General features: G+C 44.4%; 2 protein-coding genes across 5 annotated transcripts in view; one reads left to right on the top strand and one right to left on the bottom strand.

Moving 5' to 3' along the window:
• The first annotated feature begins 28,725 nt into the window (after positions 1-28,725).
• Positions 28,726-89,785, top strand: LIFR (LIF receptor subunit alpha). The gene is made up of 20 exons (XM_069963091.1): positions 28,726-28,886; positions 71,162-71,301; positions 73,453-73,570; positions 74,095-74,243; positions 75,160-75,320; positions 76,384-76,558; positions 77,240-77,503; positions 79,513-79,645; positions 79,752-79,918; positions 81,096-81,241; positions 82,382-82,547; positions 82,911-82,987; positions 83,448-83,673; positions 84,213-84,389; positions 84,962-85,063; positions 86,361-86,528; positions 86,936-87,100; positions 87,313-87,406; positions 88,214-88,292; positions 88,634-89,785. Exons 2-20 carry the CDS (start codon positions 71,229-71,231, stop codon positions 89,255-89,257), a joined length of 3,264 nt encoding a protein of 1,087 aa, XP_069819192.1. The 5' UTR covers positions 28,726-28,886; positions 71,162-71,228; the 3' UTR covers positions 89,258-89,785.
• Positions 89,786-98,748: 8,963 nt separating this feature from the next.
• The window catches only part of EGFLAM (EGF like, fibronectin type III and laminin G domains), a 73,019-nt gene continuing 27,588 nt past the window's right edge, over positions 98,749-144,179 (bottom strand). For 2 of the 4 annotated variants that reach the window (XM_069964763.1, XM_069964764.1), the window contains exons 4-23: positions 143,705-143,731; positions 139,286-139,403; positions 135,506-135,641; positions 130,670-130,836; positions 120,095-120,210; positions 115,903-116,305; positions 114,436-114,536; positions 113,916-114,016; positions 112,948-113,092; positions 112,416-112,605; positions 112,209-112,334; positions 110,105-110,348; positions 108,397-108,508; positions 107,104-107,220; positions 106,803-106,983; positions 103,525-103,603; positions 101,806-101,949; positions 101,565-101,648; positions 101,081-101,184; positions 98,749-100,053 (exon numbers count right to left, since the gene is read on the bottom strand). In XM_069964763.1, the coding sequence (XP_069820864.1) occupies positions 99,899-100,053; positions 101,081-101,184; positions 101,565-101,648; positions 101,806-101,949; positions 103,525-103,603; positions 106,803-106,983; positions 107,104-107,220; positions 108,397-108,508; positions 110,105-110,348; positions 112,209-112,334; positions 112,416-112,605; positions 112,948-113,092; positions 113,916-114,016; positions 114,436-114,536; positions 115,903-116,305; positions 120,095-120,210; positions 130,670-130,836; positions 135,506-135,641; positions 139,286-139,403; positions 143,705-143,731 (2,850 nt within the window). In that variant the 3' untranslated portion in view covers positions 98,749-99,898. Of the gene's footprint in view, positions 100,054-101,080; positions 101,185-101,564; positions 101,649-101,805; positions 101,950-103,524; positions 103,604-106,802; positions 106,984-107,103; positions 107,221-108,396; positions 108,509-110,104; positions 110,349-112,208; positions 112,335-112,415; positions 112,606-112,947; positions 113,093-113,915; positions 114,017-114,435; positions 114,537-115,902; positions 116,306-116,927; positions 116,994-120,094; positions 120,211-130,669; positions 130,837-135,505; positions 135,642-139,285; positions 139,404-141,757; positions 141,817-143,704; positions 143,732-144,179 lie in introns of those variants that run through there. The other 2 variants (XM_069964765.1, XM_069964766.1) reach the window with 2 other exon arrangements.

The following is a 144,179-nucleotide window of genomic DNA, read 5'->3' as shown; positions in this document are numbered from 1 at the left end:
ATTATGTGAACAGGCGTCCTGACCATTGGATATCCCGGAGTTTATTAGTTTCTGTAGTATTCGTGTTTTATTAGGATTAATAAAAATGTTAATGATTTTGCTTGTTTGCACCAAATCGACCGATTCTATTCTATCAGCATCTGGTTTTGTGAAAACGTTCTCATCCCACGGACGATCCTGATACACTTGTCTGTTGGGTTATCTTTCTTCTTGAAGGTTATTACATATATAATGGATATTCTATCTGACCTCTTATATAACTTATATCCTATCAAAGGGTACTATTACACTGAACGAAAATCTGCTGAATCGGCCCTATCCGGCTGATTATCGCTCCGTTTAATAAACACAACGATCAGCCGATGACAACGATCGCCAGCTGATTGTTGATATAGGTTTGGATCTATCATTGTCGGGCACCGACCGTGCATCGCTACGTGTAATAGCGGTGCGCGGCCGGCAGCCGAGGATATGCAAAGTGCATACATTACCTGTCCAGGCTGCAGGGCTCCTCTTGCGGTCTTCTTCTCTCCGGGTCCCACGCGCTTCAGCTTCAGAGCAGCCTGTCTTAGCTGACGGCCTGTGATTGGCTGAGCGGCCTGTCAGCTTAGACAGGCTGCTCTGAAGCTGGAGTGCGTGGGACCCGGGGAGAAGCAGAGCGCAAGAGGAGCCCTGCAGAATGGATAGGTAATGTATACAGTTTAAGGCTATGTTCACACTACATATGAGACCGGCCGTTCTGTGACCCCGGCCGGGTCTCTGGCCGGATCATCTCGGCCGGTACTTAAGTACGCATCAGCACGCGCCCGCATCAGAGCATCCCATAGCACATAGTGAAGCAAGAGGCCGAAGCCGCTCGCTTCACTGTGTGAACTGACAGGGCTTTCTGCGGCCGGAATTCACTGTCAGTTTTGTTCCGGCGCCGTATGGGCTCCCGGCCGGAGCGTGTACGCTGTGTATACGCTGCGGCCGGGATCCCATTGCACATTGGAATTGTTCCACAACACAAAACTACGGCCGTAGTTCTGCGGCGAGAACTACGGCTGTAGTTTTACGTTGTGTGAACATAGCCTAAGCAAGGGCTGCGATGTCCATGCAGCCCTTGTTAAACGATTATCGGGCCGTGTAATAGGCCCAGTAAACGAGCGCCAATCTAGCCGATGGGCACTCATTTACAGTTATTATCAGGCCCCCAACGGCCTGTGTAATACTACACTAACACAGATAGGTGTCAGTCACTAAGTAGGACCGCCCACTTGACAACTTGGCCCAAAAGGAAAAGAGATACATGAATAAATGAAACTTTCCCCATAAGACTATATATCAGTCCACTCAGCTCCCCCCGCTCTATAACATGCCACCTGCAGAATGATAGGTATGGCACTGTGTGGTATAATGACGCGTGCACCATATGGCAGTGCACCGGGCCGATCCCACAATCACGTCTATCAGTAAGTTACAGTTTGGCTGTCTCAATGACCCGGCATTCACTATAGAAAAGAATGGGGGCTATTGAGCGGCTGTAACTGCACCTTGTTCCGCATAACCTGTAATATACACCACAGAACACAAGCCTTTGATACAAGTCTACTGTACCCAGTGACTCATGTCTACCAGGCTTGGGTTACCTGACATTTGTTTCCCCGGACATAATACGCGTTATTAATCTTCTCGGTTAGTTGATTCGGAATAATAGGAACATATTGACCATGGAGAACTAACTCTCAAGAAGAAAAAAAGACGAAAGCAAACTGTAGATATTTAGGCTCCAGGCTGACTCTATTATATATAGATATAATACACCTGAAAAGTATGCTCTGCCCCAGGCTACATTGCATTCTGGGAGATGCAGTTTTTCCTATATCACAGTATAGTAATGCTTCTTAGGGTCCTAGTACCAGGGCCGATCATTTTAGTAAACGAGCACCGATCTGCTAAATCAACACTCGTTTACTGGACCTATTAGACGACTCGATAATCAGGCAGCAAGGGCTGCACGGACATCATTAGATTTAGCTGATTATCGCTCCATGTAATAGGGCCCTTAACCCCTTAACGACATCGGGCGTAAACTTACGCCCTCGCGCCCTGGTACTTAGCGCATCAGGGCGTAAATTTACGCCCGATGTTTCCCCGATCGCTGCGTGTTCACACACAGCGGTCGGGGAAGATGGCCTGCTATAAATCATAGCAGGCCATCATAGCTTCACGGCACGGGGGGTGGTTAACACCCCCCGTGCTTACGATCGCCGCTATTGGCTAATCAATTCAGATCAGCCAATAGTGGCGATCGGAACCTTTCCGGGTCATCGGTGACCCGATGACCCGGAAAAAAATGGCGGTCGGTGCTGTCCGAGGACGGCGCCGACCGCCATTACTGTAAAAAGTAATGTTGATCGCCGTGCCACCGGCCCGATCGCCCGAGTCCCACAAAATAATAAATACCTGCCCTGGACCCCTCAGCTAGGTAGCGGAGGGGTCCTGAGCAGGTATTTGTACATTACTCACCTGTCCCGGGCTCCTGATCGGCGTCTTCCGGGTTCGCGGCGTCCTCCGTCATTACGTTCGGTCTTCGGGTCTTTCCGGCGGTCCCCGTCGTCTTCTCTCGGCTATTTTCGGCTCCAGCCTCGTCAATTTCCGGATTTTGCGCTCTGCTGCCCCCTAGCGGCTGATATGTGTAATACACTTATCAGCAGCTACAGGGATATTCAGAATATAGAAAAAGTTTTTTTTTTTTTTTTCCAAATTATTTTTTTTCTATTTTCCGCACCCTATCGCCGCTGAGTGTTGATCAGCATCGCACGAAAGTGCGCTGCTAATCAGCAACTCCTCCTTTTTGGCGTAGGGTGTTTTTTTTCTGTATTCTACTGCCACGGTCTGCTTATAAGTGTCGCGCATAAGTGCGGCATTTATCAGCAACGCCTTTGTTGGCGTAGGTTTTTTTTTATACTTACTGTAAAAAAAACACGTAAAAAACACTACATTACATTGAATAAAGTTTGACACTACACCACTACATACCCCATATACTAGTCCCCATATAAAGATGGCCCCCAGGGTGTTTTCGGTATCGGACGCATACGCTATTGTTGCCTCCGACACCGAAACAGCCAGTGAGGATGAATGGGGGGATCCTTCTTTCCTCCATTCATCCTCATCATCCAGTGACGTGTCTGGGGGTAGCGTAGCGTACGCTGCCCCCCAGACACGTCTTTTCCGCCAGTACCGTCCCAATAAGAGATGGCGGTATGGAGTGAAATTCTACTAACTTTGTGAGAGTACCTCAGGGTGCACTTACAGATTTGGGGTACGTGCACACTGCGGAATGGCGAAGGATAACCCTTTGTGCATTCCGCAGCTGGCACCCGCCGGCGGACTGATGCGGGCGCGCGTCTCCACCCGTGTCAAAGACTCCATGTTATGCATGGGCGGATTCCGTCGTCCGTCCAAAGAATGAACACGTTGGACGGAGAGCGGAATCCGCCCGTGCATAGAATGGAGTCTATGACACGGACGGAGACGCGCGCCTGCATCACTCCGCCGGCAGGTGCCAACTGTGGAATGCACGAAGGGTTATCTGTCGCGATTCCGCAGTGTGCACGTACCCTTAGAGTGTATGAAGGGACACCCGAATCCAGCCCCAGATGCCCCCCGCCCCCCCCCCCCCCCCCCCCCCCCATCCTCGGAACAAGTGGAAAGATCGTCCGGGAACTGATCTTCCCACTGCTGGATAAAGGTCACCACCTGTACGGGGATAACTTTTATACCAGCACCCCCCTCTTCCGGTCCCTCGCTGCCCTGTAGCTTGCGGCACGATCCGAACATATCAGAAGTAGTAATAGCGCCCTAATATTTAGCAGCCATGGAGCGGACCCAGCGCTTCTGGATATGAGGGACCCCGTATCGCACCAGGACAACATTTTCCAGGTGACGTCCCCCACACTGGAGAAAGGGAGACCCCAGAAGAAGTGCAGAGTGTGGGGTAACAGGGGGATCAGGAAGGACACCATTTACCAGTGTGACACCTGTCCTGATCCCCCGGCCTCTGCATACCGGATCGCTCCAAGGCGCACCACACGTCACTGGAGTTCTACATTATCTAAATTCTGTCCCTTATTCCTATTTCAGGGGTCACGTTGGTCCAGGGATTATTCTGATCGCCATTATGGAGTCGGGGAGGAATTTTTCCCCTGTGATGAGGCTACTGTCGTCTGCCTCACGAGGGGTTTTTGCCTTCCTCTGGATCAACACAGGTTGAATTTGATGGACACCTGTCATTTCCAACCTTATAAACTAATAATTTGCCTAATACCCCCAAATAAATTAGAATTGTCCCTTTTCCCCAGCTAAGTAGGTATGGCCGCCATTCCCATTAGAGGATGCCATGATGCAATTACAAAGCCTCTGTGCTGCCAGGACAGTAGAAACCCCCCACAAGTGACCCCATTCTGGAAACTACACCCCATAAGGAATCTAACAAGGGGGGCAGCGGGGATATGGCCCCCTGGTGACGGCCACATTTGGGACGTGAAAATGAAAAAAATGGTATTTTTTATTTTCTCGGCACATGTTTTACGTAAGTGCCTGTCACCAGTGGGGTCCATATGCTCACTGCACCCCTTGTTAGATTCCTTATGGGGTGTAGTTTCCAGAATGGGGTCACTTGTCGGGGGTTTCTACTGACCTGGCAGCACAGGAGCTTTGTAATTGCGACATGGCCTCCATCCTCCATTCCAGCCTCTAAATGGCGCTCTGTCCCTTTGGTGGCTTGCCCTGTGCCCATATGGCACATTATGTCCACATGTGGGGTATTTTCGTACTCAGGGGAAACTACCCTACACGTTTTGTGTTAATTTTCTTTTTTAACCCCTTGTGGAAATGGAAAAAATCAAGGCTAGACCAACATTTAGTGTAATTTTTGTAAAATTTTTACTCTAAATCATTAATCTTGTCATGATTTTTTCATTTTCACAAGGGGCTAAAAGATAAAAAAAAACACTAAATGTGTAGAGCAATTTCCCCTGAGTACGGAAATACCCCACATGTGGACATAAAGCGCCATGTGGGCGCAGGGTAAGCCTCCGAAGGGAAGGAGCGCCATTTGGTTTTTGAAGGCTGGATTTGGATGGAATGGATTTTAAGGGGCCATGTTGCATTCAAAAGGCCTCTGTGTTGCCAAGACAGTTGAACCCCCCCACAAGTGACCCCATTATGGAAACTACACCCCTCAAGGAATGTAACAAGGGGTGTAGTGAGCATATGGACCCCACTGGTGACGGGCACAAATGTGGAACAATGTGGCGTGAAAATGAAATATTACATTTTTTACACTATAATGTTGGTTTAGCCTTGAATTTATCATTTTCACAAGGGGTTAAAAGAGAAAAAAACACACAATATGTGTAGAGCAATTTCCCCCGAGTCCGTAAATACCCCACATGTGGACATAAAGCGCCATGTGGGCGCAGGGCAAGCCTCCGAAGGGAAGGAGCGCCATTTCGTTTTTGAAGGCTGGATTTGGATGGAATGGATTTTGAGGGGCCATGTTGCATTCAAAAGGCCTCTGTGTTGCCAAGACAGTTGAAACCCCCCACAAGTGACCCCATTATGGAAACTGCACCCCTCAAGGAATGTAACAAGGGGTGTAGTGAGCATATGGACCCCACTGGTGACGGACACAAATGTGGAACAATGTGGCGTGAAAATGAAATATTACATTTTTTACACTATAATGTTGGTTTAGCCTTGAATTTATCATTTTCACAAGGGGTTAAAAGAGAAAAAAACACACAATATGTGTAGAGCAATTTCCCCCGAGTCCGTAAATACCCCACATGTGGACATAAAGCGCCATGTGGGCGCAGGGCAAGCCTCCGAAGGGAAGGAGCGCCATTTGGATTTTGGAGGTTGGATTTGGCTAGAATGGATGATGAACGCCATGTCGCATTTACAGAGCCCTCGTGCTGCCAAAACACTGGAAACCCCCCACAAGTGACCCCATTCTGGAAACTACACCCCTCAGGGAATCTAACAAGGGGTGCAGTGAGGATATGAACCCCTTGATGACGGGCACATTTGTGCCATGAAAGTGAAAAAATGAAATTTTTCCCTTTCACGTCACATTGTTCCACATTTGTGCCCGTCACCAGTGGGGTCCATATGCTCACTGAACCCCTTGTTAGATTCCTTGAGGGGTGTAGTTTCCAGAATGGAATCACTTGTGGGGGGTTTCCAGTGTCTTGGCAGCACGAGGGCTCTGTAAATGCGACATGGCCCTTGAAATCCTTTCCAGTGAAATTCAGCTTCCAAAAGCCAATTGGTGCTCCTTCCCTTTGGAGGCTCGTCCTGCGCCCCCTTGGCACTTTATCGCCACATGTGGGGTATTTCCGTACTCGGGAGAAACTGCGCTACACATTTTGTGTCTTTTTTTTCCTCTTATCCCTTTAAGAAAATGAAAAATTGAAGGCTAGAACAACGGTTTAGTGTAAAAAATAAATTTTTCTTTTTTCACGCCATATTGTTCGGAAAATCTGTGAAGCACCTGTGGGGTCCAAATGCTCACCGCACCCCTTGTTACATTCCTTGAGGGGTCTAGTTTTCTAAATGGTGTCCCTTTAGGGGTGTTTTTTAGGTTTTGGCACCCCAGAGCCTCTGCCAACCTGAAGTGGTACAGTCAGAAATGACCAAATATAACGGAGGCGTTGAAATTCACTAGGCGCTCCTTTGTATCTGAGGCTTGTGGTTGCGTCAAATAGCGCAATAGGGCCACATATGGGGTATTTCTGTAAACTGCAGAAACGGGGCAATAATTATTAGGGTGCATTTCTCTGGTAATAGGTTTATAATTATGAAAAATATTGGATTACAATAAAATCTCTGCACAGAAAATTAAAATTTTCAAATTTCTTACACACTTAGCTTTTATTTCTGTGACTCCCCTAAAGGGTTAAAACACTTTCTGGATATGCTTTTGCAGAGTGTGGGGGGTGCAGTTTCTGAAATGGGGTGCTTTGTGGGGCTTTCTAACATACAGGCCCCTCAAATACACTTTGAACCTGAACAGGTCCCTAAAAATATCTGATTTTGAAATTTTACTGAAAATTTGGAAATTTGCTGCTAATGTTTTAAGCTTCCTATTGTCTAAAAAAAATTAAAGATCGTTTAATAAATGCCGCCAACATAAAGTAGACATGTTGCTAATGCTATTTAATATATAATTTATGTGGTATAACCACTTTCTGTATACGCAAAAAAGTTTCAAAGTTGGAAAAATGCAGTTTTTCACATTTTTTCACATTATTTGGGTTTTTTTCATAAAGATTTGTTATGATTATCGACTCCAATTTACCAGAAATGTAAAGTACAATATGTCACGAGAAAACAATCTCAGAATCAGCCGGATAGGTAAAAGCATCCCGAAGTTATTAATGAATAAAGTGACACTGGTCATATTCATAAAATTTGTCTCTGTCATTAAGGCCATTTCAGGCTCTGTCCTTAAGGGGTTAAAGGGGTTATCCAGCGCTACAAAAACATGGCCACTTTTCCACCTCTCTTGTCTCCAGTTCAGGTGTGGTTTGGAATTAAGCTCCATTTACTTTAATAGAACTGAGTTATGCTGGGTTTACACGGAACAATTATCGTGCGAATTTGCACGATAACGATCGAATTCAAACGATAATCGTACGTGTAAATGCAGCGAACGATCGAACGATGAGCAAGAAATAGTTAATTTTGATCTTTTAACATGTTCTTAAATCGTCGTTCGTCGTTCGCAAAAAATTCGCAGATCGTTCCGTGTAAACAGTCGTTCACTGATTTTACCTATGTGCGAGATAGGCTTAAGCGATCGCAAAACGATCGCAAAACGAATTTTCTGTACGATATATCGTTCCATCTAAACGCTGATCGTTATAAAAGAAAAATCGTTGCTTAGAAATCGTTAATCGTTCAAATGGGGCGAATTATCGCTCCGTGTAAACCCAGCATTATGCTAAGTTTACACAAGGCGATTATTGGCCCGATCGTACGATTAACGATTTCGAAGTAAAGAATTTTTTTCTTATAACGATCAGCGTTTAGATGGAACGATATATCGTACAGAAAATTCGTTTTGCGATCGTTTTGCGATCGATTGCTTAAGCCTATCTCATAGGTAAAATCAGTGAACGACTGTTTACACGGAACAATCGGCGAATTTTTTGCGAATGACGAACGATGATTCAAGAACATGTTAAAAGATCAAAATGAACGATTTATCGATCGCTCGCCGCGTTTACACGTACGATTATCGTTCAAATTCAATCGTTATTGCGAAAATTCGCCCGATAATCGTTCCTTGTAAACGTAGCATTTTAGGGTGCGTTTACACAGAAAGATTTATCTGACAGATTTTGGAAGCCAAAGCCAGGAATGGATTTGAAAAGAGGATAGATCCCAGTCTTTCCTTTATGACCTGATCCCTGTTTATAGTCTGTTCCTGGTTTTGGCTTCAAAGATCTGTCAGATAAATCTGTCTGTGTAAACGCACCCTCAGGGTCCATTTACACAGAAAGATTATCTGACAGATTATCTGCCAAAGATTTGAAGCCAAATCCAGAAACAGACTATAAACAGAGATCAGGTCATAAAGGAAAACCTGAGATTTTTCCTCTTTTCAAATCCATTCCTGGCTTTGGCTTCAAATCTTTGGCAGATAATCTTTCTATGTAAATGGACCTTTATGCTAAGTTTACGATCAGCGTTTAGACGGTACGATATATCGTTTGGAAAAATCGTTTTGCGATCGCGCGCCTGCAGCCCGGCCCGCCCGCAGACCGCCCCCCCCCCCCCCCCCCGCGCTCGCAGGCTGGCCCCCTGCTCATCCGCAGCCCGGCCCCACGGTCAACCGCAGCCCCCTGCGCCGCCCCGATCGCCACCCCCGCCGCTGCTCCGATCACACCCACGCCCCCCCAGCCGCCGCTCCGATCGCCCACCGCCGCCGCCGCTCCGCATTACCTGCTCCGCGTCGCAGGTCTTCGACATCCCCAGCTTGCCTATTCAGTGCACTGATTGGCTGAAGAGGAGCCGTTTGAAATTCCCGGCTCCCCTCTTCAGCCAATCAGTGCACTGAAGAGCGGAGCCAGGGATGTCGAACACCTGCGACGCGGAGCAGGTAACGTATGGTCGCGGCGGGGGTGATCGGAGCGGCGGCGGTGATAGGAGCGGCGGGGGGCCAAACGGAGCGGCGGCGGCGGGGGGGCGGGCGGCGGATGGGGCTGCGGGCGGCGCGGCCGGACTATCGCGCGCCGACTGTTTACACGGAACGATCGGCGAATTTTTTGCGAACGACGATTTATGAACATATTAAAAGATCAAAATGAACGATTTTTCGATCGTTCGCCACGCTTACACGTACGATTATCGTTCGAATTCGATCGTTATCTCGAAAATTCGCCCGATAATCGTTTCGTGTAAACGTAGCATTAGAAACTCCACTCAATCTGGAGACAAGAGAGAGGGAAAAGTGGCCATGTTTTTGTAGCGCTGGATAACCCCTTTAACCATCATCTGCTGGTAGTCAGCACAGCATATAAAAGAGTGCGGGTTGCAGCAAGCCCAGCGGGACACGGATCGGGTGACCAAAGCGGTGCTCAGCCCCAATGAGACATAAATCGTGAAGGGTAGATAAGTAATCAGGCGGCACTCACCAAGTCTTATTTATGGTGCGTTTACACAGACAGATTTATCTGACAGATCTTTGAAGCCAAAGCCAGGAACAGACTATAAACAGGGATCAGGTCATGAAGGAAAAACTGGGATCCTCTTTTTAAATCCATTCCTGGCTTTGGCTTTCAAAATCTGTCAGATAAATCTTTCTGTGTAAATGCACCCTTATGCTGGATTTTTTTTTCATAATGATTAGCGTTTAGGCGGTACGATATATCTTACGGAAAAACCGTTTTGCGATCGCGCGCCCGCAGCCCGGTCCCCTGCCCGCAGCCCGGCCACCTGCTCGCAGCCCGGCCCCCGCACGCAGCCCGGCCCCCCGCTCATCCGCAGCCCGGCCCACAGTCAACCGCAGCCCCCTGCGCTGCTCGATTGCCACCCCCGCCGCTCCGATCGCCACCCCCACCGCCACTCCGTTCGCCCCCCCGACGCCACCGCTCCCGCTCCGATTGCCCCCGCCACGAGCATACGTTACCTGCTCCGCGTAGCAGGTCTTCGAAATCCACGGCTCCCCTCTTCAGTGCATTGATTGGCTGAAGAGGTGAGCCGGGAATTTCAAACGGCTCCTCTTCAGCCAATCAGTGCTGCCGTGCATTGATTGGCTGAAGAGGGGAGCCGGGAATTTCAAACGGCTCCTCTTCAGCCAATCAGTGCTGAAGAGGAGCACTGATTGGCTGAAGAGGAGCCGTTTGAAATTCCCGGCTCACCTCTTCAGCCAATCAATGCACTGAAGAGGGGAGCCGGAGATTTCAAAGACCTGCTACGCGGAGCAGGTAACGTATGCTCGTGGCTGAGGCGGCGGGGGCGATCGGAGCGGCGGCGGGGGTGGCGATCGGGGCGGCGGGGGTGCTGATCGGAGCGGCGCTGGGGGTGTCGATCGGAGCGGCGGGGGTGGCGATCGGGGCGGCGGGGGTGGCGATCAAGCTGGCGCAGGGGCTGCGGATGAGCAGGGGTCCGGGCTGCGAGTGTGGGTCCGGGCGGCTGGCGGCCGGACTTTCGCGCGACGACTGTTTACACGGAATGATCGGCGAATGTTTTACGAACGACGATTTAAGAACAAGATAAAAGATCAAAATGAACGATTTCTCGCTCGTTGTTCGATCGTTCGCTGCGTTTACACGTACGATTATCGTTCGAATTCGATCGTTATCGTGTAAATTCGAACGATAATCATTCCGAGTAAACCCAGCATAAGGTTATGTTCACACTGCGTATGAATCCGTACGCAGGTCTTACGCTGCCGTACATGTGCGGCTGAAACTACGGGCGTGCGAAAAATCTACATGTGGCCGGATGCGTACGCACCGCGAACATACGCCCGTAGTAGAGTTAGGCTTGTTTCGAAGCGATCTGAGGCAGGTCATTTACTTGGAAATCTTCGCCCAGCCCCGTAAACCACACAGAACCTTTTGGATCGAAAAATCAAGTTCAATTTGGCTGAAATAAGTACTCCGTACGGGACCGCATGGAAATCCACGGCCGTGAGTTTCAACATTTCCATCCTCAAACAATGGTCTTGTTCATTTTTCACGGCGCCATATACGATCTGGCCGTAAGCTCATACGTAGTGTGCACTGTGCCGGCGTATATCGTATACTTTCAAGCGAATGCATCAACCTCAAAACTACGTGCATATATTCGCGGTTCGCACTACGGACGGATTCCTACGCAGTGTGAACATAGCCTTATGGTGCGTTTACATAGGCAGATTCATCTGACAGATTTTTTTTAAGCCAAAGCCAGCAACAGACCATAAATAGGGAACGGGTCATAAAGGAAAGACTGAGATTTCTCCTTTTTTCAAATCTATTCCTGGTTTACGCTTCCAAAATCTGTCAGATAAATCTGCCTGTGTAAATGCACTATTAGAAATAGTCAATTATTGTGCAAACACCAATCAAGACTTGCAGGGGATTGCAGGGGAGTTCTACAGGCGACGGTCTGTTTCACACAACCAGCGCTTCTGCCAGCCTGATAGGACAGTATAGGAATGCCTTTATGCCCCTACAATAGTCAGCAAGATAAAGAACTCAATGGGCAATGTGTGTGACATTCTATATGGCCACTATAAGATGCTGTTTAAACGGCATTTATATAGATTTGTAATTTACTTTTATTTACAAATCAAAAGTCTTCCAGTACTTATCAACTCACACTTGCACATCATTCACCAGATTATGACTAAGCGCGCATGTGCGAAACACGTCAAACTATCCGGCCACACAGCACCAGTTGCTCTGCTGCTTTTTAATATGATTTAATAAAGTATACAACTTTTAACTTATTCCTGGAGTGCCGGACCCACATTTTCTTCAGCACTATTTGCTTGCCGACGGCTAGCCACCGCCTGGAACCGTGCACCCTCTTGAATGCATTGAAATCCTAACAACACAACTCAAAGGTGAGCTGACTTCCATTTTGACTTTCGTTGTTTACTTATCAGCTGTTGTATTTCCTGCAGGAAGTGGTGTATTCTTTACAGTCTGACACAGTGCTCTCTACTGCCACCTCTGGCCATGTCAGGAACAAATCCCCATAGAAACCCTCTCCTGCTCTGAACAGTTCCTGTCACGGACAGGTGGCAGCAGACAGCAATATGTCAGACTGGAAAGAATACACCACTTCCTGCAGGAATATACCACTTCCTGGAAGAGGGGACATTTTTAACTAGAAGTACATTACAAATCTGCATAATCAAATGGAATAATGTAATGCAGTACTCACATGGTCAGTTCGATTGACCATTGTGTACCACCGTACACATGTACACTGTGGGGAACTACTCATGGGCACTGTATATTGGTACTATATGGCATCATTTATCTGGACACTGTATGACACTACACTTGATGACACTATGTTTACTTATGAACAATAGAAGTACAATACTAGTTGCTAACAATATAACCACCTCCCATATATAGACCACGAATCAAGTCTGTACATCCACATTCTAGTCTAAACTCGTTCCAGTTACTCAGAATCAATTCACTAAAAATAACAATTTCCATAACATCATTCCGGAGAATTTGACTCCATAGTTAGAAAAAGGCCATATGATGGGACTTCTTATGTATTGCAGAATATATATATATATATATATATATATATATATATATATATATAGCCTGAGCCATAAGTTAGATCCTTTGGAAAAATATAAAGATAACAAATACCTCCAGGAAACACAATGTGAGGAGAACAAGGTGAACACTTCAAGTCGTTGTGAACACTCAGCAGGACGGCTGCGTTCCCAGAAATATTTCCATTGGATACAATGACTGGAAGCAATGTAGAGTTTCTAGTTTCTTGGGATGTAACTAGATTTTTTTTATTCTTCCTGTGATCCACAACTGCAGACAGTTCATCTATTCAAGATCTGGGCCCTGGGGTTTATAGTAAAGATGCTATATTGGTACTTGTTGGTAACATGGGTATTTCTATCTCCTTCAGATATAACATAAATGTTTTTTTATATATATATATATATATATATATATATATATATATATATATATATATATATATATATTGGCAGAGCGAGAAAGAGAGAGATCCCAACTCTGTGACCTGTACCTATGTTCCTATGTGGAAGAGGGGGTTCCTGGACCCAGGTGCCACCTTAGGAGGGGGCACGCAGAAGGTTTGCTTAGGGTTGATGCTTGTCCCTGCTAAGGTGTCTTCCTACCAAGTCCTGGTTTAGGGCCCTATTACACGGGACGATTATAGTGTGAAAAATCGTTATAGCGTTCGAATTTAAACGATACTGGTTCTGTGTAATTGCAGGCAACGATCGAAAAATCGCTTTTGTGTCGTTGAGCGTTGATTTAGATCAAAACCTAAAATTATCGTTAATCGTTCGCTAATCGTTCACTGTAATTCCACATTCATTCGCTCAAGTTCCGCATTGGTTCACTAATCGTTTAGTGTATTTGCACATTGTTCATTGTTTTCCTGGGATCAGAAGGAGCAACCGATCATCGTAACTAACGACTGTCATTCTGTATAATATGGTGAACGATAGGTTAACGATAAACAATCTTGTTTGCGATTGTTTATCGTTAGTCGTTAATTGTTAAAAATTGCTCCGTGTAATAGGACCCTTATGGTCCTTTTACACGGAACGATTGATTGTTAGTTTTTGCACGATAACAGTCGAATTCGAACGATAATCGTACGTGTAAACGCAGCGAACGATCAAACAACGAGCGATAAATCGTTCATTTTGATCTTTCAACATGTTCTCAAATCATCGTTGATCGTTTCGCAAAAAATGCGCAGATCGTTCAGTGTAAACAGTCTTTCACCGATTTCACCTATGTGTGAGATAGGCTTAAACGATCGCAAAACGATCGCATAGCGAATCTTCCGTACGATGTATCGTTCCGTCTAAACGCTGATCGTTATAAAAAAAACATTGTTTATTCAAAATCGTTAATCGTGCGATCGGGCGAATTATCGCTCCGTGTAAAAGTACCATTAGCCTCGCTGTTGAGAAGAGGTATATGAAGAGCACACCAGCTTCTCCGAGGTGAAGAACTTTACAGCTTGGAACACTACACTAGCTATGGTACAATGTATCTTGTAGTACAAAATGTCTTCTGTGGGCACAAAATTGACATTTGTAATTATTTTGTAATGTTATTTTGTGGGCACACAATTCACTACATTGACTACAAGTGATCGTTCATACTCTAAAGAAACTGTTCTAAAAAATAAGGTTCTTAGGAAACCGTTTGACCAGCTTACCACGTTAAGGTGACCTTACAACGATGGTTCCTCAGGCTACGTTTAGACGTTGTATTAGACTGGCCCTCCGTGACCTGGCCGGGTCACGGAACGGCCAGTCTCAGAAAAGATCATCCTGGCCGGTACTGCAGTATGGGCCGGATGATCTTTAGCGCTGCTGAGTTCTGATGCGGGCGCATCAGTGTGCGCCTGCATCAGAACTCCCCACTGCACACAATGGAGCGTGTAGCCGGAGCCGACAGGGTTTTCTGCGGCCGCTATTCACTGAATAGCGCTCGCAGAAAACTGACATGTCAGTTTCTCGTGGCGCCGCTAGGGATCCCGTCTGGAGTGTATACCATGTGTATACATTCCGCCCGGGATTCCCTCAGCCTCAGCACAACTTAAGTACCTCAGAAATTACCGCGGAACTTACATTGTGTGAACATGGCCCAAAGCCTTATGCAAACGTTCAGCATTTTTTTTTATGTCTGTAGATTCCTCCCACTACCCACCTGTACAATCCAATAAAAATGATTGGATTGTTCATCCAAATGTATTGCATCCGTATTTCCGTAAATGCGTTTTTCTTTTAACATGACTTATGACTTACGAATTCCAACCCATAGAAAATAACAGATCCCATCTATAAAAGCATCTACAAAAACATCTGGGTCTGCACTAGGACATGTCCTTTTTTTTTTTCAGTATTGATTTGCGTCCTTGTAACCTACTGATTGTGTGAACAGCCAAATAGACATCAATGTGCACTAACTCGAGTACAGAAATACGGATCCGTAGATTACAGGACGTTTAAATGAGGCCTAACACTGGCCTTTCTTGGGTTAATACTAGGCCTACAAAACTGGGCAGAAACTAATTTTGTCCCACAGAATTAATTCCATAGCTCCCGATAAACACTTACGTATACCGATAAACTATGTCTTACTGTTCCACTTTCCTAGGAATTGGGAACTTTCGGCAATTGCCAGTTTTCCATCCATAAAACTACCCGATTCTAAGAATAACAGAGAAAAGTACCCCAGGGATCAGATATTGTTTCACTCCTAAAACAATAGTGAAAATACCCTACAAGTAGAAGTATCTGTCGGTGCAGGAGGTAACAATGGCCAGTACTTGATTATCACTATACAGAATTGAGAGGAAGCCATAACTGCGGGGGGTTTCGGTCAGAAGTCCGGACAATACACAGGTCATTACTAATATTGTTCTACAAGCTGAAGGTCACAGATCATAAGAGAGAAAGTCGACTCTGAATCCAAGTATTAGGGGATTTTACATAAAAAGGAAATGAAATACTTGTTGTTGATGTTTTTTATGTCTTTTTTATTACTTGGGATATTCCCGTACCTTCCACACAATATAATTATTATTACAGACACTAAGTACATTACCAGGGGACATGCCAGGCACCACCGGGGGCTATTCAACTAAGGCGATGTCTCTATGGGTGTTGTATGCTCCCTTGTGTTTTAGGGTTTTCCTCTAGGAAAGCAGAGCACCCCTTACCCCCTTCTTGTAAAGTCTCAATATCATGTAAATTTCTAGATGATAATTCTCAAAACAATATGATGATTTTGATTAAATATGGAAAAGTTCCAAGTAGATCAATATCCATAATATAATATATTTAATATTTTAAGATTCTTATACAGATCAGTTGATTGTTGTCAATCCAAGAGCTGTGAGTTAGGGGCCTATTCCACGGAGCGATAATCGGCCGATTATCACTCCATGGGATAGAGACAACAATCAGCTGATGATCATGTCATTGGCTGATCGTTTATTTAGGTTAAAACTTAAAATCATCGAGCACTCACAGCGCATCGCTGCGTGGAATAGCGATGTGCGGCGGGTGACGATTTCACAAGCACCATACTTTACCTACTTATGTTGCAGGTCTTCTCCTGCGCTCCTTCTCCTGGTCCCACGCGCAGCAGCAGCTTCTGTCTTAGCTGACAGACCGCTCAGCCAATCACTGGCCAGGAGCGCTGCGGCAAAGTCAGTTTTGTGCGGCTAATATTTAATGAATAGCGGCTGCACAAAACTGACATGTCAGGTTTCTGTGCGGCCGCATGAAATTCGGGCTGCAATGTTTACAGAGTGTATGCACTGCGGCGGGGATTCCATAGTAAGTAAATTGATTGGCCGCAGTGATTAAATAACGGTCGTTGTTGCAAACCTACAACAGCGGCTGTTTAATCAAATTATATGTTGTGTGAATGTGGCCTTAAAGTGGTATTGCATTGATTAATGACTGATGCTGGGAGTTACAAGGTCCTAGTTGGACAATATTATGCTGTTTAAATGCTAGACTTTCTCTAGAACATTCTATTAAAAAAAGTAACCCTCTAGCGTAACCCCCTATAGAAGAGATGAGGAACCTGGGGCCCTTTAGCTGTAATACTACAGTTCCTACCATGCCTGGATGTCTAAAACTCCTGTTTGTTTCTTTGACCGGAGATAGAGCAAGAGTCTGTATGCATGTATATGCAAAATACAGAGGACTACAGTATCCTGTGACCAGTCTTTACCCTGGCCTAAAGGATTTTCTTAGACTAGAATAAACTAAGAAAAGAGACGTTTTTGCCTCTTCAGAGCCACTGAACCCAGCCTAAAACCAAACACAACAGCTTAAGGAAATCTACATCTCAGAACTGCTCTACAAAACCACTACACTTCACATGGGTTAACTCTTGCAGTGCTGTTGTCCACCTGCCATCATCTGCCTAAGGTACAGCTATGACAATCGTTCAAGATCTGTAGCTCTATTGCATGAAAGATGTTTAATAAAAGTTGGAGACTAACCCTAGTCCTATACTAAACACCTCAAAATTGTTGGGGTTCTTAACAATAGAGTTTAGTGTGAACCAAATGTTGGCTAAAGGATGAGTCTATAGGATAATTTTGTTCTTTAACTTAAACATTGTGGAAGGTTTAGTTAATCTCTATAGGGAATTCCCAAGTCGTGGTACAGAGACTAGTCACTAGTTGGTGGTTGGTGAGAGTGAGATGGGGTAACATTTGGCATGGTGGGAACAAAGTCAGGAGTCGATACCAGATGAGCAGACCAAGATGTGATAAGTCAGGGGGTAACTTGAGACATGACCAGAAGACATGCCGAAGGCCAATAACCAGATAGTCAAAGCACAATATGAAGTGACAAAAACCTGGAGGGGCAAGATGAAAGGGGTAAATCCGAATTAACCGTAGTGCTTGTTACTTACTACAGCTTTGGTTTTGATTTGTACCTCTTTGGTACTGGCTCAGCTGGACCATCCTTCCCTTTCCTGTGCATTAGGAAGAGACCATCGCCCAGTTGGGGACCATTGTTTAGATGGGGACAGAGGTTCGGTTATAGATTAGGGCTCCAATCCCTCTCATCACCATTACAAGAATATGATGGGATAGAAGAAGGGGTCCATGTTTAGCGATGGTGGACCACTAGATATCATTGTCCCATGAATCTTTACTGGCATCCAGTATCTTTTGGCCAATGCCATTACCATAAGAAAATATCCCATCAGCTTCCTGAATAATTACATGTGAAATTTCCTGTAAGAACCCTTCGCCCTATACACAGATACAAAGCACAAAGCACAGTATTACTGTAAGTGCATAAAGCGTGCAGAGCAATAAAAGAACAGGAAAACTATAATAACATAAGAAATCATTGGGCATCTTCTCAAGAACATACCAGGGGAGATGGGGGCGGGGGCTAAAGATAAAGTTTTGGAAACAAAACTTCCTGTGTTCTCAACTATAATATTTTCTTTCATGGCGAACCACCAATTACTCCAAATTAAGATACTTAATGGGTTTCGTTACTTGTAGAGACCCTACTACCCAACAGTGGGCAGCTATTAGCTGATATGTTTAAATGGGTTTTCCGGTGAAAATCTTTTTCTTTCAAATCAACTAGTGCCAGAAAGTTATATAAATTTGTAATTTAATTCTATTAAAAAATCTCAAGTCTTCCCATACTTATTAGCAGGGCTGTGGAGTCGGTAAGCCGCAGCTCCGACTCCAACTCCCACTCCTGAATTTTATCAGGACCGACTCCGACTCCTGAATTTTATCAGGACCGACTCCGACTCCTGCTTCTTCATAAATGGCCAGTCATATAGCAGGAGAGTTATTTATCACACTGGCTCAGCAGCTTCTCCCTAATGTCCTACATGATCCTGAGGCGACTTCTGAGGGAATAAAGGATTACTGTATATAAAGCAGCTTCTCCTGTGTGTGCAGTGGATGCAGCCAGTCTCCAGCCTCCATGTCCTGAACTACTCACAACTAGACTAGATGGAGCAGGTGGTCTTTTCTGCTTACAATCTTCTATGTTTCTAACTAAATATTCACCATACACACAGAAACACTGCTAATAATGCCAGATGCCTGTAATATAGAGGTCAGCCATAGTGATATACAGGGGGTCACACATAGTGATATAGAGAGGGGTCACACATAGTAATATAGAGGTCACACATAGTGATATAGAAGGTCACTGTGGGGGCACGCACGCACACACGCACAAAGCCTGCGGCAGCCATAGCACACACACACACACATTCACACAGCCTGCTGCAGCCATAGCACACACACATTCACACAGCCTGTTGTAGTCATAGCACACACACACACATCTGCAGCCATTGAACACTGAAGAAAAACACACAATCTTCTCCCAGAGAGAAAACACCACAGTGAGGACAGAGGTTACTGCTGCACTACTTATGTCTTCTCCTCCTCCTCTATATCACACAGGATATCTCCATATTACACTGCTGCTCATATACAGTCATCCAGCATCCAGGAAGAGAACAGCACAGATCTCCCCCCCCACACACACAATGGACTCTTCCAGCTTAGAAACAAACTGCCAAATAGCGACTGACAACTTTTCCCCCACCACCCTTATCTAATAGGGCCAGTGTCCAATTACTGATATATTCCCCGACCACCTTTATCTAATAGGGCCAGTGTCCAATTACTGATATATTCCCCGACCACCCTTATCTAATAGGGCCAGTGTCCAATTACTGATATATTCCCCGACCACCCTTATCTAATAGGGCCAGTGTCCAATTACTGATATATTCCCCGACCACCTTTATCTAATAGGGCCAGTGTCCAATTACTGATATATTCCCCGACCACCCTTATCTAATAGGGCCAGTGTCCAATTACTGATATATTCCCCGACCACCCTTATCTAATAGGGCCAGTGTCCAATTACTGATATATTCCCCGACCACCTTTATCTAATAGGGCCAGTGTCCAATTACTGATATATTCCCCGACCACCCTTATCTAATAGGGCCAGTGTCCAATTACTGATATATTCCCCGACCACCCTTATCTAATAGGGCCAGTGTCCTATTACTGATATATTCCCTGACCACCCTTATGTAATAGGGCCAGTGTCCAATTACTGACATATTCCCCCACCACCCTTATGTAATAGGGCCAGTGTCCTATTAGAATGTTGCTCATAATATATATTCATGAGCAAAACTTGTAACTTCAATTCTACATTTTTTAAAGATTTTTTTAAAGCTGGAGTCGGAGTCGGTACATTTTTTTCCAACTCCGACTCCGACTCCAGCCAAAGCTAGTTCCGACTCCAACTCCGACTCTGACTCCAGCCAAAACTAGCTCCAACTCCGACTCCACGACTCCAACTCCACAGCCCTGCTTTTTAGCTGCTGTATATCCTGCGAAAAATGTTGTTTTATTTTCAGTCCGACACAATACTCTCTGCTGACATCTCTGGCCAAGACAGGAACTGTCCAGAGCAGGAGAGGTTTTCTTTGGGGTTTCATAGAAAACCGAGACAGAGTTCCTATCTCGACCAGAGATGTCAGCAGAGAGCACTGTGTCAGACTGAAAATAAAACGGAAATATAGCAGCTAATAAATATGGGAAGACTTGAGATTTTTTATTAGAAGTAAAATACAAATCTATATAACTTTCTGATATCAGTTGATTTGAAAGAAAAAGATTTTCGCTGGACAACCCCTCTAAGTATGGACAGTTATTACAAAGGTATGGACAGTTATTACAAATTCGAGAACAGAAGTATTCAACCTTTATCCCTCTCCAAGGTGAGAAAGCAGGACTTAGGCTTCGTTCCCACTGAGCAAAACTAGCGGAATTCCGCGGCGGACAATTCCTGCTTTGTCCGCGCTGAAGAATGAACATGTTCATTCTTCAGCGCGGACAGAGCAGGAGCGCGCGCCTCCCATAGACTCCCATTATGAGAGGGAGGGTAACGGCATTCTGCGCCGAACAATTCTGCCGCGGAATTCCGCTAGTTTTGCTCAGTGGGAATGAAGCCTCAGCTGCAAGGGACCACCAGGTCCCGGCCTCAAGAGCAGATGACCTGGCAGACCAGGTGACATCGGAGCATCACATCCAGATGTAGGCTGTCTAAGGGTCCAATTAGAAAAAGCAATTTTTAATGATTAATGATTGCAAACCAGAGCTTTTGGCAACAACCTGATATCGTTCGCCATAACACACAGAACAATAGTCTTTCGTTACGGTCCTTAATACGATCATTTACTCCTTCTGATCCCAGCAAGAGAACGAACGCTCTGTACATTCAGCCAATATTTAGAGAACGAATAACAGTGAGTTTATGGTCGGCTTAAAAGATGCCTGCATGTACACAAAACGGTTATCGTTTAAATTCAAACAATATAACGATTTTTTGCATGATAATCATCACATTGTGTGTGGTTGCTGGAAAGTGATCAGATTATATAGATAGGCAATAGATGAAGCCCACAACTCAGGTCACAGAGCATACTCACAAATGTGTCCCTCACAAAGAATCGGGTCGGAAGATGTTCATTGTGTCTATGTTCATTAGGAATGCTGTAAAGCATGTCATTAAATGCTGTTAAAAACAGCGTAAAGGGGTTATTAAGCAGGAAAAAAAACCTTTCAAATCAACTGGTTTCAGAACATTATATAGATCTGTAGTTTACTTCTATTTTTTTTTTTTTTTAAATTGTCTTCCCATACTTATCAGCTGCTGTATATCCTGCAGGAAATGTTGTTTTCTTTTACGTCTGACACAGTGCTCTCTGCTACCACCTCTGTCCATGTCAGGAACTGTCCAGAGCAGCAGCAAATCCCCATAGAAAACCTCTCCTGCTCTGGACAGTTCCTGCCTAGGAAAGAGATGTCAGCAAAGAGCACTGTGTCAGACTGGAAAGCATACGCCCCTTCCTGTAGGACATACAGCAGCTGATAAGTACCGGACGACTTGATTTTTTTTTAAATAGAAGTAAATTACAAATCTATAAAACTTTTTGAAACCAGATGATTTGAAAGAAAAAATTTTTTGTTGGAGTACCCCTTTAAGCAAGATAGCTGTCTTCATTATATACTCAAAAATAATAATAATAATAAAGGATCAGGAAATAGAAACAGAATAGAAAAAAAGAACATGCTTCACTATCTGAAAATCTAGGTAATAAATTCCCTTTAAGGCTCATCTCATGTACAAGCATATAACTAAGCCACAAAATGCAGTGTGTGAACATAGCCCGAGGCTCATTCACCGTGTTGCACTGACAGCTTGGCTTTTTTCCAAAGATGGATGACTACTATATGATGTTCTATAGGAGACTAGAGAAGAAGCTAAGAAGGTCAAGTTAAAGTTTGAGGTCGTCTTCCAGATCAAGATAGAGGAGGCGACACTGAAAATGAAAGCGGAGAAGAATAACACAGGAAATTACCAGATGAAACATCAGCAGAACAGAGCGTTATCTCCATGTGAGCGGGCCATGGAGGGCCCCGGCTGGGACCTTGAAACAAAGTCAAGGAACCTTCTGGGTAAACATCAGGGAGGGAGCGGGAGGACACAATAAATACATATAGCCATGGTATATTACATTCTCCATAGGGGGCAGTAATGGGAATGGTGGGGGAGGCTCAGACGGGTGCAAGACCGAAAGGTCAACAACAACCGAGCATGGAGCCAATAATAACATTTCTTATCGTATTCTCGGGGCCGGTCGCATCCTCCCGGAATCTGGTAATTATGGACACTATCAAGAAAGAGGGACAGGGACCGGAGAAAGTTTATTGTGTAATCTTGGAAGTTATGACCTTGATAGAGAGTCAAAAAGTTAATTTAGTTAGTAAAGAAAAAAAAAACATCATTTTTTAAAGTTGCCATTTAGAAACAGTGTCGGACTGGGGTATCTGGGGCCCACCAGAGGAAATGATCCTGGGGCCCACCAATGAAGAACCAGTGAGAAATGACATGTCAGTCAGTGTTAGTGCAGGTTCTAAAACTGGCGGCCCACCGGAGGATCTTCTGCTCCTCTGGTGGTCCAGTCCAACACTGTTTAGAAAGTTTTTAGTGTATTAGTGGGATGACCTGAGAGACAGAGCGATAGAGAGAGAGAGAGAGAGAGAGAGAGAGAGAGATTACCATGCAGTGTCCAGGAATTGGCTATACCTATGTCCAGCTATCGCAACACAGCGTCATGTGATACAAGTATATGCTGTATACAGTAGTGTTATAATCTGTATACATAAAGCCACAGAGAGGTCAGAGACTGTTGTACATAAGGTAAGTAGCTCTCAGATGAGAAGTGATACAATTGTATCCAGTCTAGACAATGCTCTGTGAGCTCTACAGCCTGGACCCCAGACTGATACATTGTACATAGCTAGTCCTGCTCTCAGCTGAGAAGTGATACAATTGTATCCAGTCTAGACAATGCTCTGTGAGCTCTACAGCCTGGACTCCAGACTGATACATTGTACATAGCTAGTCCTGCTCTCAGATGAGAAGTGATACAATTGTATCCAGTCTAGACAATGCTCTGTGAGCTCTACAGCCTGGACTCCAGACTGATACATTGTACATAGCTAGTCCTGCTCTCAGCTGAGAAGTGATACAATTGTATCCAGCCTGGACAATGCTCTGTGAGCTCTACAGCCTGGACTCCAGACTGATACATTGTACATAGCTAGTCCTGCTCTCAGCTGAGAAGTGATACAATTGTATCCAGTCTAAACAATGCTCTGTGAGTAAAACAGCCTTGATTCTGTGAGCTAAACAGCTCAATATTGTGGAAAATGAGCAGAGATTTGTACATCTGCAACTAATGTGTTTAGCTCCCAGAGTATTGTCTAGATGGGATTGTATCTGCAGTGTACCAGAACCCATGTGCCACTACTCCTGAGTATACATGTATATAGGGTGGCACTGTTATTGTCTTTTTATTTCAGGGTCTTATCTGTGGACAAGGACTAGAAACTGCATTTCTCTGTTTTCCATTGTAAGCTATTCAGTGACAGCAAGCACACGCTGCAGGATACTGTTAGAGATGAGCGCAACTCAAGCGTGCTCAAGTCAAATTGTGCGGCTTTGATTATTGATGACTGAAGAAGACGGATGCAGCCCTAGGGAGCTATAGGCTGTATCCATGTTTTCCCGGACACCCTAGGGCTATATCCAACTTCTTCAGTCACCAGTATTCAAATGGCAAACAATCGGACTCTAGCATGCTGGAGTCTCGCTCATCTTTAGTTACTGTGATTCAGGACTTTCTGTCTGGCATTTGCTGCATCCCTGGAGTGTAGGCTGAGTATCCTGACTTCCTGTGTTCCTGTCTAACTAGCCATGGCTGGTAAACAACCAAGGGTGCGACTGATGAGGTACCAAGACCTTCTACGCTTAGAGAGACATTCAAGATATCTTTAAAGTCCAGCAAGTCTTTAGCGGTACTACTACAGTCAAAACAGCGGTTGGAGAAGTGCTTCTCGCCTGTGTGCCCTACTGCACTCTGCTTGACCTCAGAATAGGTTGAGGGCTTAGTTCCTCCCAGTTGTTCAACCCTGGGACTGAACTCCTGAAATGTGCCACTCTGTGTAATATTCCATCATTGTGGGACTTTTTCCTGTACCGAAAGTATGTGTATTCTTCAAATATTTATATTATCGCAACATGAGCCAAGCTTGCCAGAACCCCCTACAGCAGAGTACTTTGCTATTTGGACAGGTCCCCTCTAGGCAGTACACCTGTCACCAAGTCAAGATCTATCTAAAATATCCTCTAATAGACCGCCTAAATCCTTAAAGCAGCATTCCGGAATTTTTTATTTATTTGCCCCCCTGCTGCTGGCTGGTGCGCATACTCACCTGCGATGATCAGAGTCCAGCGGTGCGGCTTTATTCCAGTGTGGGGGAAACGTTCAAATTCCCGCACGCGTTCATGTAACAGCGGTGAGGGGAACACACGCGGGATTTCAAGAGCGTTGTGGCACTAGAAGGAAGCCGGGCCATGGTACATCAATTGTCACTGGTGAGTATATGCGCCAGTGTGCAGCGGGGGGGTGGGGTGGGGGAGCAAATAAAAAAAAAATCTGGAATGCTTCTTATTCCTCTGTTTAGTCCACCTGCTAAAAGGGAAAGCTGACAAACCAGATTCTCAAGCTAAAAACCGCACCTTTTGAACTAAGGACCGGTATTACTTCTACTGCGCCTTAAACTGAGTATACAGTAAAAGTTAGCAGTTCTGCAACTATGGCTGACTCTTCCATTCAAGTTTTATGCTATCCCACTGCGAGAGTAGGTAATAGAAACATTCTGGGGATGGGCGGGGGGAACAATTCACTTTAAACAAACATAGCTGAAAAACCTCACACAACCTGAGATCAAGAGTGAAAATCTGCAACAAATCTGCATGTGTGACCATACCCCAAATTAATTGGCTCAAGATAATAGTTTTTAAAGGATTCCTCAGTGCAAAAATGTTGAGAATAACTGCAGTTAGGTGACCACCACATAATCGACAGTCGGACAGTCTTATGTAATGGAAACACTATCCCTTCTCATTCTCAAAAATATCACCTAGAACAGCAGCAAATCGCATACTGCAACCTGCACTATATGGGAATATACAACAGCTATAGAGGAAAAACTAAGCTAAATTTTAATAAAGACCTATAAGAGACAACTGAAAGGCTCAGTCTTCAGTCTTCATCTGTCCTCTCCTGAACTTTCTACTTAGCTGATTTATGACCAGATCAGGACATAAAAAAAAAAAGTTCAGGGAGGACAAGGGCTGGAGACGGGACCAGAAGCAGCATACTGCAGCCTGTACTATATGTACTATACAAATATACAAAGGCTATAGAAGGGGAACTAAGCAAAATTTTAATAAAGACCTATTGATTTTTTTTTTATGTATCATAATAAGAATAATGCAAGAATAATATCATTCATTCAAGAATTTTTCCCCTTTATCACTGGCCTCCTTCAGCAATAGACATAGTACTATTCTGTTACTACAACCCCACGGTGATTCCCCAGCTGTTTCCATATCAAACACCATTATAGATGACCGGTGCACACACAAATGTAAACTATGGTTATTACGTCATAACATTAATCTTTCTAATAAGAACATCTGTAATAAGAACGGGTGTAATGCTATCAGGCTTCAGTCAGTATCTATAAACCGATGATGTCATCAGATGTGGAAATCTCAGGGTATGTTCACACTAAATAGTCAGATTCCACATGGATTTTGCACAGGTTAAGTGAAATGCGCACAAAATCCTATTGATTTCAATTGAAAATTTATGACCATGTGCACACATAACATTTAAAGGGATATTTCTCTATTGATTATATCCATTCTATTTTCTAATTGATATTTTATGTACATTATTATAGGGGTGGCCTTCAGGCCTGAGCTGTTTTTGGCAACAGTTAGTAACATGTTTTACTGCATGTACATAGACACAATGGACAGGTGCTGTTTCATTGACAGGAATGGGAGAGGTTTGTGAACATGTTCTGTGACCTTTACAGTGACCAATACACAGGGAGGGGGAGGCTTCAACTACTGGTGTCACCTGTCGCTGCAGTGCTGTGCAGATCACTTTCCAGCAGTCTCTTCCTTATCATCAAAGACAGAACACGATAGCCCAGCTTAATTTTAAGCCTAGTGATGAGATAGAGAACTGCAAATCTACGTTGATGAGGATTGGCAAGGATTTTTCACAGGGACTTGAAGGGGGAAATTCAAAATACGTTATCGAAGTTTGACACGATAGACCAAAGAAAATGATAGTCATAGTGATGGCAAACATTCTTACTGTAGTAGTGTAATGGGATATTTGTAAGCTCTGACCCCCATCAAAAAACACCCTTTTAGTGCTAATTTTTAAAGGGATGTTCTGGTTTCAGGAAATAAAAAATCTTCCTTTTTGTATAACAAAAAATTCTCAAATTCTCAAATATATTTTGTGTATTGATTCTTAAAAAGAAACTCTAGTAAGATGTTTTTGTTTTCAAAGCAACTGGTACTATAAAGTTATATAGATTTGTAAATTACTTCTGTTTAAAAATCTCCTGTCTTCCAGTACTTATCAGCTGCTGTATGTCCTGCAGGAAGTGGTGTATTCTTTCCAGTCTGACACGGTGCTCTCTGCTGACACCTCTGTCCATGTCAGGAACTGTCCAGAGCAGTAGCAAATCTCCATAGAAAACCTCTTTTGCTCTGGACAGTTCCTGACATGGACAGAGGTGGCATCAGAGAGCACTGTATCAGACTGGAAAGAGTACACCACTTCCTGCAGGACATACAGCAGCTAATAAGTACTGGAGGATCGGAAATCTCAGTCTTTCCTTTATGACCTGTTCCCTGTTTATAGTCTGTTCCTGGCTTTGGCTTATACCTGTCAGATAAATCTCTCTGTGTAAACGCACCCTTAGGCTATGTTCACACAATGTATTTTTTCGTATTTCTACTGCCATTGTTGCTGATTGCAACAATGGCAGTTAATACTAAAAAATAAGTTTTATTGCTGTCTATGGGGTCCCGGCCGGAGCCTTTACACATAGAATACATTCCGGTCGGGACCCTTAGCGGCGCTGCAAACAACTGACACGTCAGTTTTTTGCGGCCGCTATTCATTGAATAGCGGCCGCAGAAAGCTCTGTCAGTGCACACTATGGAGCGAGCGGCTGCAAGCTTCATTGTGTGCTGTGGTGAGTTCTGATACGGGTGCGCGCTGATTCGACTCTGCGGGTCGAAAGATCATCTGGCCGGTACTGCAGTGCTGGTCGGGATGATCTTTTCAGAGATCGGCCGTTCCGTGACAGCGGCCGGTCTCTTACGCCATGTGAATATGGCCTAACACCTCATGCAGTCAGCTCTGCAATCTTCTAATTGAGTCTGCCACATGTCTGCCAGGTGAAGATCCCAGATCATCTATAAACACATCACCTCTGTAGTTATGTGTCCATATTACGGCCACAAGACCCAGACTGGCGGCTGCCATCCCATCTACAGCCTTACACCACAGCGTGTACAGTACATGGGAACACCTCCTAGGGCTATGTTCACACTCAGTATATTTTTTTGAGGCTCAAAAATTTCACAAGAAAAACAAGCCTCAAGCTTTTTTATGTATATTTGTTTATGGAAAGTTTTTTTTGAGCATTTTATGCAGATCAGATATATACTTCCAATCCTCGACACTTTTACGTGCCAAAAACTTCAACAACAAGCAAAATGGCCCATAACAAGCTGCGGACACTTCGTTTTACGGCCATAAAATGTGAACTCACATTGGGAAGAAAGACGCGCGTAAAATAAAAGTTTATTAGGCGTCAAATAGACATTTTACGCCTCGAAATACACTCGCAAAACTATGTGCGTACGTAGGCTGAGGAGCGGTGCACCCGTGAGTCCGTCACATGAAATCCACTGTCATCTATGAAGCCTATAGAGGGTTATGACATCATCTCATAGTGGTCACATGACATTTTATAGTATGGGCGTGTCTTCTGACTAGTTTCCCATAGCAACCAATCAGAGCGTGACTTTCATTTTCAAATCTGTACAGGCTTAACGTATTGGTTGCTATGACAACTGCACTGATGTTTACAGCAGGGTCACAGGGTGTAAGAGCAGGCTATAGGCTTATATGGAGGGTCTTTAGAATATAAAGACTACAGGGGTCTGCAGCTCTCTAGTTGTTTCAAAACTACAATTCCCATCAGGCTCAGGGAGAGTTGTAATTTTGCAACAGCTGGAAAGCCGCAGGTTACGTTTATATACATAAACAAACGGGAAGCCACGCCCAGGGCAGCAGGGGCGTGTCCTGGAGCGATGAGGCGCTCCACCACAAACACAGGTAGGCCCCGCCCTCTGACACTAGGGGGCGTGCTGTGATTTATATACACAATCTCCGCCGTCTCCATCCACTTCCATGCGGTGAGGCAGGAGCGTCCCCTCCCTCAGACACTAGGGGGCGGGCTGGGTAGCGCCGGTCCCGGAGCAGACGTCACGCCGTGCAGACTCCCGCAGCTGGGAGCTGGGATGCGCTGTCAGTGTGAGCGGAGGACGGAGGTGACGCATCCCGCGGACCGCACCGGGCACCGGCTATGTGAGTGATGGCGGAGGACGGGAGAGGACTGGCGGGAGAGGGGGCTGCTCCGGAGCCTGGGGGCATTGTGTACGGAGCGCCGTGTGAGGAGCGTGGGGGGGCGGCCTCTACCGTGAGACACGGAGCCGCTGCATCACTACCGGCGGCCGGGTGTTATATGGAGGGGACTGGGCTGTGGAATATATATATATATATGGAGGGGACTGTGCTGTGGAATATATATATATATGGAGGGGACTGTGCTGTGGAATATATATATATATGGAGGGGACTGGGCTGTGGAATATATATATATATGGAGGGGACTGTGCTGTGGAATATATATATATATATGGAGGGGACTGTGCTGTGGAATATATATATATATATGGAGGGGACTGGGCTGTGGAATATATATATATATGGAGGGGACTGGGCTGTGGAATATATATATATATGGAGGGGACTGGGCTGTGGAATATATATATATATATATATGGAGGGGACTGTGCTGTGGAATATATATAATATATATGGAGGGGACTGGGCTGTGGAATATATATAATATATATGGAGGGGACTGGGCTGTGGAATATATATAATATATATGGAGGGGACTGGGCTGTGGAATATATATAATATATATGGAGGGGACTGGGCTGTGGAATATATATAATATATATGGAGGGGACTGTGCTGTGGAATATATATAATATATATGGAGGGGACTGTGCTGTGGAATATATATAATATATATGGAGGGGACTGTGCTGTGGAATATATATAATATATATGGAGGGGACTGTGCTGTGGAATATATATATATGGAGGGGACTGTGCTGTGGAATATATATAATATATATGGAGGGGACTGGGCTGTGGAATATATATAATATATATGGAGGGGACTGGGCTGTGGAATATATATAATATATATGGAGGGGACTGGGCTGTGGAATATATATAATATATATGGAGGGGACTGGGCTGTGGAATATATATAATATATATGGAGGGGACTGGGCTGTGGAATATATATAATATATATGGAGGGGACTGGGCTGTGGAATATATATAATATATATGGAGGGGACTGGGCTGTGGAATATATATAATATATATGGAGGGGACTGGGCTGTGGAATATATATAATATATATGGAGGGGACTGGGCTGTGGAATATATATGGAGGGGACTGGGCTGTGGAATATATATTAGACATGTCACTGGAGAAGTGTTCGAGGGGATGTACATCTCACCTAGGTTATTACGTAGTGTGAGATGGTGAGTCCAGGAGGGATCTGTTGCTCAGCAGTGTTATGCTGCTGAGGCTAGGTTCACACTGCGTTTTCAGCATCCGTTTAACGCATCCGTTTTTAGCAAAAAACGCATGAAAAACGGATTGCAAAAAACATGCATCCGTTTTTCCATTGACTTCCATTATAAAAAAAAAAACCGGATCCGTTTTTTTTGGCGAACCAAAACGGACCAAAAAACGTTGCTGACCCTATTTTTCTGGACGTAAAAAAAAAACGGATCCGTTAAACGGATGCTGAAAACGCAGTGTGAACCTAGCCTGAGCTATTATTTATTGTTGCCGGGCCTGGATTTACATGGAATGGCAGGTAGGTTTGGTAGTGGGACTTGTCATTTCCTCCTCCCCCGATCCAGTTCGGGTTTTGGGATCAGGTGAGCTCTGACCCTAATCAGCCTGAGAGAGTATTGGTACTTTTACACGGAGCGATAATTCGCCCGATCGCACGATTTACGATTTTGAATAAACAATGTTTTTTTTTATAACGATCAGCGTTTAGACGGAACCATACATCGTACGGAAAAATCGTTTTGCGATCGTTTAAGCCTATCTCACACATAGGTGAAATCGTTGAAACACTGTTTACACTGAACGATCTGCAAATTTTTTGCGAATGATGATTTAAGAACATGTTGAAAGATCAAAATGAACGATTTATCGCTCGTCATTTGATCGTTCGCTGCGTTTACACGTACGATTATCGTTCGAATTCGACCGTTATCGTGCAAAAACGAACGATCAATTGTTCCGTGTAAAAGGACCATAAGGGCTTTTTTACACAGAAAGATTATCTGCCAAAGATTTGAAGCCAAAACAAGGAACAGACTATAAACAGAGACCAGGTCATAAAGAAAAGCCTGAGATTTCTCCTCTTTTCAAATCCAGTCCTGGCTTTGGCTTCAAATCTTTGGCAGATAATCTGTCAGATAATCTTTCTGTGTAAAAGGGCCCTAAAAGCTGTCACAGTGTGCAGGTGGTCGCTCTCAGCCAGGAGTGATCAGCCTGGGTGTGCTAATACACAGCCTGCGGTATCCAGGTGAAAGACGCTGTGTTATATAGTGTCAGATAGGTGAGAGAACCTTGAGGCAAGACCCTTTTGTTTGTTTTTGTTTCTTAAAAGCACGGTGCTGCTGTATTTCTGTTTGCTGGACGGTTTATGCTGCAAATAAATGCCAAGCTGATCTTTTATAAAGCCAAGTCTGCTGTGAACTGTGTCCAAACACACCCTCCCCCGGGAAGATCCCTAATATATATATATATATATATATACACACACACACAGCATAGTCCCCTAAGGCTATGTGGAAAACATGGACATAGTCGTTGGCTGTATCCATGTTTTCCAGACAACCTTCGAGCTTTATCCAACTTCAGCAGCCCAAGGTAATCAAATACCGAACGTTCGGATTGACCCGAACCCGGTTCGCTCATCTCTAATATATATATATAATATGTATACACGAAGGGGACTGTGCTGGGATGATTATTGGCAACTCTGTCAGTACAACTTCTCTGGTGTCTCCAGCTACTACAGATTGAGTATATAACCGGTCTGTATGTATTACATATATAGTACAGTGTATATATAACCGGTCTGTATGTATTACATATATAGTACAGTGTATATATAACCGGTCTGTGTGTATTATATATATAGTACAGTGTATATATAACCGGTCTGTGTGTATTATATATATAGTACAGTGTATATATAACCGGTCTGTGTGTATTATATATAGTACAGTGTATATATAACCGGTCTGTGTGTATTACATATAGTACAGTGTATATATAACCGGTCTGTGTGTATTATATATAGTACAGTGTATACATAACCGGTCTGTGTGTATTACATATAGTACAGTGTGTATATATAACCGGTCTGTGTGTATATATATAGTACAGTGTATATATAACCGGTTTGTGTATTACATATAGTACAGTGTATATATAACCGGTCTGTGTGTATTATATATAGTACAGTGTATATATAACCGGTCTGTGTGTATTACATATAGTACAGTGTATATATAACCGGTCTGTGTGTATTATATATAGTACAGTGTATACATAACCGGTCTGTGTGTATTACATATAGTACAGTGTGTATATATAACCGGTCTGTGTGTATTATATATAGTACAGTGTATATATAACCGGTCTGTGTATTACATATAGTACAGTGTGTGTATATATAACTGGTCTGTGTGTATTACATATAGTACAGTGTGTATTATATATAGTACAGTGTATATAGAACACGCTCTTTGCATGTATAGATAGCACAGTATATATAGAACACGCTCTTTGCATGTATAGATAGCACAGTATATATAAAACTTGTCTGTATATATAGAGTGCTCAGTGTGTGTATATATCACCAGTCTGTGTATATATAGAGCGCTCAGTGTGTGTAGATATATATCACCAGTCTGTATATATGTATAGAGCGCTCAGTGTGTGTATATATCACCAGTGTGTGTGTATATATAGAGCGCTCAGTGTGTATATATATTAGGATATGGCGTTGTGGTCCGACCCCTGGGACCCTCTGGCACATAGTCTCAGTAATGTGCCACTCTCCATTGCTGTGGAAGTTGTCCGGAGGTTGCAGTGTATATGGATGTAACGTAGAGATGTAGCAGAGCTGAGTTACCTGTGTACTACTTGTCTCTCCTTACTACATGTACCTGCAGTCCTATGTAAGAAGTAATGTAACATACTGGGGCATAATTAGTGATGTTGTTGGATACGTCACTATCACCTCAGAGACTCGCTCTACACCCAGGAGAGAGGGGTTTCCTATACATTGTGGTCGGACTGAACTTGATTATTTTTAATGCACAAAACTGTTGTCATTGGGTTTATAGCCGTGCCCCATTGTGACCCACAGAGCAGGCTCAGCTCTGCTACACGGCTAGAAGTCCAGTAATAATCCAGCTCTGCTACACGGCTAGGAGTCCAGTAATAATTCAGCTCAGTGTCGGCAGCCTATCCTGATGTGTGTGTGTGTGTGTATATATACATTGTGTCAGCGGATGCCGCAGAGCTGGTGGACGGGGCGAGGATCAGGGTGTGGGCCCCGGGAATGGATTCTGTAACCCGCCTTTTGTGCACAGAGAATGAATTGGTGTGATGGTGCCAGTCGGTGATCTATACATCCGATTCACCGCTGAGCTCCATGATATGTGCACAACTTATACTGAGGTAATATGTGCACAACTTATACTGAGGTCATTTGCCATCTGTACAACCTGACAGGACTGAGACCCTCTGGATCACAGGTGTCAAACTGCGGCCCTCCGGCTGTTATAAAACTACAACTCCCATCATGCCTGGACATGGCTTAGGCTTTCCAGGCATTGTGTGAACTGTGGTTTTATAGGAGATGGCAGGCAGCAGGTTCCCGGCTCTACATGGTAATATGGCTTCTCTCATCCTTTCTAATAGTCTAGAACAGGGATATCAGACTCTGGGCCTCCAGCTGTTATACAACTACAACTCCCATCATGCCTGAATAGCCAAACCTTTGGAGTTGTAGTTTCGCAGTAGCAGGAGAGTTTGACATCCCTGTTCTTGTTCTTTGATTAAGCAATTGTAACACTTCTCAGCTGAGAGCAGGACTAGCTATGTACAATGTATCAGTCTGGAGTCCAGGCTGTAGAGCTCACAGAGCATTGTCTAGACTGGATACAGTTGTATCACTTCTCAGCTGAGAGCAGGACTAGCTATGTACAATGTATCAGTCTGGAGTCCAGGCTGTAGAGCTCACAGAGCATTGTCTAGACTGGATACAATTGTATCCCTTCTCAGCTGAGAGCAGGACTAGCTATGTACAATGTATCAGTCTGGAGTCCAGGCTGTAGAGCTCACAGAGCATTGTCTAGACTGGATACAATTGTATCACTTCTCAGCTGAGAGCAGGACTAGCTATGTACAATGTATCAGTCTGGAGTCCAGGCTGTAGAGCTCACAGAGCATTGTCTAGCCTGGATACAATTGTAACACTTCTCAGCTGAGAACAGGACTAGCTATGTACAATGTATCAGTCTGGGGTCCAGGCTGTAGAGCTCACAGAGCATTGTCTAGACTGGATACAGTTGTTTCCTATGTAGAGGTTTGGTCTGTGTTCTCACCTGTACAGTAACTTATGATTAGAGTACCCCTTGTTATATTGGCAGTATATAGGGTTTTGTACCTGTTCTTCTCTCTATCAGTGGATAAGCTTTGCATTCGGTCTATTTTCCAGCATATACATTTTTGTTGTCATTTTGCGGGTTACAGACAGACTAAGGGTCCTATTCCACGGGCTGAGCAGGGCCTGATCAACGATGTAAGCGAGCGCTGATCTCCTTTACTGGGCCTATTCCACGGCCCGACAATCGTTACCGATGTCCTTGCAGCCCTTGTGTCATACATTGCCTGTCCAGACGCAGGTCTTCTCCTTCTCCCGGGGTCCCACGCAGCAGCATCAGCTTTGGAGCGGCCTGACTGAACTGACAGAACGCTCAGCCAATCACTGGCCGCGGCGATCCTGGCCAGTGATCGGCTGAGCATTCTGTCAGTTCAGACAGGCCGCTCCGAAGCTGATGCTGCCGCGCAGGACCGGGAGACGAAGACCTGCGCCTGCACAGGTAATGTATGATGTTTGTGAAATCGTCGGTAGCAATGTGCGAATGGCGACTGATTTTAGGTTTGAACCTAAATGAACGATCAGCTGATGACACAACCATCGGCTTCTCGTTCTTTCTATTCTATGGAGTGATAATCGGCCAAATCGCGTTGATTCGGCCGGTTATCGCTCCGTGGAAAAGGCCCCAAAGCCGAGTCTTTCCTACTGTTTGTGCCAAGATGTCCACGTGCAGTATAATACACTAGTATATACCTAAACACAGGCAGCTTTATCCATGGGAATGGAGTCTTCCTGCCTCTCAATGTATTTCCCCCTATATCATGGTGTATACTAGGGATGGGGAACCCTCCAGCTGTGGCAAAACTACAATTCCCATCGGGCCTTGGTCCAGTAATGATGGGAATTTGTAGTTTTGGTGGACTGCAGATTCCCCATCCCTGATGTATAGAAAGCTCAGCCACAGACATGATGGAAACGTCTAATCTAATAATTTCTGGTGGATCCAGACTCTCGGATGTGTTTATGACAGTGTATTCCTGTAATTCCGCGCCCTCCGTGCCAATGTAGCAGAGTGGAATTTGTTAGGCTGCTTACAGTAACACTCCTTTAACCCTGTGCTGCCGGGTTATTACATCCCCCAGGTCACTGGATTATAGGATATATAGCTTGGTTCTCTTCTCCATTGTGTGCTGGATTATGTGATTGTCTCTATGCTGGGTATACAGGATAACACTCTATGTATTATTTCGGCTGTGTAAATCCTTCACAGATTGGGGCCGTGTAGCCCTAGACTTCGGGATTAACCCCATCATTCACTTTCTACATATAATCCAGTCTGGTATATCTCTTACTTACTGTATCTGAGGATGGAGCGGGGACTTAAATCATTTCCTCCCCCTTTTTAATTTTATTTTATAGTTTTTGTTCTTTTCCATCCCGTTTCCTGGAGGATCCCTACATTTACCCTAAATCTGGATAACCTCCTCCTTTCTATTATCGTATTTTCCTAATTTTGCTCTCATGCATTGAGATGATCAGAGCCGAGGTAAAAGGTAGAGCCTGCCTTTAGATGGGGTATTACTGTGCAGAACAACAGTGCTCTGTGTGCAGCTGTGTGTGTAGGGGGGGTATCCTGTTAGGGCCCTATTACACGGGACGATTATTGTGCAAAAATCGTTATATTATTAGAATTTAAATGATAATCGTTCTGTGTAATTGCAGACAGCGATCGATAAATCGTTTGTCGTTGATTTAGATCTGAACCTAAAATTATCGCTAATCGTTCGCTGTAATTCCACATTCGTTCGCTCAAGTCCCGCATTTGTTTACTAATCGTTCAGAGTAATTGCACATTGTTCATTGTTTTGCTGGGATCTGAAGGAGTAATAGTAACAGTGGTAGTAATGATCGTAACTAAGGACCATCGTTCTGTGTAATATGGTGAACGATTTCAGGTTAACGATGAACAATCTCCTTTGCGATCGTTTATCATTAGTCGTTAATCGTTTAAAATCGCTCCGTGTAATAGGACCCTTACTCCACCTATTATACATCCAGCAGGTAGAGGCCTCAAGTGATGCTTCAGATTGACTGGATCAGTGAAACGCTTTGAGGGTAGCTTCACACGTACCCGATCCGCAGCGGATTTAACGCTGCAAGTTGCGGATTGATGTAGTGTGAAGGTCTATGGAGGTTACATATTCGCTGTGGAATTTTCATTCCACTGCGGATATGTAAGCCGGCCCCTTTTAACCCCCGCAGCCCCCAGCCCGGAGCATATATTACCTGCTAGGCGTCGCAGCTGTGTGTGAGGCTCCCTACTCCCGTCGGTCCCCATCAGCCAATCAGTGCTGCCGTGGGGTCGAGCAGGTAATGGATGCTGCGGGATGCAGGGGTTAAAGGGGCCGGGTCGCTTACTGGCAGCGGAATGAAAATTTTGCTGCAAACTCGCAGTGTGAAATCCCCTGTGGGTCCGGTATGTGTGAAGCTACCCTAAAGACTTTGTATAAGTGCCCATACACCTTCACTAGCTGGCATTATTAGATATATATTATAAGATATTTACCCCCTCCCCCATAGACCTGAACCATCATGAGGTCTTAATAGGGGGTAAGCCGCTGCCAGACACCTCTGACTATGATTAGAGATGAGCGAACCGGGTTCGGGTTTGAGTCCATCCGAACCCGAACGTTCGGTATTTGATTAGCGGTGGCTGCTGAACTTGGATAAAGCTCTAAGGTTGTCTGGAAAACATGGATACAGCCAATGACTATATCCACGTTTTCTACATAGCCTTAGGGCTTTATCCAACTTCAGCAGCCACCGCTAATCAAATGCATAAAGTTCGGGTTCGGATAGACTCGAGCATGCTCCAGGTTCGCTCATCTCTAACTATGATTTATCTCCCTGAAAACAAAAGCATCAGGTAGTAGTGTTGAGCAGATCTGTCAAAATGTTTGGGTTCAGCAATGTTCTCTGATCTTGAACGCTCGGTGTTTGATTCCCAATGGCTGCAGAAGTTTGATGCCGCCCAAGAACCAGAAAACATCAATACAGCATATGTTCCCACAATGTATCTCTTTTTGACCAGAACGGCTTTTGTTACCGATTTAAAAGAGTGGCCGTTTTTGTCGTAAAAAAAATAATTAAAATAGTGGCCGTTCTTGGGGCTGTCTTGCGGCCGTCGTGTGAGAATGAATGCTTAAATGAGTCTCAGTCACACCCATACGGCGGCTGGATTGCAGTGATTTTAAAATGAGGTTTATCCGGCCAATAATGCAGTATTGGCTGGATAAACATGTAAAACTGAGGCTGTTCTTTGTACATAGCGTGAACATGGTCTATGGCTGAGGTCATGTTTTCTATGTCTCCCTATGGCGGCATCCAACTTCTGCAACTGTGGCCGAAGAATACTATATTGTACAGTCAGCCAGTCCCACCATAACCTGCAGAGTCTGAGAACCTTTCACTAAAGTGTTTGGGGACCATAATATATAAACAATTGTATCACTTCTCAGCTCAGAGCAGTACTAGCTGTGTACAATGTATCAGTCTGGGGTCCAGGCTGTAGAGCTCACAGAGCATTGTCTAGACTGGATACAATTGTATCACTTCTCAGCTGAGAGCAGGACTAGCTATGTACAATGTATCAGTCTGGAGTCCAGGCTGTAGAGCTCACAGAGCATTGTCTAGACCAGTGTTTCTCAACCTTTTCAGGCCAAGTACCCCCATGCGACAAGATGCTCCAGCCGAGTACCCCCAACGATGCCATCCATTAATAACATTGCCCAGGGTAGATTTACATGTATGTTTCACAGCAAAATCCACTGCGATACTCTGTACTGTTATGGCCTATGGCTCTGCATTCTCACAGAGGATTTTCTATCTGCTGCGAGAATGTAGCCGCTGCCTATTTACCTAATTAGCTGCCGGCCCTTAACAGATCATACTTACCTCCCTGTACTCCCACCTGCTTCTCTGGCTCCCAGCTCACTGACAGCCCGCTCATCCAATCAGTGGCTACGGTGGGACTGTGCACTGATTGGCTGAGCAGGCTGTCAGTAAACCGGGTGCCAGAGAAGCAGGTGGGATATATCCCACAGAGATGGATATGTCCCCCTGGAGCCAGATACTTCCCCCCATGTAGTCAAGAGGCCTTCTTCTATGTAGCCAGATATCTCCCCCATGTAGTCAGATACCTCCGCCATGTGGTCAAGAGGCCTTCTTCTATGTAGCCAGATATCTCTCCTATGTAGCCAGATACCCCTTATATGTAGCAAGATATCTCCCCATGTAGCCGGATACCTCCTCATGTAGTCAGATACCTCCCCCCATGTAGCCAGATATCTCCCCTATGTAGCCAGATACCCCTTATATGTAGACAGATACCTCCCACCATGTAGTCAGATACCTCCCCCATGTAGCCAAATACTTCCTCCCATGTAGTCAGATACCTCCCCCATGTAGTCAGATACCTCTCTCCCATGTAGCCAGATACCTCTCTCCCATGTAGCCAGATACCTCTCCCCCATGTAGCCAGATACCTCTCCCCCATGTAGCCAGATACCTCTCCCCCATGTAGCCAGATACCTCTCCCCCATGTAGCCAGATACCTCTCCCCCATGTAGCCAGATACCTCTCCCCCATGTAGCCAGATACCTCTCCCCCATGTAGCCAGATACCTCTCCCCCATGTAGCCAGATACCTCTCCCCCATGTAGCCAGATACCTCTCCCCCATGTAGCCAGATACCTCTCCCCCATGTAGCCAGATACCTCTCCCCCATGTAGCCAGATACCTCTCCCCCATGTAGCCAGATACCTCTCCCCCATGTAGCCAGATATCTCCCCCATGTAGTCAGATATCTCCCCCATGTAGTCAGATATCTCCCCCATGTAGTCAGATATCTCCCCCATGTAGTCAGATATCTCCCCCATGTAGTCAGATATCTCCCCCATGTAGTCAGATATCTCCCCCATGTAGTCAGATATCTCCCCCATGTAGTCAGATATCTCCCCCATGTAGTCAGATATCTCCCCCATGTAGTCAGATATCTCCCCCATGTAGTCAGATATCTCCCCCATGTAGTCAGATATCTCCCCCATGTAGTCAGATATCTCCCCCATGTAGTCAGATATCTCCCCCATGTAGTCAGATATCTCCCCCATGTAGTCAGATATCTCCCCCATGTAGTCAGATATCTCCCCCATGTAGTCAGATATCTCCCCCATGTAGTCAGATATCTCCCCCATGTAGTCGGATATCTCCCCCATGTAGTCGGATATCTCCCCCATGTAGTCGGATATCTCCCCCATGTAGTCGGATATCTCCCCCATGTAGTCGGATATCTCCCCCATGTAGTCGGATATCTCCCCCATGTAGTCGGATATCTCCCCCATGTAGTCGGATATCTCCCCCATGTAGTCGGATATCTCCCCCATGTAGTCAGATATCTCCCCCATGTAGTCAGACATCTCCCCCATGTAGTCAGATATCTCCCCATGTAGTCAGATACCTCCCCCTATGTAGTCAGATACCTCCCCCATCTAGCCAGATACCTACCCCCTTGCAGCCAGACATCTCCCCATGTAGTTAATATACCTCCTTCTATAGCCAGATACCTCCCCATGTAGCCATATATCACTTTTCATTTTCCTCTCCATCTGGCCCAGACCACCATGATGATTTCTTGCAGCTACAATTTACCTCTTGCCAGAGAACCTGCCAAACATCTTAGGCGTCACAGTTTTCCTTTAACTTCCCTCCCTTTTTCCTACCTATAGGCTCCCATACAGTAATAATTTCGCTGTTTGGTGTAATGCGCTGTAAAGTGAGTAGGTGTGTGGGTTGTCCCCGTATTTAGGATCCCTCATTTAAAAATATTTCCTTCTATGACCCCCCCATATAGTAATAATGCCTCCTGCCCTGTCCCCATAGTAATGCCCACCATTCTACTCCCTCCCCCTCCTGCCCCAACAAACAACAAAAAAAATTCATACTCACGTTATCCGCCCATGGAGGGGATCTTCCTCTCTTCTCCAGCCTCTGAGCCACAAGGAGATTAAGGGGAGAGTAAGGTCTGAGGGGGAAAAGAAGGAAAGAGGAGGATAGAGGAGGTGAAGAGGGAGAGGAAGAGAGAGAAGGTGAAGGGGGAGAGGAAGAGAGAGGAGGTGAAGAAGGGAGAGGAAGAGAGGAGGTGAAGGGGGGAGAGGAAGACAGGGGAGAGAGGAGGTGATGGGGGAGAGGAAGACAGGGAAGAGAGTAGGTGAAGAAAGGAGAGGAAGACAGGGGAGAGAGGAGGAAAGGAGGAGAGTGGTGATGGGGGTGAGAGAAGGTGATGAGGGGTGAGAGGAGGTGGAGGGGGTACAGAGGAGATGATGGGGGTAGGGAGGAGATGATGGTGGTAGAGAGGAGGAGTCAACTATTAGCACACACCTGTTAGCATCATGTGATGTTTTTCTCCTCCCTTTTGGGGGGCGTATCCCTTGTAACATACTGGTCATATCCTCTTATAAAAGCTTGTAATATTCAGTATAAATTTGCCATGATGAAGGGACCAGTGTCCTGAAACGTGTCGGAGTGTTTTCTATTGTTATGTTTGGATTTTAAGAGGATTTCTAATAAAGACTTTACATTTTACTTGGAGCTGTGGACTTCCACTTTTTACGTAGAGAGGTGATGATGGGGGTAGAGAGGAGGTGGAGGGGGTAGAGAGGAGGTGGAGGGGGTAGAGAGGAGGTGGAGGGGGTAGAGAGGAGGTGGAGGGGGTAGAGAGGAGGTGGAGGGGGTAGAGAGGAGGTGGAGGGGGAGAGAGGAGGTGGAGGGGGGAGAGAGGTGATGATGGGGGTAGACAGGAGGTGGAGGGGGTACAGAGGTGATGATCGGGTTAGAGAGGAGGTGGAGGGGGTACAGAGCTGATGATGGGGGAAGAGAGGTGATGATGGGGGTAGAGAGGAAGTGGAGGGGGGAGAGAGGTGATGATGGGGGTGGAGAGGTGATGATGGGGGTACAGAGGAGGTGGAGGGGGGAGAGAGGTGATGATGGGGGTACAGAGGTGATGATGGGGGTAGAGAGGAGGTGGAGGGGGAGAGAGAGGAGGTGGAGGGGGGAGAGAGGTGATGGGGGTAGAGAGGAGGTGGAGGGGGGAGAGAGGTGATGATGGGGGTACAGAGGTGATGATGGGCGTAGAGAGGTGATGATGGGGGTAGAGAGGAGGTGGAGGGGGGAGAGAGCTGATGATGGGGGTACAGAGGTGATGATGGGCGTAGAGAGGTGATGATGGGGGTAGAGAGGAGGTGGAGGGGGGGAGAGAGCTGATGATGGGGGTACAGAGGTGATGATGGGCGTAGAGGTGATGATGGGGGTGGAGAGGAGGTGGAGGGGGGAGAGAGCTGATGATGGGGGTAGAGAGGAGGTGGAGGGGGGAGAGAGCTGATGATGGGGGTACAGAGGTGATGATGGGCGTAGAGAGGTGATGATGGGGGTAGAGAGGAGGTGGAGGGGGGAGAGAGGTGATGATCGGGGTACAGAGGAGGTGGAGGGGGGAGAGAGGTGATGATGGGGGGTACAGAGGAGGTGGAGGGGGGAGAGGTGATGATGGTGGTACAGAGGAGGTGGAGGGGGGGGGAGAGGTGATGATGGGGGTAGAGAGGAGGTGGAGGGGGGAGAGAGGTGATGATGGGGGTAGAGAGGAGGTGGAGGGGGGAGAGAGGTGATGATGGGGGTAGAGAGGAGGTGGAGGGGGGAGAGAGGTGATGATGGGGGTAGAGAGGAGGTGGAGGGGGGAGAGAGGTGATGATGGGGGTACAGAGGTGATGATGGGGGTAGAGAGGAGGTGGAGGGGGGAGAGAGGTGATGATGGGGGTAGAGAGGAGGTGGAGGGGGGAGAGAGGTGATGATGGGGGTACAGAGGTGATGATGGGGGTAGAGAGGAGGTGGAGGGGGGAGAGAGGTGATGATGGGGGTACAGAGGTGATGATGGGGGTAGAGAGGAGGTGGAGGGGGGAGAGAGGTGATGATGGGGGTACAGAGGTGATGATGGGGGTAGAGGGGAGGTGGAGGGGGGAGAGAGGTGATGATGGGGGTACAGAGGTGATGATGGGGGTAGAGAGGAGGTGGAGGGGGGAGAGGGCTGATGATGGGGGTACAGAGGTGATGATGGGCGTAGAGAGGTGATGATGGGGGTAGAGAGGAGGTGGAGGGGGGAGAGAGGTGATGATGGGGGTAGAGAGGAGGTGGAGGGGGGAGAGAGCTGATGATGGGGGTACAGAGGTGATGATGGGCGTAGAGAGGTGATGATGGGGGTAGAGAGGAGGTGGAGGGGGGAGAGAGCTGATGATGGGGGTAGAGAGGAGGTGGAGGGGGGAGAGAGGTGATGATGGGGGTAGAGAGGAGGTAGAGGGGGGAGAGAGGTGATGATGGGGGGATTCGTCCCCAGGCTTCCGCATATCCTCCTGGAGCCCCCGGCTGGACGCTGCAACCCGATCCGGGAGCCGCGGGGGAAGAGCGTGAGGCTGCCTGGGGACGAATCCCGAACAGGCTGCCTGAGGTGACCCGGCGGAGAGGAGATGCGGCGGCAGGCTGTTGTCCACGCAGGCGGCCGGACCAGCAGGGCCTCAGAGACAGTGAGTTGAGAGGCTGCTGGTTTGTGACCTCGGACTTCATCCTTCCCCCAGCAGCCTCACCATGTCCTGTACCCCACAGAAAGCTGGTAAGGTTGCTGCTGGGGGAAGGATGTGAGACAAGCGGCGGGGATAGGTGCCAGGACACTGCTGGGTGATAGCAGTGTCCCGGCACCCAAAATATTTTCTCCCCCCACCTCCCGGCGTACCCCCTCAGCCTGCGGCGCGTACCTCCTGGGGTACGCGTACCGCAGGTTGAGAAACACTGGTCTAGACTGGATACAATTGTATCAATTCTCAGCTGAGAGCAGGACTAGCTATGTACAATGTATCAGTCTGGGGTCCAGGCTGTAGAGCTCACAGAGCATTGTCTAGACTGGATACAATTGTATGACTTCTCAGCTGAGAACAGGACTAGCTATGTACAATGTATCAGTCTGGAGTCCAGGCTGTAGAGCTCACAGAGCATTGTCTAGACTGCATACAACTGTATCACTTCTCAGCTGAGAGCAGGACTAGCTATGTACAATGTATCAGTCTGGGGTCCAGGCTGTAGAGCTCACAGAGCATTGTCTCTGTGGTGTGTGCTGCGTTTTTTTCCTCTTAGTAAAGGACAATCGATGGTTAAAGCGATAAAATGTTACTCGGCACATGATTTATATTAACCAGTAAGTATTTGTGCCTCTCCACCTATATAAATCTGTAACTTTCATGAGTTACTGACTAATCCTCTTTGTGTAATGAATGTGGCCAGTAAGTGGCTGTGGTGTAGCCGGAGGGCTGGGGGCCTCTGTTACACCTCCTGTCGCAGGCACAGTGTAGCGGGTCATTTCTTATTACATTTCTCAATGTCATTGTTAGTAGTGAAACTGCAGATGTAAGTAGAGGAGATCATAATAAATCTTTTCTAAGGGAGGCTGCGGATTAATAAAACATGGCTGCTTTCTTGCATAAACAGCGCCACACCTGTCCATAGGCTGTTTCTGGAATTGTAGCGTCTAAATGAATGGGCCCCCCTGACCTGTATAAGGTGAAAGGCCTTATATCCGCACTGTTGGCACGTCTCTGTATCTTCACCCTCATTGTATAATTTCATATCCGCTTCTCGGTGTGTTTAGGGAAGAGCTTTTCCTTCTTCCTGTTAGCACAGATATTAGACTCGGCCGGGCGCTGCCCATAACGTTGGCATCGGTGCGGCTTATTAGCATTACTGCTGCCATGTTTACAGATTCCAAAAATGCCCTGGGCCCTCCCGATGCCGTTACATCACCTTCGAGGGCTCTCATTCCTTACACCAAGCAGTTTGACATGGTTTTAAGTGTATACAAGTGCTTGGATGTTTGCATGATGACCGTGTCCTTATAGAAATTGTGAGAATTTTCCCATGAAAAGTATGTGGGAAATTGGTACCTGCTGCACTATAAGCTGTGTTCAGTGTATCAGTCTGAACTAATATATAATTTATTTTATTTTTTTTCCCGTGCACAGCTCTCTTGCAGGCCTATGTGTCTCCATAGTAACAGACAGCAAACAAACCCTGTTTAGTCTGATCCTGCAGTCACAGTATAGTCCCTACCATCCCCACCCTTCTGGATATATTTCCCCATGTCAGGAACTGTCCAGAGCAGGAGAAATTTTCTATGGGGATTTGCTACAGCTCTGGACAGTTCCTGACATGGACAGAGGTGGCAGCAGAGAGCACTGTGTCAGAATAGTAAGAATATACCAATTCCTGTAGAACATGCAGCAGCTGATAAGTACTGGAACACTGGAGATTTTTTTTTAATACATGTAAACTACAAATTTGTATAACTTTCTGACACCAGTTATTTTGAAAGAACTTTTCACTGGAGTTCCCCTTTAAGGTGTCTGGATGCAGCTTCCTCCCCTTTTAGAACAGATGCGTGCCCAGCTAAGCTGAGCGTGTCAGTGTATAGGGAGGGGCGGGTGAGGAATGATCACTTTTTAGCTGACCAGGCGTTTAGTTGATTCCTATGTGTTGATGTGGGTTGGGGAGAGGATACTAGACGGATATGTGAAGTGTACAGCTTGGCCTAAGCCGAGAATAGCCGGGGAGATATATATCAGTATATCCCTAATATGTTTATGACTGCTGTATATTCATTGTCTGCAGTATACAGCTCTCCGGTTATGACCATTGATCCTGCTCTTTCCCCGCTCAGCAATGATCACACTCCTGCTCTGTACATGGCTCGGTCAGCGTCGCTGGATTTGCTGAGTGTTCCAGAAATTTGCTTTCCATTGTTCCTCTGTCCTGTATATTGTGTCCCTGTGATGATTTAGAGATTGGGGGGTGATATGTAGGCTCTAGCTTATGTCCAGCTATGGATAATAGTACATTATTATTGTCGTTTTTATTTGCACCTTTGAAGTTCACAGAACCCCTTTTTAGCACTGGCTGGGCATGATGGGAATTGTAGTTGTGCGAGAGCTGGAGGGCCGCAGGTTTCCCATCTCTAAACTAGGTGATCATAACAAATAGCGGGCAGTTAAGTCATGTTGCAATGCGATCGCCAGAGACAGGTAAGTATGACTCCATGACTGCTATATGTAGCCTGTAGACAGTATGACATAGCTATACACATATAAATGTAACCTAAAATAGTGCCAACTAATTGTCCTGCAAAAAACGAGCCCTAGTGAGTATATAAAATATAGTTAAAACATATAAAAATGTTATAGCTCTCAGAACAATAACATTCATTGTGTCTGTAGGATGACTAGGAAATGTAAGGTTGTGGGTGGTCACATGCCTGTATACCCCTCATTGTTAAAGGGGTTATTCAGTGCTACAAAAACATGGCCACTTTTCCCCCTCTCTTGTCTCCAGTTCAGGTGCGGTTTGCAATTAAGCTCCATTTACTTCAACGGAACTGAGTTTCAAAACCCCACCCAATCTGGAGACAACAGTGGGGGGAAAGTGGCCATGTTTTTGTAGCGCTGGAAAACCCCTTTTTAATTAGAAAAATAAAAACTACATCTTACCCCCTGAAAGCTAGGTCTCACCCAGATTTGTCAGCAGAGAAATCTACATGTTTATATCTGATTACTACAACAATAAAAATCTAAAAATTGCAACTTCATTCCCCCCCCCCCCCAAAAAAAAATTAAATTAAAAAAAAAATTATATATATTTTTATATATATATATATATATATAATATATAATTTTTTATATATATATATATATATTTTTTTTTATATATATATATATATATATATATATATATATATATATATATATGTGTGTGTGTGTATATATATATATATATATATATATATATATATATATATATATATATATTAGTGTGTGTGTGTACAATGTATGAGGGAAGGGTTTGGATTTTCCAAATGTGGAGATGAAACCTGCTTTCGCCTCAATCGGTTAAATATAGATCATAGCCGTCATCACATCCTATAGAAGACGTCATCCAGATGACTCAGGGATTTGCCCCCTCTTGTTGCCCTTGCGTTCATGACTTTTCCCACCAGTCCAGGGATGTAACAACCTGTGTGGATGCAGCAATGTCCGTCACGTTGTTGTTTTCCTAGTAAAATGATCCCGGTCCCGATAAGTGGCCTTTCCCTCCCCTGTAGTTTATTCGAGGTGACATTTGTCACCCCTTTCCAGGAATAGCTTCTGTCTATGAAGAACATTAGATAACGTCAGTGACAAGCTGAGTGCTAACACATGGCCGTTGCTGGACGGACCCCCTACTAAATATAGGCCGTGATGAAATCCAGGCGTCCATCCATAACCCGTACCTGATCCTCCTCATCACATCCAGAGCCATTTCTTACTTCTCCAGCATAAATCTCTATCAGTCTCTCCCTTTGTTTGGTGGGAAAAACCCGCCGGGACCGAGCGTCTAGTCTAGATGATAATGATATTTTGTCTCTCCTGCTTTTCCCTTCTGTTTCGTCCTGCTGAGTCCCTTGAGTTTCCATCTTTGCACTGAGATCCGCACCCTCTGTGACAGGAGAGTGAGGATAGTCTGCAGGTTTTCCTATGGATATTAATAACCTCTCTATGTATAATAAAATGTGTTATCCTCCTCTTCCTTAAAGGGGTACTCCAAAGGGGAAAAATTCAAATCAACTGGTGTCAAAGTTAGAAAAATTTTTAATTTACTGATTAAAAATCTCCAGTCTTCCAGTACTTATCAGGTGCTGTATGTCCTGCAGGAAGTAATGTATTCTTTTCAGTCTGACACGGTGCTTTCTGCTGCCACCTCTGTCCATGTCAGGAACTGTCCAGAGCAGGAGAGGTTTTCTATAGGGATTTGCTACTGCTCTGGACAGTTCCTGACATGGACAGAGGTGGCAGCAGAGAGCATTGTGTCAGACTTGAAAGAATACACTACTTTCTGAAGGACATATAGCAGTTGGTAGGTACTGTAAGACTGGAGAATTAAAAAAAAAAAAAAGGAAATTACAAATCTATATAACTTGCTGGTACCCCTTTTAAAGAGAACCTGTCTGCTCATAACTTAGAGATGGATGGGATTAGAGATGATCAAATCAGTTGGGCGTAAATCAAATTCATCATAAATTTCCCAAAAATTGTCAATTCACAAAATCTGCAACTTTTGGGATTTAACATTTTTCTTTTTTTTTCAAATTTAAAGTTAAAAAAATAAAAAAATTGCAAATAGTTTAATGAAAAGAATGAAGAATATGAAAGAACTTCTGATAAAGAGCTAACCTGGGCGGTTATTTAGCCATTATGTTAAGAGGTTAGGAATAGCAGGGATTTGGGTGAATCGTCCAGTATGTTTATGCTTGGTGCTTCAGGAAATGGAGCGTAACAAGGACACCCATTGTAATCGGAGGAAGTTTGTGCCGTCCCTCCTTATCAATGGGAGCTCTGTCCGGTCCAGGAGCCACGGCCGGTGTCAGGTATCCTGCCCAGTATAGGCTATATGTAGTGGATACCCCCACGTAACCAACCTTCCTTCTAATACAGTGTTCTCCACCTCGTGACTCCAGATTTAGCAAAACTTCCACCAAGCCCTGTCTGTTGAAGGCTGTCAGGGCATGATGGGAGTTGTGGTTTTGCAACAGCCGCAGAGCCAGAGGTTGGGGAGCACTTGATGGGAATCAGCATTGATCTCTCGCCTCTCAGTTGGGTCCTCGTTCCATAGCTCAGTATATGCAGTTGTTTTCCATCTATACAACATGGGAATAATACTGCAATACTGACCCATTCTTTATGTCCGGATTCTCATGGACCCCTGAGGTTCTGCTTTACTGACAGCTGATCAGACAGCCTTGTTCCCACAATGTGGCGGCAGGAAGCAGGACCTCGCTGAAGCCATGGAGGAAATCAGATTATTCCTCCAGAAAATGCAAGTCCTCCTCCTCCATAATTTATTTTTATCATCTTGCATTCAGTATTGAAGGTTCAAGTGGAGAGAAAATATTTTTTAAAGCGCCAGTGTTGTATACAGTGGGGAAAATAAGCAATTCATATACTGCTGTAGTTTTTCCACCCACATAAAATGTGTGTAATTTATGGTAGGTACACTACACTTGTGAGAGGGGGAAAAAAAATTACATTGTGTGATATTTTATAAATAATTATTTAGCATTTTGATCACCAACTAACCAGCAAGTATTCTGCTTCTCGTAGACCTGTTAGATTCTCTATAAGAAGCTTTATGGTGTGTTTACACAGACAGATTTATCTGACACATTTTTTAAGCCAAAGCCAGGAATGGATTTGAAAAGAGGAGAAATCTCAGTCTTTCCTTCATGACCTGTTCCCTGTGTATAATCTGTTCCTGACTTTGGCTTCAAGGATCTGTCAGATAAATCTCTCTCGGTGTAAACTCACCCTTAGCTACTCTGCACTCATTACCTGTAGTAACTGCACCTGTTTGATCTTGTTAACTGTATAAGAAAGACCTGTCCTCAATCACACTCCAACCTCTCCACCATGGCCAAGACTAAAGAGCTACCTAAGGTCACCAGGGACAAAATTATAGACCTGCACAAGGCTGGGATGGGCTACAGGACAATATGCAAGCAGTTTGATGAGAAGGCAACAACTGTTGATGCAATTATTAGAAAATGGAGGAAATGCAAGATGATGATGATGATGATGATCAGTCTTCCTTGGTATGAGGCTCCTAGTGGTGTATAGATAATTCTGAAAAAGGTCAGGAATCCGCCCAGAACGACTTGGAAGAACCTGGTCCTGAAGAGAGCTGGGACCACAGTCTCAAAGATTAATATCCCTCAGGGCACACAAGGTCCCCCTGCACACACCATCACATGTCCAGGCCGCTAGGTTCAGCAAATGACCATCTGGATTATCCAAAGGAGACATGGGAGAAGGTCACGTGGTCAGAATAGAACTTTATTTTTTTTTTTTTTGTATCCACGCCACTCGTCATGTTTAGAGAAGGATGAGTACGACCCTAGGAACACAGTCCCAGACAGCATGGTGGTGGGGGTGCTTTTCTGCAAAGGGGACAAGGTGACTGCACCGTATTGAAGGGAGGATGGATGGGACCATGTATCGTGAGATTTTGGCCAACAACCTCCTTCCCTCAGTAAGGGCCCTATTCCACCAGACGATTATCGTTCAGATTATCATTAAATCGTTCGAATCTAAACGATAATCGTTCGCTTGAAATGCAGTTAACGATTAACGACCGAACGAGAAATCTGGACCTATTTTTATCGTTGCTCGTTCGCCAAACGTTTGCAAATTGTTCGCATTGAATAAGACATCGTTCGGTCGTTCACAATAGATACAAACGCAATAGCAAAGAAAAACGATCGCAATTACGATCATAAGTAACGATTATCGTTCCATGGAAATGAGTGAACGTTTTCAGGTCTTTAGCAATAGCGGTCGTTTGAGATTGTTAATCGTTAACGATTATGCAAACGATAATCGTCCGGTGGAATAGGGCCCTAAGAGCATTGGAGATGGCTGTGGTCTCCCAGCATGACAATTACCCTAAACACACAGCCAGGACAACTAAGGAGCGGCTCCGTAAGAAGCATTTTAAGGTCCTGGAGTGGCCTAGCCGGTCTCCACACCTGAACCCAATAGAAACTCAATGTTGCCCAGCGTCAGCTTCGAAACCTGAGAGGTCTGGAGAAGATAGATGTATATAGAGGATGGGACACAATCCGTGCTGCAGTGTCTGCAAACCTGGTCAGGAACTACAGGAAACCTCCGACCTCTGTAACTGCAAACAAAGGTTTCTGGACCAAATAGTAACCTATTTTTTTTATTGTATCAAATCCTTATTTCATGTAATAAAATGCTAAATAATTTACAAATCATACAATGGGATTTTCTGGAATATTTCTTAGATTCTGTCTCATAGGTGAAGTGTACCTACCATAAAGATTACACACCTCTCCATTCTATGCAGGTGGGAAAACATGCAAAATCGTCAGTGTATCAAATACTTATTTTTCCCCACTATCTATGATAAGGGGTTAACATACAGAAACTATGAGACACCCCTGCCCTTGAGGGCCTACAAGGCTCCCCTGTAGATTGCATTGTATGCTGATGTGGGGTCGGTCCGCTGTCACCCGTAGGGGGTGGGGGAAGTGGATCCTGCAGCTACAATTTACTGTATGTGAATGAAGCTTTACTCTTCCTAATTCGGGTTCCATCCCGGCCCGCGTTCCTGTTACATTTTGTTTGTTTCACCTTTTCATCTTTTGTACATTAGCGCAAACAAATGTTGCGGTGGAGGAGAAGCAGTAAATCTATATCTCGTATGAAGACAAACAACCACAAAATTCTCTCTGCTAATAAATAATGCAAATGGAGAAGAACACACAACAATTACTAAGCCCCCACCCTCCAATGTGACGGAAGCGGATTAGTTATTACATCCCCGTTACTTTTTCTATCATTATAATAAGTTACACCTAACTTCAGTGAGGAGGAGCAAAGGCTTTCAATTATTGTGGGCCGACGGTTCTCTCTTCCGGCTTCCTCATACTTGGGGGGGGGGGGGGTCCGTGTTACCTCTTCAGGTTTGGGGTCTCGTATTGATAATAAGGTCTGATTTGTAGTTATCTCCCTGTAGTCCGAATCGCGAAGTCAGGTTCACCATATGTCTTGTCCAGTTTATTTAGGGACTTTCTCTGTTTATAAATCACTTTACTAGTAATAGTCTGAGTAATAGAGTTCAGACGTGGAGACTTCTCCCAGCCGACGCGTTTCATTTACTTCCCTAATGTCCACCAGATGACTGCAGCCCTGGCCCTCCCAGCCCAGGCTCTGTATCTCATTCACATATCTCTATTATCACCTCGTGGAATGTTCCGGATTTGGACTGATGTTTACTTGTGGTTTTACAGCTTTACACAATATTTTATTGCTTTATTGTTCTCTTTTATGTGTTTTCTTGTTTGGTTGAGATATCTAAATCCCTATAGTTTTTCCATGCTCCATATTGGATGCATCACAGACCGGGGTGTTTCCAACCTCTATCGACTATATCGCTCAGATCGGATGTTTGCTTTAAAGGAGATGAGCTGCAGTACCCAATACAACCTGTTACTAAGCATCTGGACATTTAGGGTCCTATTACACGGAGCAATTTTTAACATCAAACGAGATTTGTTGTTTATCGTTAACCTGAAATTGTTCACCAAATTACACAGAACGATGGTCGTTAGTTACGATCGTTACTACAATCGTTATTGCGATCTATCGCAATAGTATTATGTACTATGAACGTTACTCCATCTGATCCCAGCAAAACAATGAACAATGTGCAATTACACTAAACGATTAGTGAGAATGCGGAACGTGAGCGAATAAATGTGGAATTACAGCGAACGATTAACAATATTTTTAGGTTCAGATCTTAATCGATGATCAATAACATACGAGCCTTTTTCTTTTTTTTCTTTTTTTTTGATCGTTGCCCGCAATTCCACAGAACGATTATCGTTTAAATTCAAACGATATAATGATTTTTCGCATGATGATCGGCCCGTGTATTGGTATTTAGTGCACCTTGTCCCCCTACAAAATCTGCTTGCAGGATTTGTGCAACCAAAATGGCCACAATAATCATAATAATGCATAATAATGAAAGTTATATTATAATAATGGAATGTAAAAAAAAAATAAATATTTGCCAGAATGCCCCTTTAACCCCTTAACGACATCGGGCGTAAACTTACGCCCTGGCGCCATGGTACTTAGCGCATCAGGGCGTAAATTTACGCCCGATGTTTCCCCGATCGCTGCGTGTTCACACACAGCGGTCGGGGAAGATGGCCTGCTATAAATCATAGCAGGCCATCATAGCTTCTCGGCACGGGGGGTGGTTAACACCCCCCGTGCTTACGATCGCTGCTATAGGCTGATCAATTCAGATCAGCCAATAGCGGCGATCGGAACCTTTCCGGGTCATCGGTGACCCGATGACCCGGAAAAAAATGGCGGTCGGTGCTGTCCGAGGACGGCACCGACCGCCATTACTGTAAAAAGTAATGTTGATCGCCGTGCCACCGGCCCGATCGCCGTGAACGGCCGGCAGGCCGTTCACGGCGATCGGGCCGGTGGCACGGCGATCAGAGTCCCACAAAATAGTAAATACCTGCCCTGGACCCCTCAGCTAGGTAGCCGAGGGGTCCAGAGCAGGTATTTGTACATTACTCACCTGTCCCGGGCTCCTGATCGGCGTCTTCCGGGTTCGCGGCGTCCTCCGTCATTCCGTTCGGTCTTCGGGTCTTTCCGGCGGTCCTCGTCGTCTTCTTTCGGCTATTTTCGGCTCCAGCCTCGTCATTTTCCGGATTTTGCGCTCTGCTGCCCCCTAGCGGCTGATATGTGTAATACACTTATCAGCAGCTACAGGGATATTCAGAATATAAAAAAAAAATTATTTTTTTTTCCCAAATTTTTTTTTTTCTATTTTCCGCACCCTATCGCCGCTGAGTGTTGATCAGCATCGCACGAAAGTGCGCTGCTAATCAGCAACTCCTCCTTTTTGGCGTAGGGTGTTTTTTTTCTATATTCTACTGCCACGGTCTGCTTATAAGTGCCGCACATTGCGGCATTTATCAGCAACTCCTTTGTTGGCGTAGGTTTTTTTTTTATACTTACTGTAAAAAAACACGTAAAAAACACTACATTACACCACACTACATTGAATAAAGTTTGACACTACACCACTACATACCCCATATACTAGTCCCCGTATAAAGATGGCCCCCAGGGTGTTTTCGGCGTCAGAGGGATACGTTATTATTGCCTCCGACACCAAAACAGCCAGTGAGGATGAATGGGGGGATCCTTCTTTCCTCCATTCATCCTCATCATCCAGTGACGTGTCTGGGAGTAGCGTAGCGTACGCTGCCCCCCAGACACGTCTTTTCCGCCAGTACCGTCCCAATAAGAGATGACGGTATGGTGTGAAATTCTACAAACTCTGTGAGAGTACCTCAGGGTACACTTACAGATTTCGGGTACGTGCAAACTGCGGAATGGCGAAGGATAACCCTTTGTGCATTCCGCAGCTGGCACCCACCGGCGGACTGATGCGGGCGCATGTCTCCACCCGTGTCATAGACTCCATTCTATGCACGGGCGGAATCCGTCGTCCATCCAAAGAATGAACACGTTGGACGGAGAGCGGAATCCGCCCGGGCATAGAATGGAGTCTATGACACGTGTGGAGACGTGCGCCTGCATCAGTCCGCCGGTGGGTGCCAGCTGTGGAATGCACGAAGGGTTATCTGTCGCGATTCCGCAGTGTGCACGTACCCTCACAGTGTATGTAGGAAGGGACACCCGAATCCAGCCCCCAGATGCCCCCTTCCCCCCCCATCCTTGGAGTTAGTGGGGAGATCGTCCGGGAACTGATCTTCCCACTGCTGGATAAAGGTTACCACCTGTACGGGGATAACTTTTATACCAGCACCCCCCTCTTCCAGTCCCTCGCTGCCCTGTAGCTTGCGGCACGATCCGTAAATATCAGAAGTAGTAATAGCGCCCTAATATTTAGCAGCCATGGAGCGGACTCAGCGCTTCTGGATATGAAGGACCCCGTATCGCACCAGGACAACATTCTCCAGGTGACGTCCCCCACACAGGAGAAAGGGAGACCCCAGAAGAAGTGCAGAGTGTGGCGTAACAGGGGGATCAGGAAGGACACCATTTTCCTGTGTGACACCTGTCCTGATCACCCCGGCCTCTGCATACTGGATCGCTCCAAGGCGCACCACACGTCATTGGGGTTCTACATTATCTAAATTCTCTCCCTTATTCCTATTTCAGGGGTCACGTTGGTCCGGGGATTATTCTGATCGCCATTATGGAGTCAGGAAGGAATTTTTCCCCTGTGATGAGGCTACTGTCGTCTGCCTCACGAGGGGTTTTTGCCTTCCTCTGGATCAACACAGGTTGAGTTTGATGGACACCTGTCATTTCCAACCTTATAAACTAATAATTGGCCTAATACCCCCAAATAAATTAGAATGGTCCCTTTTCCCCAGCTAAATAGGTATGGCCGCCATTCCCATTAGAGGATGCCATGATGCAATTACAAAGCCTCTGTGCGGCCAGGACAGTAGAAACCCCCCACAAGTGACCCCATTCTGGAAACTACACCCCATAAGGAATCTAAGAAGGGGGGCAGCAGGGATATGGCCCCCTGGTGACGGCCACATTTGGGACGTGAAAATGAAAAAAATTGTATTTTTTATTTTCTCGGCACATGTTCTACGTAAGTGCCCGTCACCAGTGGGGTCCATATGCTCACTGCACCCCTTGTTAGATTCCTTATGGGGTGTAGTTTCCAGAATGGGGTCACTTGTCGGGGGTTTCTACTGTCCTGGCAGCACAGGAGCTTTGTAATTGCGACATGGCCTCCATCCTCCATTCCAGCCTCTAAATGGCGCTCTGTCCCTTTGGTGACTTGTCCTGTGCCCATATGGCACATTATGCCCACATGTGGGGTATTTTCGTACTCAGGGGACACTACCCTACACGTTTTGTGTTCATTTTCTTTTTTAACCCCTTGTGGAAATGGAAAAAAATCAAGGCTAGACTAACATTTAGTGTAATTTTTGTAAAATTTTTACTCTAAATTATTAATCTTGTCATGTTTTTTCATTTTCACAAGGGGTTAAAAGATAAAAAAAAACATTTAATGTGTAGAGCAATTTCCCCTGAGTACGGAAATACCCCACATGTGGACATAAAGCGCCATGCGGGTGCAGGGTAAGCCTCCGAAGGGAAGAAGCGCCATTTGGTTTTTGAAGGCTGGATTTGGATGGAATGGATTTCGAGGGGCCATGTTGCATTCAAAAGGCCCCTGTGTTGCCAAGACAGTTGAAACCCCCCACAAGTGACCCCATTATGGAAACTGCACCCCTCAAGGAATGTAACAAGGGGTGTAGTGAGCATATGGACCCCACTGGTGACGGACACAAATGTGGAACAATGCGGCGTGAAAATGAAATATTACATTTTTTACACTATAATGTTGGTTTAGCCTTGAATATATCATTTTCACAAGGGGTTAAAAGAGGAGAAAAAAAACAAAATGTGTAGCGCAATTTCCCCCGAGTCCGTAAATACCCCACATGTGGACATAAAGCGCCATGTGGGCGCAGGGCAAGCCTCCGAAGGGAAGGAGCGCCATTTCGTTTTTGAAGGCTGGATTTGGATAGAATGGATTTTGAGGGGCCATGTTGCATTCAAAAGGCCTCTGTGTTGCCAAGACAGTTGAAACCCCCCACAAGTGACCCCATTATGGAAACTACACCCCTCAAGGAATGTAACAAGGGGTGTAGTGAGCATATGGACCCCACTGGTGACGGGCACAAATGTGGAACAATGTGGCGTGAAAATGAAATATTACATTTTTTACACTATAATGTTGGTTTAGCCTTGAATTTATCATTTTCACAAGGGGTTAAAAGAGAAAAAAACACACAATATATGTAGAGCAATTTCCCCCGAGTCCGTAAATACCCCACATGTAGACATAAAGCGTCATGTGGGCGCAGGGCAAGCCTCCGAAGGGAAGGAGCCCCATTTGGATTTTGGAGGTTGGATTTGGCTAGAATGGATGATGAACGCCATGTCGCATTTACAGAGCCCTCGTGCTGCCAGGACAGTGGAAACCCCCCACAAGTGACCCCATTCTGGAAACTGCACCCCTCAAGGAATCTAACAAGGGGTGCAGTGAGGATATGAACCCCTTGATGACGGGCACATTTGTGCCATGAAAGTGAAAAAATGAAATTTTTCCCTTTCACGTCACATTGTTCCACATTTGTGCCCGTCACCAGTGGGGTCCATATGCTCACTGCACCCCTTGTTAGATTCCTTGAGGGGTGTAGTTTCCAGAATGGAATCACTTGTGGGGGGTTTCCAGTGTCTTGGCAGCACGAGGGCTCTGTAAATGCGACATGGCCCTTGAAATCCTTTTCAGTGAAATTCAGCTTCCAAAAGCCAATTGGCGCTCCTTCCCTTTGGAGGCTCGTCCTGCGCCCCCTTGGCACTCTATCGCCACATGTGGGGTATTTCTGTACTCGGGAGAAACTGCGCTACACATTTTTTGTCTTTTTTTGCCTCTTATCCCTTTAAGAAAATGAAAAATTGAAGGCTAGAACAACGTTTTAGTGTAAAAAATAAATTTTTCTTTTTTCACGCCATATTGTTCGGAAAATCTGTGAAGCACCTGTGGGGTCCAGATGCTCACCGCACCCCTTGTTACATTCCTTGAGGGGTGTAGTTTTCTAAATGGTGTCCCTTTAGGGGTGTTTTTTAGGTTTTGGCACCCCAGAGCCTCTGCCAACCTGAAGTGGTACAGTCAAAAATGACCAAATATAACGGAGGCGTTGAAATTCACTAGGCGCTCCCTTATATCTGAGGCTTGTGGTTGCGTCAAATAGCGCAATAGGGCCACATATGGGGTATTTCTATAAACTGCAGAAACGGGGCAATAATTATTGGGGTGCATTTCTCTGGTAATAGGTTTATAATTATGAAAAATATTGGATTACAATAAAATCTCTGCACAGAAAATTAAAATTTTCAAATTCCTTACACACTTCGCTTTTATTTCTGTGACTCCCCTAAAGGGTTAAAACACTTTCTGGATGTGCTTTTGCAGAGTTTGGGGGGTGCAGTTTCTGAAATGGGGTGCTTTGTGGGGCTTTCTAACATACAGGCCCCTCAAATACACTTTAAACCTGAACAGGTCCCTAAAAATATCTGATTTTGAAATTTTACTGAAAATTTGGAAATTTGCTGCTAATGTTTTAAGCTTCCTATCGTCTAAAAAAAATGAAAGATAGTTTAATAAATGCCGCCAACATAAAGTAGACATGTTGCTAATGCTATTTAATATATAATTTATGTGGTATAACCACTTTCTGTATACGCAAAAAAGTTTCAAAGTTGGAAAAATGCATTTTTTCACATTTTTTTCACATTATTTGGTTTTTTTTCATAAAGATTTGTTATGAGTATCGACTCCAATTTACCAGAAATGTAAAGTACAATATGTCACGAGAAAACAATCTCAGAATCAGCCGGATAGGTAAAAGCATCCCGAAGTTATTAATGACTAAAGTGACACTGGTCATATTCATAAAATTTGTCTCTGTCATTAAGGCCATTTCAGGCTCTGTCCTTAAGGGGTTAACAATCTTACAGAATACACAAGTATCTCTGCAAAGGCAATACGGAGCATTGAGCTTATAGATGAGAAGTCAGGGCAGACACTTGTGTTTCCTGGAATGTTTTGGATCTTATTTTAGGGTAATTGTTCCTTAAAGGAAACGTGCCAGATTACCAGCGAGATTCCACGCAGAGGCGACTGTGCGCACTAGCACAAGAGCAGCTTCTCAGAGCCAGCCTCGGTGTGACCGTGTCTTTATGAGATTTTTCCAGGCAGATTCTTAGCATCACATAGCACACTGCACTATTGTACTGGGTAGAGGGGGGGGGGGGGGGATTATTCTCTGGGGTGGGCAGCTCCTCATGCCCTGTATATTCCAGACATTGAGTCCAAGTGCAGGAAGTAGCAACTTAAAGGGGTTGTCCAGGCTTAGAAAAACATGCCGCTCCTCTCCTATCCTCAGTTTGGGTGTGGGGTTTTGCAGCTTAGTTCCATTGAAGTGAATGGAGCTGAATTGTAATACCACACACATCCAGGACAGGGGTGGCACTGGTCTTACAACAAAGTAACTCCAATTCTGCATAACCCCTGTATAAGAGAGCCAGAGTAGACTTATCGATGTACAGAACAAGAAGTCGAAGGTTGATAACCGATCCCCTTGATCACCGCTTAATTATAAAGCCTTTGGACTGTGTTCACACACTGCAGTTTAATTGTGGCATTGCTTCATTTCAGAAACGCCGCTACAGTACTGCAATGTGTGTGAACATGCCCTATGCGTGCTAGTAACAAGCATGGCTTCCATTACTAGGTCTGTCATCCAGCTTTCTGAGACTCCGGAATGACAAGTTCTCTTATACATGAGTGGCGTGGACTGAGGCGTCGCTCCATCTGGGTGTTGCGTCGCTTTCTGTCTGGATACATGACGCTATATACCTTGTGGCGGAGTAATGATCCGTACCTTGGCGTCGTTCCTGTGATGGAGCAGCTGATCTTACCTTTATTTTTCCTGATGTTATCACGTGTGCAGTGTTTACTCTGAGTGATAAGAATATGACGTCAGCGGACAATAAATATAACAATCCCTTTTAGTCCTATATCCAGTATTACAATACAGTCCAGTTACTTCTCTAAATAGGTTTACCCGTTTGTGTGTGCACAAGGATATGTTCACACTGGACAGTGTGACTTCTTCATGATAAGTATGCGACAGACCCCATTCACCCAATAGGTGCTAAAAGTGTGCCCCTCCTGGCCTCCAGCCACTGGTGTAGTGCCGCATATCTTACTGCAAGTGCATCGTACTTTATTCCATTCCATACATGCCACCCTGTAAAAAATTAAAGCTTATACAGCATAATATACCGCTTATTAACATGGGGTGGTGGCTAATGGGTCATATATATCTTTGAGAGAGAGAGAGACACTCGTCCAGGCTCTCCTGGACCCCGCCTCCCCCCTCGTCCAGGCTCTCCTGGACCCCGCCTCCCCCCTCGTCCAGGCTCTCCTGGACCCCGCCTCCCCCCTCGTCCAGGCTCTCCTGGACCCCGCCTCCCCCCTCGTCCAGGCTCTCCTGGACCCCGCCTCCCCCCTCGTCCAGGCTCTCCTGGACCCCGCCTCCCCCCTCGTCCAGGCTCTCCTGGACCCCGCCTCCCCCCTCGTCCAGGCTCTCCTGGACCCCGCCTCCCCCCTCGTATCTCCCACCTCCTGCAGTCGTCTCTGGAAATGGCTAATATCTCTCTTGGTAAGAAAAAGCTTGGTCATTGAAAAGCAATGTGTGTGTGTATATACTATATAGAGCCAAACCCCTACTTCATGTCTAAGAAATGACAGAGGAGTTGGTGCATCAGTTGTATCAGCCATTTTGCTGTTCCTCCTATGTCCCCTGAGGGTTTCCCTTCTAGCAGATGTCCTCCCTTATCCCTGATATTTTTATTTTTTTTAATAAACTGGATTAGTAATTGAAGCGGCTGTGGCCTCTTACATGGGACTGCCGTTTCCAGCTGGTAGGGACACTGTGTTCCTCCAGATCCCTCCTCACAGCTGAAGCCCGTCCGTTCCTCCTGCCTCCCGCTCATGGCAGAGCCTGTGTGTATTGTCACATAGACACCCGGGGCAGCGGAACAAAGAGACCTGTATATAATGTGATCCTCATCTACAGGAACGGCTCCCCGGCTCCTGCCCAAACTAAAATAACTGCTCGGAAGGAGACGCTCCCTTTTATGAACATGTGGCAAGTGATGCTGGCGCCTCTCCCGAGCTCTCGGCCTCACACATTAGAAGGAAAAAAAAGTTAATTTTACACCTAAATTATTAAATATTACGAAAAAAAATAGCCTCTGACGTTGTAAGTGAATAAAGTAATCTTCCTGCGAAATACACCACCAAGATTCTGACGTATCACTCCATCTTTTACATTACTCTTCACTATAAACCATGTTGTCATTTATTTATTACTGGACCCAACACAACAGAGGTTTTACAGAGCGAACCCCAAAAGATATGACCCTCCTGGGCTTCCTGACTGACTGTGGGTCTATGGGCACCCATCATGGTACATACAGGAAATCAGCCATAATGCCTCTTATATATTTGGGAGCCATCATACTTGTATCTGCTCGGCCCTCCTCATTTTGATGCTGTCATGTTCCCGGCAGGACATCATGTTGTGCGGTATTACATGGTGTCATGGAGCCGTCCCTGTTATGCCCAGACATGGAGTGCTCTTACATCAGGCCGGGCCGCTTCCAGTCCTATAGTGATGATTTGTGTTCTCTGGTTTGGGACATTATGTCTTGGCACGGCCGCTCTTCTCTTTATCCTGGCAGGGGACACTCTCGTGGGCGAGAAACATGTGGTTAAAAGTAAGAGACAAAACATTTCTTGGGAGCAAGCGCACAGTGTACGGAAAATCACAGGGTATCAATGTGCAGCAACATTTCCGCGCCTCCTGACCTTTTCCCTGCCGGAGCAGCTGGACTAGGGAAGCGTGACCACACCGATATTTGTCTTACTATTGTACAGAAAGTAAAGTGCTTGTCAGTCTAAGGAGAGGAAGGATGCCGCAGACTGCGAGGGCTTCCTCCTTCACTTTTTTCCCCCCCATAGGTGAGTCTATTGTCTATGTATAAAGTAGTCTTTTGGGCAAAAGAAAAATCTGCTCTTGTGTTGAGAGGTTGTATGACCATGTTAAACATACCATACTCTCCTCCACTTGATCCCTGCAGCAGCTGCTCCTACGCCCCTGGTCCTGTGCTGCTCTTCACTGCTTCTAGGATGTGTGCCATTCTCCCCCCCCCCCCCCGCCCCTCAGCCGCTGAGTGGAAAGGTCCTGTTGGATCGGTTGGCCTACCTCCTGGAAGGAGGTAAGACCAGTAGACCACAACATCTGCGGGGAATAGGAGGAGGGGAGTATAGCAAGTGTACTCAATTTATACAACCCCAGGCCAGGGGCAAATTTTAGATTTTTTTTTTTTTTTTTCCTGGAGGACCCTTTTTAAACAAGGATAAGAAAAACCTGTCCGCTTTCTTCTAGAAACAGCACCACTCTTAACCTTGGTTTGTCCATGGTATTGCAGCTTAGTTGCACAAAAGTAAGTTGTACTACCACACTTAACCTGAGGACAGGTGGGGGTGCTGTCCTTTGAAATAAGCAGCCATTTTTTCAAATTTTGGATAACCTTTACACTCCATAGTCACCACTCCCCTATTTCTTCATGTGTTGGTGAGATAATGGGAAAAGTTACAAAATGGTGATCTACAACCAAACTAATACTAAGCGTTGGTCACAGTGCCCTTTACTAGTGGCACCCTGTAGGAGAACATGGGCCAGTCTGCTTTCCCCTGTAGTCAGCACAGTGTTCAGATTTGGTGTTTGCGGCTTGGTTGACGCCTACGTTATTATATTATTATTTTTCAAAAACTTGTATTTGATCCAAAGGAGAAGATGAGAATGATGTTATTCCCTTTTGGATCTGATCCCAGATGTGGCAAAAACATCTGTGAAGGGAGCCAGCTGTACACAAATGATAGCCGTAAAGATGGAGGCCCTGGTGGGCTGAGCGGCCTCCACTACTGCTCTGCTTTGAGGAGTAAAGAATCTTGTCTGATATTTCCCCTAGGAGCTCACATTGTAGATATCCTGAGCACTGCAGTACATGATGCCTCCGCTATACCAACACCCCGGGGAACCTCATGGGGAGGAATCCTGGACTAGAGTTTATATAAGATTTTGGCTGCAGCCCAATGAATCCTGTTCCTATTTATTTCAAGCGGAGTGATCCCTACGCTCAACACCTCTATTCACAGCTGATGTTTTATGTTACCTATAAGGAAGAGTGACAGGAGGACTCTCCAAACATAACACTACTAATAAACACAACTAATAAAAAGTAAGAAACGTATTTAACATATTTTTTTTCTTTATATGACACACCTGACTATAATGATAGTTTGTGGTTTTGCCACAGGTCGGGGTAACATCTTATTAGAAAACTGCATTATGGGTTATCCCTTTTTATCTCCCCCTCCCTGTATAACTGGGAAGACTCTTCCCGGGTTATAAGTTCTGCTGATTGCAACAGTCAGTTCTCACAGGTACCGCCATGGGTTCTGCAATGACCCCAGGAGTTGTAGTCCCTTCTTGCTATCTCAGTACTTGATGACTTTAGCCGATGAAAGTGAATTGATATGTATGGGATAGTCTGCGGCTAACAGGCCATAAAGGGAGTTGTCACCTTGCAGCGGAGCAAACAGTTGCCGCCTTGCCCTAAGCTATATACACGCTGTATATATAAAATACAAGGCTATTGTTTATTCCAAGTCATTAAGTGACACGCATGTTAATCCAGCGTGTGGGAAAGCGGCCCGACCAGTTCTCTGCGTACAATGTGTTTATCTTGGAGGCGCTCACAATGCTCAGGCACCAGTCATTACGTCAGACTCACAAGCCCAAAGAGGAGTAAATCACCATCTATTATACCTTATCGGACGGGGAGAGGAGAACACCACAATCCCATAAAGCAAATCTATTGAAAGTGACGGATAACTTGTACCTATTCAGTTGGAGTCCAGGCTGTTTAGCTCACAGAGCATTGTCTAGACTGGAAACAGTGTTGTTCTGGATCCTTTGATGGCCTTTCTCAGCCCTGCCGGTCATGGTGCCCTTTGTGTAGTATATCCATCCTGTGAGAACGTCATTCAGGGCTCGGTGCTGGCAGGGAGGATTCTCGGACCTTGTCCTGTGTGTTATTATTGGGAACGTTCCAGTCACATGTAAGATGTTATATTAAGGATTCGCTGGTTATGTTGCTCCCTGATCACAATGGCCGCTGTAAACAGAGGCGTTGGCAGGAGGTTCACTGTGGTGGCAGCCGCCTCAGCGCCGTGTTTTATATACAGATAATGTTTGTGTTATTAAGAGCGCCTTTGTATGTAATAAATGCCATCTTGGTGCCGATACAGGTGGCAGATGAGCCGCCCAAGGTGATGACCCATGAGAAGCAAAGTGACTTCTAATAATTTATATAAAAATATAATTTTTTTAAAAATTATTCTATAATGCAGCAGTGTCCCTCAAACTGTGTCTATGCTGTTACAAAACTGTTACAAAACTACAACTCCCAGCATGCCCTGATAGACTTCAGTATAGATGAGCGAACCGGGTATTTGATTAGCTGGGGCTGCTGAACTTGGAAAAAGCTCTAAAGTTGTCTGGAAAATGTGGATGCAGCCAATGACTATATCCATGTTTTCCACATAGCCTTAGGGCTTTATCCAACTTCAGCAGCCCCAGCTAATCAAATGCCGAAAGTTCGGGTTCGGATCGACTCGAGCATGCTCCAGGTTCGCTCATCTCTAGACTTCAGTTGTCTGTTAGTTTTGCACCTGATACCGCCACTAGGTGGGGAACACTGCTGTAATGCCTCTATAAAGTAGAGCAACTTTGCAGGTTTAATAATATGTTATAGCTTTATATAGAGAGCTGCAATGCAGAGAGATCTCGCCATGGTAACAGACTACATCAATACCATGTGTAGTCTGATTCTGCAGTCCTATTCTGTTCAGAGTTTCACCTACTTACAGTTATTAAAGGGGTGGTCAAACCTTATCGAAAATATGCACAACAGAGGGCCTGACCAATTTTGAGAACAGCAACCCCAAAATCCCTTGAGAATAGAGATGCAGGCTGGCAGCTCTCTGCTTTCTTTTGTGGTTCCATAAAGAACACAAGGACTTTGCAGTACCCATGCTCGATCACAGAGGCCCCAGCAGTCAGGACCCCCCCCCCAAACCTCTTAGTTAATGGTCTATCCTTTGCATACATTCGATAGGACAGATGGAAATACCTCTTTAAGACTAAATAAAAATCTGCAGACTAAAATCGGAACCATCCTCGTATAGGGATGGTCCGAACCTGCAGAGGTTCTGGTTCGTATGAACCCGAACGCTCGGCAGCAGATTCCCACTGAGCGGGCGGATACAGTGGGAGGAACGCCTGGAAAACTGGGATACAGCCTATGGCTATGGCTGTATCCCAGTTTTCCAGGCGGTCCGCCCGCTGCACGGAGCGGGCAGACAGCGGGAATCATTCCCGAGGGTTCGGGTTCGTACGAACCCGAACCGAACGCTGTTCGGACCATCCCTATCCTAGTAGGTTACATAAAAAAAAAAAAAAACAGACCTTATGGCACAGCGTGCAGCACGATTTTGTCCTGTCATATGCCAGACGTCATGACAGATGCGGAAAGTATGTGAACTCCTTAAGGCATCCTCGGTGTCCACCGTTCTGTTAGGTCGGAGCAGTACCACAAATGAGGTTAGGGGTGGTGTCATCTCAGCATAAACTGGAAAAAAGTACTGCAGGACGTGACTACACAGGTTTGTAGTCTGTTACCATGGAGATGCATAGGAGCTGTCATGAGCAAAAGTGAGTTTTCATGTTTCTTCTGATGCGTTCATGCCCCCAGCTGTCAGTGACTTTCTGTTTGTGTGTAATAGTATACTTGTGGTCAGCGGAAGTTATAGGGGACCACACACATGGGCATTGCACAGGGTAGATAGGGCTGAATGCTCATTATAGGGGGGGAACAGATGTTGGGAACTCAGTAATCCCAGCTGCTGATAGACATGAGGTACACTTTGTAGTTAATTAAGGAAACCAGTGAGATTTTGCATTCTATATATAAGGGAAAAAATGTTTTTCTATTTTATTTTTTTGCATTCATTCTCTGGATTTTTTGGTTAAAATCCATCTCTGTGCTCATTCATCTTTACTGAAAGGAATTAAATGCTTGAGTAACAAATGTCTTGCCAACGTGTCGTCCACACATCACCTTGTCACCCTACACAACATTAAGACAAACATTTTTTGTAGAAACATAGAAGATTGTCAGCAGAAAAAGACCACTGGGTCCATCTAGTCCGCCCTGTTTAGTATTTCCCTTCTTATTATTTTATGATACATATATGTATATACCAGGCAGGTTTACATTCTGTTACTGTAGATTTACCAACCACATCTGCTGGAAGTTTGTTCCAAGCATCTACTACTCTTTCAGTAAAGTAATATTTTCTCCATGTTGCTTCTGATCTTTCCTTTAACTAACCTCTCACTGTGTCCTCTTCTTGAGTTCAGTTTTTTTTCCCTTCCCAGTTTTTCTTCACTTCCCTTCTGACCCTTATTTATTCCTGTAACATATATAAAGGTTTCCATCATGTCTCCCCTTTCCCTTTTTTCCTCCAAACTATACAGACTCAAATCAGTCTTTGGATCCGTTCTATTTTATCAATGTCCTTTTGTAGATGAGGTCTCCAGAACTGGACACAGTATTCCAGATGTGATGTCACCAGAGCTCTATACAGCGGGATCACAATCTCCCTCTTCCTACTGGTTATACCTCTAGCTATACAGCTAAGGACAGAGCCTGAAATGGCCTTAAGGACAAAGACAAATTTTATGAATATGACCTGTGTCACTTTAGTCATTAATAACTTCGGGATGCTTTTACCTATCCGGACGATTCTGAGATTTTCTCGTGACATATTGTACTTTACATTTCTGGTAAATTGGAGTTGATACTTATAACGAATCTTTATGAAAAACACCAAAATAACGTGAGAAATTGTGGAAAAAAAGCATTTTTCCAACTTTCCAACTTTGAAACCTTTCTGCTTATACAGAAAATGATTATGTTACATAAATTATATATTAAATAGCATTAGCAACATGTCTACTTTATGTTGGCGGCATTTATTAAACTATATTTCATTTTATTTAGACAATAGGGAGCTTAAAACCTTAGCAGCAATTTTCCAAATTTTCAGTAAAATTTCAAAATCAGATATTTTTAGGGACCTGTTCAGGTTTAAAGTGTATTTGAGGGGCCTGTATGTTAGAAAGCCCCACAAAGCACCCCATTTCAGAAACTGCACCCCCCAAACTCTGCAAAAGCACATCCAGAAAGTTTTTAACCCTTTAGGGGAGTCACAGAAATAAAAGCGAAGTGTGTAAGAAATTTGAAAATTTTTATTTTCTGTGCAGAGATTTTATTGTAATCCAATATCTTTCATAATGATAAACCTATTAGCAGAAAAATGCACCCCAACATTTATTGCCCCGTTTCTGCAGTTTATAGAAATACTCCATATGTGGCCCTATTTCGCTATTTGACGCAACCACAAGCCTCAGATATAATGGAGCCCCTAGTGAATTTCAACGCCTCCATTATATTTGGTCATTTTTGACCGTACCACTTCAGGTTGGCAGAGGCTCTGGGGTGCCAAAACCTAAAAAACACCCCTAAAGGGACACCATTTAGAAAACTACACCCCTCAAGGAATGTAACAAGGGGTGCGGTGAGCATTTGGACCCCACAGGTGCTTCGCAGATTTTCAGAACAATGTGGTGTAAAAAATGAAAAATTCTAATTATAAAATGTTGTTCTAGCCTTCATTTTTCATTTTTACAAGGGGATAAAAGAAAAAAAAAAGCACCAAACGTGTAGCGCAGTTTCTCCCGAGTACGGAAATACCCCACATGTGGACATAAAGTGCCAAGCGGGCGCAGGACGAGCCTCCAAAGGGAAGGAGCGCCAATTGGCCTTTGCAAGCTGGATTTTACTGGAATGGATTTCAAGGGTCATGTCGCATTTACAGAGCCCTTGTGCTGCCAAAACACTGGAAACCCCCCACAAGTGACCCCATTCTGGAAACTACACCCCTCAAGGAATCTAACAAGGGGTGCAATGAGGATATGGACCCCACTGGTGATGGGCACAAATGTGGAACAATGTGACGTGATAGGGAAAAATTTCATTTTTTTCACTTTCACGGCACAAATGTGCCCGTCATCAAGGGGTCCATATCCTCATTGCACCCCTTGTTAGATTCCTTGAGGGGTGTAGTTTCCAGAATGGGGTCACTTTTGGGGGGTTTCCAGTGTTTTGGCAGCACGAGGGCTCTATAAATGCGACATGGCGTTCATCATCCATTTTGGCCACATCCAGCCTCCAAAATCCAAATGGCGCTCCTTCTCTTCGGAGGCTTGCCCTGCGCCCACATGGCGCTTTATGTCCACATGTGGGGTATTTACGGACTCAGGGGGAATTGCTCTACACATTTTGTGTGTTTATTTTCTCTTTTAACCCCTTGTGAAAATGATAAATTCAAGGCTAAACCAACATTATAGTGTAGAAAATGTAATGTTTCATTTTCACGCCATATTGTTCCACATTTGTGCCAGTCACCAGTGGGGTCCACTCCTTGTTACATTCCCTGAGGGGTGTAGTTTCCATAATGGGGTCACTTGTGGGGGGGTTCAACTGTCTTGGCAACACAGGGGCCTTTTAAATGCAACATGGCCCCTCGAAATCCATTCCAGCCAAATCCAGCCTCAAAAAACCAAATGGCGCTCCTCCCCTTTGGAGGCTTACCCTGCACCCGCATGACTCTTTATGTCCACATGTCGGGTATTTCCGTACTCTAAATTGCTCTACACATTTAGTGTTTTTTTTTGTTTTTGTTTTTTTATCTTTTAACCCCTTGTGAAAATGAAAAAATCAAGACAAGATCAATGATTTAGTGTAAAAATTAAACAATTTTTACACTAAATGTTGGTCTAGCCTTGATTTTTTTTCCCTTTTCCACAAGGGGTTAAAAAAGAAAGTGAACACAAAACGTGTAGGGTAATTTCCCCTGAGTACGAAAATACCCCACATGTGGACATTATGTGCCATATGGGCACAGGGCAAGCTACCAGAGGGACAGAGCGCCATTTAGAGGCTGGAATGGAGGATGGAGGCCATGTCGCAATTACAAAGCTCCTGTGCTGCCAGGACAGTAGAAACCCCCCACAAGTGACCCCATTCTGGAACCTACACCCCATAAGGAATCTAACAAGGGGTGCAGTGAGCATATGGACCCCACTGGTGACAGGCACTTACGTAGAACATGTGCCGTGAAAATAAAAAATACAATTTTTTTTTTCATTTTTACGGCCCAAATGTGGCCGTCACCAGGGGGCCATATCCCCGCTGCCCCCCTTGTTAGATTCCTTATGGGGTGTAGTTTCCAGAATGGGGTAACTTGTGGGGGGTTTCTACTGTCCTGGCCGCACAGAGGTTTTGTAATTGCATCATGGCATCCTCTAATGGGAATAGCGGCCATACCTACTTAGCTGGGGAAAAGGGACAATTATTAATTTATTTGCAGGTATTAGGCCAATTATTAGTTTATAAGGTTGAAAATGACAGGTGTCCATCAAATTCAACCTGTGTTGATCCAGAGGAAGGCAAAAAACCCTTGTGAGGCAGACGACAGTAGCCTCATCACAGGGGAAAAATTCCTTCCCGACTCCATAATGGCGATCAGAATAATCCCCGGATCAACGTGACCCCTGAAATAGGAATAAGGGACAGAATTTAGAAAATGTAGAACCCCAATGACGTGTGGTGTGCCTTGAAGCTGTATGCAGAGGCCGGGGTGATCAGGACAGGTGTCACACTGGAAAATGGTGTCCTTCCTTCATACACTCTAAGGGTACGTGCACACTGTGGAATGGTGAAGGATAACCCTTTGTGCATTCCGCAGCTGCCACCCGCCGGCGGACTGATGCAGGCGCGTGTCTCCGCTCATGTCACACTCCATTCTATGCACGGGTGGATTCTGCCCTCTGTCCAAAGAATGAACGTGGCACGATCATCGGCACTGGAGGGGTTAATCACCCCCCGTGCCGACGAGCAGAGATGGCCTGCTATACATTATAGCAGGCCATCTTCCCCGACCGCTGTGTGTGGACACAGCGATCGGGTAAACATCGGGCGTAAGTATACGCCCGTTTGCGTTAAAGCCCACCCTGCGGCGCCCGATGTCGTTAAGGGGGTATGTATGTATGTATGTGTGTGTGCGTGCGTATATGTGTGTGTGTGTGTGTGTGTGTGTGTGTGTGTATATATATATATATATATATATATATATATATATATATATATATATATATATACACTATAATACACACACACACACTTTACATTTGGAAACATTTACATTTGGAAACATTGAGCTTCAATACCCATTGTTTTGACCACTTATCTATCAAAACTAAATCATTTACCATATTACTGACACCTCCAGGAAAATCACACTTTTGTATCATGAGCAAACAGACAAACCTTACCTACTAAACCTATGTCACTTATAAACATATTAAAATGAATGGGACCCAGAACAGACCCTTGTGGCACACCACTTGGAACCAGACTCGTTGTGACCAGTCTTCATCCTGGCCAGGTGATACGGACCCTGAACAGAGCACCCCATTCTATAAACTGAGATTTGTAAACCAGACAACCCCTTTTAAGGACCAGGAATCACATTCTGACAGCAGTCAGCAAAGTAGTTCTGTACACCCCTGTGTAATGTTAATACTGTGATTTATAGACCAGTATCGCTAGAAGAAGCCGTATCCTGTGATAGAGGGGAGCAGCCTTTTTAAGACTTTATATTACATTTCCAGTATCTTCTGAGCTATTACCGGCACCATTAGCGATCGAGCACTTCTACCGCGTTCTAGAAGGAAATAAGAGCCGACTCGGTGACCCTGTGGTTTTCTTCTTTTCTTCAGCTTTGATTTGATTATTTGTGGGATTTTTCTTTTTAAAGTTTCTTTATAAAAATCCGGGTCTGGAGAGTTTCCTGCTGAGTTTGGTTCCCCTAAAGGTAACTTGTATATAATCCATATCCCGTACAGGTATTTATCTGTACAGGAGAGTGACTCGGAGAGTGTACTAGATATAACATATATAACTGTACAGGAGAGCGTTACATCTAGTAACTTGTATATAAGGATGGCTCTATCCGTATCCCGTACAGAAGGGCAACTCACACACACCCATATCTTACTAGATATATAACTGTATAGGAGAGCGTTACATCTAGTAACCTGTATATAAGGATGGCTGTCTGTGTGAGTCACTCTCCTGTACAGTTATAGATGTTACATCTAGTAACCTGTATATAAGGATGGCTGTCTGTGTGAGTCACTCTCCTGTACAGTTATAGATGTTACATCTAGTAACCTGTATATAAGGATGGCTGTCTGTGTAAGTCACACTCCTGTACAGTTATAGATGTTAAATCTAGTAACCTGTATATAAGGATGGCTGTCTGTGTGAGTCACTCTCCTGTACAGTGAAGAGAGCTGGATTGTAATGCCGCACACAACCTGAGGACAGGGGTGGCGCTGTTTGGATGGTGCAGTCGCGTGACATTGGACTGATCTGGCAGCGGGAGAGGAGACTGAATCTATTCAGATAGAAACTATATGATTTTTTTTTTTTCTCCCTTTTTTGGACAAGTTCCCAGTACAAATCCCGGGCCTCCCCCTCCATCACACAGCAATATTTATAGATTTCAGCTCCATCTCTAGGAGACTACTCCTAGTGAGTTTGTTCTCCTTCCATGTCGGATGTGAGTCAGGTCGTGTGTCAGTAACTACGAGCACCGCTAACGGAAGGCAAAGACTTTCCTGACTGGAAAGGACGGGAAACATGTTCCCAAGATCTTCAGGAAGCCGAGGCCTCCCGGTCCACACCTCCGGCTGTAAGAGGGAGAATATAAAGTCCCTTTAATCCGGCATCTGGGAGAAAAGGATAGAAAAGCCACCTAAGAGGCTAGAAACCAGATTCAGCACAAGTGCCTGGTGTCTGTAGCCTTTACAGTGCATTAAATGGAAGTTCAGCTCCTCTCTGTTCTTATTGCTGCAGTTGTATGGCGGCTCCATGTCTCTGGTCATGAATAATGCATGGGGGGTCATGGTTAATCAGCTGCTGAATCTATTACACTCCTGCGGTTATCGGTCTCGAGTTGCATTTATGTAAAGCTAGCCCCCTACCAGCTGAGCCAGCCGGCCGTGTCTAGTATACGGTATCCAGGTTAACAGGACACTTGGCCCCGGGCCTGCTGGCACTGACTCTTGTAGGTGTCCGTTGTACAGGCTAGAGGCGCCACCCAGTGTTCATACAGATACAGCTTTATTGGGATTATTTAGTAATTTGTGATTTAAATTTTTCTTCTTTTGCAGGATTTTGCGGATCTATGAGAAATGAAGCTGATACCAACATAGCGAAGCCCAGAGAGTCCTCAGGAGAATGAGGGATATCCACCGCGTGGTCAGTGTCCTGGCTGCCGTCCAGTGTCTGCTGCATCTTGTCTGCAGCTCAAGTGAGTCCAGGGGGTGGGAAACTGCTGACATAGAAGTATTCTATCAGTATAACTATTATTAACGGGGTATTCCAGCAAAAGGAGGAGGGGGGAAATAATATATTATAAAATATGTGTGTGTGTGTGTATATATATATATATATATATATATATATATATATATATATATATATATATATAATTTATTATTATTTCTAACACATGAAGCATTCTAGAGTCCCAGGATACCCCTTTAAATAGTAGTGACCAACAATAGGTATAATATGCATATATTGGGGACCACACAGCATCAATGCAGATTAGTATAGGACCAACAGCAACAATGGTTTGGGGTATACATAAGCCACTGCACAACACTCAGTATATTATTGCCTTTTGTCATTTAAAGTCTCTTCATAGCTGTCATGCTACTCCCTTACATGATAAATATATTTATTTCTGCAGTCACCACGGAGGGGCTCTCATATCCCCCTAGTGGTGGCTGCAGGTAGTCAGCATTTTGGCTTAGAAAACTAGAGCCCATCCATTTCTGCTAAAAAAATTTATATCAGTGAACAGCGACTTTACCCACAGAATGGGGAATAACTAATAGGTTAGTCTGGGTGAATCTACCATAGTAGAAAGTTGCCGTGTGGCCATATTATGGCTTATTGGCTTCTCCGCTTGCTCCGTTCGTCCTTTTTTTTCCCGTTTATTGGCTCTGACTCCAGCTCTTCTTCATAGAGAAATACATGAAGCGGCAGCCTCAAGTGTTACTCAAATAAACTGTCCTTAAAGTGTTGACTTAAGCAAAGTGCGGATTGTAAATGTTATTAAAGCCCCGGCCTGTAATAAATTCTAAGAGACTTCTGGCAAAAGTGTAAAAACAATGAGTCCTCGATAGAAGAAGAGAACCGTGTGAATGAGCAGGAGGGACAGGGGGGGGCTCATATTTATTCAAATTGGCTTCTCTCCAGTTGAAACTTCGCAGGTTGAAATAGTTTTAACCATTTACATCTGGGATGGGGAACCCTCGCCCCTCCAGCTGCTGCAAAACTACAATTCCCATCATGTCTGGACAGACAAAGCTTTGTCATAATGGTAGTGAGGAAGGAATAAAAGCAATAGAAAAAAAAATTGTGCAAACAGTATAGTGTCATACAGTTGTATGAACTCAAATGAATAGGCCTTAAACCAGGAATGGGGAACCTTCAACCCTCCAAGTGTTACAAAACAACAATTCCCATTATGCCTGGACAGCCAAAGCTTTAGCTTTGGCTGCCGGGGCATGATAGGAATTGTAGTTTTGTAACCGCTAAAGGGCCGAAGGTTCCCCATCCCTGTCTTATACTAAGCTGAGACTTCCTGTCCAGTTTGTGTTGATAAGGAGGAGGTTGAGTATTCCTGCCCTGTCTGATTAGGAGGACTCTTCTCTGTACAGCATTATGACAGTTGACAGCAGTAGGTAGAGGAGACAGTAGATTAAGTTCACAGCTCGGCCTCCCCCTCCTCTGTAAAATCTCCTGTGCAGAGGTACACTCAGTAATGGTTCCTATTCCCTGTCAATGAGACAGGTCCCATGTATTATCTATGTCCATGCATTTGCATCACTAAATGCTGTTTAAAAGCAAGATGGCAGCCCCCATAATAGTGTAAAAAAAAAAAGGAAAAAATACGGTCAGACAATAGAAACAGATTAGAGAAAAGATGTCTCAGTATCTGTCTCTAATCCGTAAAAGAAAAGGGCAAATCGCATCAGGAACATCAAGATGAGTTTCCCTCTAACAATACATTTTGAGCGTGTATATGTAATATTATACACCACACGCATAATAGTGAACTGCTGCTCACACCCATCTTCACTATAATAATAGAAAACATGCTCAAAATGTTCTCCGGAGTCATCTTCTTCCCACAAATGTTGGTTTATATAGAGAACAGATGGGGAAATGCGAAATGGGGAATCTCACTGACCTGCCAGTAAATCCATGTTCAAACAAAAAAAAAAAAACCCTGCATCTTCCAGAAAAAAAGAAACAGCACCACCCCTGTCCTCAGGCTGTTTGTGGTATTGCAGTAGTCCATGGTGCTTCATGATAGATCTAGGTTAGAAAGACGCCATCATACAGCAGATTACAGCGACTGTCACACTATTCGTGGTTTGTTCTTCAGATTCTTCTGATTTCTACAAGAACCTGGACTGTGTGACCCATGACTTTAGTAACCTATCCTGCCGATGGGACACCCCCTACCCTGCCGAGCAGAACATCCTCTACAAGGTTTGCTCCAAGTAAGTAATCAGAAACTCTTTAAACACTGGCGAATAATGGAAATTGATGAGTTTACTCTGTATTTTATTAAAGGGGTTTTCCAGTTTTAAATAAAGTTTAATCTTTGTATAACTCAACATTCTTTTCATTCCATGCTATTACTGAGATAAGATGTGTATGAGAACATAGTAGAATATGTGGAGAGGCGGTAACCTGTAAGATAGCCAGTACTGCTATCAGCTGAGACCTGTATCCAGTCGAGACAATGCTCTGTGAGCTCTACACCCTGGACCCCAGACTTATACTTTGTATATAGCTAATCCTGCTCTCAGCTAAGATATAGATACACATGTATCCAGTCTAGACAATGCTCTGTGAGCTCTACAGCCTGGACTCCAGACTGATACATTGTACATAGCTAGTCCTGCTCAGAGTTTTGCTAGCTTGTGATAAGCTGTAGAAGCTGCGGTAACTCTTCTATGACACTCTGCTACCTCTGATACTTGGTGGAGTCACTGATCACCATTGTTCTTGTCTCTCTCAGGTCCTCCGTGTCCAATTTATGTTACGAAACAAGTGGAAACCAGCTGGAAGTGGAGTTTCCGATTTTCTCAGAGTCTGATCTCAGTATAGAGGCCAGAGACATTGAGGGGAAACCATCCATACGTTTTCAGAAGACTTCCATAGATATTCGTAAGTTTCCTGCATGTCATTATGAACTCATGACTTCACTGAATGCCCTTGATCTTTATGAGGTAGACTTCTACATAAACCAGGTGAGGTCAGGACTAGTGTTAAGGTGGTTAAAGAAGTTGGATGCTGCCCTAGAGAGTCATGGAAAACATGGATACAGCCATAGTGGGAACTAAATGGTTGATAAAACAGGGGCACCCAAACAAGTATGCATAGGGGTGTTAGCTGTAGCAGCAAGGGGCGCCCTGAGAAGTATGTAACAGCAGGGGGTGCCCTAATAAGAATGTTACAGCAACGAGAGTCCCAACAAGTAAGATGCCCTCATCTGACACCTAACAAGTATGTATTCAAGGGGTGTCTTAACAAAAATGTAACAGCAGGGGGCACCCTATGAAGTATGTAGCAGTGAGCTGCACCCTAGCAGTTATGGTGCACTTGAGAGGACCTGACAGCAGGGTGTTTCCCTAACAAAGTATATTGAAGGCAGGGGGCACCCTATCAAGTCTTCAGCTGTTGAGGGGGCACCATCACTCTTCATCACAGTTAATCGGAGATATGGGAACCCCTGAGGACACCCTCATTTGCTTAAATAAAAATATAGAGTGGTTGTGGGTGTGTAGTCTCCTGTTAGATGCAAGCAGCGGATGCACTAGGAGTGGATGGTGTCCAGTTGGATGGGGTGGAGGGCTGTATGTATCCTAACTTCCCCATAGTGCACATGTTCGGCCATGACTGGTGCTTCTTCTGCAGGAGAGGATGGGTTAATCCTCCTTCCTGTGTAGATCTCACGCTGCCCCCTGTATCCTGTTCAGCTGATTAGAAGGGTTTTCCTGTCCGTGATTTCATTAGGGAGATGGACATAATGGACACTCGTTTTCTGGACTCTTCACTAAGTGTTTGTATCCGCTTCTTGCAGCTTATGTTCCTTACCCACCAGAGATTAACTCCTTGTTTGCCGACTATCAGTCCAATGTGCTCTCTGTGGAGTGGACTGCAAACTCCACCTCGCTCCTGGATGGGGTGATGCTGACCTGTGAGATGAACGTGCTACGTGGAGAAAACTTACTGGTGAAAAATGTAAGTACATGTGTGAAAAGCTAAAGCTATGGTTACAGACATGTTTTATATGGCTGCAACTACATACAGTGCAAAGAAAATTCCCTACCAGGGAACCCTTAGTAGTCTTTACCCCCAATTAGCACTATTGCCAGTCCCTCAGGGGCGGGGTCACAGAACCCCACAGGAAACGGCACAAGTGAATAGCAGCTCCGCCTCTGCAGTACCCAGACATGCTGTATACCCCTGTATAACTCAGTGTATTCACCATTCAAGGCACTAAGACAGGGAGATGGGTGTCCTCGGTGAAGCCAGTGTTTGTTTCTCATAGGCAAACACTTAGTGCTGAATAAAACATGAGAGAAGCCCTACATTTTTGTAGAAACAGCACATCCCTTGTCCATAGGGTGAGTCTGGTATTGCAACACAAGCCTGTGGTCGTATCCTTCAGTCTATATATTCAGGTCTCATGACATGATGGGCATGGCCTGCCCAGGAACCTGTGTAGGAAATTTCACACACATAGACTTTACTGTCAGTCATTTTTTAGGTAAGTTCCCAGGTTATGACAGACAATGCCCTGGCTCTGAGCATGCAGTCTAGCTGGCGATATGGCCTCCCTAGATCTGTTAGTTGGTGGGATTTGGGGCTGGGTCTTTTTTGTATTTCCAGCTTTTACCTGGAGTATAACATTTAGAAATGAGAAAAAGCTCAGCTACTTTCTTGCATAAACTGCGCCATTGCTATCCTCCAGGTTGTGTGTGGTATTACATTTAAGCTCCATTTACTTCATTGGAACTGAAACCCAACACCTAATCTGAGGACAGGCGTTGTGCTGTTTCTGGAAGAAAACGGCTGTGTTTTTCTAAGCCTGGATAATCCCTTTTTAGGTATCTCCTATCCACAGGATCAGTGTGTGTCTGACCGTAGGGACCCTCCAATTATTTCATATGGGGCTTCCATAGGTTGCAGTGCCTGTAAGCCCCATAGACAGTGAATGTAGCCAGGTCATTGGCTTTTACTCCTGTATCCTCTATATGTGCAGAATTCTCCCCTCTTATCAGCCGCTCTTTTCTCTTTGTAGGATACGGTGGTAGAACATTGGCATCCTGATGCTAGGATGTTCCACTGGAATTGGACCTCCGACTTTCCTTTAAATTGCTCTTCGCACTCGGTGAGGGTCCGCTGCTTTGTCCACGAAGAATACTACGATGGTGAAAAAAGGCTGAGCGACTGGAGCACCACCAAAACCGTCAATGGTAATAATCTACATATGCCGCCATCTGTGATCCTCAACCTGTGGCTCTCCAGCTGTTGCAAAACTACAAATTCCCAGCATGCTGGAGGTTGTAAATTTTTTCAACAATTTGAGAGCCACAGGTTGAAGAAATCTGGCTTAAAGGGGTACTCCAGTGGAGAAAAAAATTATTTAAAATCAACTGGTGTCAGAAAGTTATACAGATTTGTAGTTTACTTATATTTAAAATTAGCTGCTGTATGTTCTGCAGGAAGTGGATTATTCTTTCCAGTCTGACACAGTGCTCTCTGCTGCCACCTCTGTCCATGTCCAGAGCAGTAGCAAATCGCCATGGAAAAACTGTCCTGCTCTGGACAGTTCCTGATATGGACAGAGGTAACAGCAGAGAGCGCTGTGTCAGACTGGAAAGAATACACCACTTCCTGCAGGACATACAGCAGCTGGTAAATACTGGAAGATTTTAGATTTTTAAATAGAAAGTTATAAAAAAAAATTGCAATTTACTTCTGACACCTGTTGATTTGAAAGAATTGTTTTTTTACCAGAGTACCCCTTAAATAGGCAGTAAGATTATGAATGGTAGTTTTGCCACTGATTGGGTATCATTGGTCTAGATCTATAAGGCGCACAACACTTGAATACAGATGTAGTAACACTCACCTCCTCTATCTCTCTCTCTCAGGCAGCAGTGCTGACAATGTGGTCTTCCCTGAAGATATAGTTGTCCCTGTTGGCTCAGATGTCAACTTCTGCTGTAAAGTAGAAAGCGGTAGTGAAGTGAAATCCATACAATTCAAGTCCGACCCCTATCCTCTTGTCAACCTGGGAAGCGGCAGCAGCGGAATCCAGCTACACAACCTACAGATGTCTGAGTCCAGTGGAGACAATATCTTCTGCTCCACCTACAAGGAGCAGTACATGACTGGGACGGTCGTGTTTGTGGGATGTAAGTAGCTGCACATAAATTTAATTTAAATATTCTGATGGTCCCCCACCAGGGCATGATGAAAGTTTGCACTTACATAACATCATAGTCCATGTTTGTCCATAGTGACTAGTGGTGATTGAACTTGCCGAACTGTTCGGTTTCAGCAACTCTCTCCGAACCTGAACACTTGACATTTGACTCCCGATAGCTGGAGAAGTTGGATGTCCCCCTAGGGAGTCCTGGATAAAGCCCATGGTTGATTCCATGTTTTCCAGGACTACCCAGGATGGTATCCAACTTCTCCAGCTACTGGGAGTCAAACACTCGGCATTCGGGTTCCAGGAATTTTACCAAACAGCTTGCCAAGTTTGGTTAAGGCTAATGTTGAGCAATCACTGGATAGAGCATGGAGAAGCATGTCTACTTCCGTCACTGTACTACATGACCTAAACACCATCCAATGCAAGGCTTTTTAGGCCATGTCATAGACAGCAGGGAGAAAAGCGTTCAGGCACACTTTTCTCTTCCTGCTCGGTCGGGGTCTCGACACTTGGCTTCTAACCGGTCAAAACTATTATTAATATTAAAAAGCATTATTATTATTATTATTACTACTACTACTAACTACTAACTACTAACTACTACTACTACTACTACTACTAACTACTACTTTTGACACATCTCTGGGCCATCCAGAAAGTCCAACAGCATCAGATGGCGGTTTAGAAATTCACAAGTTTATTGTGCAACCAAGTACAATGTGATGTTTTAACCGCAGAGGCTCTTCCTGAAGTACCGTATTTTCCGGCGTATAAGACGAAAAATCTGGGTTAAAGTTTGGGGTCGTCTTATACGCCAGATATGGTCGCCCCATACGGTTGGGGCCGGGGCTCAAAAATGGCCCCATCCCCACTATATGGAGCGACCACTATAAAAAAAACAAAAAACAAAACATTTAACATTCCTGGACACCATGCGCCTCCCGTACTGTTCACGGCGCAGGCAGTGTGACGTACACTACCTGTGCCGGAGACGGAGATCGGCAGTCCTCTCCCTGGCAGCCAAGCGTCTCATCGGAGAGGCTCGGAGACGCTCAGCTGCTGGGAGAGCTTCGGGAGAATGAGAGAGGCTTCGGGAACTTTTGGCCCCGATCTCATTCTCCCTAAGCTCTCCCGGTGGCTGAGCATCTCCGATGAGACGCTCGGCTGCTGGGGAGAGGTTCCGCAATTTCAGACTCTGGCACAGGTAGTGTGCGTCACACTGCCTGCGCCGGGAATGGTACGGGAGGTGCGGAGGCCTAGGTGAGTTAAGTTTTGTTTTTTTTTTTGTTTTTTTTAGCTGCAGTTAACCCCTGCCTGACCGCAGCAGGTCTGCGGTTAGGCAGGGGTTAACATTTTATGGCGTATAAGGCAAACTCCTTAGAATCTGCTTAAGTCAGGGGACGTCTTATACGCCCAGTCGCCTTATATGCCAGAAAATATGGTATATCTCTTTATAAAGCGATAGATACACTTAAAGGTATTATCCCAATATTTAGTCATTCCCTATCCATAGGGTAGGTGAGGACTAGCTGATCACAGGGGTCTGACTGCTGGAGCCCCCATTAATTACAAGGACATAGCCTCAGCCTCTGCTCCATTTCTGGGGGACCTCTGAACATAGGTGTGACTGGTATTATAGTGCCACTTTTAGATTTGGAGTGCAGTGACCCCTGCTGGACGTTAGGAGTGTACTTGTACCTACATAGTTAGGTGCATGTCTCTCAAGTTCAACCAAGAAGTACTTCTAGAAGTAACATGAAGCAAAAGTCCCAGGTGAAAGACTTGGCTATAACTTTAGTTGCGTGTGTATGTTTTAAATTGACAAACAACCTGTAACTGGGTATGAGACGAATTGGTTGGCAGCCTGATATCATAGTGCCCGCATATTCCCCAACACACTGCAGTTCTGGGACAATGGGTAAACCTCTTCCATATAGATGTCAGCACATTTACTGTGTATATTAATACTGGATTCTTCTCTCGTAGATCCTCCGGACAAGCCCCGGGACTTCAGCTGTGAAGCTCGGCACCTCAAGGTGATCAATTGTACCTGGAAAGCAGGAAGAGACACTGGACTGTACGGCGAGGAGCGTGGGACAAAATACTCTCTATATGAAAGGTCGGCCGCATTGTAGTCTATGGGTCTGTGTATAGTGGCATTGTCTTCCCATAATGCTACTTGTTGCTGTATTGTTTGATAATAAGACGGATGATTATATTTTCAGGTTCTCAGGGATAAACACTACATGTTCCGGATACAATGAGGATCAGGATGAATTCAACTGCAGCTACGATATAAAGAAGGAACAGGAACTTCACGAATTCCTTCTCCTTGCTAGAAATCCATTAGGAACTTCTAATACTTCCATAGTGATTAACGTCTCTGAAAGAAGTAAGTCAGGACCGTCCTACTGGACTCTAAAAGGAGCGCTATACTGTCATCTGTATCCTCATATACACCTAAGGCCCCATTCAGTGGCTTTGCATAGACACTCTGTATGGTGACGTTATGCTCGCTCCTAGCACTGCAGGACTCTAGGGAGGAGCCAGAACAGCGCCACATCTGTCACAGGTTGTGCGTGGTATTGCTGCTCAGCCGTGTCCACTTTATTGGGATCTGAGCTTCAGCACCTCTACACAATGTGCGGAACGGTCTGCTTCTGGCTCTATGTGTGGGTGCTACTGATTGTCGAGTGACTGGTGTCAGACCCCCACCAGTCATGTATAGGTGACTAATCTTGAGGATTGTCACTAAAGTCTTGGAAATCTTAAAGCCTATGTCCATTTTTCCAACATTTTCTTGTTGTTGTCTTCAGTAGCAAATGAACAGTCGTTGTTTTATGTCTACAGCTCCTATACAGTGCTATTGGCCCTACTTGTAGCTGATATACATTCAGTAGATTAGTTAGCAAGGTCCTATTAGACAAAGTGATTTTTTTCATTTTCTCTGATTAACAATAAACAATCACAAACGGGAGCTTTTGGGAATGACCGAAGATCATTTACTACAATACACGTAACGATTAGTTACGAACGTTATTATGATCGCTCTTATACTCTAGTTTAGGAATGTTTGTAATAACGAACCATGTGAACATACAATGAAAGATTTGCAAACTATTAACGATGACTTTATGGTCAGCTTAAAAGATGCGATCAACGGCACATACTAATTTCCGTTAGTCGTTTCACCGCTGCCTGCATACACACGGAAAGATTGTTGCTTAAATTCAGACGCTGTAACTGTTTTTCATGCAACATTCTTTCCGTTTAATAGGGCCCTTAGGAAAAAATGGAAAAAGTTATGATTGCAGGATCAGACTATGCTGAATTTTTGGTGTAGTCTGTTACCATGGAGACACAGGGTTGTCTTATCTGATGAGATCTGTCGGATGAGATCTTATTTAAAGAGAGTCACCATCTTCTGTAAATAAATATGTATTTATATAGAATGAGAAGTTCTGGAACATGGGGATTGGAAAAATCTTGTATATTATCTTTAAGATTTTATGTTTGAGTCCCTTTACTGAACTTTAACAGATTTTTTTTTTTTTTTTTTTTTTTTTAAGTTTATCCTTTGCCTATTGACAAATTTATCATCCGCGACACGGATCCTACTCAGGTTTACCTCTCATGGTTTCTTCCTGGAAAATACGCGTCTATTAACCTAAGATGTGAAATCGAAGTCAAACCCATCCATGGTGAGACGGAAACGGTAAGGACCCATTCATGTTACTCCTTGTTGGTGGCCTCGCTAGCAATTGTCACTAGAGGCAGCGGCCCTGGGTCTGTTCCTACCCCTTTATCCCAGTTACCCTTATAGTCATAGATACTAGTGTTGAATGAACTTGTTGAAAGTTCTGACTCGGCAAAGTTCATCTGCACCTAAATTCATGGCATTGGACTCCCGGCGACTGCAGAAGTTGGAGGCCGCTCTAGGGCTGCCGGGAAAACAGGACTCTCTAGGGCAGCAACCTACTTTTCCAGACGCACACATATCTGAACTTTTAGCAAGTTCAATACTAATAGATACTACTATCAATGTGCAGGTGACCTCTTCATTTTTTACTCTTTTTACTTTTTATATAAATAAATGATGATAGTGATCTGTAGCGCTGTGGTTGGTACAGGGATATTCGGTTCTAAAGCAATGATAATGAAGCGATAGTCATATATAGCATATAAAAGAAAAAACAGTAATGAGGAATTGGCTATACCAAATGCAAAATCACAATCAGGTGGATGCTTAGTATGTAGCTATGTTGTGAGCTCAAATAGCGGTATACTAGTACCACACGTAGTAATACTCAAATGTGCTGATGAACTTAGTAGCGGTGTCCTACCTGTGTTTCACAATAAGTGCCTTCAACGATGGTCATACTGTAAAGTTCATCTTGCAAAGTGTAGTGAGGAAGAGTCCTTGCTGTCGGGGTTGGGAGCGAGCCCCGGCCGGCGGCTCTGCTACTACCAGAACACCCGGCACAGTAGAGTAAGTTCAAAGGAGTCCACGTTTAGGTGACGTCACTCTAGTGGATACGGAGGCCGATGTATGGCAAAAAGACATCTAACGCGTTTCAGCGAACTTGCGGTCGCCCTCGTCAGAGAAGTTGGAGGCCGCTCTAGGGCTGCCGGGAAAACAGGACTCTCTAGGGCAGCAACCTACTTTTCCAGACGCACACATATCTGAACTTTTAGCAAGTTCAATACTAATAGATACTACTATCAATGTGCAGGTGACCTCTTCATTTTTTACTCTTTTTACTTTTTACTTTACGGGCTTAGTTGATATGTTATCTTCAACCTTTCTGTTCAGATGTCAGATCTCATAGTATAAACCATTCTGTCTTTTCCACAGCGCAACATCACCTTGGAAGGGTTAAATGACTCTCAGTACCACTGTGACATAGACAGCCTTCACCCCTTTCAAGTCTATGACTTTCGGGTTAGATGCTCATCTTCCGATCATTTTTGGAAGTGGAGCAATTGGAGCGGCAAGAAGAGGCACACGACTCTGACCGCAGGTACGGGAACTAGCTCTGTTATATGGGGTCTTCTGTATAGGGCTTAGTACATGCCTAAAGGTACCCTATAGATTCCATAGCATACACATGCTTATTTGCTGGAACACGTATACTACTTAAAGGGGTTGTCCAGGATTAGAAAAATATAATTGCTTTCTTCCTGAAACAACTCCACTCTTGTCCTCAGATTACATTTAGTGTTGCAGTTCCGCTCCATTGAGGAGAGTTGTAGTGTTATAGTACCACACACAACCTGAGGACAGGAATGGCGCTCTTTTTGTAAGAAATCAGCCATATTTTCTCAACCCCTTTAATAGTGTTAAATCCATGAACTTACTTTTATTTCTATTTATTTTTTCACAGCACCATCAAAAAAGCTGGATATTTGGAGAGAAATTGTCCGGAAACCAGAAGGACGTGAAATAAAGGTTTATTGGAAGGTAAGTCGCCATTGTGTAAGTAGCTTTTATTCCAGTTGCTTATCTCTGTATCATTAGATTAGTTTCCAGCATTGCATATGTATTATTTAGGATTATTGGTGCATATAAATGATATTGAGGCTCTCTGCTTAGGATCTCTTTTTCTAATTTCTTTATATATGGATGGGAGTTTTCCATAACTCTTCAATCCACGCTCAGTGGGCTGTAATGAAGTAGTGACGTCCTTTACCAAGTGCTGGTGTCAGAGTTGATTCAGATCCAGGCCTATTGCAGTCACAGCACTTAAAGGGAATCTGTAACTTTGACTGTGTAGTCTATCCACCAGCATTGTGTTATGTCCCAGAACAAGCCGAGCCAATTGATGTATAGGTTCTGCATGTTGGAAATTATACAATAGCGCCTCCATATTTCACAGTGCTGTACAGCATTTGTGACTGCTTACGATGTAATAATCTTTCAGCACTTGACAGTCAGAGAAGCTAATGGAGTGGTGACCTCCTATAAGGTGACCTGGAGACCCCTGCTCAGCGCTGACCCTCCCCATGTGCTGCAGCTTCCTTCCGACTTCAACAGGACCAGCATAAACCTGACCGGCAGCGATGACGACTATGAGGTCTATGTGACTGCCGTCAATTCAGCTGGATCTTCACCACCTTCCAGGATCACTACTGTGGTGCTGCCAAGCCGTAAGTGTCCTGAGATTGTCTCCTCCATGATGGATAAGTCTGTGGTATGTGGGGTGCAGGTTACAGTGCATGGTTCACAAGGGGTTAATCTGTGTACAGTAACATCTGGCTGGATATATACAGAGCTCAGAACGGGGTAAATATAGGCGCTCAGGAGTCTGCTGTCATGACTCATTGATGAAGGATTTCCTGCGTAATACTCCTCACCATAAGGCTGAATCACGAATGTAGTAACATCATATTGTCCCGAGATATTAGGCGGGGGGGGGGATGGGGGGGTAGGGAGTCATCTGTGATCATCACTACAAGGCTGCACATAGAACAATGACAGCAGACTCTGATTGGTGGCGGTAAAAATCACAGTTGCTTTCTTCTAGAAACAGTGCCTCTCCTGTCTTCAGGTTGTGTGTGTTATTACAGCTCAAATCCAGCAGAGTTGTCATACCAGACACAACCTGAGGACAGGGGTGGTGCTGTTTTGAGGAGAAAAAAAATATTTCTTTATCTAATCCTGGATAATCTCTTTAACTTTTCTATAGGTGTCAAACTTGAGAAGATTGAGGGGGAAAGCGATGGTGTGAACCTAACCTGGAGCCCAGACTGGAACGCTTCCTGTGGATATTTGGTGAAGTGGTTCCCGTCCTGTCACCCACTGGATTCATCACTGATGTGGAAGAGGTTTCCCTCAAATGCTGCCAGCGGCTTTATTAGCTCAAGTAAGAAGAGTGTGAGGGTTATAGAATTGTGAAGTGCTGAGGAATCTGTTGGCGCCATATAAATAAAAATTATTATAGGGGTGCAGACCTTGCAGCTAGAGGCAGTGACATTTTGGGTCTTGTGTATCCCAGTACCCCAGACTACTGTCAATATCATAGTTTTTTGTCACACACAAAAAACCTGGCTGCTTTCTTCCAGAAACAGCGCCGCTCTTGCTCATGGGTTATTTCCTGTAGTGCAACTTTATTAAAATTAGCTGAGTTAACATCGACACATAGACAAGAGCAGCGCTGTTCCTGGAAGAAAGCAATCGGTTTTCACACCAAATAACAATTAATTTGGTGAGTGACAAGTAGAAGATGTCACCAAAGAATGTAAAGTTCAGACCATGTTTGTTCTTTGAAGTCCGAGGAAGTCGAGTAAAATAGTGTAAATAAGTAGATGTGGATGGGTATAGATACAGAGGATGGATTGGATTAGTCACCATGGGCCAGGCTTCCTCTTGAAGTGGCAGGGTGAGGTTTATCATGTGACTGGTGTAACTTGCCGCTTGTCTGCTTTGTATTGTCAGAAGACTTTCAGGCCGGGCAGAGATACAACGTGTCCGTGTACGGCTGTAAGGATGACGAACACCAGATACTGAAAGAGATGATCGTCTACGCCCAGGAGCTCGGTGAGTGATGTCAGAGCAATTGTGGGATTTGCTTTTATGCCCTAAAAACTGATATGTTATGTTTATTCTACACTTATTTTATATATATATATATATACAGTGGTGCCTTGGATTACGAGCATAATCCGTTCCGGATCCAAATCCACTCTTAAACCAAAGCAAATTTTCCCATATGAAATTACTGATATGCAGACAATTGGTTTCACACCCCAAAAATAATGATTTTTAAATAACATGTAGAACAGATGAAACAAACAATGAGAAACAGCTGAATATGTGATATAAGTTACTGTACAGTATGGAAATCAGCATGTGGAGTATAATGTATAGTAAGGGCATAAACTTGAAAACACAGCAGCAGTTTGTAGATACAGGGTGGAACTGCAGATCCCCATAATGCAGTAGGGTAGTACAACAGGCTAAAAGAGAGAAACAGGACTGCTTTCAGAGGTCTGTGTGGTCACATGATCACAATGGGGAAGAGGTGTGTTCAGCATGGACCAATCAGTACTCACAGAGACTGCAGGGAGAGAGAGGTTACAGCTATGGAGAGATTACCTCCACAGTCCTGTCCCCTGATGCAAGCCCCAGCCTGAAGTAAATCTGCTATGATTTGGAAGGTGAGGGAGACTTCCTGGGTCAGAGTACAGGGCTGTAGACCCCGCTATGCAGACCATGCCCCTCCCCAACTCACCCTCCCACCCAGTACAGGGAGCTCTTAAACCAAAACAATGCTCTTAAACCAAGTCACAATTTTGAAAAACTGTGAGCTCTTAAACCAAAACGCTCTTAAACCAAGGTGCCACTGTATGTATGTATGTGTGTATATATATATATATGTGTGTGTGTGTGTGTGTGTGTGTGTATATATATATATATATATATATATATATATATATATATATATATATATATATATATATACATATTATAATTTTTTTTTTTTTTTTTTTTTTTAAACACACTTTATGGCTTTAACACCTTTTATAGTCAATCATGAGATTGATTCTACTGGTCAATACTAGCCCATTGCACAGTATTGATCAGTGAGATTATTTGAGAGTAGAAAGCCGATCTGAACACACGTACAGCTCCATGTGCAGTATTCCAAAGAGCCCAGAATAATGTGTCTCTCGCTTTTATACTCTTTTGTATAGTCCAGAAAGATCCACCTTTTATACCACACATGTGTGACCTCCGGCCCTGTCCGGTCTAAACTACTGTTAGCTCCTGCAGCATCAATGCTAAGATACATACTGGGCTTACATAATTTTAAAACTGAGATTTGTTTTCCCAGCTCCTTTAGTGGCGCCAAATTTCACGGTAGAGGAGACAACATCCAGCTCTATACTGGTGAAGTGGGACGCTATATCTGAAGAGAACCTCCGAGGTTTCCTGCAGGGCTACCTGGTCTATGTGGTGAAACAGCAGAATGACTCGGTCTTCTCCAGGTTCCAGGACTTCGGTAATTCATCATGGTTATTTGGTGGCCCGAGTACCCCATTTCCCTACTGCTATGCCATTGCCACCATATCCTGCTTAGGTCGTCTTGCAAAAAGGTGCTGGCAGTGGAAACAAGGATCAGTATACCGGATCAGTATACCGGAAGTGCTTCCAAAACTTTATTTAGACTATGTTGGGGAAAACACCTTTAAGGCTCTCCACCTTCTTGGGCCTGGGTAATAAAGTGTTAGAGTTTTGATTAGTCGGGGTCTATGTGTTTAGAACCCACTGATCACCCAACGCAGGAGAAGCACACAGCTGAACAGGCTTACTCCCCGACACCCTGCCGTGCTCTTCACATGTAATACAGTATTATCATGTTTCTATGCTTAAAATTTATTCCTCCTCTTTGTTTTTGATCTTTTATAGTTCGTCACACAGAGACAAAATTAAAGAATATCACCGACCCGGCAGTGCGGGTCTTAAAGATAGAAGACCTGCGGAGCGGAACAAGTTACACCCTGGGATTACAGGCTTATACCAGGGGAGGGATGGGCCCTATCAAATCCTTCTCAGTCCTGACTGCTGACAACGGTAAGTGTGTACTGCGCCTAAGAGGCGGAACATGAAGCTCATGGGTCCCAGTGTAAAATTTACATTGGAGACCCCACCGACCTGTGTACACATGCTGGGCTCTTATGTGGTAGAGGGACTTCTACATCCTGTTTAGCTGTGGGTGTGTGAACTGGGATAATGAAGGCTAATACCTGCTTATAACATTGTATTCTTCTTAAAATTTTTTCAAGCTCTTGGTCTTATACTCGCCATCATAATCCCCATAGTGGTTGCGATTGTACTTGGCATTGTGGCCAGCGCCTTTTGTTACCAGAAAAGAGAATGGTAAGTAGAACGGGATCTTTAGAGACATCTGGGAGATAATTGGGAAGTTTACTGGTGATCAGTAGAGATGGGCAAACTTCTCAAAGTTTGTGTTCCCACGAACCCAATCGATTGGCATTGGAATCTCGCTGCCGCGAAAACATGGATACAGCCATAGGCGTTTGTGTTCGTTGGAGTGCAAACTTTCTGCAAGTTTCCTCATTTCTAGATGACCCCCTATCTGTAGAGTTGGCTGACGTAAAATTTGAAATCCTATTGCCATTTAGAAACCATCAAAAAATGGCCGCCAACATCAATGACAAATAACCACCCAGTGCAAGCAGAGGCGCTCGCACACAGAAAACGCATCATTATTTATCACGACTGTTAAAGAACATCCTGGGTTTTCAGCAATTTTCCCCTTTTAAAAAAAACTTTAAAAGAAATTGAATTATTTTTAAAAGACAAATGTTTGCTGATTATTAGTTTTTCCATGTAAGAAGTTCAGAATGTAGTTGGACGCCTTCCCATATATATGTTAATTTTAGTCAGACGTTGATAAATAATGTTTCCCGCGATTGTGATTCACGTGGCTGAGATGGAAAGTAAAGACCGAGGTCACAGGAAGCTGTGTCCCTGCCGATTCCGCCAAGCCTTGTGCTGAGGACACACGGCTTCATCATAGGAGGTTATCCCATCCACATCGGCCATTTAGGGTTTCCGGCTTCCTTCTATAGCGCTGGATTCACATAGAGAATAATAGCTGGGGCTGTGCAGCTTTCTCATAATTTTATGGAGATTTCAATTTATTTTTGTTTTCCATTATAGGATCAAAGAAACTTTTTATCCCGACATCCCCAATCCAGAAAATAGTAAAGCTCTGCAATTCCCAAAGAACGGCACTGAGGTAATGTTACCAAAATGGCCCCTCCTTATGCTCTACATCAGGGATGGGGAACCTTTGGCCCTCCTGCTATTGCAAAACTACAATTTCCATCATACCTGGACAGCTGGCTAGCTAAGTATGATGGGAAATGTAGTTTTGCAACATTTCTCACTTTCTGCATCTAGTATTGCATATCAGTTGTCAGCTTGTAATGCCGCACACTATCGGTGTGGTGCTGTTTTTAAAATCCTCAACAACCCCTCTACGTCTGACGTGGGGGAGGGCCTGCATTGTGGGGCCAGCTGGTTTATCCCATTATATATTTGCCTTCTGATGGTTTTTCATCTGTCTTTTATTTTCAGGGGAGTAAAACTATTAAGACTCTGGAGATGAACCGGTGCACCCCCAGCAGCGTTGAGGTGGTCGAGCCATTCCCGAAGATCCTTGACACAGAGCTGAATTCTCCGTTGTCAGACTGTGGTCCGTTTCCAGAGGATGGCGCGGAGACCCTGGAGGATAATCATGCCAGTATCATATATACCCAACCAGCCAGCCATGAGGATACTTCCAACCCAGTGCTGGACGGCTCTGCCTCGCCGTCTGTGGTGTATATAGATGTCCAGTCCATGTACCAGCCGCAGGGTAACTCAGAGGATGAACCTGATGGCGACTTTGCTGATGGAGCTGGGTACAAACCTCAGATGCAGCTGCCTATTAGTTCTGTGAACATGGACAACCAAGAGTCCATGGAAGATGACATGGTGGCGTCTTCAGGGTATAGACCTCAGGGACACCCCAATACCTGGGCCACCGATTCTCCAGGGTCTCCAACGTCCATGGGAAGTGAAAACGCTTCCTTCGGGAGCCCCTGCTCTGTGAACTCCAGACATTTCCTGATCCCTCCAGTGGACAATAAAGACTCCCTCAAGCCCACCCACATTGGATGGTCGATCTCTTCACTGTTTCAGAACAAGCAAGAGGATTGAACATGGGTGACATGAAGTCTTCCTGCACCACCCAGCATGCCCCTCCAGCTGCTCTTCCATGAAGGAGGTCCATCCATAGTTGTGTCAATGCAATCATTGGGTTCGTTTTCTTAAAGGGACAGATTTACGAGTCTTGTTACCGTATCAAGTAGATGCTGCATACATCCCCATCTACGCTTCGGTATCCTCCTGCCGCCGGAAATAACAACAGTGACTAGCGGCAGCCGAGGTGTATTGCCTTAAAGGGGCTCATCATTGGTTCAGGCTCCTGATACCGCAGAACATACTATTAGAACCGTGGCAGCCGTGGTCCAATCACTTCCACGTATGGGGTCACGACAGACCTGCGGTGCTGCGTAGCCATAAAAGCTATAGATTTCCGATACTCCGAGGACACGATGGCGGATTATTATGTTCCGAATTATCGGACATCTTGAGACGAAAATTTGGTGGTCTGGAAAATTAGAACATCGTCGTTTTTTTTTTTACTTTTTATGTTGAATTTTATTTTTACATTTTTTATGTATATAGAGCAAATCTATAAGGTCAATGTGGAAATTTCAGGTTCTGCAAGGGTCAGTGCCACTCAATAACCCTAAAGTGGGGAATAGGGTTAAAAAAACTACATTCAGGTCGTCGTCTTACAATGTGACTTTATTATGTAGCAGTCTCTCCAGAAACGGGACTTTTTTTATATATATTTTTTTAGTTGCAGAAGAAATTTCTACATTTTTAACTTTTTTTTTTTTTTTTTTTTTTTGGTCAGGATGTTTATGAATGTATCACATCGTTTTTTTTTTTTTTTTTTCCCAGTGAGAACACTACTTATTTTTATGGGATTTTTAGGTCGCGCTATAGTCTGTTCTGTTCACACTTTTTTACGTGGTTTTTGATGGCCAGATTTGAAAGTGGTTGTCCAGACTTAGAAAAACATGGCCGCTTTCTTCTAGATACAGCACCACTCCTGTCCTCAGTTTAGGTGTAGGTTTTGCAGCTCCATTGAAGTGAATAGAGCTGAATTGCAATACCACACACAACCTGAGGACAGCAGTGGTGCTTTTTTTGCAAGAAATTACTTGTGCTTTTTCAAATCCTGGATAACCCCTTTAAGACCCCCAGTGGAAAGCTTATGGACACAGTGGGATCCATTATTGTATGATCAGAGCTGCAGCACCAAATGTGAATCAAGCCTCTGCTTCTTACACCCGCCGTAGCTGTATTGCTGACCCATATGGTTCCTTGGATTATGGGGTTTCCAGTCCCACAGATGGGTCCATATGTTACGTTTTGGAAATTTTACAAACAACCCCTCCCCCCTCCCCAGTGAACATAAGCTCAGATTCCTTTGATGTCTATCCGCTATACACGAACATTTCTCTAATCATTATTTCAATTTATCTGGTTCAATTAAAATACCTCTGCAAACAGGCCATCCTTCACGATTGTGAGGGTAGCCCTTCCTATACTTCCTGTTATGTCTGGAAAGCCAAAGCTTTGGTTTTTGAGGCATGCTGGGAATTGTAGTATAGAAACAGCTGGAGGGACAAAGTTTCTATATTCCTGCTTATCCATGCTCTTCCAGACTCCCTCGGGCTGCATTCAACTTCTTCAGCTTAAACACTACTTTCACTAGTTCTTCCATGTCCCACGGTCTCATCCATTGTTTGCGTTGTTATAGGTTGGCCTTACTGGCCAGTGTGTGAATGGGCTTCAAAAATTTGAGGGTCAAGGTACCACAAGTACCAGGAGGCCCATTGTAATTTATGGATTTGTTTTCTTTTAGTTGGTGGTGGGCTGTCGTTCTGCTTTTTAGCCAGTAATATAGAATGGGGGTTCCCAAATTGGGCTACCATTGTACTAAGCTGGCTAAGGGCTCTGCAGTGTCCTAGCATTACCTACGTTACCTACAACCATATTCTACAATTATTACCTTCCGTTCCTGGATGTGTGAATCCCTTTCAATTGGCTCCCTCTGAAGTGGCTGATAAAGGGAATACACGTCTAAAGCATGATCTGGGGGTTTACTGTGGGTTCGCACCAATGTATCAGAGCCGAGTATTTTATTAGACAAACACTGTTTTTGAAAGAAAGCGTCTGTTTTTGTAGTCCTGGGTAACCCACTTAAGCTTCTAAATTAAAAACCAAAATACAAATTTGCTAATTTTTCTTTAAAAATTTCTTACTGTTTATATCCACAGCCCCTTCGCAGAGCTGCATGACATCTTGGTTACCGACTTCAAACAAACTCTGTAGTCTGTTGTCTCATTCCCTGATTCTTGCTAACCTAAGGGAGCAGCCTATGACTGCAGGGTCTGACTACGCAGGGTTTGTTTGTAGTCTGTTGCCATGGTGCAAAGTCAGATGTATTTTTCACCAAGAAACTTTGCAAAGTTTCTCTAATATGACCAAAAAAAAACAAAAACTTATTGCTCTTCCATTAAAAAGGCCCACCCCCTGAGTGATGTCACCATCTAACCAGTCCCTCCAGCCTGTATCTGAGCAGACAAGATGTTAAAAAAGCAGGTGTAAAATGAACAGGTTTTAGGTAGGGAACTGGCAGGAGTGCTGGGGGAAGGGAGTAGGCAGGGTGGAAGGGCTGTGATGGAGTGCTGAGGGAATGCAATCCATTCTAGGGATTGTAGTACTGAGCAACTGCTCAACCAGGAAAGGCAGAACTAAGAACCCAAAGCAAATGGATTTTTGGTGCTTTCATAACTGGAGCAGATAGGTAATGTCTGTAATGCTATATACCTCAGCAGCAGGTTTATTTTATCACCTGATGTTACAGTGCCCCCTCTTATATTTTGCGCGTCCGGACATGTCAGAAGAGATGTCCAGGATCCACATTCCTGTAATCTGGAATACGGTTTTCCCTTCTCCTCTTTTATTTTCAATGTTTTGGTAAAATCAAGGTATTACATAGTTTTTATGTTTAGAGTATTATTTTTATAATGTGCAGAGCGTCGGACTTCAGTGTTTAGTGATATTTTTTTTTATCTACTGATTGTTTTTCGTTTTTCTTATGACCTTGCACTGTAGATAGGTTTCTTTTATTATAGTTATTGTAGAGAACCACAACAGAGTTGTTATAGATTTTATTTTATATTTTTAAAATTTTTGCTGTTTGTTGAATATTTGATTTTATTTTTTCACTACTAACCTGTTTTTGCGTTTTCCTTTTTGTTTTGTCCAGAATTATTGTACTAATGAAAGTTCTTTTAAAAAGGGCGGTCAGGTAATGTGAAAAGAAAGTAAAGTATGGAGGCAAGATTAACATAGAAAAGTAGTGATTTTTTTTTTTTTTTTTTGCTTTTAGTAAATAAGTTTACATTCAGAGGCTATAAACCTGTACATAACTAGTCCTGCTCCCAGTGTTTAAACTCATAGAGCATTGTCTAGCAATGTATCGGTCTGGAATCCAGGCTGTAGAGCTCAAAGAGCATTGTCTAGACTGGATACAAGTGTATCACTTCTCAGCTCTGTACATAGCTAGTCCTGCTCTATGTATCAGTCTGGGGTCCAGGCTGTAGAGCTCAGAGCGTTGTCTAGACTGGATACAATTGTATCACTTCTCAGCTCAGAGCAGGACTTGATATATAAAAGTTTATTGCCTCTGATTGGAAACAGGATTGTTCTTGTTCACAAACAGGATATTAGATATTGATGAAGACATTAAGCAGAGTGCATTAGAAAGTTGTAGAAGGTTTCATATATGAAGAGATTAAGCTTTTATCTATATATAGTCAGATGGCTTCCAGCCGATGGGTGCACGTCCTTGGCAGTCGACCCCCGACTCCACAGATAATACAGTAAAATGAAGCAGGTAGACGGCACTCCAATAAAGTAAATAAGTGCAGGTTTATTCACCCGTACGTACGGGTGAATAAACCTGCACTTATTTACTTTATTGGAGTGCCGTCTACCTGCTTCATTTTACTATATATATATATATATATATATATATATATATATATATATATATATATATATATATATATAAATAAACATTTTTTTAAAGAAAATGGGATCGGCTTTTTGCCTTCTGACCACAGCACTTTGTGGGGTGTGATGAGCACTTGAGGCGTCTTCAGGACAGGTTTGGCTTGGTAGGAGGTTGGATAGATTTTGTTGCTGTGTGAGAGGCAGAGAGCTGGATTGTTCATGGCAGCTAAAGAAGTCTTTTTTTTCTGGGGTGACAGGTTTTGTGCTTTCCAGCAGATACAGTGATGAAAGTGCAGTAGTCACGTTCTGGATCACCGTATGATCATTGCAGATGTTCCTGTATATAACACACCGATACTTTGTCGTTGTCGACCAGTCACATATCAGAAACGAATGTTACACTACTATGTAGAATAACAGTAGATACAATTTATTATGTTCTATGCATGCGTTATGGAGATATGTAGATGTCCTATGATATACCATACATTGCTGCAAAGTTAACAACACTATATAATGCACTACAATCTTAAGAGGTTTTAAGAAAACCTAACCATTGTTTTTGTGATCTGCGTTGCCTTAGCTATAACTTTGCACTTCTTGTATGTTTATCTGGTTCGGTTAGACCTTTGTCCACTACATAATACCAAAAACGCTAAATCAGTGCCTAGGCTGTATTCGAGGGCCCGAGCCGCTCAGTACATGAGCACCGATCCCCGTGATCGACTCTTGTTTACTGAACCTATTATACAGCTCGTTGATCGTGCAGCCTTCTTTCAACCAGAGCACGACTGAGCTGGCCCTAAATTTTAATCTAGTGCTTCCAGTATAAGGCTATGTTCACACTACGTAAAAGTAGTAGCCATCGGCCACAACAGCCATACTTTGTGCGGTGTGTAACATAGCCTATCTTCTATGGGATCCCGTCCGGAGCGTATACACACCGTATACGCTCCGGCCAGGATCCCATGCGGCACCGCAAAGAACTGACATGAATTGCGGCCGTAGGAAACCCTGTCATTGTGTGCTGTGGGAGGTTCTGATGCGGGCGTGCTGATGCATCCGCATCAGAACACTGCGGCCGGAAAGATCATCCGGCCGGTATCTACGTTGTGTGAACATAGCCTAATGTTGTAATGGGGTGGTGATCATTTTGTGTCCACAGCTCCAGTGCCGAAGAATCTCTCCATGGTGACGAACAACAAAAACACCCTGTATAACCTGCAGTAATACACCCTAGCATTGTACTAACTTAAATTAGTAAGAGATATGGGGTCAATGGAAGAGAGTGTGACTACAGGATCAAGTTTTTTGCAGTCTGTTACCATGGAGATACATAGGCCTGTATATTGGAGTGTAATAGATAATTTTCCATGGACTACATCCATTATGACTTTAAGTGTGATGTTAAAAAGAATATAGGAAGGGACTCAAAGTATTTTTTGTTTTCATAGTCATATGTATGTAATGTGTATATATACACCCTGGCGGAGATTTTTCATAGGGTGTAAAATATCCTTTGGTGTAAACTGCCCACAGCAACCAATCACAGCTCAGCCTTCATTTTACCAGAGCTGAAAGCTGAGCTGTGATTGGTTGCTGTGGGCAGTTTACACCAATGTTTATTTTACACCCTTTAATAAATCTCCCCCACTCTTTGTAAAGATGGAAATCATTTGTCCAGTATTTAGCCATTGTGCAGTTGTTTTGACACTAGATGTATGTATATTGGTGATACACAGCTTCGGCCAGTACTATAGGCCCAATGTTTGGGTTCAGGTTATTTGCGCCAATCCCTTATGTAAATATGATGAAGATGAAGTCCTATATTATGTCTGAAGTAAATGCACTTTCTAGACCAGGTTGTCTACAACATGATGCTTTCCAGCTGTTGCAAAACTACAGTTCCCACAATGCCTGGATTTCACTTTCTAGGCATGCTGGTAGTTGTAGTTTTGCAACAGCTGGAAAGCAATAGGTTGTGTAATTCTGGTCTAGGCCATTTAATGAGCGGTCCTCACACAGGGTCACGGATTTATGATTGTCAACTATAATCCATATTGTGTATTTATAGTCGAATGTATAACATGTAACATTTTTCTTGTTTGTATGTCATAACACTTCCAGGGTTGTCCCTGTTCTTGTTGTCCTCCATTCCTATACAATATTATAGTGATGGACACCTAAAGGGGTTGTTTACAATGACGAAAATTAATCTTCCCAGTTTCTAGGGAGAAAAATTCAGATTCTTCTTTCTGATGGTAGACAACTCCTTTAAGGAATGTATGAATTTGGTTCCATACCCTCTTTCCCCTTCAAAAAGATGGTGCAACCATGTGGTCCAGTCATGCCTGTTCTGGCATTGGCTCGGATGAGATTGGTGGGGAGGATGGCACTTGGGGAAGTAGGACCTAATGGCTTATAGTCCTGTAATGAATGTGTTTTTTATCATGTACAGTTCCCTCCTATATCGCCATATACTATTTATGGTCAGTAATGTTCAGGTCGGGGATGGAAGAGTCACATACCCGGTCGGTTTCATATTTGCTGCATGGCCAGTCTGTAGATTCTCAGAGCTTTGTAACTTGTCATCCTGTTTTATGATTAGTCCTGGAGACAGTCATGCCTGAGGGGGGGGGGGTTGTCATTTATACAACTTTTTCTAATGGTAACCTGGTCTTGAGAATGACACTGGAAGCTCCTACTCTAGGGTCAGAGACGCTCCTTGGCCCTAATGCAGAAAGTATATTAGAGATCTTTAGCCCATCTGTCATCTTTGGACCCTCTCAAGACCTGGGAGTGACAACCTCTGTACCACCTATTGCTGTTTAGGGTTTTGCCTGTATATATTTTATATGAAATCAGAAAGTTCCTCCTGGGCATTTCATACACCGAATCCTCCAGGGTTCTCAATAGTTTTATTTTTGTAAGGTCGCAAAAGCTGATTCTGTAGGATTATGAATCCTTAAGAAATGCATGTATCCAACCATCCTAATCGACACTGCCAGTAGAATCTGTGATTGATCTTTAGTTTTTGTGTGTAATGTTATCAGATCGCTGCACTGTGCAAGCAACGTCCGTCCTGCGTAATAGTCACTTCGGTCACATAAGCTACAACAGTATTTGTCATCTGTATAAAGTACATTTTTTCAATGCTGCTTTTTATTTGAGCCAAATCATAATTTGCGCTTTTTTGGTTTTGTAAAAAAATAAATAAAATCTCTGAGATGTATACGGATGTTTCCTTGAATTTCTTTTTGGGGGGTTCTGCAAGAGCTTGGATACATTAAGGGGCAAATAAGATTTAGGAACAGTGGGGGAGTGTCTCCTGGTTAGAACCGCCCACGATTAGACATAGTACCGCCCCCACAGAGCCTGTCACTTTATAGTTTGTAAGGATTTAGTCCTGATTGAAGAACTAATTCGAAAGGAAATCTAAGGTCCAATATTCTTTTGCTGTTTTGGAGCTCAAGATCCTAAAGAGTTAACAAAACTACTAAGTGCAGAGGGAGGTGGGCACAGAAGGGGGGGAGATGATGTATTCTTTAAATACAATATTCTAATACTGTTTAGTGTAATCCATAACCATACTGACTTCAGCGTGGTTCACCCCTGACAGGATATAGGAGAACTAAACAATGTGGTATTGTCTCCAGCTGCTGCTCCCGCCATCTGAGAGAACGCATCATCTGATGTCACATGAGGCTTGGCTGGATCTTGTCTCTGAGCCATAACCCCACCCCCTGAGTGATGTCACCATCTCTGACCAGAATTAGCTAAATAGGTTTCCTGCCCAGTATTTGAGTGTCTGAGCTGCAATATTACATACATCCACGTGGGCAGGTGTGGTGCTGTTTCAGGGGGGAAAGAAGTACGTTGTGCACCACCAGTATAGGTGAATGTTCCCTAATTTTGACAACCCCGTATATATTCCAAATAAATATGGAGATTGCAGTAAGTAATGAGTGGAATCAGCCAGTAAAATAAACATTCCCTTTTAAGATATCCATTTCACAGGCAGTGTCTATGGCGCTAGATATGTGTATATATGGGTTTATATGAACGCTGTGCACAGATAAATGCATTTTGGGGTCAGGACTACAAGACTTTAATGTTTTATTAAGAAGTAAAATGGACATGAACTTTCCAAGAAAGTTACAAAAATATCAGACAGAAGTGGACAAAGGCAAGACACAAAGACGGAGTTATATAACAAACATGGAAAATGTGCAAAGTCTAAGACCTCTGTAGACCTAGGTTACCCTCGATGAGGAGGACGGGTGAACTATATATATATATATATATATATATACTGTATGTTCTATAAAAATATACAAGTACAAAATGCCTATGTCAGGTCTACAAAATGGAATTCGAGCACAATATAAAACAGGTCGGTCAGATCGGAAAGCCTTGGAAGGTAATCTGATCGTCAGCTCTATTGACAAGAATCTGATTACTAATACAGTGAGATGTGCAGAGATCTCCCCACTCCCCAATATGGCTACAATGTTAATAGAGCTACTTACCATAGGACCCTATGGTGACTAAAGTAGGGGTGGGTGTCCCTATGTTCCCTAAATAAGACTGACAACTAAATCCTGTAGCAACCAATCTGTGGAAACCACTAAGGCCAAACTAGTTGCCTCACCTACCATTTATAATGCCAGTGTCTTCAAGTAGGCCTCCTTGGGTCAGACCAGGAACTGGCGAAGCTGCCTTGTGTCCATGTTTTCCCAGACTCCCTAGGGCTGCGTCCAACTTCTTCAGCCACTGGTACTCAACAGCTGAACGATCAGACTCTGGTTGTACTCCTCTCTAATAAGAAATTTACAGTTTTGCCATCCGTTCTTACTCAAGTCATGGAGGCGCAGCCTCTTCTAGTTGCTATATAAACCCTTATAGCTACAGTGAGTATTGAGTTCTCAAAACCATATATTGAAGTATACGGTTCAGGGAAGAAAAAGAGTGCTGGGTCTGGTCCTGTGACATGGGGGTCGCAGGGCCATCCCATGGCCCCCGTTCCCTGGCTGTGCACGCCTGCGGGGTTGGTGGCCACTGACTGGCACGGTGTGGACTTAGTGTAGGGACCCATGTGTATCAGATACCGGCACGAGGTACATGGGGCAGTATGGCTTGATCAATTCATACACAAAATTCTGATGTGTTTTTTATTTAGCCAAGCGGCACTAGTATCAGCCATGGGTGTGATGTGCAGCACTCTGTTTCTTCCCTGAGCCACATATATTGAAGTATACAGATGTGATTTTGATAGCATTTTTAATAACCTAGTGGGTCATCTTATGGGAAGCGTGGCTTAGGATTATTCAATTGTGCTCAGTGGTCTTTTACGTTGGGCCTTTCCGTCCAACGTATCCAGGCTTAAAAAATACATGGCAGCTTTCTTCCGGTCCAGAAACACCACCACTCTTGTCCTCATTTTGGGTGCAGGGTTTTTGAATTTAGCTCCATTAACATAAATAGTGCTGACTTTTAATACCACAGACAACCAGGGGGGCACTGTTTTTTTTTTTTTTTTTTTTTTTTTTTTTTTTTTTTTAAACAAGAAAGTATCTGTGCTTTGTCTAGTCCCGTATCTCCACTTTCATACAGCACCAGAATACAGCAGAAAGGGCAACATTAACTAAAAAATGGAAGATATATCTAAAAAAAAACAACCTAAATGCATAGAAGCACCTTTAAGAGAAAATGGCAAACGTTTGACATTAAATGGACAATCTATAAATCAAATGTTTAAGTGACACCAGTCTCCTTTGTACAGGATACCAGTTTTAGAGTTTATAATAATCACAGTCTGTGATAGACCGCCATGCTTTTTTTTTTTTTTTTTTAAAAGGGTCTCTTGAAAATCAATCGGCTGTAATCTATGATGAACTGGTACCAAGTGCTGAGTTCCTCTGCAGCGCCACCACAGGAGAAATTGAGCATTACACAATACTCCATTGAAATCAATGGCCTGTGCATGTAATGCAAGGACGTGCTGGGTCCTCCAGAGCGGCGAATGCTCTTTGGAGCTGCTTGGATAGATCAGAAATGAGGGGCAACCTTCTAATAAGTAAAAAATAAAATAATCCCTTACTGAATATTTCCTTGAACACAACTAAATCTTTGGAGCCTACATGCCTCCTGAACACACTGTCTCTTCCAAGCCAGGGCTACCATCTAACTTACTTCATTTTTTTGCTGCTCCACTCCTACATTTTACCTTTATTTCTTGTGCAGTCAAGTGGGAGGAGTCTAAGACAAGTCTATGGTATAAGAGAGAGATCTAGCCATGTCCACTCCTGGACCCATATGGTGGTCATGTGGACAGGAATGGTCGTTGCTTTGTATACACCTGGAGGTTTTCTACCCGAGTCCTCAGATAATAAATAGCTGCTAATGACTGACCATTGGACGGACCAAAGTACTAAGATTGTCCAGTTTCTCTATTTGTGGGGCGGCTGTGCGGACAAGGCACGCATTTCTCACACGAGTCTACAGCGAGTCTGATCTCCGCAGCACTGGAAACATCCGGAAACATTAGTCTTCTAAGAGGAAACATCTGTTTAGAAGATTCTTTTTGGTTCTGGCTTTCTCGAAGCATACTTGGAATGACAAGGATCGCAGATTGTCCTCGGAGTGCAAAGTCTCCCTTTTCTTCCATCCGCATGAACACGTAAGAATCTCCGTTCATTCCTATTTAGTGCCGCAAGTATTAATGTTTTTCCCATCTGAGGCGTCTTCCACCAGTGACACGTGGTAGTCTGTGGAGAGGGTGAAGTGGGAGATGCAGCCTATAAGGCCTCCCATGTACTGCCGGTTGGTGTGTAAGGCGATCTCCTTCATCCCACCTGAAAGCCAAAGCCAAGAATTATTACTTGTAAGTTGTTGGTGCAGAAATAAAATTGAGGTAGCTAGAGGAGAAATAAATGATAGCAATCTCCTGGCGTGCATGAAGCTCGGTCCGACTCTGTACAACTCTTGAGCTTTTTTTTTTTTTTTTTTTATTACTTTGCAAACAGCCACCAGCTAGAAGTCCGGTATCATTCATTTTATCTCCTCCTTTATTAACCTATGTCTGCAGCTCTGTTTTATGAAAAACTTCGGGCCACAGCTAAAAATCCAGTGCCTTGTGTACTTGCCTATACCCATGCCCCTGCAATGTCACGACTCATGCTCAGGAATGCCCACGCAGGCAGTGAGTGAAAGGGGCGGGATACTGCTGCAGCGACTGATTGGCTGAGCGGGTACTTTCCCCTGGGTCATGACGTACCAGGAAGTCTGGTGGCTGTCAGAGAGGTGGTCTGGGGAAAGCTAAGTATACATTCTTTATTATGTCTCCGCACCCCTCAGCTTGCAGTGAATTTTTAGTTGTGGTCATAATTCTCCTTTAGGGTATGTGCACACTGAGAAATAGGCGAGGAAGTGAAGAGGAATCTGCTCTACATTTCTGCTTGAAATTCCTCCCCGAAAATATGTCCCATTATCTTCAATGGAATTTCTGCTTTGTTTCCATCCCTCCAGCCTCAATTGATACATTTCTCCCTGTTTAATTATAGCCAAAATTGTATTGGTCTTTGCCAGTGGGGCAAGAAGTTTCTGGGGATTACCCTGATAACTCATGGTTCAGGCAGCATAAATAAATAACCCTTTATTAAGCACAAGGGTGAAATTTATTGTTGAGTCTAATAGCTGCAATTTTTCTATTTACTTTTAGCCATTTGTATTTCTCCTTGCGCTTGCTGAATTTATCAAAAATTGTGCACGGCTTTTCCTAAGAAACAAGTGAAATGTATTCACCTGATTCGGACCAGTCAGAGGAGGATGGAAGGTGGGACACTGCTAGATTCAGGAACACTAGCTGAAAGGGTCACTCACCTACGTAAAGGTCTCCGTTAATATTCAATTGGCGCATTGAGCCTGGGGATTTTCCCGTCTTTGCACCATAGTCGTCCACCGTCACCTTCCCAGATTGGCCATCACTGGAACAGAAAATAATTGGGTGTCACCAAAAATGGACCAAATCTCCATTCCTCAGGGACTGACAGACCCCCTGATCTGGTCCTGAATAGATCATAAGAAAGGCACCAAATGCAACTTTATCTGCATCAATATATAGAGCAGAGGTGGAACTTGGAAATAATCGGCACGGTGACCTGAGATGTCACCAGGCTGGGACCACCTCTCGGCACAAAAAGGTGTAGGAACTAAACAGTCAGACTTTTCCTTGTGCTGAAACACGTCACACATTTTCTTCCATTGGCTCCCGGTGTTGGTCATCGTCCTGCCACTACTCAGTACTCACCACCCTCCCAGCTGATGTTCACATGATACGTCTTCAGATCTAACATTAGCCTCTTACCGTACAGCCTTGACCCGGTGCCATCTGCCATCGTTGAATGTTCCGTTGACCATTATAGAGACCATTCCACTGCCTAAGTTATAGCTACGGAGAGAAGAAGTGAGATTGTAAATGTGTCCTGTAAGCATGACTCCATAGCCTGGGATACATATAGCAGGGCTGAGCTTTGTCACTGATAATAAACCGTAATCTGATTCAAGGGTGACTATGAAAAATACCAGGAAAGCACTGGGACATTTACCTGAACACAAGGTTTCCGTCTTGAAGGCCCAATGAGATGAAGTCGCTGTTTGGCCTCATGGGACTGTCGCCTCTCCACAGGAGCAGCCCGTCCTTCACCGTAGTCTTGAATCTCATGAATGCGTTTGTTCGACTTCCAGAAACCCTAAAAAAATGTCACAGACAGTGATCACACCGGCCGTGACATCTGACGTCATCCATACATGCTCTGGGGGTTGCAGTATGTATTCTCAGCTGTCTACGGATGAATGGTTCCTGTTTTTAGAGGAGACTCTGGTTCGGCTCTTATGAGAGTTTTCGTTGTGGTATAGAGCCAATAAGCAATTTTTTTCCCATGGGGCACTGGTTGAAAATAAGTCATCATACACCACTGTGTCTCTTCAATAGGAATTAGTAGTCCCCCAAACTAAACACCATCCCAAGACAGTGGTTGCTCCAAAATCATCTCCATATTGGGTTGTCTCCTGCTGGAGTTTTATAGTCTGTTTCTGTGTCAAAGCCTAAACCCTTGGAACGCCCTCTGCGGGTGGGCAAATAATAATAACAATAATGTCTGCCCCTACAACCAGGACTTTCCCTAGTACTACCGGGTCATGCTAAACATGGCCACTTTGTTCCAGAGACAGCCCGACTCTTGTCTCCAGTTTGGATGGGGTTTTGTAACTCTGTTCCATTGAAGTCAATGTAGCTTAAAGGGGTAGTTCACAAAAAAAGTTTTCTTCTTATCAGGTGCTGAATGTCCTTCAGGATGTGGTGTATTCTTTCCAAAGTGGAGAGCAGGAGAGGTTCTCTATGGGGATTTACTACAGGTCTGGACAGTTCCAGACATGGACAGAGGTGGCAGCAGAGAGCATTGTGTCAGAATCTCTGGCACTTGCTGGGACCAGTTGATTTAAAGCGACTCTGTACCCACAATCTGACCCCCCAAAACCACTTGTACCTTCAGATAGCTGCTTTTAATCCAAGATCTGTCCTAGGATCCATTCGGCAGGGGATGCAGTTATTGTCATAAAAACAACTTTTAATCCTGCAGCGCTGTGTCTAACGGCCGGGGCTTACATTTGTATATGCATTAGGCTGGCACACCCTCTCTGTCCTTCCTCCCCACCCTCCTCATCATTAGGAATGATTCAGGCAGATTGCTTCCTATTCTCCACCTGTGTGTATAATGAACATGGGCTGGATCGTTAATACACCTGCGCAAAGCTCAAACAGCAGTAAATGTTCCTGGATCCTTCCTAATGATGATGAGGGTGGGGAGGAAGGACAGAGAGGGTGTGCCAGCCTAATGCATATACAAAAGCCCTGGCCGTTAGACACAGCGCTGCAGGATTAAAAGTTGTTTTTATGACAATAACTGCATCCCCTGCCGAACAGACCCCAGGACAGATCTTGGATTAAAAGCTGCTATCCAAAGGTACAAGGGGGGTCAGATTGTGGGTACAGAGTCGCTTTAAAAGATGTTGTTGTTTTTTTGTTTTGTTTTTTGCAAACCACACCTGAACTGGAGACAAAAGTCATGCTGTCTCGAGAAGAAAGTGGCCGTTTTTTATTGTACAAAACCATGGCCGCTCTCTTTTAGAGACAGTGTCACTCCTGTCCTCGAGTGAGGTGTGGGTTTCTGAGGGCCTGCTGCTGAGAACATTCATGCATGCCCATGGTCAAAGCAACATCGGGTACTGCCCGAGGTGCCCATTTGCACCTACCTACACCCACTCACCTTTTAAGAATCTCCCGACTGTCATAGATCAGATAACTTCGTCCAATGAACTGTGGGATTTCGATGGCCTCTGTAATGACTGAGAACAGTTGAGGTTATGTTACATTTCCACCTGTATTCTGCTCTTCTCGCACTCAGTAATCCCCTGGAGGAGTTTTCCAGGACTTTCATTGATGACCTATGCTCAATAGTGATCAATATCTGACCGGTGGGATGCCGACACCTGAAACTGCGCAGATCTAATGTTCAGCAGAACAGATCCGGAAGCAGACAGCGCTGTACATTGTGTAGTGGTCATAATGGGTTACTGCAGCACAACACCCATTGAGATGAGCTGCATTTACCCATTATGGCCACTACCCAATGTATGGCTCTGTCTGTTTAAAGCAACAATATAACCAAGGACAAAACAGCAATAAGAATTAAAAAAAAAAGTCCTAGAAAAGCCCTTTAAGTACTAGCTAGGCAGAAATTTAGAGGACAGCTAGACCCAACAGTTGCTTCACACCCTGCATAATCTGCTGTCCGCCCCCAACCCCCCATAATAGCACATGACTGTGTGGTCTCCAGCTGTTAGGAAATACCACTCCCAACTTCCCTGGAGAGACAAGTTGGAAATACTAGTAACAACCCCTGGAGTCTACTATATGTAACCTGCGCTGCTTTCAGTCGGCATTTATAACAGATGTAACTGCACAGATCTTCCAGGGGTTCTCCCGGATTAGAACCATTATAGCTGATGTCTTCCAGAAACAGCCCCACTGCTTTCCTCAGGTTGTGTGATATTGCAGATCAGTTCCATTGAAGTGAATGGAGCAGAGTTGTAATACCACACATAACCTGAGGACAGAGGCGGTGCTGTTTTGTGGAAGAAAGCAGCAAGGTTTTTTCTTTTTGAAATCTTAGATGACCCATTTGAGGGTATGTTTCATGAAGGCTACCCCATCTCCTTTGTGGTTCACAGAGTAGACCCCTCCCCGCTCCCGCTATGTTGTGGATATACCCCGATAGGGCACAGCACCAGGGGACGCCTTGAATAGGTAGGGGGCACAGTTCTCTTACTCTACTTACTATTCAGGCAGTAGTTTCCACACTCTGCAACCAGTCAGCAAGAAAAGAACAAAACATTGACAGTGAGAGGAGGAGAAGCCATTATACACATCCACCAGCAGCTATACAGGGCCGTTCCATCATGTGACCCCTCAATCCCTGCGTGGACTGGACTACTACCTGCCCTGTGCCGCACTTATACTATGCAATCTCCAGGTCACCAAGATGGCCGATTCTGCCAACAACATCCAACGTCTCAAGAAATGTGGCGACTCTCTCCTGAGAACCAGGGACTGCTAGGTATGTGGGGCTAGATATATCTTACCACCATATAGTGCTCGAACAATACTGCTATACGTATTATACCATAAAACACCAAGATAATATATCCACATGCAGGCCTATTAATACCACTATATAGTGCTCAAATAATAGGAAGTGTCCAAATAATACTGCCATATGATTCCTGCATAATACTACCATATAGTACTAGTAAAATATAATAATATACAACCCAATTAATGCAAGCATATAGTGCTCGAATAATACTGCCATATGTATGCTACCATAAAAAAGTAAGATAATACTTCCACATACAGCCATATTAATACCCCCATATAGTGCTCAAATAATAGGTGGTATCCAAATAATACTGCCATATGGTTCCTATATACAACGACAATATAGTACCAAGATAACACAATTTTATACAAACCTAATGATTGTATACTGCATAAATAATAGGCAGTGTCCCAATAATACTGCCATATGGTATGGTACCTACATAATACTACCATATAGTATAAATAATAGCCAGTGTCCCAATAATACTGCCATATGGTATGGTACCTACATAATACTACCATATAGTATAAATAATAGCCAGTGTCCCAATAATACTGCCATATGGTATGGTACCTACATAATACTACCATATAGTATAAATAATATTCAGTGTCCCAATAATACTGCCATATTGTATGGTACCTACATAATACTACCATAGAGTATAAATAATAGGCAGTGTCCCAATAATACTGCCATATGGTATGGTACCTACATAATACTACCATATAGTATAAATAATAGGCTGTGTCCCAATAATACTGCCATATGGTATGGTACCTACATAATACTACCATAGAGTATAAATAATAGCCAGTGTCCCAATAATACTGCCATATGGTATGGTACCTACATAATACTACCATATAGTATAAATAATATTCAGTGTCCCAATAATACTGCCATATGGTATGGTACCTACATAATACTACCATAGAGTATAAATAATAGGCAGTGTCCCAATAATACTGCCATATGGTATGGTACCTACATAATACTACCATATAGTATAAATAATAGGCTGTGTCCCAATAATACTGCCATATGGTATGGTACCTACATAATACTACCATAGAGTATAAATAATAGCCAGTGTCCCAATAATACTGCCATATGGTATGGTACCTACATAATACTACCATATAGTATAAATAATAGGCTGTGTCCCAATAATACTGCCATATGGTATGGTACCTACATAATACTACCATATAGTATAAATAATAGGCTGTGTCCCAATAATACTGCCATATGGTATGGTACCTACATAATACTACCATATAGTATAAATAATAGGCTGTGTCCCAATAATACTGCCATATGGTATGGTACCTACATAATACTACCATAGAGTATAAATAATAGCCAGTGTCCCAATAATACTGCCATATGGTATGGTACCTACATAATACTACCATATAGTATAAATAATAGGCAGTGTCCCAATAATACTGCCATATGGTATGGTACCTACATAATACTACCATATAGTATAAATAATAGGCTGTGTCCCAATAATACTGCCATATGGTATGGTACCTACATAATACTACCATATAGTATAAATAATAGGCTGTGTCCCAATAATACTGCCATATGGTATGGTACCTACATAATACTACCATATAGTATAAATAATAGGCAGTGTCCCAATAATACTGCCATATGGTATGGTACCTACATAATACTACCATAGAGTATAAATAATAGGCAGTATCCCAATAATACTGCCATATGGTATGGTACCTACATAATACTACCATAGAGTATAAATAATAGGCAGTGTCCCAATAATACTGCCATATGTTTCCCCCAATGCTCCTGTTTTCCGCCCTGTTGTAAAACCACCCACCACCATAGACACAAGCACAACGCAGCGTTACCTTTCTGACAGTTCCGGCCATCGTAGCCCAGGGGGCAGTCACACTCATAGCTGTCATGTTTGGGTCTGCAGCTCCCCCCGTTGGCACAGGGCACATTGGCGCAGGGATGGAGGGTGTTCGCAATATTCACCCCAGAGGTCAGGCCGTGCACCAGGTTGACGATCCTGTCGTTCAGTATAAGCTGCGTGAGAGAAAACCAGATGGAGGAGTGTTACATTCTGTACCGGGGTGGGAAGGGTTTCCCGGGGACCAATATACGGGAGCACAGCCATCAGTGACGGAACGCAGAGATCACACTCACCTTCTGAATACTCCCACTAAATGGCCGCAAGACCCCAGAGTTCTTCTTGACTGTGTCGTAATCAGGAACTCCACCGATATAGATGTCAGGGTTACACTTTATCTGTGTGAATCCGCCCTGAAATATAAAGTGATAACAGATTGGACAGAGTTCACATTGTGCAGTTACTGCAGACAAGTCGGGTTAAATCCGGAAGTCAGGATTCATGCAATCTTCTTTACCACCTAATCTAGTCTAAACAATGCTCTGTGAGCTTAACAGCCCGGACTCCAGACTGATAAATTGTAGCAAACTCAGATATTTTTGCAGCTGTTGATGATATGCGTAGCATAGAGCATTGTCTAGACTGGATACAACTGTATCACTTCTCAGCTGAGAGCAGGACTAGCTATGTACAATGTATCAGTCTGGGGTCCAGGCTGTAGAGCTCACAGAGCATTGTCTAGACTGGATACAATTTATCACTTCTCAGCTGGGAGCAGGACTAGCTATGTACAATGTATCAGTCTGGAGTCCAGGCTGTAGAGCTCACAGAGCATTGTCTAGACTGGATACAATTGTATCACTTCTCAGCTGAGAGCAGGACTAGCTATGTACAATGTATCAGTCTGGGGTCCAGGCTGTAGAGCTCACAGAGCATTGTCTAGACTGGATACAATTGTGTCACTTCTCAGCTGAGAGCAGGACTAGCTATGTACAATGTATCAGTCTGGAGTCCAGGCTGTAGAGCTCACAGAGCATTGTCTAGACTGGATACAATTGTATCACTTCTCAGCTGAGAGCAGGACTAGCTATGTACAATGTATCAGTCTGGGGTCCAGGCTGTAGAGCTCACAGAGCATTGTCTAGACTGGATACAACTGTATCACTTCTCAGCTGAGAGCAGGACTAGCTATGTACAATGTATCAGTCTGGAGTCCAAGCTGTAGAGCTCACAGAGCATTGTCTAGCCTGGATACAACTGTATCACTTCTCAGCTGAGAGCAGGACTAGCTGTGTACAATGTATCAGTCTGGGGTCCAGGCTGTAGAGCTCACAGAGCATTGTCTAGACTGGATACAATTGTGTCACTTCTCAGCTGAGAGCAGGACTAGCTATGTACTATGTATCAGTCTGGAGCCCAGGCTGTAGAGCTCACAGAGCATTGTATAAACTGGGTACAATCTCAACTTATTCACTGACAGTGATCACATACATGATACAGTTGTAGAATGTTCTAGATTAGGCTTTACATAAAATTATATAAAATCAAGATACAAAACTAGAAAAGCCCTTTAAGCGTTTACCACAAACCTCAGACATTCCTTCCACTTGCATCTGGTTGTCCACCTGTAAGAGTCCGTTCTTTGCCGTTCTGGAGACTCGCAGTTCATGCCACTGGCCCAGACTTACAGGCTTTTCACTTCTGAGAGTGGAAAGAGATGGACAGGTCATCTAACTCTATATTAGCCGACCCACTAAATATGTCATCTAATCCTTCTAAATAATCACTATACCCCTTCCCCAGAATTAGAAGAACATACCGCCTTTTTTCCTAAAACAGCATCACTCTTGTCCTCGGGTCAGGTGTGGTACTGCAGCTTGGTTCACTAAAATGAATGGAGCTGAGTTGTAATACCACATACAACCTGGGGACTAGAGTGGCGCTGTGTTTAGAAGAAAATAGTTATTCAAATCTTAGATCTTTGACAAACCCTTAAGTATAGTCAGACTGGGGTTCTATGGCCTGTGATATTTTTTTATTACGGATGTGGCGATACCAATCGTGACTTTTTAGAAAAATATGTATAATGTAAACTTCAGAATTGGAAGTTTTGTTATTGAGTTTTCTTAACATTGGCAGCTCAAGGTCAGTACAGGCTTGGTACAAGCACAGGGTGAGTACAGGATCAGGGTCCTTACAGGTGCAGGACATTACAGGGTCAGTACAGACTCAGAACAAGTTGTTATTTTTAAATTATTTTTAAAATTAGAAGCTTTGTTATCAGAGTTTTTAATTTTTTTTTTTAACAAAAAAAATTGTGTCGCCATATATTCATCACAGAGTAAGTAAAGTGCTCATTTTATAGCTGGGGTCAGTGCAGGCTCAGGGTCAGTAGAGGCTTGGTACAAGTGCAGGGTGAGTACAGGGAAGGTAGAGGTACAAGGTCAGTACAGGAGCAGTGATAGTACAGGGGGAGTACAGAGTCCGTACAGGCTTGGTACAAGTGCAGGGTGAGTACAGGGTAGGTAGAGGTACAAGGTCAGTACAGGCTCAGGATTGTTACAGGCACAAAGTCAGTACAGGCACAGGGATAGTACAGGGTGAGTACAGGTTTGGTAAAGGGAGAGTGCAGGGTCAGTCCAGGCTTGGTACAAGTGCAGGGTGAGTACAGGGTAGGTAGAGGTACAAGGTCAGTACAGGAGCAGTGATAGTACAGGGGGAGTACAGAGTCAGTACAGGCTTAGTACAAGTGCAGGGTGAGTACAGGGTAGGTAGAGGTACAAGGTCAGTACAGGCTCAGGATTGTTACAGGCACAAAGTCAGTACAGGCACAGGGATAGTACAGGGTGAGTACAGGTTTGGTAAAGGGAGAGTGCAGGGTCAGTCCAGGCTTGGTACAAGTGCAGAGTGAGAACACGCTTGGTATAGGTACAGGCTCTGTACAGGTTCAGGAGCAGTTTTTCTTTATATATATAGATATAGATATTTACCAATTTTTATTTTATACAGTTTTTACTTCTACTAGGACACAGAACCTTGTGATCACCTGATCACTACAATGCTTTTATACTACAGTGTATTACACCTCTAGCAAGGCCCAGTAGGTGCACTAGGATGGCAGCTGTCTGCCCCAGCAGCCCATTATGGTACCACAATGTTATGACATTAGACGCCATCTGTAGATTGCTTTCCTACACAGGCATAGCTATAGAAAGATAAAGTATTCCCTGTTATGTATAATCTAAAATTATAAAAACAAAACAAAAATACAAAAAAAAAAGGACCCTCCTAACTCACCGTATTACTGCTGTTCCGGAGCCGCAGTCAAACCTGAAAACCACGTAGCCGCCGACCATAGTGATGGACACAAAATCTTTGCTGTCCTTGTCGTAGCTGTACAGGATGGTGCCGTCTTCTGTGTCCGGCCGGAACGTCATATCGAACTCCATAAATGACAGGTAATGGTGCGGCTCGAAAGGCCATTTTGTCATGGCAAAGGAGCGGGTTGTCTCGTTGAACTGGGGGATAGCCAGGACGAAAGCTGTAATAGAGAAAGGTGGGTGTAAAATAGAGATAATCAACATGACTGTCTTCTTCTTGTAACAGCGCCACACTAGGGCATAGGTTGTGTCTGGTACTGCAGCTCAGGACCGGCTATGAACTGGTCTACAAGAGTGGCCGGCGTCTTATGGAGTACCAGGGCCATCACATTGATATCAGTGGACACTGTGTAATACCTCAGTTCACCTGCGGAGGTGCAGCAGGAGACAGAAGAATGTGCGGATTCCTAATACAGCCTTATTACTGCAGGGTTGTCATTATTATTAGGCCTAATAGCAAAAATATAAAAATATAGATATAAAATATCTATAAATATAATATATAAAATAAAGATGTGTTTTATAATGGGGGAGGGATGAGCGTTCACCAAGAATCCTGTGATTTGTAGTTCAGAAAGGATAGAGTTTGGAGAGCAGGATTATTTCATAATGACAACAGTGCCACCTAGTGGGAAGATTTTGCCTTACATGAATAACACTGCTGAAACATTAGGAAACACTTTGCATTTGAGGGTAGATGACTGCAGGTTCCCGGCTGCTGTGAACCCCGGTGATCCTGGTATTTGGTGTAGCAGAGCTGTGTCAGTGATTGCTGTATGTGGTGCAGCAGAATTGTGTAGTGATCATGGTAATAAACTGGTGCAGCAGAACTGTGTTTGTAATCACATTGTCTGGTGCAGCGGAGCTGTGTGTTATCGCAACATCTGATGCAGCAGGTCTGTGTAAGTGATCAGAGTATCTGGTGCGGCAAAGCTGTGTTAGTGATCAGAGTATCTGGTGCAGCAGAGCTGTGTAAGTGATCAGAGTATCTGGTGCGGCAGAGCGGTGTTAGTGATCAGAGCATCTGGTGCAGCAGAGCTGTGTTAGTGATCAGAGTATCTGGTGCAGCAGAGCTGTGTAAGTGATCAGAGTATCTGGTGCGGCAGAGCGGTGTTAGTGATCAGAGCATCTGGTGCAGCAGAGCTGTGTTAGTGATCAGAGTATCTGGTGCAGCAGAGCTGTGTAAGTGATCAGAGTATCTGGTGCGGCAGAGCGGTGTTAGTGATCAGAGCATCTGGTGCAGCAGAGCTGTGTTAGTGATCAGAGTATCTGGAGCAGCAGAGCTGTGTTAGTGATCAGAGTATCTGGTGCAGCAGAGCTGTGTTAGTGATCAGAGTATCTGGTGCAGCAGAGCTGTGTTAGTGATCAGAGTATCTGGTGCAGCAGAGCTGTGTTAGTGATCAGAGTATCTGGTGCAGCAGAACTGTGTTAGTGATCAGAGTATCTGGTGCAGCAGAGCTGTGTTAGTGATCAGAGTATCTGGTGCAGCAGAGCTGTGTTAGTGATCAGAGTATCTGGTGCAGCAGAGCTGTGTTAGTGATCAGAGCATCTGGTGCGGCAAAGCTCTGGTGCGGCAAAGCTGTGTTAGTGATCAGAGTATCTGGTGCAGCAAAGCGGTATTTGTCATTATGGTATCTGAAGCAGCGGAGCTGTGTGCATGTCATCATGACATCTGTTGCAGCAGAGCTGTGTTAGTGATCAGAGTATCTGGTGCAGCAGAGCTGTGTTAGTGATCAGAGTATCTGGTGCAGCAGAGCTGTGTTAGTGATCAGAGTATCTGGTGCAGCAGAGCTGTGTTAGTGATCAGAGTATCTGGTGTAGCAGAGCTGTGTTAGTGATCAGAGTATCTGGTGTAGCAGAACTGGTGTTCCATGCCCTTTCTTAGTTTTTGCCCAGAACCTGTGCCCTGTACACTGTGGGGGGTACATGCATTATTAGCAAAAAATGGGCAATAGGCTTAATGTTCATAGGGGACAGACCCCCTAGATGTCGGCCCTGGTTGGTGTTCCAGTCACTCTCACCTTCCTCACAGTGACGTCCCTGGAATCCTATAGGACACAGACACATGTAGGAGTCGGCCGACCTGGATGTGCAGGTGCCACCATTAATACAGGCGGCCTCATCACAGACCCCCACGCTGCAGTCACCTGCGTACAATAAGGAGGGGTTATATACAAGCTGGGTATATTACACACATATTTCTGGTATACTATATGGTGGTAACTCACCCACATCAGCTCCGCTCAGGGCCCTCCCCAGGGGCCACTGCCTCATGTCAATGTTCCTGCCATTCACAGACAGTGACTGGACGCAGCCCTTAAACCCCCGGTTGGTCCCTGCAGATTTCACCAGCCAGTAAATACTGGGGGCACCGCCCATATAGAAGGGGGTCCGGAAGGTGATCTTACTGTACTGACCCTGGTGGGAGAGACACAAGCAGAGATACAAAGCTCTAACACCATATTACTATACAATATACTATAATACAGTACTGTATCTATCTAATTTTTATAAGCTAGGCACTGTATGGCGGTATTATTTAGATCAGTATGGCACTGTATGGTGGTATAATTAAGATCAGTATGGCACTATATGGCGGTATTATTCAGATCAGTATGGCACTGTATGACGGTATTATTAGGTCAGCATGGCACTGTTCATTGGATATGATCACATGGTATTATTTTGGGATGTGACATTTTGGGGTCCCGTTATATACTTTGACTTTTATATACTCTGACTTTTCTTAGGATATCTTACCGGTGATCTCCCAGAAACTGCGGCACCATTATCCAGCTTGATCCATCCATTAAGACCTTCCCTGTATAGCGTCACTATGTGCCAAGTACCCGGTTTAATCTTACTTTCACTTGTGATGACTGCAGACCCAGTACCACAATTATACCTGGAATAGAAAAGGTTAAATCATCCGCTTGTGTCTATAATTCTATGCTGTTATCTTCTTAATAATCCTTATAGTGGTCGTAGCGTTTCCTGATACATCGGTCCACATCCCCTGCAAAGAGATGATAGAACTCAGTTTATCTGCTGCCACCACTAGGGGGAACTCAGGAGCTTACTGCATACTATGTAATGATAGAGTTCAATATATAACAGTACGCAGTAAGCTCTTCTCCTCACCCTAGATGTGCCTGAAGATAGTAAGTTATCTAGCAGTATTTAAAGGAGATTTACCACCAAGTTACACTCTATCCACAGGATAGGACATAACTCAGAGAAAGCAGGGGCCCTCTGAGATCCCAAGAACAGGAACTCCGCCACTCCACACGCAGCTTTTGGCCATCTCAGACAGCCCCATAGAGAATGACTGGAGTGGCCGCTCACATGCATGATCCACCTTTCCATCCAGCGAGATTCTGGCTCCCAATTCTAAAGTCCCAACAGTTCGAACCCCTTAGAACTTATAATTATGCCCTATCCCCGGATACTGAGGATGGGACATAACTTATCAACACAGGAATACCCATTTAAAGCATTTTAATCTGTACAGTTACATGATATACTTGTGCCTGTAGCCACCACTAAGGGGAGCTGAAGAGCATAGAACTCTATAATATCACAGTATGCAGCAAGCTCCTGCTCTCCCCCAAGAGGTGGCTGCAAGCCGACAGAATATTATAATGTAACTTTATGTCTATGCAGGGGATTTGGAGCTTTATGTCAGAAAAGTAAAACTTTGCCTTTAAAAGATGTGTTAGGTGTCTTACCGAAACTGTACGCTCCTCCGAATGATGGCCAACGACATAAAATCTCCCCGACCGTACTCATTTTCCCCACAATAGAGAAGCAATCCATCATCCCCTTCAGCCTGAAGAGCAATGTATAATATAGTTGTATAATATAGTTATAAAGTTATAATACACTAACAACTATATCTATAAGGGGGTGTCCAGGTTGTATAGGCTGTGCTTCAGCATGCATGCCTTCTTCCTCCTCCACCCTTCCCTACATGGCTATCCATACAGAGCCTTGTACATGAATCATGAAGGGCAGAGAGTGGTGGAGGAGGGAGTAGGAAAGCATGCTGCAGCTCGGCCTGGCCTTTACAACTCCCATGTTTAGAAGTAAAACATAATTTTATAACTTAGCAAACAACCATCAACTAAGAGATAGTTTTATCTCCCTAAAAAGTATTTGCCCCCGTCTGCAGCTCTTAGCATGATATAGATCTGACCCATCTGTTACCCTAGGGCCTCCATTTCCTTTGTGACACCTTATATAGCTTACCTTAAATTCCACAGTGATTTGGAAAGTCTGGTATGAGTTTTTCAGTGGCTCAAATGTCATATAGGAGTGACCGTAAAACTGAGGATACTGAACGTTAATATCTACAAAAGAAGATCTTGTTAGACATCTGCACATTTTCCCCACTAGTTACAATTCAATCTACGTGGGGTAAATAATGGGAGGAATATTTTTTTTAATCTTAAAGTGAATGAAAGTTAAAAGAAAAAAAAAAAAGGTCTTCAAATCCTATACAATAATATGCTACCTGTAGAGGGAGCTGAGGAGCTTACTGCATACTATATGTAAATTTAACTGTAGAGTAACACAGTATACAGTGAGCTTTGGAGGTCCCCCTAGTGGTGGCTGCAGAAAGACAGGATTGTATTATTTAGTTGATTTTTCTGAATTATTGCCTATTTCTTTTGGGTTAGTCAGGCTGGCTAGAGGCCACTTGACTTCCTGTCTGGCTGACCAGCATTTAGGTACTAAAGTGGTAACAGGAAGTTGTTGTCACAGATGTATTGTGACGGTTTTGCTGACATTAATCTAATGTTTAAATACCAGGATATTGTCAGCTTTCCCAGGATCTACCTGGTTTTGCACTAATAATCAAACTTTTAAATCAGAAGTCGGGAAAAGTTGGGTGACCTGTTTAGTTAGTTCTGGAATATCACTAGTTAATGTTAATGGCTGTAAACCATTGATTAGGGATGGAGAGGATGCTACAGGGAAGGTCATGTGTCGCCTCACATGTAAGGTGGCCGCGGGCGGTGGTGGTGAGGGAACCATTACTACTATGCTCACATCGATTTCACAATCAGCACATGGTACATGAGTCTTAGGTCATTCCAGTCAATAAGCTGTAATACCAGATACAACCTAGCATCCTGTAATGAAGCCGGATGGTCATATAGGATGTAGGAGCATATGGACGTCATAGCTTGAGAAAGAATGGAGGGGGGGGGGTCCATTCTGGTGAACCCAAATCTTCCATTGATTGGTCAGCCATTCATTTTGGCACTGGAAGACCCTACTGGATGTCCATTCACTGGATGTCTTTGCTTGGTCCTCTACTGCTTTCCCATAGGATGACCTCATGTTGTTTTCCCCATAGAAAGATATATATGAGGGCAAAGGATAAAGTCGAACACAAGCCTAAGTGGGCCCAAGGGTCACCTTCCTATATGGGAAATATAGGACTATAAAAGATGTATCAACGTCACATCCCCGTCCTTATCCAATGTACTATCATTAAAAGAACAAATATCCCTACCAAACAGTGGCTAAGGATGAGTGTCATAAATTATAGTGCCACACAATGGCGACATATATGCAACACTATACAGTGCCACCACCACCATACACTGCAAAAATAACATGGAAGAGAGCTGTCTTCATAGGAGAATTCCTTTAACTCTTTAAATCCCATGATCAGCAAAGTTGCTCAATATCTGAAAAGGAACCTACCATGATCACACGTCTCTCCTCCTTTGCCGAGGTTGCAGTGGCACTGGGAGCCTCCCCGGTCATAGTCATTGAGGCAGAAGCTATCGGCTGGACAGACTGTCTCTTCGCACGTCAGATCAAAGAGTCTAGGAGGAGAAACCATTGTATTTTTCTTAGCAAGTTTTGTGGTGGTGGCCCTGGAGGTGGTGGTGGCGGCTTTGGCAGTGGTGGTGCTGGCGGTGGTTGTGGCAGTGGTGGCGGTTGTTGGTGGACTCGTTGTTGGCTTAGTCATAGACCCAGAAGTCGCGACAGCACCTGTTGTGGTTGTTCTCAGAGGGATTATCTTTGTGTAGGTTCCTGGTGTCATTTTACTTTCTATGACAACCTTCTTGTTTCCTCCTCTCGTGCGAGAAAGTGGTCGGACCTGTGGGGACATCAATATAGCAACATTAAGCAAGCCTGTTCTTTCACAACAAGATGAATTATGTTTTATTGTGTTATCCCTCATAGTGGTAACAGGTGAGGCTAGTGCTGTCACTGCTGTTATTGATCCCTTAGGGTCTCCTTCATGGTGCACAAATATTTCTTCATTTTAGGGGTGGGAACAGAGCTGGGCTGTTTGCCAGTAGTACTCACACAGGCACTTCCTTTCCCTTACATCTCTGTCTACTTCTCTCTGCTATGCCATGACACTATGATTGGGGATGATTGACATCATAGATACCATGCGAACAGAGAATGGGTTACTGATGCACTGGGTTTTAAAGCTGCTATGTGAGCAGGAAGGATCACAGAAGGAAAGAGGATACATAATATAAGCAGACATGGTCTAAGCAGTTAATTGCTGGTGTTGCTGCTGCTGGTGATGATTGCAAGTTGAAGAGAAAAGGGAGAGGGAAATTGTATTCAGGAGGCAGCACTGTTCACATTCTATGATTGTATGATAACTAATTACACCAAAGGATAATAACTTCATGGGTAGTCAGAGTTAAAAGGGAAGCTTTGGTCTATCCTCTTTCCTGTGCATTGTACCACCTAAGACCCACCCTCACTTCCTGTGTTCTGTCTTGGTGCCTCAGCTGATAAAATTCTCCTTACAAAAGGCAATGGACATGGACAAGTGAGACACCAAGGGGTAGATTTATCAAACATGGTGTAAAGTGAAACTGGCTCAGTTGCCCCTAGCAACCAATCAGATTCCACCTTTCATTTTCATTTTCAGTGGAATCTGATTGGTTGCTAGGGGCAATTGAGCCAATTTCACTTTACACCATGTTTGATAAATCTCCCCCCTAGTGTCTGAGAGTTTTTATTCTTTTGGTAAATTAGGTGATTTAGAGATATTGCTGATCACATGGAGGAAAGTTGCGTGACCATTTAGGACTTAGTCTGCAATACATTAGAACGTCTTCTCTGCATCATATAGATTTCTTTTTAGGTCCATTCACATGAGGCAATATGAAACCATGCATGTATAGGTGTGTGATAGTGGTGGGGGGTGTAGTGACAATATTTTACATTGTGTTTCCCATAAGGATTATCTCCTAGGATTTTCGAGATCCTTTCACAATCTTTTTGCAATCTTGTAGGTCACACTGAAGGTGCAGGTCACTTCATATCACGCCGTGGGAGAAAATGTTCTTATATGTCAACTTAGAAAGCAAATTAGTCCGGGACCTCGCTCCAGTACACCCTCGCCTCCCAGATGCTCTTGGTAAAGGTTAAAGGTATCAAGCTGAAGTCGTACATTATGACAATACAGCGTGTCCCCCCATAACCCCACATCACCAGCACAAATCCTTGAATTGTCCTTGTATATGAAATCTTCTCTTAAGTTGTGCCTGTGATTTCCTGCTCTGCTAGATGCGGATTTACTAAAGGTGAAGACTATGATTAGTAGCCATTAGAGTTGGTGCAGGTTTGTAGATATAGGGGCACAAACACATGCCACCTTCACCAGTATCTTTGTGCCTTAGGAAATAAGATATTTCCACATAAACTGGCCATAACGTCAGAACCACCTGCCTAATATTATGTATTTTCCCCTCATGTTGACCTGTCGAGGTCTGGAATCCACCAGATCCCAGCACCAATATTTAGAAGATCCTATAGAGGTGAGGTGCAGACTCCATGCATGGGACATATGTAGTGACCCGATACGGGAACCTAAGTTCTATTGCACCTGAGTAAGGTAACTCACTTGGGTTCACACAGATGGGGATGAGGTATTCACTGTAGTTAGTGATTTCCCCACTAGGTGCTGCTCTGTATTATATGTTCTATGAAGCACAGCTGAAGGAGACTTATGGGTTAACTATTTTGTGTCACATGTGAGGTTTTATCCACTTATAGGTGAAGGTGCTTTGGCTCCAGTCTCTATCCTATTATCTGTCTTCTTTTTTCTTTTTTGCACACCCAGAGCCACCAATCACAGGAGGGTTTGGTCAGACCCCTGTAGGAAGGAATTAGTTCCTGGTGGGAGAAGTCAGGGTATTTGTTTCTAGTCAGTGTGTGAGGAGGCAGCAAAGAACCATGTCTCTGCTAAAGTTAAGCCAGGGCCTGGCTTAGACCAGGTCCTATGTCAGGGACACAAACAAGCCAGTTCCAGATTCTCCTTATCAAAGACACAGCAACTATTCAGTGCTAGAGAGTCGAAAGGGGGGGAGCAGCCAGAAGAAGGATCACCTTGTCCATTCCAGGAACCTCTCTAAAACATGCAGGGCAGATACCTAGGAGTCACAGGTACTGACTAGAGATGAGCGAACTTTTCAAAAGTTCGTTCCGACCGGACTTCTGGATTTTTAAAAAAAGTTCGGTTCAACCGGATTTCGGATTTCATAGTTCAAAGCATCTATATGATACGGGGGTAGTGTATTTGGTTGAATTTAGGGCTCTACATGTCAGTAACATCATTATCTTTTCGGTATCTCAAAGTAATTTTTTTTTTTAGACTCAATATTCACCATTACAGGGTCTATGCAGGAAATTCACCATTACTGGGTCTATGCAGGAAAAAGGTCACAAATGCAGTGAAGGAGCAGCAGTAGTCATTGGAGGCCAGTGGAGGTCCAGCAATAGTCATTTGAGGCCAGTACAGGAGCAGCAGTAGTGAACATGGAGGCCGCTCCTCTTAAAGATATAATGACGTGACACAGGGGGTGGGCTAGTGCAACATCCCTGCTGGTTGGAAGTGTTCAGGGCATCATGGGAAAGCACTTTTCCTGCCTGGAACACTTCCTGCTTTCTAAAATGGCGGCTGCCATTTTAGAAAGCAAGAAAAAAAAAATTTGGAGCGGACTTCCATAAATCCGAATCCGACCGTACTCGGACTTTTGGGAAAATCCGACCCGAATCCCATACCGGCCGAACCGGTTCGCTCATCTCTAGTACTGACCCCCAATGGAACAAAGTTACTATAAGTCTAGGTATTTCACTGCGCATCACAAGTCTTGGAAGTCTTCTTAGGCCCGTACTACCCTGCAGGACGGGTAGCCCGCAAGCAGAATGCGGTCGGACATAGTCTAAAAATGAGCACGGATTTGCTCTCTATATCTCTTCTTCAGTTCAAACTGTTCAAGGCAGAGTACATTACTAATTGGACAAGGCCCTTCAGGCCCGTTCTCTCCTCTCACTTCTGCAAAACCTTTTCTTACAAGCACCTTGTCTCTACCTCAACCACAAGCACTTAAATAACCTTAAGTATTGCAATAAACTGTATTTTTACTAAGTACACCTGTATTGCACTGAATTTCTGCAAGCAAACTGTTCTATTTTTCAAGTGTTGGACTCTGGACTATCTTTGCGCACACCCACACCTATACACACACCTACACTTGGGTTAAACCTATATGAAAGCGGGCGCCAAACAGTCCGGGGTGGGTCCCATACTACTCCAGGCTACCGTGACAAGTGCCCAAGTGACCCTAGACTCAGCTACCACATCATCGTACCAGCTGACCCAGCAGTAAAACAGAACCCCAGCGCCCAGACCTCGCACATACAGCAGCTGATAAGTGCTGGAGAGACTTGAGTTTTCAAAAAGAAGTCATTTCATATGTAACTTTCTGACAATTTCTGATTTAAAAACATTTTTTTTCTTGGGAGTACCCCTTTAAGAAAGCAAAGATTTTATATTAGCTTAATTTTCCGAATAGTGATACACCCATAACAACAAAGTTAAAAAAAAAAAAAAAAAGTTCTGCTTTTGACTTACATCATCTATATAGATATCGTAATCGGAGTCATCGATGTTGTAGCCATCATCATCACCTATTTTAGGTTCTGTGACGTATCCGTCAATATATCCTCCAGATCCCAGCTCATCACTTCCTGCAATGAAAGAAGCAACACTATAGAAAATGGTTCAGAAGACCTACAGGTCACACTACAATAGAAGAGAATAGCATCCCTATAGTCACTTTCCTCCCTCCCTACTACAGGATCCAGCATGGAGGACCCCCACCCGCCTCCTGCAATCCCCTTCTGAGATACATCAGCATAGAGAAACATTTCAGATTTTTTTTTCAATCAATACAATGAGCATTGAAAGTGAATTCAATTACTCCACCTATAATAGGCATTGTGCTTGGCAAGGACGTAACGATTGCTCCAGAAGGCTGATCGATGGCGACATGGCGCCCCCTCCCCCATTATATTTATTTCCTGCTTTTTATAACCTCGTATTCGCTTTCATCGCTTTTTCATATAGTTTGTGATGGATTGAACTACGTCTCCCCGCTAGTGACTCCCGTACACAGGATTACAGGATTAATGGGAGAACGTCTGTGATTACATAGAAATAGTCAATTACGGAGAAGGAAAATCAAATGTAAAATCCAGATACAATCAGAAGGATTGAGGCGGTTGTGATGAAACACGTTACGGTTTCCTCTGTAATTTTACACAGCAGACTCAAAACACATCATTCAATGGTAATCAGCTGGTACTGAACACTGCGAGCCCACCACATTAATAAAGAGTCCCAATGTAATGGACTAGATGGGAGGCGTTCAGGCTTCTACTGACTTCTACTAATACCAAGATTTCTGCAATTATGTAGTCACAAAGATGCCCCAATATTCCCACAACTAACAGTCAATCTCCCTCAGTCTGGGGCTCCATTCAAGATCTCACTTGTTGGGTAAGGAGGATTCTGAAGAAGGTCAGGAATCAGCATAGAACTACACGGGAAGATCTGGTCAATGACCTGAAGAGAGCTGGGACCACAGTTTCAAAGATAACACACTACACTGTCATGGATAATATCCTGCAGGGCACACAAACTGCCTCCGCTCACACCAGCACATGTCCAGGTCCAATTCATGTTCACCAATGACCATCTGGATGATCCATAGGAGAAGGTCATGTGGTCATATGGGACCAAAATACAACTTTTTGGTCTCAACTCTAGAGATGATCGAACAGCCTAGGTAATAGGCTCTGTATCCCGGAATTCCAGGCGGTACCTGGGCTGTCTCCTCCTTCCCCACGGACAGGGAAGGCATCAGGTATCAAATGTGGAAGGTCCGGCAAGGTTCGAATTCGATAGAACCTAAGATTTTCGGCTGTTTGATCATCTCTAATCAACTCCACTTGTCGTGTTTAGAGAAGAAGGATGAGTATAACCCCCAGAAAACAGTAAAGCATGGTGGTGGAAGCATCATACTTTGGGGGTTCTTTTCTGCAAAAGGAACAGGACAACTGCACTGTATTGAAGGGAGGATGAATGGAGCCATGTTTCATGAGTTTTTGGCCAACAACCTCCTTCCCTAAGTAAGAGCATTGAAGATGGGTGGTGGCTGGGTCTTCCAGCATGACAATGACCCGTAACACGTGGCAAGGACAGCTAAGGAGCAGCTCCGTAATAGGCATTTCTAGGTCCTGGAGTGGCCTAGCCAGTCTCCACACCTGAACCCAACTGAGAAAGCTAAAACAAAGTTGCCCAGTGACAGCCCCGAAACCTGAGAGGTCTGGAGAAGATAGATGTATATAGAGGATGGGACACAATCCCTGCTGCAGTGTCTGCAAACTTGGTCAGGAACTGCAGGAAACCTCCGACCTCTGTAACTGCAAACAAAGGTTTCTGAACCAAATATTAACTTCTGTTTTTTTATTGTATTAAATCCTTATTTCATGTAATAAAATGCTAAATAATAATTTATAAATCATACAATGAAATTTCCTGGAATATTTCTTAGATTCTGTCTCATAGGTGAAGTGTACCTGCCATAAAGATTACACACCTCTCCATTCTGTGCAGGCGGGAAAACGTGAAAAATTGACAACGTATCAAATATTTATTTTGCCCACTGTCTATGATCAAGTAGCATGGACATTTCTACACAAGTTTTCCACATGGGGGAGACAGAAACTTCCATTACAGTTGATGACGATAATAATTAGTTATCAGCAAAGTTTCTTTCTCATTCATTCAGATGCACCAGGGTAAAGCCCCTATAACACGGGATGACGGAGAGAAGCAAACAAGCGCTGTCATCGCTTGCTTGCTTCTCTTTCCCCGCTCGCTGCCAGCGCTATTACACACGTAGGCAGCGAGCGGGTAAGTGCAGGGGGGGCCGCGGGGAGTTTCGGGGGGGGGGGGGGGGGGGACGATGACTTGGGTCTGCCCTGGTAACCGCCTGATCGTTCGGGCAGCCCATAGCAGATAGCAGTGGTCAGCTGCCGCCGCTCCTATTCCACAGCAGCACACCGCTGCAATCGGGAACAGATCGCTGCTATATTAGTCGTTTGTCTTTCAACATGTTGAAAGACAAACGACAGCAATGATCAGCCGTCATCGTTCATGTCGGCTGATCGTTGCCTTCTATTACACAAGACGATATACGGCCGATAATTGTTTCGTGTGATAGGGCCCTAGGAAATGACTTGGTTGGGAATCTATCTCCCCTTTAAGTCTCTTCCGATGGCTGGGCTGTGATGGTGCTGGAGGTGTAGGAAAGGCCCCGGATAAGAGTTTTAAAAACAAAAAGTTTTGAGTTTCCTGCACAATAGAGTTTTTTTTTTTTTCTTCTTTTGCAGCTCGGAGAATAACAAGTCTCCGGGGGGAGATTGACTTGTCCCCAAACACAGAAATTGTCTATTACTACTTCTCCAGAAATGAGAATGGGTCTCGGGGGGGAAGGAGATAACATGCGTCGGGGTCTTCTGGGACTCCATTTTTAATAAACATTCCCCTTCCTCCTTGTTAAACCCATCAGCTCCTTCCGCAGATCTTTGGGAAGTTTGGTATGATTTAATTTGCAGACAATCAGAGGCCGTGTTACCGGGAGCAGCCACTTCCAGGCGTGTAAATAGGACAATCTCCGGGTGGTGCTGCGGTGTATCGTACCCAGCCTGCTGAATAATGAGCTGCATCTGGATACAAGGACAACATCGCCGCCTCCTTTTTATTTCCTCTCGTAAAGAGAAATTGTGCAAAGTCGTCTTATTTATTGGCGTCCTCGGCATATGGGGTTTTAGTAACCGTCTAGATATTCTAGATAGAATCTGTATAAAGTCCATATGGTGTATATAACACCCACTCCTGTGTCATTAAGACTGGTAGGAACATCCACACGACAGACCACATGCACTTTAGGAGACAGTCATGCAAACCTGTGTTCCTACCATTACATTGTATATGTCTGGTACGCAGGATCCCCAACTATGGGGAGAACATGGCTGACAGAGGATAGGAAAGAGATGTACACAGCAGGCTGAGCGCTTAGGCTGCTGTCTAGTAGGACTATGGCTGTCTCTGCTGTTCTCATAACTTAGAATTTAAAGGGAAGCCATTAGCAGGTTCGAAGTATCCCCCTATAGCACACATGACACTGTGGATAAAGGTGGGTTTCTTACCTTCATCCTCTGTGCTGTTTCTGTGCTATTAGTTAATCCTGATGCTGATTAAGCATTTTGGTGCACTGTGGATGGGACTCTCCTCAGTGCACTAAACTGACCCTGGCCGGCCCGCCCCTTCTAATGAATAACAGCAGGGTGGGCCGGCAAGGTGTATTGAGGGTGGAAGTCCTGTCCTCAGTGCACCAAAACCCTTTATTAGCATAGGGATTAAACTCCTAATAGCATGGGAGGGCACCTATCATTTATGTGACCATCTATAGAGCTAGCGTGGTATCCCACTACAGGTGTTCCTTATATGGCACATGTCGCAAAGTTATCCCTATAGTGGTAATGAAGGTGCATTTTTTAGTTTCACCACAAGGTGCCAGTGTTATGTTTAAACTCTGTTATATGTTGCACAGTTGTAGCTACTAAAGGGTTACTGTATTTTTGTAACACATGATCTGTTTTGACCAATAGGAAATGCTCTTTCTTTTCTACGCATCTCTGCTCTCTATACATACACACACAACCCCTAGGGGGCAGTCCAGTTGAGTTGTGTTAGTGGTCAGAGACACACGTGTATGGAGAACACAGAGACGTTTACTTTTAAGACTACTTCACTAGACAGACACTATGCAGTGTTAAACCCCTACAGGAGGACAAGTCAGAGATCACCCCAGCCCATGCCGTAAACCTCTCTAGACAGTGGCGGGTGGTGTCCTAAGGCAGAGGAACTGACCCAAATAGAGCAAAGCAACCGTACAAAGGTCTATGTACTCTATCTTGCAGCGCAGGTGAAACCGGGACACCCTTGGACATTTAGCTTCGCCCAGGTAACCTAGTCTGGGGCTTGTGTCACCCTAGTAGGACAGGTCCCTCGACACTGCATGGTAGAAGATGGTTTAAATGAAACGCAGGCACAAGTATTCTTCTCTCAACTATTCTTCTCTTCTCACTAGTATTTCTCTCTCAAGTTCTGGCAGAGCACACTACAACCCTGGGTTGGGGCTCTCACGACAAACTCTTCTTTTCACTGCTCAACACTAAGCTATGCAAGCACTGCTATCCTACCTCAGCACTTAAAGTATCTCCCAGCACAGATCCAGTGAACACGAGTCTGTATAACAGAAGTTATCTAATCACCAGCGTATCCTGTATCACAATCAGTAAAGCCATTTTATTTATTTTACTGGGATTCAGTGATCATTGCACCAGCACCTACACATACCTGCTACATACCCATTGGGTTACACTCCCCTTTCTGTGGGTGGCGGTACCAACAGTCCGGATGGGTCAACTCCCCACTCCAGACCACTGTGACAAAAGCCCAAGGGACCAATCACAACCCGGCAGGTCACCAACCATTTCAGGGGAACAGTATAGCCAGCCACAATTTAAAGCAGGTATACCATCATACCTGTGTGCTGAATTACCACTGGCGTCACGACAGTATCACCACTGGCTGAGCTGTACAAAACGCGACCAACCACCACAGAAGTGGCGTCACCCATAACAACCTAGTAAGTGGCCGGTCAAGCAGCGGACCACCACACTTGTGTGAGGGCTCGTTTTTTGTGGGGAGAACTGTAGTTTTATTGGAACCATTTTTGGTCACTTATATTTTTGATCACTTTCTACTTGGCCAAATTATTTTTTGTTTTAAAGCATTTATTGTGTAGGATAAATAGTTCTATTTTAATACTTTGGACTTTCAGAGATGCGGTGATTCTAATTAAGTTTTTTTTTTTTTTCATTTACAATATAAAGGAGAATATTGTAAACTTTTTTTTATATTTTTAAAAAACTAACTTTTTATTTTTTTTTCTTGTCCCCCCTATGGGACTTGAACATGTAATTGTTAGTACTGCATGACTTCAATTGTCTAGCAGGGTGTACTTGTCAAGGTAATGATCATAAATGAATCTTATAATGACTTTTTTCACTTTATATGAGACAATGCTTTGTTTAACCAATCATATCTTGATAATTGTGTACACATGATTGTGTCTATATACTATGACTATATAAACTGTATAACTTCCCAAAAATAAACAGAAGCTTCCTGACTCAGCTGAGGCAGGAATAGGGTACAGAATCTGTGTTTTGGTGCCGGCGCCCAGCCAAATAATCTAATTTTGACAGGGACAGTCACTTGGGATATCAGGGTGGACAAACGGCATCCATCCCTGACATACTTACACTACTAACATAGCAGACCTGGAGGCCTTCACTAGACCCCGGCTACCACAACAGCTGCTTGGCATCCTGTATTTGTTATGTGGGTGGCCGAAAGGATGAGATAGGAGGTTGTTATTGACTTTGTCATCTACAAGATTGAGCAGCTGGAACTGGAGCTAGATTTGATGTTCAGCTTTCTGGGTGGTAATAGTTAATTGTATCACACATGAAACTGACAGGCATGGAACAGACCCAGCTTCTGGGCCCACTCTATACTGTCCAGTTTTTTGACAAATGGGTATATCAAATGCTGGATAATGGAGATAAGCGTGGCTCGAGCATGCTAAATCCACTGGCTCAGCATTTGACTACTGATGGCTGACGGCGTTGGATACAGCCCAAGGGAGTCCTGGAAAACATGGATACAGCCATAACCCATAGGCTGTATTCATGTTTTCTAGGACTCTCTTGGGCTGCATCCAACTTCATCAGCCACCAGTATTGAAATGCTGAGCGAGCGGACTTATCTCTATTGACTAGTTTATCAGAGTATTCAATAACTATGGCTGGATCTGCTTTTCCCATAGAGCTTAAAGCTGCGGCTTCTCCATTACATTTGACTCTTGGTATTTTAGGTTTATTTACCAAAACCAAAGAATATCTTAGGTCTGACTTGCTATGGACAGAGATGCTTCCAGCCTTTTTGCCTCCTGTGTGAAATAGTGCCCTTAAAATAAAAATATGTAAGTACAAGGCAGCCCTGTGGTCAGTAAGGTTAAAGTTCTCATCTTGCCAAAATGAATGGTTCACCCCTAACCTCAGCTAGTCCGCATGGTCCTTATTTACTCCACTACTGCAATGACATGTTGACCTCTCACTTTAGCCACTAATGTGGACGTCGTCAATGTAGCGGGTCACATTAGTAAATCCTGAGCCATCCTATACAAATAAGTGAAGATAAGCATAAAATAGCATAAAACATCACAGCAAAATAAGTGTCATGGATATCAGGCATCTTTCTCCACAAACCATACAAGGCAATGAACTCTTTGTTATACAGGAATCCAGCATCACTCACAAAGGAATTCCTACTAAAATACTGTGACTGGGTTACAGTCTGCAAATGCAACCACAGCGGTTAAAGATCTCAGGCAACAATTAAATCAATTTGCAGTCGGGCCAAAAACACTCAATGAAATCATCGGTGGGAAAACAGAAAAATTTCACATCCTTTCAATGAGCGGAATCTCTTCTCGGTCAGAGACACATTATAATACTTCAATCATCTTCAGGTTAAATGCTCAGAGTTCACCGAAGAGCATTCAATCTCCGAGCCCCCGTCTACCCTCCTATTGTTCTCTGCAGTGTAATTCCATCTATTAATATTGCAAAGGGTGACAATGGCAATGGTCAGTGATCCAAATCTAAGTCCAGAACACAACCCTCCTGAGGAGGAACGCGGAGAGGACTTGTATTTGTTCTGAAGGCTGTACAATATTACCTGAGATTTAATCATCTCCAGCGCAGCTCTGAAGCACAAGGAAGCTGAACGCTGCCAAGAGGTGATTCTTGTATCAGAACACAATTCTCCACCAAGTGCAAGTAAAAAAAAAAAAAAAGTTTGAAAGAACAATCGATAGTTCTAGAAAATCCACCAAATGTTTTCCTTCCAAATCCTCTTTAATAATCCTTTTATATTGACCGAACTAAACTTCTCTAGAGTTGCCCATATACTCAGCAATTCTCTTTTACTTTAGTAACCTTGTTTCCATCCTTAAAGGGGTATTCTAAGAAAAATCAAAGGGGTCCCACCTCCACCTCTGGAAAGAGCCGAGTAAGGCAGAAGAGCACTGTACTCAGCTTCCTCCAGGAGCCTTATATGAATGAATAGAGCCACCGTAAAGAGACGAGTAAGCTGGAAGAGTGCTTATTTGACTCTGGCACCTCCATAGGAATGAATAGATCTGCGGGTCTCATGTTGTTTCCATGGCTCTATTCATAACACAAAAGCTGGGGGGTTCAGAGGTCGGACCCCTGTGATCTGTTACTTGTCCCCTATCCTGTGGATAGGGCACAAGTTAAAGGACAAGTGCCATGAAAAACTTTTTCCCAGTAATTGAAGCACATTACAAAGTTATATAACTTCCCTGTCTTTTCCCCCCTTCACCCCCCACCAGGAAGTGTCCTAACTCACACAGACCTAATGACTGTCGTCACCATCACCAAGCTCTTCTCTCTGCTCCTTCTCCTGTTACACTAGCCTCCCCCCTCCCCTGCCTTGTCAGGTGACTCAGCTTGCTCAGCTCCCATTGGCTGAACAACTGCAAGCCATCACTTGTCACATGTCACTTGCTTATCTTCCCTCCGACTGACTCCAGCACATAGGCAGCTCCCCCTTCCCCTAATACTCTCTCCTGCTGCCGTGGACTCAGTGAGTGAATGACTCATGTCACTAGAGAAGATAAGCAAGTGACAATCGGAGCTGAGCAAGCTGAGTCACCTGACAAGGAGGGGGAGGCTGGTGTAACAGGACCTAGACCGGCCCTCCTGCTGATGACTCATCCTCACAAGAAGGAGCTGCCTGGTGACGGTGACGGCAGTCATTAGGTCTGTGTGAGTAAGGACACTTCCTGTTGGGGGGTGGAGGGGGGAAAAGACAGGGAAGGGAGGCAGATAGGTGATTGAAGCACATTACAGAGTTATATAACTTTGTAATGTGCTTCAATTACTGGGAAAAAGTTTTTCATGGCACTTGTCCTTTAATTATTCTTGTAATACCCCTTTAAAGGAGAATTAACTTTATAAATCAAGTTCTAACACCTTGTAACATATCTTTTGGATATTTTTTGATAATTTCGGAAGGCTTTACTCTGCTAAGTACAGGGGGCCCTGCCACAAGGTCTGTACTGTCCCCTCTGGCTGTGTTGGGAATCACTAGTAAGCTACTGTGCTATACATGTCCACATTGTCTGCAAGGGACCTACCTATGGGCATATAGCAGCCTTGCCTTAGGTCTCCTGACTCTCTAGTGCAGCATAGTAAAGTATCCTGAGGGTGCCCTTTCCAAGGCTTGGCCCAGCGGCCAGTGGTTGAAGGTTTAGAAAAAATAATATGCTTTGTTCGTGTTTTCTTCAAGTTCCTAAAAGCCAGGCTATGGCCTGCTAAAGCTCCATGTTAATCACCACAGTTATAGTGGAACTAGACATGTCCACGCTGAGGAGATAATTGCTCATAAGTCCTACTAGTCTGCAGAAGGACTTATCTGAAGCAGTTGGAGACATTGCAATAGGCTGATGTGCCCCGCTGTCTCTTGCTTTGCTTCCTCAGCGTAAGTTGAGAGGCTAGCTCTGCCTAGTTGTTTAAATCTGGAACCTGTACTACTGGACTTGTCACTGTTCATTGACGGATATCTCCTATCCATGAGTACGGGTTATTCTTAAGTATCGCAACAAAGCCGCATTGTCCCCTACAGTACGATTTGGACAGGTCCCCTTCAGGTAGTCCCTCTTGCCACAATTACAAGTCTTCTAGCTGTAACTTCTAAAGACTTTCCAAAACCCCAGTTATTGTTTAAAGGGAACAATCAGCAGGTTAAACAAATATACCCTGTTCATAGCTCCCTATTGTGCATGGGGAACTGAGGATGAAGACATGTCTTTAACCTTCATCCTCGGCGCTGTTAATGAGCAGTTGTTAATGTAATTGTGTCTCCAGTAGGGCCGTCAGGAGCTCTGTCCCGCCCCCAGAGTGCCAGGGGGTGATGGCCCCACCCCCAGTGCTCCTAATGGCCTTATCAGGGACACAATTACATTAACAACTGCACAGGCAAAACTGAATCTCAAGCTTCAAACCGCACCTTGTGAACACTGTCAATGAAAAGATAGTGTACTTTAAGAGATTGTTAAGTAAAAGTCATCATTCCACGGTTATCCCGGGTCTGTGTGTTCTTACGTTGCACCATCACACTACAGAGGGGATATGAGAACACCTATAACTGGCGAGTGTTGGGTCCCAGGGAGAGCTAACTACCAAACTGAGCCTCATAACAAGTGTCACAACGGTACTGTAAAGTAGCAGCCATTGTCCCCAAAGTCCAACAGGCACCTCAACCCCTTTTTCATTCACCCTATGAAGGAGTTCTAAACTTAATAGAGGGGGAGGTCCCCTGTTCATGTTCTTCATCTCACTCTGAAAGACCTGTCCTATGCTACATTACACAGCCAAAAAATTAGCTGATCGGTGGGGGTGTCGACACAACGCCAATAAGTGACTTATGACCTTTCCTGTGAATATCTCATCAGCATATCAAGAGAAGTGGATAACACCTCTGACCTTGCCTGTGATATTTACCATATCAGAGAATGACATGTTCAAGTCTATTACTGGGACTGAAAACAAAAAAAAAATTGTAAAAAAAAAAAAATTGGTAAAATGTTTAGAAAGAAAACAGAAATCTAATCAAAAAGTAACACCCCTATCCTTACCTAAGTTTTTTTTGTTTGTCATAATATAAAAAAGTTTGTAAACTATACATTATTGGTATCAAGGCATCAAAAACTTCCTATATGACAAATCACATTATAAACAACTGAAACAACAGGTAAAGAAAAAAATACAAGATGTGGGGCTAGTTGCATTTTGTTTGTTCTGCCTCCGAAAAACAGAAATAAAAAGTACATCTATATCTTTAGGCTCTTTTTGCATTTAGCTAATAGATATACAGTATGTTGGCACTTTACAAATAAAGGATACCATCAGTAATACTTACGGAAAGTCCTAATGACCTCACTGGGAATACTAAGCTGACTGTCTCCATAAGAGTTCGCTGCTTTAACTGCAAACTGATATTTTGTGTCTGGCGATAGACCCTTAAGCACCATGGAGTCCATCGGTATCTGTTCTGTAATAGCGATCCAATCACCGTCAATATCCGACCTATACAGAAGAAATGTTGAGAGAAGAGCGGTCAGCACATAGTAGGTAGGGATAGTAGGGATCTGTCACAGGCGTTACTAGTCTGAACACCCCTCGCAAAAGCCTGTAACTCAAAGTGAAGTGGTAATAAAGTCATGTATAAGTTTTGCCACTAGATGTCAGTAGTATGTGTATTCATACTTGTATATTGCACAGCTGCAGTGAACTAAGGGTTATTGTTTTGTTTATGATCTGCACACCAATAAGAGCTGCTCTTCTCTTCCACCTATCGCTATCCTTCATTCTTTTTACAATTTCTTCTCCACCACTCACAGGAGCTGATACACACCCTGTAGGAAGTTGTCACATGGGAAGAGTAAGTGTAGACCCCCACTTAGTCAATCCAGTGTAGTCTAGACTGGAGTGTGGTAGCGGACAGACGTAAGGAAGACACAGAGACTTTTTCTTCTTTAAAGCAACACTTCGACCTATAATGTAGTGCTAAACACCAACAGAGAGGACAAGTCAGGGATCACCCCAACCCACGCCATGAACAACTTAAACACCGTGCAGGACAGTATCTTACATGCTAGAGGAACTGATTCGGATAGAGCAAAGCAGCCAAGAGCCTACGTACTAAACCAGGTAACTTTGGACACCTTGCTCAACTCAGGTAACAAGGTCTGGGGCTTGTGTCACCCGACACTGGTAGGGCAACAGGTGGTTACAGCAACAAAGGTCGAAACACGAGCACAAGTATTATACTTCTCAAGTATGCCTTCTACTCCTTCTAAAGTTCCGGTAGAGCACAGTACTACATTGGGTAGGGACTTTCAAGACAAACTCCTCTCCACTACTCTGAACTCTCACAACCTATTCCTCTCCACTCCTTTGAACTCACTCTATTCTTCTCAGCACACAACTAAGTCAGCACTGCCACTCTATGTTCACTCCTTCTACAGTTCTCGGTGCAGATCTAGTCAAGTCAAGTCCAAAGTGATTGTCTACTTGTATGCCAACATATTCGTCAGTAAAGGAAGAGTTTATTTATTTTATCGGGACTCAGTGGTTATTGTATTAGCACCTACACATCAGCTACACTGTCCTTGGGTTATCTCCCCTTTCTGTGGGTGGCAGTACCGACAGTCCGGGTGGGTCATAACTCCACTCCGGACCACCATGATAAGCGCCCAAGGGACCCATCACACCCCGGCAGGTCACTGACCACATGGGAAAGGTATAGCCAGCCTCAAAAACTAAAAGCAGGTGTGCTCTATACCTGTGTGCTGATTCAGCACTGACGTCACAACACTATACCATCTGGCTAAGCTATACTCCACCAACCAACCACCATTGTAGTGGCATCACACAGTACCATCTAGCAAGTGACCGGTTACAGCTGCTACAACACCATCCGGCAGCCTACCACCACAGGAACCTGAGTCCTAAACATCAGATAATATTATAATCAGCTATCTCCTTGTAATCTGATGTACCTGTCAATCCACTGAGAAGAAGAAGAAAAAAATTCCAATTCCATCTACATCTTAGTTAAAAAAAACTTTTTAGATGAACTTTTTGGGTGCAGGAAGATGTAGACGTCAGGGGAGTAGACCCGGTAGACACCGCCACACCAGCCTCAAAAGAGTCGACTTGTGAAAGCCTTGCGTGGCGGTACAAGATCCATTAGTAGTCACTAAATGCAGACGTGTCCCCGGGGAGATGCTCATCAAACGACGGAGATTTACACATCTCAGTACACAAGAGTCATCTGAGAGGAGCCGCCATGAAAGCCCCGACTCACATCAGCAGAAGGATATTTCATGTCGCCTCTTCCCTGCAGAACGTCTCACACTTTCTTCTTCTTATGCTGTTTGTTGCTGTTATTTCTTTTAGGTTTTTGCATTAGGAGGAAAGATACATTAGCTTTATAAAAAAAAGCACCAGGTCATAGAGCATCGGTTATGCACCTAAAAGAGACTGACTCTTGGATGGAGTGCTTTTAATTTTTTTTTTTCTATTTCTTTCTTTAGGATTTTTTTATGCTGTAATCTTTTCTGTGCTTTCAATTATTTTGCCTTTTATCTCCAGTTGAAAACTTTACCTATTTTTTATAGCGCTCCCCACTACAAAAATTACTTTGGTAATAGGTATTGATGAGCGAATCAGTCAGAAATTTGGGAATATTCGCTCCGATTCGAAAATTTTCGCAAATTGCATCCAAACGAATTGCAATAAAACTGGCAAACCATTGTGGCAAAAATGGGAAAATATAACATTTTACTAAATATCAATTCTCTCACAGGACAGCAGTGAACATTGGTGGATCAACAGCGTAAAATCAATTTTGACTAGTGATTAGACGGCTGCAATGGATTATGGTTAATCCCTTGCACCGGCCAATTCTAAATACCATGCAAAAACATGAAGGTTGCCATGTTGGTTTTTTTTTGAGAATTTGGAAACAAATCTGTCTAAAATTTGCTTACTTCACGATGCAAATTCACTGATTCACTTTGCTAATCTGTAGTCATAGATGGTACCAAATATGTAGGAGTTGTTATGTTTTTATTACATAAAACATATTGTGTCTTTTAAAAATGTATATATTTTATGTAACATTATTTATCTCTTTGTTTTATGACATTTTTTGCTCCATACTGCATAATGATATGCACCACCACCTTTTACAGCATACTGGTATGCTCAAATAGGCAATTACATGAGACAGCCCAGGGGACTTTTATAGTTTTCCAGCTGTCTAGGTTTCCCTTCCCTTAAGCTTCACTACAAGCACAAGTATGAACAGGGTTATCTGTATGAATTAAATGGGTACTCCAGAGAAAAATAAATACAGTGGTACCTTGGTTTAAGAGTAACTTGGATTAAGAGCGTATTGCAATTAGAGCTCACAGTTTTCAAAATTGTAACTTGGTTTAAGCGCATTGCTTTGGTTTAAGAGCTCGCTCTACTGGGCGGGAGGGGAAGTGGGGGAGGGGCATGGCCTGCACAGGGTGGTCTACAGCACTGTACTCTGACCCAGGAACTTATTATCTGCATTTATATGATTTCTTATGGGAAAATTTGCTTTGGTTTAAGAGTAGATTTGGATTGCAAGCACAGTCCCAGAACGAATTATGCTCGTAATCCAAGGCACCACTGCTGCCACCTCTGTCTATGTCAGGAACTGTCCAGAGCTGGAGAGGTTTTCTATGGGGATTTGTTACTGCTCTGGACAGTTCCTGATATGGACAGAGGTGGCAGCAGAGAGCACTGTGTCAGACTGGAAATAATACATCCCTTCCTGCAGGACATACAGCAACAAGTACTGGAAGACTGGAGATTTGAGGTTATATATGATATGGCAACTCAGTTTCATTCAGGTACATAACAGACAGAGCTGATACTAATGGCCATAGTGGCATGATACTTGTTGGCTTCCAGTTGGTTTACAATGTGCTGCAATTTGCTCATTAAGGTCTTGATGGTAACTTGAGCAGCTACTGGTCCCTAGGCCTGGGCTGAGACCCACCAAGATTCTATGGCTTTAGTTAGATAATAAAATCCTTTCCATAGGCCAATTATAGTGGTCCTTCTTGCAAGCTTCAATTGACCCCTGCCTAGTGGTGTAGCTACCACAGGGGCAGACCACGCAACTGCAATGGAACCCGTGCAACAAGGGAGCCCCCCGATCTCTTGGGGCTGGAGGCAGCATTGCACCTCCAGCCACAGGAGGGCCTCCCATACACATAATCACTAGAGATGAGCAAACCTGGAGCATGCTGGAGTCCATCCGAACCCGAACTTTCGGCATTTTATTAGCGGTGGCTGCTGAAGTTGGATAAAGCCCTAAGGCTATGTGGAAAACATGGATATAGTCATTGGCTGTATTCATGTTTTCCAGACAACGTTAGAGCTTTATCCAAGTTCAGCAGCCACCACTAATCAAATGCCGAAAGTTCGGGTTCGGATGGACTCGAACCCGAACCCGGTTCGCTCATCTCTAAATATTGCCTGGGCTGATGCAGTCCCTCAGCTCCCCAATGCACAAGTCACATCACTTGTGGGTTGGGTATCGGAAGAATGGAACACATTGGGACTGCGTCATACAAACAGTATATAGATGTTTACAGGCAGGAGGCGCAGTGGTGCGGGGCAGAGCAGAAAGAAGCAGCGGCAGAGTGGTCTATGCCAGGTGTGCATGGCGTTGGCTGCTGGTTTAGCGGCTCAATCCTTGGCCTGCTTGTAACCCCCAAAGCACTACTCACTGTGCAAAACATTAACCCCCTCAGCACCACATACATTACAAAACACTGCTCAGCACCATACACTGCAAGACATTAACCCCCTCAGCGCCACACACTGCAAGTGGAAAGGGGGCTACAGGATTTATGGGGCCCCCTACAGTTTCTTGCTATGGGGCCCCATGAATCCTAGCTATGCCCCTGCCCCAGTCTCTAGAAGTCGTAGGCTTGCCTTCACCATGAGCCCTGTATCGAAATACCGTTGGGCACAGAACCTTGTTAGTGACCCCCTCCCAACATCAAGGCAGATGTCCCACTAGATACCCCCCCCCCCCCCCCCAGATATGCTTCTGGTGATGGCTATATCTGCCACCACTCAGCATGTAAAGATCAGAGCTGTATTCAAGAAGCAAAACAGGACAGGATAGAGATTTGTGCTAACCAACCTTCTATATGACACCGAGTAATACTGAATTTGGGAGCTGCCTTGACTGGCACCTTGTTTCCATGAAATGGCCACCTCCACGTCTGACACGACCACAACCTGCGGCTGCATCGGGGAATCGGGCACCATGCACATATCTGTAGAAAATAAAATAAAGGAGATCAAATTACTCTTCTTCAGGCAAAATACAGACAAAAAGTTGTAATTTATGAAGCAGAAGTGAGTAACTAACTATTAACCCGGCCGCGGAGGCCGATCAGGGGCTCAATCTGTAAGTGATTACTGCATCGATTCATTACATTCATCACAGCTCATTTGTGAAGTACAACGACTGAGAGAAATCAATTTCTAAGCAGGCAGGGTAAAAAGTATGTGTACTGCGCCGCTGATTATGTGTCCTCAATGGCGGATGAGAGAGTCTGCAAAACAGTAGCCACTGCTGCCGCCTAGCCGTCCACCTCACACATGATGTATTCTTATATATAGGAGCAGTATTATAGTAGTTATATTCTTGTATATAGGAGCAGTATTATAGTAGTTATATTCTTGTATATAGGAGCAGTATTATAGTGGTTATATTCTTGTATATAGGGGGCAGTATTATAGTAGTTATATTCTTGAATATAGGAGCAGTATTATAGTAGTTATATTCTTGTATATAGGAGCAGTATTATAGTACTTATATTCTTGTGTATAGGAGCAGTATTATAGTAGTTATATTCTTGTATATAGGGGCAGTATTATAGTAGTTATAGTCTTGGATATAGGCAGGGCCGGCGTTAGGGGGGGGGCAAAGTAGGCACTTGCCCAGGGCCCCCATCCCCCAGGGGCCCCCTAGCTCCTTCCTTCATTAGTGGAGCAGGAAGCAGAGCAGCACAAGCAGCTCCCCTGCTCTACTAATGAACGAAGGAGCTGAGCTGTGAGGACGGAGCGCCCCTCCTGCAGAGCTGCCTGTGCCCTACAGAAGAGGAGGAACGGCAAGCCCAGGTAAAGAAATAGAGGGGGGGGGGGGGGGTTAGAGGGTCACGGAGACTGGGGGCGGGACTTGCGGCCAGGGGGCGGTGCTTACGGCCGCGGGTGGGCGGAGCCTCGGGTGTCTTTATAAAACAGTAACCCCCTCCCCATATACTAGCCTAGCGAACAGTATACAGGAAGGGGGCAGGGGATCTTGTATGATGCAGTCCCCCCTTCCACCATATACTGTTCAGGGCCCTCCTCCCTCTGTATCTATGGGCACCAGGCCCTGAGCAGTACATGATGGAGGTGGGTGCTGAATCACACAGTATCCTGTATGATAAAGTACCCCCATATCTCTCCTCTGCTCTACTACTACCCCCAATACTACTCCTAATACTGCTCTACTATTACCCCCAATACTACTCCTAATACTGCCCTACTACTACCCCCAATACTACTCCTAATACTGCTCTACTACTACCCCCAATAGTGCCCTACTACTACCACCATCAATACTACTCCTAATACTGCTCTACTACTACCCCCAATAGTGCCTTACTACTACCCCAATACTACTCCTAATACTGCCCTACTACTACCCCCAGTAGTGCCCTACTACTACCCCCAATACTACTCCTAATATTGCTCTACTACTACCCCCAATAGTGCCCTACTATTACCCCCAATACTACTCCTAATACTGCCCTACTACTACCCCCAATAGTGCCCTACTATTACCCCCAATACTACTCCTAATACTGCTCTACTACTACCCTCAATACTACTCCTAATACTGCCCTACTACTACCCCCAATAGTGCCCTACTACTACCACCATCAATACTACTCCTAATACTGCTCTACTACTAACCCCAATAGTGCCCTACTATTACCCCCAATACTACTCCAAATACTGCTCTACTACCCCCAATACTGCCCTACTACTACCCCCAATACTACTCCCAATACTGCTCTACTACTACCACAAATACTGCCCTACTACTACCCCAATACTACTCCCAATACTGCTCTACTACTACTCCCAATACTGCCCTACTACTACCCCAATACTACTCCTAATACTGCTCTACTACTACTCCCAATACTGCCCTACTACTACTCCTAATACTGCTCTACTACTACCCCCAATACTGCTCTACTACTACCCCCATACTGCCCTACTACTACCCCCAATACTACTCCTAATACTGCTCTACTACTACCCCAATACTGCTCTACTACTACCCCCAATACTGCTCTACTACTACTACTCCCAATACTACTCTACTACTACCCCTAATACTGCTCTACTACTACCCCCAATACTGCTCTACTACTACCCCCAATACTGCTCTACTCCTACCCCCAATACTGCTCTACTACCATTGCTATTATTACCTCCACTCCTGATACTACTACTACTCCCAAAACTGCTACTCCCCTTATCTACTACTACACCCCTCATCTTATATGCTTCTACTATTGCTACACCCCTTATCCACTATGCCTATACTACTACACCCATCAAAAAATAAATAAAAAAAATCGAGAAAAGAAAAAACGAGATTTTATTTTTTGCCCACATCACCCCAGCCCTAGGAGATGCTATGTGCTGGGGGCGGGGGGGCATTTAACTATCAGTGGAGATGCTATCTGCTGAGGGGGCAACTATCAGTGGAGATGCTATGTGCTGGGGGGGGGGGGGGGGAACAGGGGAGATGCTATGTGCTGGGGGGGGTAACTATCAGGGGAGCTGCTATCTGCTGAGGGGGCAACTATCAGGGGGCTAGCTAACAGGTGTAAAACCTACAGTGAGATGCCTCCTATATTGGTGGATACTACATACTGGGTGGTGGAGGTAACTACCAGAAGAATTACCTACAGAGGGATACCGACTATATGTACTATGGAGGCACAGAGGGACCTATCTACTATATAGGGCACAGAGGGGTCTTATTTAAGGTCACAGAAGATCACCCCACCTCGAGCAGCGCGCCAACCGCTGACAAAAAAGTATCGGGACCTTAAATTGCTGCTACAATGTTTTAGCATTTGGGGCCCCACCTTCAACTTTGCCCAGGGCCACATTTTGTCTAAAACCGGCCCTGGATATAGGAGCAGTATTATAGTAGTTATATTTTTGTATATAGGAGCAGTATTATAGTAGTTATATTCTTTTATATAGGAGGCAGTATTATAGTATATAGGAGCAGTACTATAGTAGTTATATTTCTGTATATAGGAGCAGTATTATAGTAGTTATATTCTTGTATATAGGAGCAGTATTATAGTAGTTATATTCTTGTATATAGGGGGCAGTATTATAGTAGTTATATTCTTGTATATAGGGGGCTGCATATAGTAGTTATATTTCTGTATATAGGAGCAGTATTATAGTAGTTATATTCTTGTATATAGGAGCAGTATTATAGTAGTTATATTCTTGTATATAGGGGGCTGCATATAGTAGTTATATTTCTGTATATAGGAGCAGTATTATAGTAGTTATATTCTTGTATATAGGAGCAGTATTATAGTAGTTATATTCTTGTATATAGGGGGCAGTATTATAGTAGTTATATTCTTGTACATAGGAGCAGTACTATAGTAGTTATAGTTGCTGTGGAACAATCTGATATACTGAGGTTAAAATAAACCTTTTAACTATCTTTTGGACTATGCTTACTTTACCATTTTAAGTTGCTCTTTAGACTTGTCCATGTACCCTGATCAGTAGTCTGGTCTGTAATTTTAGCAATCGATGTTCATCCGTAATCACAGTAAATCATCCGGTTCAGTATAGTTAGGTTAATGATGGTCCTTACCTGGAGACAAGGTCGATACATCTCTCGGCATACTGGCCCTTCCTTTACCTGCCCAGCTATAGGCTCCAACACTGACCCGGTGCAGCGTTCCTGGCTGTAAATTGTTGAGGGTCACTTTCTAATAGGAGAAAGTAGAATAGTAATATTTTCCTTTGCAATAAATTAATTATGGAGAACCTGATAACTACTGTATAAGTTTATGCTTTTCTCTTCTATAAAGCTGCTGAAAGCTGTGTCTGGTCATTTCTTACTTATATTTAATATTCCTCTACCTTTTCCAAAAGTTGCAACCCCTTTAGACTGCAAGAACAAATATCGCTTGAAGGAAGTGTACACCATTTATTTGGCATGACTCTATTCAGTCATTCTGTAGTTAAAAGTAACCTGTCACCCCCGTGTTGGGGTGAAGGCCGCCCGACCCCCTGCTAGAGCCCCGGATACTTACCCCATCTCGCGAAGTCCTGCTCCTGGAGCCAGTACCGGGACGGAGATATCCTTGTCGGAAGCCCGGCGCGTGCGCTGCATAGATGAGTCTGATGCCCATAGAGAATTAATGGAGCTGTCATTCTCTATGGGCATCGGAATCATCTATGCAGGGCGCGCATCGGGCTTCCGACAAGGATATCTCCGTCCCCGTACTGGCTCTAGGAGCGGGACTTGGCGAGATGGGGTAAGTATCCGGGCCTCTAGCCGGGGGTCGGGTGGCCTTCACCCCGGCACGGGGGGTGACAGGTTCCCTTTAAAGAAATTGTTTCCAGTCCAGACTGATACATTGTACATAGCTAGTCCTGCTCTCAACTGAGAACTGATACAATTATATCTACTGTAGACAATGCTCTGTGAGCTAAACCTAACATATTAAAGGGGTACTCCAGCGGGGGGGGCTATTTTGGGATCTGGCCAGGGAGGAGGTGGCTGAGAGAAAAGACGTCCACTCACCTCCCCGGTTCCAGCGGCGGGTCCTGTATCTCGGCGCTCCGGTCCCCGGTTCCCGGCCGCTTCCTGGTGTCCGGCGCGGGCTCGAGACGTGACGTCTCAAGTCTGCTCAGCCCAGGGCCGTTTCTACCACCGTGCGCGCCGGGCGGCCGCCCGGGGCACTGACAGGGAGGAGGGCGCAGTAACCCGCACTGACATCTGATCGCCGCCCCTCCCGGGACACCTGATCGGCGCAGCATCGTTCTCGGGAACATGTGATATCCGCCCCTCCCGGGACACCTGATCGCCGCAGCGCCGCCCCCCGGCACATGTGATTGCCGCCCTCAGCCGAAAGCACTAATGCCACGGGGGCGGGGGGGGTGGGGCGGGGGGTTGCGGGGGCTTGTGTCTGGCGCAGGTTGCGGCGATCTAGTGTGCCTCGGAGGGTGCTGTGAGGGTAAGTTGCTGGCCTCCTGGGCTGGCCTCCTGGGCCGGTCCCGGCCCCCTCTATGCCACTGTGACGTGCCTACGTCACCTCCACGGTTCCCGGCTCACATCCCTAGCGCTGCCCTTACTACTCAGACGCCGCCCTCATGTTCCCAGGGCCCCCCTCTTCTCCCCAGCGCCGCCCCCGCCCCTGATCTTGTTCTTGGCCGCCATTTGCAGAATCCCGCCTGGCCTGTAGTGAGGAAAGGCTGCACAGGAGCAGTGCGATGCCCTGGCCCCTGGGGGCCACTTCCGCAGTGCTGGTGTTATGAGCGGGCAATGACCGGGGCAGCTGCAGGGGTTATACTTGTCACGGTATAGGCCTGAGGGCGGCACAGCTGTAGGGCCGGTCTGTGGAATCTGCGATGATGATGGGCATGCGATTCCTCGCTGCACCTAGTCAGGGCACCAGTTAGTGGACACCAATGCCAGGGTTCAGTAACAGCGGTTTTATTATAGATGAGGTAACTAGTAGCAACAGTTCTGTCCGGATGGAACCGGGTATATAGCAGGCTTTGACAAATAAAGCAGGAGTGGTGCTGCATAGGCTGTGAGAATACGTGCCGGATGATGGGAGTAGGAGTATGAGAGAAATAGCGTTGCTGGGTGGATTAGCTTGAGAATAATACTTGCTGTGAATCCTTGTAGCAATGATGAGAGATAACGGAATGACACCCAGATGAGAGAGAAGACTCCGGACACTTGAGCAGGCAGATACAGCCGAAGACTTGAATATAGCAGAGCACCTGATCCACACTTCTAGTGGTGAAGTGGGAGCTGCAGAGAAGAAGCCCAACTCCTCTGAGGTAGGAGAGGGATGACACACATCCTCCTTGCTTGGAAGCAGGGGGAAGACTCCTTGTTAGGAGGAAGTGGGAGGTCACATGGTTGCTCCTGGCCAGAGCTAGTCGGCCATTGGAGGAACCAGGGTTACAGGTCACATGATCAACAGCCTTGCATACCACTGTACAATGCAATAATACACAGGAATACATGAGAATACACATGAGAATGCACATTACCAGAGAATACTAGGGGAAAACCAGCAGCAGTTGCAGTGCAAACACTTACCAGAACAGGCATTGGCACAGCAAGAGAAATGGCCATAATAGGAGTAGTAGTCTGCATGTTCTGGGACACTGCAGCAGCAGCAGGTAGTAAAAATAAGTATAAATGAAAAAAACTGTAACATAAGCTTTAAGTGTGGAAGCTGGGCCCCTAGAATTAAAAAAATTAGATTATAATGAAAAATTGTGAACTTCACCTCCCAGCATGCCCTGACACTGTCATTTATAAACCTTCAGGAACTGCTGGGAGTGGTAGTTCTCCCAACAAAATAAAAATAGATGTATTTTGTAGGGAGAACTATAACTCCCAGCAGTTACTGAAGGTATATAGCTGTCAGGGCATGCTATGAGTTGTAGTTCCTAATCTATGGGGTTGGGTGTTAAATTTTTTAATCATGTAAATTAATTTTCCAGAACTATGTAACACCCAACCCCATAGATTGCGAACTACAACTCCCTTCATGTTTGGAGCCTGTGTGTCAGTATTTATTTTATTTATAATTTATCTTATTGGCACATTATTTGCCTTTTTAGAGTATTATTTGCTAAATTGTATTATTTGGAAATAGAGAAGTTTAAAAAAATTTATATGTATCCGAACCTTTATTTTTTTTTTTTTTGGGGGGGGGGGGGGGGGGGCGCTTTTTTCACATTCGCCCTGTAGCTAAAATGACCTAGAAACTGCCCTGACTCAGCCAGTCAGTGACAAAGGCGGGATCCGTTTCAAGTCCGCTCAGATCCCGCCCCTGTCACTGACTGGCTGAGCAGACTTGTGACATCACGTCTCGAGCCCGCGTCAGACACCAGACTTGTGACATCACGTCTCGAGCCCGCGTCAGACACCAGGAAGCGGCCGGGAACCGGGGACCGGAGCTCCACCATATGGGACCCGCCGCTGGATTCGGGGAGGTGAGTGGACGTCTTTTCTCTCAGCCACCTCCTCCCCGGCCAGATCCCAAAATAGCCCCCCCCCCCCCGCTGGAGTACCCCTTTAAGGTCTCAGAAGTGGGAATTTATGGTATATTTTGTATATGACACAGGTCCCTAAGCGGGGAGTGAGTTGGAATCATGACTGACAGATGGTAATGACGCTGCGAAAATCATCAGAACATTTTACATTGATGCAGGATCAGCCGCCATGTGTGAAACGCGATGACTCAGTGATACGGCTGCTGTAATTACAGGAGAAAGGCGACTCCGCTGCCAGCCATCTGTTATAGCATCCTTTTATTCTGCACAACAGTGGTGGGCAATGATGAGAGGGGGGTCCCACAGCAAGAGTTAAAATTGCCCCCTTTATTGAGGCCTGGTAGGACTATAGCTTAAAGGGTTGGGGATGTGGTGGCCTGGGTCCTGGATGCCAGTGAACAACCAACCAACAAGTCACGGACTAAGGGGCAGATTTATCAAGCCTTGTGCAGGGGATCGGTGGAGCAGTTGCCCATAGCAACCAATTTCCGCTTTCACTTTCAAAAGGCCTTTTAACAATGAGAGATGGAATATGACTGGTTTCTATGGCAACTGGTCCACTAACGTTTGAGAAATCTTATCCTAAATCATTGCCTAAGTGTTTCTGATTCCCTTTCTACACCTTTCATCATGGTGGGAGCTATCTCTCCCGATATCTCCATAGACGTGTATGTTCAACTAAGTGTTCATGTGTTCTTAATATAAGAAGTAAGTGGCTGACAGACAGCACTGGTGGTGGCTTACCTCTCTGGGAACAATAGGAGAGGATCGTTGAAATCCTTTAACTGTTGCAGAAAATTCACCTGGGGTGGGGAAGCTGAGGTGCCCCAGCTGTTACAAAACTACAATTCCCATCATGCCTGGACAGCCAAATTGGCGAAAGAGGGCGGCAGCTTCCCTACTACTGCTCTAGGGGCTACCACACCTATACAACCATACAGCCAATCCTTCATACACTCTGCCAAATGTAAATACTACTTACAAACATCTCCTTTGCCTCCAGCTGCCCCTAAAATAGAAATACGTATTGTAAAAAAAATAATAATTATATATATATATATATATATATATATATATATATATATATAGCTAACATTACAATATACATCAAGTAAAGTAACAAGATATAAGATGGCAAAAGCTACAGTTGTTTGGGCCAGCTGCAGCACCAGATTGTTGACAGCTTGTCGTCTAGGTTACCAAACACCGATCTGCTCTAAAAGCCATGGTCTGGCTGGTATGTATACATAGCTATAGTTAGGGCTGGGCGATTAATCAAATTAATTTGATTAATTCCCCTAGAGTTTGTAAACCGATTGCAATTTTTGGAAAATCATTAATCCGATTTTCAAAAGAAAAAGTTAACTGTGTTCTCCGACCTGTTGAGGAACTGTGCAGAGCAGTAGCAGACCCCCATAGAAAGCCTCTCCTGCTCTGAACAGAGGTGGCAGCAGAGA

The sequence above is a fragment of the Dendropsophus ebraccatus genome, chromosome 3 (assembly GCF_027789765.1).
Source record: "Dendropsophus ebraccatus isolate aDenEbr1 chromosome 3, aDenEbr1.pat, whole genome shotgun sequence".
Classification (NCBI taxonomy): Eukaryota; Metazoa; Chordata; class Amphibia; order Anura; family Hylidae; genus Dendropsophus; species Dendropsophus ebraccatus.
The sequence above is the reverse complement of the archived record's forward strand: the minus strand, read 5'-3'. Positions and strand labels throughout refer to the sequence as shown.

Coding starts and splice junctions, on each gene's coding strand:
- LIFR (XM_069963091.1), top strand. CDS start 71,229: ATGAGGGATATCCACCGCGTGGTCAGTGTCCTGGCTGCCGTCCAGTGT. Junction 82,548..82,910: donor GCACACGACTCTGACCGCAG/GTACGGGAACTA, acceptor ATTTTTTCACAG/CACCATCAAAAAAGCTGGAT. Junction 86,529..86,935: donor CTCCAGGTTCCAGGACTTCG/GTAATTCATCAT, acceptor GATCTTTTATAG/TTCGTCACACAGAGACAAAA.